Source organism: Lygodium microphyllum, chromosome 17 (genome assembly GCF_053477565.2).
Source record: "Lygodium microphyllum isolate KBCC chromosome 17, Lygodium_microphyllum_v1.1.10, whole genome shotgun sequence".
NCBI classification, from domain to species: Eukaryota; Viridiplantae; Streptophyta; class Polypodiopsida; order Schizaeales; family Lygodiaceae; genus Lygodium; species Lygodium microphyllum.
The window spans coordinates 84,961,068-85,105,246 of NC_141151.1; positions in this window are offsets into that span (position 1 = coordinate 84,961,068).

The following is a 144,179-nucleotide window of genomic DNA, read 5'->3' on the forward strand; positions in this document are numbered from 1 at the left end:
ATTCATTGGAGCTTGTGTGTTTTATATGATTTGGATACCCCATTTTGCACACATAGCAGATTGTTTATATCAGCTGCTTCGAAAGGGGCAGAAATTTTATTGGGATGAGAGCCACACTAGAGCCATGTGGAAATTGACAAAGTTATTGAAGATTGCTCCTACTCTCAGGAAAGTGGATTATAATTGCAGAAGGCCTATTGTTTTGACAGTTGACACTAGTCCAATTGGCATAGGTTGGGCTGTGGGTCAAGATGATGCAGAGGAAAACAGGTGTGCTATTCGGTTTGGGGCAAAAATCCTACACGAGAGACAGAGGAGATATCTGCAAATCAAGAGGGAGTTACTGGGGATTGTTATGGCTCTCAAATGTGACAAGTACTTTATTGGAGCCTCAATTGTGGTAGAGACAGATTGCTTGCCATTGATAGGTATGATTACGAGTTGCTCTACTCCGGATATAGCTATGCTGAGATGGATTGCATACATCAAGTCATTAAATCCAGAATTTAAACATATAGCAGGGAAGGATAATCCAGTGGTGGTAGATATGCTGTCTAGAGCCAGATATGATGATGAGGAGACACTACTTGCAGAAGAGGACGATGCAAAAATTTCAGCCGCTATGGTTGATCATGTTTGCCATGTCTATGATATTGTGGCTTTCATAGAAGAACTCTATGTTGGAGATTGGTTGCAGATTGGCAAGTACCTTAGTACACTAAGAAAAAGAGATGAATGAATAGATGAAGAGTTCAAGAAGATCAGAAGAAAAGCCTATGGTTATTTTCTCAAGGATGGATTTCTTTGGAAGCATCCGAAGAAAAGAGGTGGATTACCTTTGCGGGTTGTCTGCGATAGAGAGACACAGTTACAGGTGATGAGGGAGTTTCATGAGAGTCCTTGGGCTGGTAATAGAGGAGTGTGGGCTACTTATGAGAAAATCAAGGAAAAATATTGGTGGAAAGGCATGTATAGAGATGTTTCTCACTTTGTAGAGACTTGCAGAGACTGCCAGATGTATTCGGTAGTGCGTCATCGAGATGAGCTTCATCCGACCTATCCGCTATGCATTCATTATAAGTGGGTAGTCGACTTGGTTACTATACCTATGGGTCTATGGCAGATGAGGTATATTGTTTTGGCTAGAGAGGATCTTACCAATCATGTTGAGGGCAGACCTTTGAGAACGAAGACCACTAGTACAATGTGTAAGTTTTTATTGGAAGAAATTTTTTGCAGGTATGGCTGTGTGGGTAAGATCACTATAGATCGTGGTGAATTGGATGCAAATGAAGCTAGGGAGTTTTTCTCTCAACTAGGAATCAAGTTGGCTCTAACCACATCATACAATCTAGAGGGAAATGGGAAGAGTGAAAGAGGGCATCCGTCGATAGTGAAAGCATTAGCCAAAGAATGCAGATGACGGATTGGAGAATGGCCGAGACTTCTACCATTTGCTTTGTGGGCTGATTGTATGACTCACAGTGTTACCACAGGATATATGCCTGCAGAGTTGATGTATGGTCAGAAACCTATTATGCCAACTGAGACTTGTGCTTTGACTTGGTCAGTTTTACCTTGGCAAGAGGATTTGACGAGAGAGGAGCTCTTAGCTCTTCGGATTCGGCAGTTGGAGAGAAGAATAGAGGATATTCAGCTAGCTATTGACAGGTTGAAGGTTGCTAGACTAAGAAATAAGGATAGGTTTGTCAGTAGGCATCGCTTGCGGTCTAGAGCAATAGAAGAGGGAGACTGGGTATTAGTCTTTGATAGGAGCCTTGAAAATCAGCATACTGCACTTTGAAAGATGGTGAAAAGATGGTTTGGACATGTTTTTGATAATGCAACATATGAGTTGATAGAATTGGATGGGACAGTACTTAGAGTGCCCATTGCAGAAAAAAGAATCAAGATTTTCAAGAAAAGAGATGATGAGGATTATGCATTGGAAGAATTTGCAAGAGAGCAACGAGAAGAAACTCCAATGGAAGAGACAGATGATATGACAGATAATCTTGCTGAAATACCAGAAATGCGCAATGAAGAGATTGATCTCTTTGTGGATCTTAATGATAATGATCATGGGTAGTTGGCCCATCCAGAGGATGCGTAGGATTAGAGGGGGTGGATGTCGTATTGCTGCGCATCCGAGGTGTGAAATCCACCCAAAAGTTGTGTGTTTTGTTATTTTGTACATACTTAGTCGTGTTTACATTTATTTTCAGCATGCGAGTATAGTGTAGAGAAGTTTGAAAGCATAGTAATGGAGATGTTTGGGAAGTTTGGATCAGAAGCACTAAAAGATCAATTACCATCTACCTTGGATTTCGCAATGGAGGTTTCTGCAGTTAAAAAGTTAAGGGTCTGGCAAGTAGTGCGGTTTTTAGGACTCCTATTTTAAGAGACATATGGACTTGGTTGAGACTAGTGTCTGCTTCATGAAAGGTTCTTTGCAATTTATTAAAAGATAGTTGTAGTTGTGTTCTGATTTCTGGAGGTGTTAGAGAGATTCTCTTTATGGAACATGATCGTGAGGAAGCTTATGTGAAGTAGAGTATTGGTGCAATTGAGACAGGAGCTTCTTTAGTGCCTTGTTTTATATTTGGGCAGACCCATGTTTACAAGTGGTGGAAACCTAAGGGCAGGGTATACAATCAGATTTGTTGATTGCTTTGCTTTGTGCCATTTATGTTTTTGGGAAAGAAAAACAACGGATGCTATTTTGGATTGGATGACTATTTTTGAAAAAGGCTTTTTGGGGGGAAAGACGAAGACGAAGATCAATACAGAAAAAGGGCAGGAGAAAAAAAAAAGCGGCAGTGATGAAGAAGAGGAGAAGAAAGCCAGAACAACAAGCTCAGAGAATCCAGTTTTACAGGTGTGCATGGTCTCTCATCAAGGTGGCATAAATCGAGCACCGTCTATGCAGCAACAACCACACATTGTGGCAACAGTGAAAGTAGCAGGAGACAAAGCGACGACGATGTCAATGCTCCAGTGGAGTTGACTATCATCATAATATTGGAAGATAACAGAATGGACATTCCTGATGAAGGCGAAGTAGCTCCAGCCGGCAGCTACAACGCCACTTTGGATGCCTTGCCAATCTATTCAACATACAGTACTTTAGTTGAAGGAGAGGACAATAAAAAAGAAGAAACTGAAGCCTTATAAGATTGCAGACAAAGGGGACGACGTTCTTAGAGATCGGGAGATACAGAGGGAGAAGGGCTAAAGTTGACGAAGGCGAGGAACGGACCGGCCATAGTGATGTATCAACTAGAAAGCCTTCCAATAAAATTGTGGAGATTACCATTTTGTCTGCTTCTGTCAGTTCTGTGATGAATGGCTTGAGCTCAATCCGAGAGATTTCAGATGCGAAATTGAAAATTCTTGATCTGAATCCGATCTCAGGAGATCGAGTGGCTGAGATATTTGGGACTGCTGAACAAACACAAGCTACCCAGAGTTTGCTTCAAGCATCTATCTATACTGGGAAAAGTTCAGCTGGATCAAGTCTGCGGGGACTGTATTGACTTTTATACAGCTTCTGTGATGAAGTCGCAATTCAACAAAGCCCTGGAGCTAGACCCATGCTGCTGTGTCAGTCTAAAGACTCTAAATTCTCAATTGATCTGAAGAAAAAGCTGTGGACTTGCGATTTGCCACTTTTATAACCTTCTCTGCCGAATCAGCCCCACTGACTCTCTTGAAAGCAACGGCCAATAACAGGTCCAGACAGGAAGTCAGCAGAATTTTGTGTATCTGGTACTTCGAATGTTTGTTGCATCACAAGGGAGAGTGCTGAAAGGAGGATTTTCGAAGCTGCATTTATCTCACTCATTGTTTGCTTAATGATCTCATCATCTCATCCGGAATAATGTCAACAATCAATGTCTGAACTATTTCAAAACCATAGTTGTACATAGCTTTCTCAAGCTCATCAGCTACAGATTTTGCCACTTCATTCTTCTACTCAAAGACATCATCCAGATTCATCTTTGGCATAGTAGTCCTCACAACATCGAATACATAGGCTTGAATCTGATTGCGTGGATTAGTTATCGTTCCTTGACACCAAGAGTGGCCTGATAAACCTCTATACATCCACATATTTTACCCATATAAAGAATTTCTGGTAGTACTGTTTGTATTGGCAGCACAAATAGACTAAAATAGAGAGAGAGAGAGAGAATCTGATAGAAGATTTCAAACTGGCAAACTATTTTACACCCTGACTTATGCATTCAATTGCTTGAACAGAGTTCTACCACAGGAAACTGCAGAGAAGGTTAAGGGCATGTCTATTACATTTGAAGGACTGAATACAAGTGTTCTTCTGGACATGAAGATTGGGTTCAGAATTCTCAAAAACTACGTGAGTCTTTTGAAGAGTTGTTGGAATGAAAATATGATCCTTTGTGGAGGCCGTCACTATTGACCTTCTATCCTGAAATTATTTAAAGTCCTCTGTGGTCGCGACTTTGCTTTCGAAAACCCTTCGACAGCATCTAGACACTCGGGCTTTGCAACCCCACTCTTGAGTGCCTTGCGTGCATCCAATCGTCTGTATAACATAGCATGCAGTCCATCATCTAGCCCATAGAAAATCTATTTACTGAGGCTGGAACTAGAAATTTCTCATGCAAGGATGCTACTATGTAGTCCTTGCTCTCCTCTAGTATGTTCTTCCAATGATCTAAGACATTGTGCCGAAAAACTTGTTGGCACAATTTTCTCATGCAAACCATCACCCTCCTCCCCTCATCATTCATGATGATGGCTCCTAACCTATCCTCGACTAGATAGGCATATCCCCCTAGGGTATGCCTAAGATGGGTCCTCTCCCACCTGCGTCCACGCTCCTAGGCATATCCAAGAGACCCCTGTGCATCCGGTGTACCGACCGGGGTAATATCTGTCGGAGTAGAACCCATAGGGGTGCCACCTCCAGACGATTGAGGAAAATCAGGAGTAACTGGAGTAGACGTTCCCACAAGTGTGACAAATATCCCGGAGATGACGGAACTCCAGCTGAACGACAAGACGGAGACATCGTAATACAATTAATAAACAAATGAGTCCATGCACCTATTCACAATGGGCCGGCAACACAAAGGTGTCGCACAAATCCGTCCTTTTTTTTTCAGAATGTATTTCGAGAAATCTAGATGGACCTTGTCAAACTTTTGCTCCAACTCCTTCAAGTATCACTTTGAACCACTACACATCGAATAGTATCATGAAGAAGCTACGGTAATCCATCGTAATAATACTTTGCAAGTTTCCAAAATACTCCATCTCATCTATAACCGTGTTTGGATCCATTGCTCATCGCTGGCTCTCCTACTTGAACCTTGCCATGATACCACGGTCCATTGTGGAGCGCATTTTGCCAATACCCTCCACACAAAAATGCCATTTGCCTGACCATGCTGCACTATATATTTTGTATTGTACATTGAAACACTCAAATTAGATGTCGCATATAAAATATAGATACGACAAATCCTAAACACCTCATCAACTTTGGACTACATCCCCTCGAGAGTTCCCACTCCTCCATTGAGACCTCGATCCCTTCGCGAGACGCTGCAGTCAAAGCTTCATGCAACCATCATGTTGACATGAACCGTGGCATCTCCTCCATGCCCTCAAGATATCGAATCGATCGATGATGCATACTACGTCGGAATTCAGATCACTCTTCCTCTTGATCTTTCCTAGCGATCTGGTACTTGGCAAGCCACGTCTTCATAGAGGCATGGTGCAACATAAAAAAGCGATTCACCTTCTCCTCCATTGTAGCATCCATTCTATTTTCTACTCCATTTCCAACCACCACATCTCTAGTCAGACTATCATCGTCCTTTAGCGACCATAGCATTTTGTTGTCTGGATCCACTGTTGGTAGCCATTGTGAAATATGTACTAGTGCCTCAGACACCAACCAACCTTCAGCCATGCTACCTTCTGGCCGAGCTCGTTGTCGTACAAAGCCTTTCAGGGTTTTCATGAAGCACTCTAAGAATAACATCAATCGTGTATGGACAGGTCCAGCAATCTCCACTTCATCTACAAGATGCACAAGAAGATGGATTTGTATCGTGAGCATGCTGGTAGGCATGTATTTCTCAAAGAGACAGACAGTCTCCACTACTCCCCGTCTTGTGGATTCAATAGAGGACGTCTTAATCTCCTTCTGTGAGATCCATTGCACCAAATTCAATAACCTATAAATGGTCCCGCGTATTTCTGGAGTAAGACATCCTGTGATCACGATCGGTAGTACAAACTGCCACAAATGAGAAAGCATTATGAACAATGGCTACACTCCAAATAGAAAAATGTGCACGCCAATTACAATCCATTCGTAGTACAAACCTGACATATCTTATGCCAGTCATGGAATTTTAGCCCTGATAATTGGTCGTCTTTAGAAAATGCAAACTTGAGAGAATGCATCATACCCATTAGAGTGCGGATAGACTTGACTACTTGCTTCACAATGCACTCGTCTTTAGTGGACAAAACCCAAGGAGTGCGAGGTAGCTTCACGTGACCATCAGCACTCAACTTTGGCCAAAGCGCCTCCATCTTACCTACCTCCTTCAAATCCATTCGTGCCCCTATAGTGTCTCTCTTTCCTATGATGTGGTCCCATAGCAAGCTGCCCACATTCTTGAAAATATGCATGGGATCCAACAAGTGGTTGACCTGTAAGTGGGTCCAATATGGCAACTCGTAGAAAACTGAGAACCGTCGCATTCCGTTTGGATGTGACTCCGTGTGGACCATTTTTCAACTCGTACCAGCTTGCAGCATTTATACGTATTGGAGGTTTTCCAAGAAAACCTTTCCTGAGTTCATGACCCTCTGGCAAGAAAGCAACGTATCCTTGATATACCATCTTCTTCATGGTTCATGACCTTCAGGAGTCTAATTGTGGCCCGCACAATGGACATGCATGATAACCTGAGGTAACTAGACTTGTTCCAACACCACGACCCAGTGAATACAAGCTTGAACGAGATAAAATATAGATATTACCAACAAGAATAGAAGCCTATTTACTTGAGCACTCTCCAAATCCGGAAAAGTCATGCATCGTCCATATGAGAATGGCTCGAATATTGGCAAACTGCTGACCATCGCGCTTGCTCATATCTTGCACAGTGACCCCCTTCTCCCACAGAATATTAAGCTCATTACAAATTCACAACATGGGAGTTCCCCTTGTGCAAGATAGTTGTCTCTCTTGTAGATATCCTAATTCATTCACCACTTGGACCTCAACTCGTGCCTTCACTTAAGGGTGAGATTATTTCCTCTCTTTGATGCACTTAAGCCTAACACCAGGGGAATACTATTCAAGATCTTGTTGGATATCTCTAGCCTAACATTGATTGCAAGATAGTTTAGAGAACACTGATACAAATTTAGGACATGGGTATTGTCATTCTACAAGATAGCTATTTCTCTATTGGAGATCTCTTTGGTGTAGAGCTTGGCCTTATGCTCATGCCTAGATGTGAGCTAGGTTGTTTTCGTTGAGAATTATGTAATCAAACACCTATGATGGCCTCTTTGTATGGAGTAGTAAGCCAAGGGAACAACCTAGAAGAACTTCCTTGTATCCCATAGGCATAGTGAGGAAAAGTGGTACCATCTTGGAACTATAAAGCAAGGTACTTGACAATCGTTTGAAGGTAATGCTATTGTACTTTGTACTTTCAATCTTGTCCATGTCTACTCAAGATTGTGTTTATGAGTCCAAGTTAATCTATCTTGGAACCTAATTCACACATGTAATAATCTAAGTCATCATGTTTCTTGTCCATGAATTCCAACCACCATAGCTAAATCTTGCTCAAGGATCTATGTTTCTCAACATGGTATTAGAGCCATGGTGAGCATGGTTCATCTCAACTCACTACTCATCTAGCTCCCCACAACCTCCTATGGTCAACTTAGCTACATATGATGACTTCAACTCTCACTCCATTTTCACTCTACCTCTCTTGATTTCCATAGCTAGCTAGCATCCTACTTTGTTGGAGATCTAAGATCTCTTCAACCATGCCATATCTCAAGAAGTTATCGTGAGGGAATCTTCTCTACTCTAGGCACTTCATCTTATTGCAATTGACATTGATATTGCTCATCCTCATGCTTGGCATTACATGTTTTCTCCCTCTGTGTCAAAACAGTGCTTGCATCTTACAACTTGAATAGCGCAAACAAGCCATGATCCATCCTCTGGCCATAGGGAGTTTTGAGCTTGGTATCTAAGCTCTCTCCTCACCAAATATATCAAATCAAACCAAAATCATCCATATGATTTGATTATCCATGTTGAATCATGAATTTGAGTTAAGATATTCACAAAGTGTACCCTATTCTTTGGGAACTTAGCAAGCTCTCATTGGGTATCAATGTGTACCCTATTTCTAAGGGGGCTTGATATGAAGTAGGTCAAAGTATATCTATAGAAATCTAATTACAATGTTGAACTAATTTTCATGTTGATTTTGATGTGAAGAATGATAATAACATGATTGATAATCCATATGATTTTATTATCCATATTCAAGAAACTTGAATTTGAGTCAAGATATGAAAGTGTACCATGTTCCAAGAGGATTTGGAAAGCTTTCGATGGGTTTCAATGTGTAAGAAGGCTTGACATGAAATAGGTCAAAGTATACTGATTTTTAAGTATATAACTTAACAATGTTAACATAAATTTCATACCAATTTTGAAGTGAAAAAATGATAATAATATGATGTCAAAGTGTACAAATATATCTTATTCCAAGGATCTTGACATGAATTAGGTTAACAAAGGACGATTATTTCTAAGTATCATTGGTTTCTAAGTGTTTAGCCTAACAAAAATCCAAGAACAATGTAAAAGTAATTTTCATGTCAATGTTGAAGTGGAATGGCAAAACTATCATCGATTTCTAAGTGAGTAACTCAACATAAACCTATGTACAATGTCCAAGTAATTTTTATGTCAATGTCAAATTGGAAAATGATAACAAAAGCTACTTGAAATGCATAGGTCAAGTTTAACTAAGTTGTGGCATCAAACTACTTTGATGTCAAAGTACTAGTCATAGTGCACATCAGTGTAGTAAGGGTAGTTGACTTGAATTGAGTCATGGAATTGAAGTTGTTCATAGATTGATGGCCCTAAAGATTCAATTAGTTTCATTGGATGAAAACACATTGTCCACTTATAGATGTCAAAATACTTGAATACATTCTTTATTTTAAATTACATCTTATAGTGTTGAGAAGAGAAACATTGAGGTGCATCTTGTATCAACATTGAGGTGCATCCTCTCATGTTCAGAAGAGAGAACATGGAGATCAATTATTAAATTGCATCTTATAGTGTTGAGAAGAGAACATTGAGATGCATCTTGTATCAACATTGAGGTACATCCTTTAGTTTTGATAAGAGAGGACATTGAGGTCACTACTATAGCTTCACAAGGGTGGAAGAACAAAATCTAACCATTATCTTACAGAAGTACAATGCATGATCTTGTGAACATCAAAGATTCTTAAACTAAATACACATTGCCAATATGCTTGAGTATGGTATGGCCAACATTGAGATGCATTTTATATCAATATTTGGCTTCATCATATCATGTTGAGAAGGGACAAAATTAAGGTGCATCTTATAGCAATCTTGATACATGACCCAATAGATTGGTTCCATCATCAAGCTAACACCATGCATTTAGAATGCTAAATGACAAAAGGTTTGCATGTTGTACCAAAAACCTCAAAAAGTGTTAAAAGTAGAATGAAAAAGCTAAAAGATGGATAAACCATTATTCTTACAAAAAGTAACCTAGCCTTATAAAAACTAGCCATGCTCGGAATGATACTTTTTCCACTTTATCTAAAATGGTCATGCATGTTTTTGACAGAAGTGGAATGATTTACCACCTGTTTGCATTCATGGATGACCTCCTCCAACAGCACCTTTGACTAATTTAGGCATAGATGATGCTCTAAGAAGAACATGGAGGCCACCTTCTTGGAGACATCAAATGTCTAGGCTTGCACGTATAGTTAAAAACTTTAAAATCTCCTACTTGGACTTGTTAGTTTCCTACATATGCAAGGGTCAGACAAGGCATTCATATGTGGGATGCTAAGAATAGTGAGCGGTTCCTTCTCACTACCAGTGGGAAACATCAAGTGTTTTTAAAGGAGTTGCATAGAAGCTCATACGAACCCATCCCAATTGAACCATATGGCCCTAATGAAGTTATGTAGTGATGGCCTCAACCTTTGGATGCACAAGTGTCGCATTCTAGGGCAAGGAAATGAAGGCCTCCAAGTGAAGAGAATGCACCAAGGGACGAATAGTCTCTAGGTTCTCAAAAAGCATAGGAGCCACCCTATCAAATGTGATTACAGTGCCCCTAGGTTTGGAATTAGGGAAGATCATGAAAACACGAGAAGAGAGGCACAGAGCAACCGGAGAGAATAATCATGAAATTGCAAAAGACAATTGATCCCAATTGCGATCGAATTCAAAATTTGAATGTCGCTCTGCCAATGATCAAAGACTGAAAAGTATGCACCAATTCATGTTGGCCCATGAGCCACCTACTCCTCAAGGCGTAATAAGTACCACTTGCAATGCATAGCCTTGTACTACCACCAAAAAGAGTGACCACCCAAAGTAATGAGTGAGGGCCATAAATTCTTGCTACATAGGCCACATAGAACACAAGTGGAGCCATCTAGACCTGAAGTGCCACCACCATCAAAAAGAGAGAATTTGGAGAGTCAAAAGGCTTGAGGGAATCCTCGATCAAGGGAAAAGAGCACACCAAGCCCTTTTCATGATAGTGCCATAGTCAAAACCCATTGACAGTATGTAGGAGGAGAGTCCCTTGAGGATTTATAAGATAAAATGCATTAGAGATGGTGCTATGGAATACCCAGAATGGTTTGCTCCAAGAAAATTTGAGTTTGCTCCTTAGTTTCCTCATCTGACTATTGAAGACGTGGATCACCTATCCCCATTTGAAGAGCTGCTTCTTTGATAGGAAATCTGTTTGTTGGTACTTCTTGTGTAGCTACATCTCAAACACTAGATAAGAAAGCTAGCTCAAACCAGTTGTTAGAATCCTCGTATATCAAGTCATTGCAAATAGCACAAGCTAAGGCATTCAAAAATCCATGAAACACCTTATTCTAATCCAAATGTATGAGAATTAGTGCCTTGGATGACATTAATTAAAGCCATTGAAAAGCCTTGTAGCATCAATAAAAGACATTGGAAAGACAAATTTGTAATATCATCCCATTAGTATGACGAATTTGAAACATGGGCTAGATTATTCAAGGAAATAGCAATAAAGGCCAATATCTACAGATGATGCCCATGCAGGGAGCCTACCTAGAAACCACAAATCCACTACGGGAGATTTGGGAACTTCCACCTCCATGACCATGGTCATCTTCCATGGATCAATAGCAATGCCAACTCTAGAAATGGCATGTCCTAGAACCATACGTCCCTACATAGCGAACACACACTTCACTAGGTTAACCTTTTGGCATCGGGTAAGGCAAATCCATAGAGGGTGGAGGTGTAAGCTGAGAGTAGGATTTTAAGCTAGATAAATAGCCAAAAGCGTGCCAAAATTTGTCATTTTGAAGCGAAAATGTGAGCCCATTAGAAGCGGCAGAGGCATATCTAATCATTTTAGGCATTAGTGAAATACGAATTTTAAAGTTGCATCTGAAGACAAAAGCAGTTTCTGATTTTTATAAATTTTGAGTGGTTAGATTGACATGTCAAGTGCCAGAGTGTGGGAGTCTCAAACAGACATGTCAAAATTTTTAGATTGCGATTTTGATACTGGACATGGGAGACATTGCATGCAGGAGGCCAAGAAAAAAGAAAATGGGAAAAGGTTTCTTGGAGTAAGTATTGAAATGTAGAGAGAGAAGATATGTAGAGACGCGATATAGAGAGAAGAGACACACCATATACACTCCCAAAGACTAAATCATATTGATCACAATCTATATATATATAGGTGAGACCTACTATAGATAGGGTGAGCTATATATAGCTCCAACACCCCCACTCAAACAAAGGTATCTAGTTGTGGATGAAAAAACCCTTGGGGAGCACATGGGAAAAACCTAGGCTCCTATAAACAAATGTACAAACATGATCAAGAAGGATTATTGTGTGCATGTAAAGTGAATCCGTGCATGTGAAGTAAAACTAAATATGTATGTACAAAGATGACCAAGAGGTCTAAGGTGTATGTGCATATGTGAAGTGTATGGTGCCTACAAGGAGTATGTACAATGGCACTACAATATCTTAGTAGATTAATTCCCAAATATTGAAGTTGAGACAACTTCAAGTTCCAAGCATAGTAGAGTGAAGCATGCCTATGGTGAATATATATGTAGTCATCTGATCATGCCTTTCTTTACTTCATATTGAACATAATGATTATGCATTGCAATATGTTTGAACTTGTTATGTTGAACATAGTCTTTAGCGAGACAAATAGCACTTTGGTTATCACATTGAAGTAGTGTGTTGGAGAGAGGAGGATAGCCAATATCTAATAGAACTTGTCGAAGCCATACTAAATCTTGAGCTTCTCAAGATGTAGATACATATTCAGCCTCAATAGTGGAAACAAGAACACGACATTGTTTCTTGCTAGTCTAAGAAACAAGTCAACCATTGATAAATAAACAATTTCCACTTGTAGAATGCATAGATAAGTGAGAGCTTGCCCAATCTACATCTGTATAATCAAAAAGTTGAAGTGAATGTAGAGAATTAGAGTTTTGTTTGCACTAATAAACCAACCCAAAATCTTTAGTGCCTTTCAATACTTCAAAACTCATTTAGCTACAGTTCAATGTTTAAGGCATGGAGAACTAAGATATTGTCCAATAAAATTTGCAGCAAAAGGAATGTTAGGGCAAGAATTTAAGCCAAAAAATTGAAGACATCTAACAAGATTAGCATAAGGTTGATGTAATGCTAATTATCCATCATTTTGCAGAAAGTGAGAGTTTTTGGTAGATCTCATGAGACAAGGAGTACTAGTAGGATGTGCAAAACCCAAACCAAACTTTTGAATAATATCTTCAATGAAATTTATTTGAGGCAGTAATAAAACACTCTTTTCTCGATAGTTTTGAATATGAATACCAAGACATAAGTGTATGTCTCCAAGATGCAGATACATATTCAGCCTCAATAGTGGAAACAAGAACACAACATTGTTTCTTGCTAGTCTAAGAAACAAGTCAACCATTGATAAAGAAATAATTTCCACTTGTAGAATGCATAGATAAGTGGGAGCTTTCCCTATCTACATCTTTATAACCAAAAAGTTGAAGTAAATGTAGAGAATTAGAGTTTTGTTTGCACTAATAAACCAACTCAAAATCTTTAGTGCCTTTCAAATACTTCAAAACTCACAAAGCTGTAGTTCAATGTTTAAGGTATGGAGAACTAGGATATTGTCCAAGAAAATTTGCAACAAAAAGAATGTCAAGGCAGGAATTTAGGCCAAAAAATTAAAGACATATAACAAGATTAGCATAAGGTTGATGTAATGCTAATTATCCACCATCATTTTGCAGAAAGTGAGAGTTTTTGGTAGATCTCATGAGACAAGGAGTACTAGTAGGATGTACAAAACCCAAACCAAACTTTTGAATAATATCTTCAATGAACTTTATTTGAAGTAGTAATAAAACACTCTTTTCTCGATAGTTTTGAATATGAATACCAAGACCGTGGAAACAAGAACACAACATTGTTTCTTGCTAGTCGAAGAAACAAGTCAACCATTGATAAATAAACAATTTCCACTTGTAGAATGCATAGATAAGTGAGAGCTTGCCCTATCTACATCTTTATAACCAAAAAGTTGAAGTAAATGTAGAGAATTAGAGTTTTGTTTGCACTAATAAACCAACCCAAAATCTTTAGTGCCTTTCAAATACTTCAAAACTCACAAAGCTGTAGTTCAATGTTTAAGGTATGGAGAACTAGGATATTGTCCAAGAAAATTTGCAACAAAAAGAATGTCAAGGCAGGAATTTAGGCCAAAAAATTAAAGACATATAACAAGATTAGCATAAGGTTGATGTAATGCTAATTATCCACCATCATTTTGCAGAAAGTGAGAGTTTTTGGTAGATCTCATGAGACAAGGAGTACTAGTAGGATGTGCAAAACCCAAACCAAACTTTTGAATAATATCTTCAATGAACTTTATTTGATGTAGTAATAAAACACTCTTTTCTCGATAGTTTTGAATATGAATACCAAGACCGTGGAAACAAGAACACAACATTGTTTCTTGCTAGTCTAAGAAACAAGTCAACCATTGATAAATAAACAATTTCCACTTGTAGAATGCATAGATAAGTGAGAGCTTGCCCTATCTACATATTTATAACCAAAAAGTTGAAGTAAATGTAGAGAATTAGAGTTTTGTTTGCACTAATAAACCAACCCAAAATCTTTAGTGCCTTTCAAATACTTCAAAACTCACTTAGTTGTAGTTCAATGTTTAAGGCATGGAGAACTAAGATATTGTCCAGGAAAAATTGCAACAAAAAGAATGTCAGGGTAGGAATTTAGGCCAAAAAATTAAAGACATCTAACAAGATTAGCATAAGGTTGATGTAATGCTAATTATCCACCATCATTTTGCAGAAAGTGAGAGTTTTTGGTAGATCTCATGAGACAAGGAGTACTAGTAGGATGTGCAAAACCCAAACCAAACTTTTGAATAATATCTTCAATGAACTTTATTTGATGTAGTAATAAAACACTCTTTTCTCGATAGTTTTGAATATGAATACCGAGACATAAGTGTATGTCTCCAAGATGCAGATACATATTCAGCCTCAATAGTGGAAACAAGAACACAACATTGTTTCTTGCTAGTCTAAGAAACAAGTCAACCATTGATAAATAAACAATTTCCACTTGTAGAATGAATAGATAAGTGAGAGCTTGCCCTATCTACATCTTTATAACCAAAAAGTTGAAGTAAATGTAGAGAATTAGAGTTGTGTTTGTACTAATAAACCAATCCAAAATCTTTAGTGCCTTTCAAATACTTCAAAACTCACTTAGCTGTAGTTCAATGTTTAAGGCATGGAGAACTAAGATATTGTCCAGGAAAAATTGCAACAAAAAGAATGTTAGGGTAGGAATTTAGGCCAAAAAATTAAAGACATCTAACAAGATTAGCATAAGGTTGATGTAATGCTAATTATCCACCATCATTTTGCAGAAAGTGAGAGTTTTTGGTAGATCTCATGAGACAAGGAGTACTACTAGGATGTGCAAAACCCAAACCAAACTTTTGAATAATATCTTCAATGAACTTTATTTGATAGTAATAAAACACTCTTTTCTCAATAGTTTTGAATCTGAATACCAAGACATAAGTGTATGTCTCCAAGATGGACCATGTCGAACATAAAAGATAAAACCTTCTTTACTTGTTGAAGGAAGTTGAGATTGTTAAAAACAAGTATGGTATCATCCACATATAGAGCAAGAATTAAAAAACTATCATTACAGTGCTTGAAATTTAAGTTAGTATTTCAAGAATAATAGATAAGACCTTGTTTTGTAAGGAAGAGATCAAACTTTTGATACCAAGCTCATAAATATTGTTTGAGACCATAGAGTGCTCAATGAAGTTTGCAAGCAAGATTTTCATTGTGTTTGACTACAAATCCCTTTGGCCACTCCATGTACATCTCTTCCTTTAAATTGCCATAATACCATATTAGAGAATTTGGGAATCTCCCAAGTTCCACTTTCATATAACCAAATGGCTCAATCTTAACCCTATATTTGAGAGTGGGACGTGGGGGGATTTCTTATATAGTATCTAGAAAAATTTCACCTTCAAGTAAGGGGATAAGATTTGACCATGTGTCCAAATATTAATCACATTAGGAATTTCCAAACTTTATGAAAATTCCCAAATTCTTGAATATGTGGTTCCATTAAGAAAAGCAATTCTCACATCCATTTGGTGAACCTCCAAATCAAACTCAATAGGAAAAACTAACAAGACCTGAATACTAGTAATATGAACAACAAGTAGGAAAGTTTCTTGATAATCAACTGCTACAATTTTCTGAGAAACCTTTGGCAAATAGCCTTGCTTTGAATTTGTCAAATGTTCCATCTCCTTTTGTTTTTGTCTTATAAACCCAATTGCATTTAATAGCAGTATGTCCCTAGGTGGTAACTCAATTAGAACCCATGTACCTTTAGAGAGAAGAGATTCATACTTAGCTTCCATGGCCTCCTGCCATTGTTCCTTTTGTGGGGATGACATGGAATCACTATAAGAGATAGGGTCTTCACAAATATTGAGAGCATTCTCAAGAATATGAGCATCATAAACATGACAAGTACCATGCTCATTATCAATTGGAAGATCCTAAACATGACAAGTACCATTCTCATTATCAATTGAAAGATCAACATAAAGATCGACATGGTACATGTCACAATAGTTTTAACTCTCTTGTATGTGTTTGTGAACAAGTAATCTTCTATCCAAACCCTCAATAACCTCGATGGTTGTATGTTATACCTTCAGCTCCCCAAAGTGCGAGAGTATATGATCAAAGCGATGTTCCGAGCATAGATGGAGACAATATGCAAATAGAGGGGTCGATATTGCAAGGGGTGGAGGCCACCAAAAGCTTGGATCTAGCATCGGCTAACAATGATGAAAATACAGGAGTCCAAGAATTCTTTGAGAATGAGGTGGACTCATCCTTTTGTGGTGACATGTCTATCGACCTTCCAATGTATGCAGAGTTGTGTCAGGAGATTGACATGGGACCATAGGAAACTTCATACTTGGAACATCCACTTACTCAATTCATTGACCAATCACTTATAGAGATACATGAGATATGCATTTTAAGTGCGATCATTTTTTTAGGATTTATACTACCATTATTTTTATGATTTAAATTAATTATGCTAACATCGTTTTTTGTATGTGCAGGTGACATTTTTAGGATGAGTCGAGAGATGAGTGATGAGGAGCTGCATGATATCTTCACACACATGTCTCTAGACCAGATCACGAGATTCAGAGACATGGCAGACCAAGAGCTTTCTCGGACATCGTCAGGTCACTTTGCTAGATCTACTTTAGCACGATCGGATGCTTCAGCTTTGAGCAGACGAGGTTGATGCTCTAGACTTGGGCCAGAGGGAGGGAGTGCTTCAGGGTCAGGGGGATGATGTAGAGATACGGAGGCACTGAGCTCGTAGTCGGCATGGGATACAGGTGAGACTCCTCGCTCTTGTGGCAGTTCCAAGGAGCGTGGCTCAAGCTCAGGTGGATGCTGTGGAGGCACGGAATGCCAAGGTCATCATTAGCAATAATAGGTTGTGAATATTTGTATCATCAATGTCCTCTAGTGACCAAGTTTGCCCATTACAATACTCATCAATATCATTTGAAATATATTCTCCATCATTATCATTGCAAAATTTCTTAATGCGACAACCAATATGAAGTTCTACAAATTTTTTATATTGCTTAAAAGATAATAAAGCTTTTGATTTATGTCACAAGAGAAAAACAATGGTGTATCTTAAGAAGTCATAAAAAAAAGTCGTAAGATCAAAAGTCATCAACATCTGAATATCTGTATTTAATGGTGGACTAATATGTCATGTTTTCCATAGCATCAAAATCAATAATTAAAATATATCCATCATGAATATGAAGTATCCTTTCACGAGAGAGAGAATAACTCACACAATTTGCTTCTTGAGTGGTGTTGTCATGTGTAGCAACATAAGCTCTATTATGATTTGAATAAAAATGCCTCTTGAAACATAGATGGGTTGGATACTCACTCTTTTTGGGAAGGGGTGCTTATGTCCGTGGCCGGGGGGGGGATTATAAAAAAAACCACATGGGAAGGGCCTTATGAAAGCCTCACAGGAAGGGGGGTTTAAATGGCTTTAGAGAATTTTGTGGGGGGAAAAATCCACGGGAAGGGGGGGGGCTTGGAGGCTTGATCAAAATTGATCTCATCTTTGTTAGATAATATGGTAAAAATATTTTTCATAAGTAGGATCCTTTAGAGTGTCAAGAAGCAGTGTTACCAATTGCTTTCGTACAATAGCATCACCAGCAGCATCAAGCTTATTGATAATGTTCTTGTATGATTCGATGTGTTGTCATAGAAGTTTCCGATGTTGTACTGTAACTCAGTGAGTTGACTACGAAGATAAAGTATTTCTGTAATAGATTTCTTCTCAAAATTTGCTATCAAGTACTCCCATATAGCTTGTGAGGTTAAAAGATTACATACATCAAGCATAAGAGATTCTTGAAGAGTAGAAAGAATACATCGACCAGCTGCTTTGTCGCGTCTAACCCACTCATTATAAATTGTTTGTCATTCTTCAAAGATAGGTCCTTTAGTTACAAGGGTATTATCATGAGCCTGATCAATTGGTTGAGGCGGACATTCATAATTACCAAGAACAATATCATGTAAGTCATCATCTTCAAGAATCAGCAACATGTTTACTTTCCACCTAGGAAATCTTTCTCCTTGAAAGTAAGGAATAGAATGTTGTCTCAAAGTAAATCCATTGACGATTATAGAATTTGACATAAGCTAGTTGAGAGAATACATACAATATGAGATCGTAGAATCCACACACCATATACGAAATGATGAGATGAAAGTGCAACACAATAAATTGCATGAAAAAGCTATGTTGTAAGGAAAGACATTTAGGTCAAAAAGCATATTTCAAAAGAAAGAGATCCAAGATAGACAAAACGTGGGCAAGAATAAAGCAACCCAAAATAGACAAAACGTGTGAGAGAAGAAATCGGCCCAACATAGATGAGAAATATAAAAAATGCTCAAAACATTATCACCTTACTTTTTGGCCAAGAATAGATGATGACTTGGCTACTTTTAGCAGAAATGCAGAAATGCAAGAGTGAGTAATCTTGACAAAATGTGTGTCATAGAAGTCTGCACGAAAAGCTATTGTCTTTTTCTTTTTTCATGTTTCAAGTCTAATTTATTTGAATTGACATAACTTTTGATACAAAACTCCAAATTGAGCATGCATTTCATAGGAAGAAAGCAAGGCATATCTTCAATTCAACATATAAGCTTTTAGAAACTTTTACAGTATCCAATAAAGGCACATCAACAATTCAACATATCTACAATTTAAATTATGCTTGATGATGATTGAGCGAACTTCTTCTATGCTTAAAATTCATAATATAAGATGCTCATAACATACACAATACATCAAATTTAAGCATAAAAAGAACATGAATCAAGAATACAAGAGATACTACATAGGTATACTTCCTAATTGTCTTCTTCAAGGAATTGATTATAGTTGATCATGATAGCTCTGAAACCATGTTGAAATGTACAGAGGGAAGATATGTAGAGACATGATAGAGAGACAAGAGACAAACCATATACACTCCCAAAGACTATATCATATTGATCACAATATACATTTATATAGGTGAGACCTAGTCTAGATAGGGTGAGCTATATATAGTTCCAATAGTAAGTTGGGGGGGAGGGGTCGACTTTTGGGGCCTCCCCTCCCTAAATTTTTCATATCAAAAAGGGGGGGGGGGGGGGGGGGATTTCTCTTTGCAAAAAAAAAAATGTGAAGGAGGACGAGGTGCCATGTTGATGTGATGAAGAGGAGGGGGTGAGAGAGGCTATGGAGCCTACAAACACTGATACCAACCACTCTCATCATGATTCTTCTCTCCAATTTTTGGCTCTCCATTAGTGCCTTTGGCTCCACAAATGGTGGCTTAATAAAAAATGTCCATTTCTAGTCTTTCTCTCTCCTCCCTCTATCTCCGCTTACGGGTTGTTCTTATGGGAAAAATCAAGAGAAGTTTGGGATGAGAGATGGCTACTCGGCTTAAATTCAATGAAGATGAGATGATGTTGATGCTAAGATGTCATGACAAGCACTAAGTAGAGCCTAGATTCGAACCAATATGTTGGTTGTGTATGCAACTATAAAATTAAAAAATATGGAAAATCTCGATAAGTCTTGTTTTTCATGAAAATTTGGTTCTTTTCGATGTTTGATCATGGAAATGATGTGTATATGGCATGAAATTTGATAAGAGAGCATTATGTGATGTGTTTGAGTGTTGACATAAAGAAAATGTAGAATTTGATATCACATTAATGAGAGATTAATGATCCAAAATACGAAAAACATGCAATATAAAGTAGTTTTGATAGTAATCAATAAAAACAATTGAAAGAAATATTGTATGGGGATAAAATAGAAGAAAATTTAAGAAAATATAGTAAAAATTCAAAAAATAAAATTTAAATCCAAAAAATAGAGGAAAATAGTAGAACATGTTTGCATGTATGGTGGGTTGTAGGACATGAGGTTTAGCCTCAGCTACACCCATTTACGTATGAAAGTGCTCGTTTAGGGGGTGTTTCTATGGAAAAGTATCATATAACAGAAAGAACATAACATAAAATATAAATGTGCAATTAGGTTGAAATGCCATATTTTTTATATGAAAAAATAAATAATTGTGCATTGAAGTACAATATTTAGGTCTCGTTCAAAATCTAAAGGAGTGGAAGCACAAGTTAGCCTAGTTTCGTCTTTTCAACGCTATAGTGCATTAGGGAAAAGCATGAAAAGAATGTCTTTGTACAACATGTGGCTAGTTGTTAATTAAAATTGTTTGAGTATGCTATGGCACAACACACTTCATATTCATGAAGCAAGGTATCAACAAACAACTCATGGATACATAGCACCTGTCTATCAAATTATTGACCTACATTGAGAGAAAGAGATTCCTTTGTCGGTAGGTTAGAGCAACTCTCTTTGGTAAAGGTTGTGTGAGGAAATAATAAATCTCCTAGATCAAAAATATAAAAAGAGAAAACCACGTTTTGTTGTTCTTTATGTTTTAGACAACGCATCTTGGGGTGACCAATCCTTGGGTGTAAGAGGGTCATAGGTGTTGAGAGTATAGGCATATGAACCCTCCTTATGCAGGAGTGGATAAGGAGAAGAAGGTGGAAATGGACTTGAGGGGAAGGGGAAACCCTAACTCTAGCCAGTTGGGGATATATAAATAGTGAAGGAGTTTACATCAACTTCTGAGTAATAGTGACCCAAGTTGTACTCTCATGAGCAACTGAATAAGCAAGACTTGTTCTTGTACTTGTGAGCTCCTCTCTCCCTCTTGTGGACACTTCAATCCTTGCTTCCACTCTAATGTAACGTGTCCACCCGTTTACTTGCAGGACACATCTTAGTAGCCCATCGGGAAGAGAGTCTAGAAAGCGTCGCTTGGCACTCCCACAAAATGTCATGCGGTTTGCGATCTAGGTCTTCTTGAGTCTGCCACGAAGCGGAAGCATTCTGGCCGTTCCCACTTAGGACCGACTTGAATCAAGGTTCTCCTAGTGTCAAATTCCTAGAACGGTAGCTAGCGTCGAACCCCAAGCAAACTAATTTACGTAAAAACGTCAGGGTCGAAGTAGATTCATGCTACACTTGGTTCAGGGAGAATGGGAAATGACAGGGATGCAAAGCTTGACCTCTTTGCCCATAAGGCATAGTCCCATTCCGTTCCCCTAAAACAGCATGAATCGGGATTCTAATATTCTAGATTCTAAGTCATCGTTCCTTACTATCAACTTCCTTCGAGAAAAGTTCCCGGCCAATCGGGACCACCCATCCATAGGACAAACCCATGGCCACATCCACCACACTTTTCTCAGGTTTGCTTTAGTTGTCTAATTATCTATCACCTTTAGTTTGACACGCAAAAACAGCTTCCTTAATTAGCCAATTAATCACCGATTCCTTCACGTAATCTTAGCACTTGACATAGAAAAATAGTGTCAAACAAGTTCATTTTCAACAATTGATCTTATTTATATTTGGAATACATCATATAATCCAACCGAAAGTCTAATCCATAATCCGCTCGAAGGCAATCCATAATCCACCCGAAGGCAATCCAGCAATCCACAACGATTATTAATCCAAGTTTTTGCCCATAGACTAGTATGTGGACCTCGAGATCCAATCCCGAGTCACGTCGCCCTCTTGTGCAAGACCCAGAAGGCAAGGGATTTACGGCCACAGCCCCCCTGGCACCCAAGCGTCCTCCTACTCCAAGTAGCGCCCAACAGAGAGACCTCTTGCGGTGGGTTCGGTCCACATTTCCAACGCAGCTAACAACCTCCTTGGTTAGGGTCAGGCAGACAGTCGGGGGTAACTGAAGCTGCCTCTCCCTCCAGGCCTTCAACCTGAAGCATTAATTATTTTTCCATCTTTATTTCTTTGAGCAAAGCAATACAAATAGTGCTCCTAAATTATACAAACACAATAAATCCATTGGTTGTTTGTTTGGCCAACTGCTAAGGTGTGAATCCTTCTCTAAAAATGCATCCAAAATTCAATCCGGGATCAATTGCGATTTGGCAAGATCCCCAAGGGTTTGTTTGTTTACCCTTTTATCCTTGGGTTAGGGTTTATACCCTATCAACCCAATTTAGCAAACACCTTAGGTTCCTTAAGTTAAAACAGTAAATCCTGGGCAACCTCATCGCCCTAACTTGAATTGGTCAATTGCACGTTATCCTAACTTGGTAACTCAGTAGCATGATTACTCATCCTCTTGCAAGTTAGACCTGCACTAGGACCTGCCAACCTTGTTCTAAGGAGTGGCAACTCTTCTTTGTGATTTAACACAAAACCATGTGACGTTGCAACTTATTGCATATGTGTCGCACCTAACTCGTGGGATCATTTTTCCCATCAAATGGTGTTTCTTGGTCAAGAAATATGTTTGGTCAAGATGTAGGGTTTGGGAGTCTTCTTGACCCAACCCAATCTCTAACCTTACTAGGCCAATAACGTTTGGCTCTAGGCTTTCTAAACTCAATCGGAAGTGTGGTATTAGTTCATTCGATCCTTAGGGTAAAACCCTAGATCATTATTGTATGGGTGTCCAATTAACCCTAACATTCCGTGAATGTGGGTAGGACCCTTGGGTTCAAAAGTCTTGACTTTGCGTCCCAAGTGCGATACTAGGCAGAATTTTTAACGTTCTAAATCCTAGCTAGCACTTGAGGTGTTCGTTGTATTAACTACTTATGCTTTTAAGAATCCCATGTGGGTTATGTCATTACAAGTGATTTAGCTAAATCGGTCTACTTGTCTTGCGACAAAAAAAAAACGATCTTCTCTTAGATTTGCTAAATTTTTTCTAAAGGTGTAAATAGTTGCAAGGCATCACATTGCGTGCAAATATGCGATTCATTACTTCTACGCAACTATAAGGTTTGCAAATACCATTTCTTTTCCTTGAAAAAAATCATGATGATTAACAATTTGGGAAATAACTTGCATAAAACCTACACAGATTTACTTCAAGAAGTTTGCCTACAAACTTTTTATTTAATGCGATTGAATTTCACGCTTTAATATGACATGCAACCTTTTCTAGATACAACTTCGATAAATGAAGTTCATGCATGACGAATATATTATGACATGCAACCTTTTCTAGAAACAACTTCGATAAATGAAGTTAATGCATGTGGGAGCTTTGGCTCTACTGCCAAGACCCATGGACCGCTTATTGTTTCAAGCGTTCCAAGCGAGCTCTAATGGCTATCTCTCACCTAGCTGACACGCCGTCGATCCTACGAGTGTAGTGAGCTTACCTTGATGCTTGATCAAGTACCCTCCTCTCCCTTGCACTCCGGTAGCTCCACGATTCTTGATGCTAGCTCAAGCATCCTCAAGCCTCCTCCATTTCCAAGCTCCATCCTCCATAGCCGCGTGCGCAAGAGAAGAGAAGAGAAGAGAAGAGAAGAGAAGAGAAGAGAAGAGAAGAAGAGAAGAGGAGATGGTGAAGAGCTTCACCCTCTTGATCCCTCACTCTCACACACACTCACTCCCTCACACTCTCACACTCCCTCTCTCAAGAGCACACACAAGTAAGAAGGGGAGAAGAAGAGAGGAAGAAGAAGACTCTTTTTGCCACACACCAAAGAATGAGCTTCTCATTCACTTTTCAACTTTATATACAAAGCCCTAAATCCTTTTTGGGCGGTCATCCCCTTTTTCCTCTTTTACATGGCCGGCCGTAGCCTAGGCCCTTTTTTCCATTTCCCACCATTCTAATTTATCATGTTCCCAACTAATGTGTACACTTTGCATAGGAGCGAGCCTGGAACTCTTTTACAAAGATTCGGGGGCGCTCCCACATTTTAATGGTGCGCCCTTTTTCTTTTTTGTTGTCTCGGGCCAACACCGCGGCTTTCTGAGGTCATGCCCGAACATTTAAATTTTTCAGGCGCACTGGTTATTGGTCAAGTTTCCTTTTTCTGCTTTTATCCTGCGTCTTTTTTGCTATTTCCATTTTTTCCATTTTCCGCTCCTCTGTGCTGCGGGAAACATGGTAACATTATCCCCCTCCTAGCCAAGTGCCAGTCCCATGGCACTGCGGTGGGACGTAGTGGCTAGTTAGGTCGGCTGCTAGGTGGAACAGGTAGGTGGCTGACACTACTTCCAATGTGGTTGGGTGAATGATAAGTGATGGGGTTTAAGGACGATGACCAAGAAAAATTCCTGCATGATTTAGGCTCCATGAAGATACTCAGCATCTTTCACACTGTTGTGGTGCCCCTTATGTAGCTGGTCGTCTTTTGAGTATCCGAAACGCTTGAAGCAATAAACAATCCCTTAGGAGGATGGTATTGGAGGGATTTATTCTGGAGAAACCCCCCGAACGCTGTTTTCCTTGAAAATCCGTGGCCTTGATTGAAGATCCTTGTCTTTGAGTAGAAGGTCTTCAGTTTTGAGTTGAAGGTCTTTAGGCTTGTGGAATCAATAAGCGATCCATAGATCTTGAGGTGTTAGGCATGGATCATTCGACGATGAGGTTCCAAGATCTATGCCAATGGCAGTTCTACCTTGACTTGTTTCAATCAGGGTAGCCATCAGCAGAAGCAGGCAGATGGCTGGATGCCGGAACATGAAAAGAAGTTTTGATCATTAAAGGATGCCATGGGCGATCCTCTTTCGCGGGTAGCCATTTCTAGAAACGCGAACATAACCTGCAAGAAAAGTTGTGCACTCCCTAAGGGGTGTGTCTGTCTCGCCGTGTAGTGTGTGGTGCCCGCGGCAGTGGAACTGGGAGATGGGTCTAACCTTGGGAAAGCCCTTGGTAACATCCCACACTTGAGGACCCAGTTCATGCCTCATTGCAGGTGCGATGCAAGTCTTAGGGTGACAGGTCTGAAAGTCCTGCCCTTGATGTGTCCTAAGTGTGAAGTGGGGAGGGGACTAGGGAGAACCCTAGGTGCGGTGATTGTGGTGCTTCTTTCTTCTTCTTCTTCTTCTTCTTAAAAAAAAAAAACATAAAGAGGCGTATACATGGAAGCAAGCGATACAAGGGCATGACGGGAGTTTACTCCTCGTTATCTGAATGGCGGGTAGGGGATGGCGGAGAGCGGGGGGCCTTGTTAAGGAATCTTCGACTCAACAAGTAGCCCTTGAGGTTGAGGCGGGTTTTGAGAGTAGTGGTAGAAAGGAAGGGGTGGTTGCACTAGGTGAATTTGTTGTCGCTCATATCTTCAAGCAGTGCAACACAGAAAGATGGCAAAAGAGAAGTGTGCATCACGAGGCGAATTATGGTACTACTGTCTATGGCGTTGGGGTTGAAATAGAGGGGTGGGAGGTGTCATTCTTGGGGTGCGGGCTCTTGGTGGACTAGGATCCTAATTAGTCTAAGATAATTACAAGTGGTTATGAAGGAAGGGTCAGGACATGAGTTAAACTCGCTAAGAAATCTATCTATAGAGCTGTACAAATCAAGGAGGGTGAAGAGGAGGGCGTCACTATGGGAGGTGCTATTGGTGTTATAGATAATGGGGAAGTCGAACTTGCCATGGATGGACGGATTAAAGTCAACCCCTACCCTTCGAGGATACGGCATAAAAGTAGGGTCATTTCTCTCAGAAGGGAGGGTGTTGCAAAATGCCATCCACGCGTCAAGGTTGACGTCAAAAATGCGTCTTCTCCAGGTGGGTTGGCAATTATAGCCTTCCACTGATCTAGGCACCTGGAGGACTTTATCCTGCCAAAATTCGCGGTCCTTGGCTCCCCAAGCAGTTGGGTGGGCCTCGCGCTCCGCTAACCACTTGGCCTTGAGCCTTGCACCCATAGCGATGACGTTCTCTACAAGTTGAATGGGTAGTACTCTGTTCAGGGTAGCGAGAAACTCAAAGCGCAAGTCGAAGGGGTCGCAGTTATATTCCTGCTATTCCCAGATAATCAATTCGGCATGGAATTCAGCACGGGGAATCTTGATGACGCAGTAGGAGAGGGGCAGGATGTCTTGGAACAGGTCTAACATTCAGCTTTTTCCTTGCCTTCTCTACCATCTCTTTCCTACAGTTGGCCTGGGCTGTTCTTCTATCAGCAGATGTATTAGGGGACTGCACTTTCGCTTGTTGTGGCCGAGGGGGTGGTGGGGCGTATTCCTCCTCCTGAGGTCCCAGATCAAACTTCGGTTCACCCCCTTCTGCTTGCTCGACTTCTTGTGCCTTCACCTTTGTAAAACCGAATTCATCTATTTCCTGTGTTGTCAGGCCTACCTGTGCAAGATATCTTCTCTGCTCCTCTAGGCTCTGCGGCGGGCCTCCTAGCTGCAGTGGCACGTGTAGGCCTGCTGTTATTAGCGCTCTGTGTGCAATGGTTAGTTTCTTTTGTAGCTGATCATTGGCTTCTTTTCCTTCCGGTCTGGTGGAGTGGAGCAGTGTATTGAGGAAGGTGTGCTGCTAGGCTATCATGGAGAGTTGGGCCGCCTCTGCCTGATTCTCAGCCAGCACCCTCTCTCCTTCGGCTTTGGCTAGCTGGCATGCTAAGTCCCGTATTCTCTGCTCATTGTGATCAGCCCATTATTTTTCTCTTTTTTCCATATCTTCGAGGCTCTCCCCCTGATGGAGGGTCATTTCCATGAGTTGTTGTTGCTGGGCCTCGAGCTCACAGTGCAGGCGGGACTGCTTTTGGCATTCATCGGCGATCTGCGCATTGAGCTGGTCTAGCTTCACCTGCATCCTTCGCACCTGTTCTTCCCTTAATTGGTCCAGCTCTGCAACCTCCTGTCTGATCTTGTCAAGCTGGCTTTGCGCTTCTAGGTTGACTGCAGATAGCTGATCATTCTTGCACCAAAGGTGAGTATTGGTTTCTCTCTCCCTATTGAAACGCTCCATCAATATTTTTCTCCTTCCTTCCCAAGTAGCGTCACGTTCCTTCAGGGCCTTTAATTCCTTTGCCTCCTTAGTGCTGGCTTCCTCCCTGAGCGCAACAATCTCCCTTTGATATTTTGTTATCTGCTTTGTTCTCTCCAGCTGGAGAGCGGCTTGTGATTCTCGTTCTGCTGCCAACTCCTCCACGGCTATCCTCCTTTCTTCCCTGGCCCTTTCCAACTGCGAGAGCAGCTCTGTAACTTATTCGTCGTATTGGCCTGCTAGAGGTGGGGGTTGGGGCATGGTGGTGGTGGTGACAACATCTTCTATTTTCTGCCTTTTCAGCTTCGGCCTTGGCTCCAAGTCCGTCGTGGTTGCCCTTTTGGCTCCTAATGCTGGGGTGGCCACGACCACTTCTCTTGCAAGCTCCTGTTCCACCAAGAATTGTAGCCAAGTGACCACGTTGCTCTCGTCAACTTTTGGGTTGGAACCTTGGGTGGTGGTGGTAAGGGGCGTCATCATGATAGGAGTGGCTGACATGGAAGGTATGAAGAGGGGGAGAGTTGGCATCATCGGATCTTTTCCTTTTCCTTCTCTTGGGGATAGGGGTGCGATTTCTGGCACACTGGTACTGGGACCAGGTGCCTCTGTTTGGTGCGGGCCCTCTGTGCCTTCCTCATCTCTTTTGTGCTGCTCCTCGATGGAGCGACGGGTTGCCAGCTCTATTTCTTCCTCTTCCTTCCTTCTCAGCTCCTCCTCGATCTTCTTTTTTCTCTCCTCCTCATCCTTGATTGACTCCCTTCGGGCCCTTTCCAGATCTTCCTTCTCTTTCTTCTTTCACTCCTCTTCTCTTTTTCCATGCAGGGCTTTGGCTCGTTGTTCCGCATGCCTTTGTGGTGTGCCCCTGGGATTCTCCCTCTTCATCTGCGTTCGTCTCCGTTTCATCAGACGACCTCTGCTTCTCTTATGTGTGAGGCAGGGATTGTGGCGGTGACTTGTCACTTTCTTTGTCGCCTCCCTTCTTGTCTTCTCCTGCTCGTCCCTGCCCTAGCGCTTCTTGGATGATTGGTGTAAGGACATCTCCAAACCCTATGGTGGAGGCCTTGGAGGATGATGCCTTGTGGGTTGATCGGGACGACGGGGACTCCCCTCCCACGGCTCTTCCTCCTGTTTCCAAGGCCTTAGCCAAAGCCTCTATTGTCTTCCTCACAAACCCATTAAGATTCACGTCGTCCAGCAATTTCGCTGCAATGCTGTCGAACAGGGGTACATTGATTCGGGTCATTATGCTATTGTACCTCTACCTTAAGAACAAGGCGTGCACCATCTTTGCCTGCAGCTGAATTTCTGGGTTGGGGATGTCTGCCAGGCTAATTCCATCATTGGTATGGACCTTCACTTTGTCCATTCCCAACATGGCGTAGATGTCTCTTTTTGGCTTCCTTTCCACCTTATTCGGCATCCCTAGTGCCCTTTCCACCAACTCAAGGGTCAGCTCAATTTGCACTTGTCTAGTGGCTTCATTGTCACATACCGTGATGGTGCCCCTGTTCCTATTGAAGGTGCGCAAGAAATCAGTGCACTAGGTGTAATCCACCCTCCGGCCCACTACGTCCAGGTACTCCTGCAGGTGGCACTGCTCTATGATTTAGTGTACTGTTGGCTCTTCGATGGCCACGTCTTCAAGGTTGAAGACATGGCGGAGCTTTAACTGGTTGAAGGCTCTCATTTCCACCGTGAGGTCCTTCTTTACTTGTTCCTCCTCTGAGAATGGGAGCTTGCCCACTTTGTCCTGGCTTGCCATGATCGCCACCTGCAAGTTCAGCCATTTCCACTTTTAGTGTTTTTGACAACTAATTTGCTGGAAGAATAAAAGCACAGCAGATTATATTGAACATAGTCTCCCAGACTTTTACCATTACATCTTACCCTTGCTTTTCAAATTTAACTGATGTTTCATACTTGGTTTGCTTTTTAGATTCCATTTTGTTTGTTTTTTACATTCCACCTTATTACCCCTTCCCCCCTTGGGACAAGAAGAATCCGTCCCAAGATTGGAGGTTGAGAGGTTAAGGGCTTTCAGCATAAAGGGCGTTGATCTATTTGTGCAGGAGCCAAGCGTAGAAGTTGGGGTTATATTCCAGTTGAGCGGCGCAGTCCAGATCAAAGGGTCGAATCCTTACGTGTGTGATGTATGTGAGGACATCTGTGAGGAAGTCACCAGAGTCGACTCGACTTGCAATGTGGAACTCTTCCTCTATTAAGAGGCGGTCAAGATAGGGATGCCTCGTGATATGCTCGGTCCATGGGTCGGCCCCGAAGAGTGGTTAACACTCTATACAAGGTAGGCGCGATGTAGGTGGGATCATACTCTGCCATTTTGATGGCTCGGCGTTGTTAGGTAATTGGTCATTATGCGACATCCGTCAACCTCCCATTGCAACCTAAGAGCATACCACTGCCTCAAGAAGGGTGATCTAGTATCAGCAAGGTGGGATAACCTTGCGATCTCTTGGTCGAACCACTACCCTATCCCCTTATTTGAATTTAGTGAAGCGTTTAGGGAGGTCCTGCGGCTTTTGCTGTTCTTCTGATTGTGCATCCCTGGGGTGCTTTGCCTTATCGTGCCTTAACCGTCTACGCCTCAGGTGGGCGGGTAAGTCCCCCTTGGTGGGTTGCTATCCGAAGTAACTTTTGATTCAGAGTCAAACCCTCCATCTTCGCTAGAAGAAGTGGTCTCCCCTAGTGGCCGCAGTTCAGATGGCGATTCGGTTCTAAGTATTGATGTAATTCCTGGTTGGGCTATGCCTGCTTGCTCAAGGTCTACGGCTCCTATGCATTGCAAACAAGCATGATCACATTTCATGCGCATGACTCCTTGGTCCATTCTAAGGGCCTGTTTTTTCTGCGGCTTGGCGTCTGCTTGTATCTGCTCAATTTCTTGTCCTTCAGTGTCGTATTCTATGGTATCCACTTCACCATCGCTCTCAACACTGAAGGATTGGCAATCTTTGTATTCATCACAAGAATCTTTGTAAAGACATAGACAAACCAGTGAAGCGCAGAATAGGACCAAGCAAGGAGCGCCAATGACGAGGATCTATCAAGACTATTCAACCTGATCGACAGCACAGCGGGGCGAAAGAATTCGACCATGACGAAAGAAAGCTCAGACCATCGGTCTAATGATGAGCTTGATTTGAGTGTATTCCCAGATGCTATACAACAGATGGTGAGCAATTATGACGTGCACCCCCGGTACGAGCACCGCGGCAGGACAGTAGACGCAATTATTACAGACCTAGAGGAGGAGAGAAGGCTAGCCCGCAAGGCACTGCAGGGCATAGCTAATTATAATAGGGATCAAGAGGCTAGGAGCCAAAGGCAAAGCATGGAGTTGCATGAGGTGCAACGAGTGCTGAACTTGGCCGGCCAAAACTGAACAGATCACGAGAGAGTGCTAGAAGGAGACCTAACATTGAGTGAGCTCCTCATGAAACGGCTGCTTGATAACACCGCAGTAGAGCAAAGTGCCACCGCACTAGCAACGTCTCTGCTTGCAGGATTAGGGGCAAACCAAAGCTCAAAGAGCCAGGCCAAAATACCAATTTTTGCCAAGAAACTCGATAAGTACCAACCGCATGACGATCCATATAGCTTTGTTGATGAGCAGTTTGAGAAAGTTTGCGAAGCCAACGGCCTCAACGACCAGACTCAACGTTCGCAAGCATTCAGGCTTTGCTTAGGCGACAAGGGTAGGACGTGGTATACAAGCCTGGATGCTGTGGAACGAGCCAACTTCAATAATCTGAAGGATCTCTTTGTCAAGAGGTTCGCCGAGCCCAGATACTCCGATAACCTCCTAGTACGCTTGATGAATGTCAAGCAGAAAGAGAAGGACAACATCTGTGACTACATGACCCATGTGAGAAGTCTGTTTAAGAGAATACGTCTAGGTGAGCGACCGACTGACAAAGCAGTTTCAACTGTATTCATCAGTGGAATAAGAGACGAGGAGTTATATAAGGCATTGGCAGGAAATGCAAGCTTGCAGCGGGACGTGGTGGCTAGAGTTTTCGAGGAAGCTATCAGAGTCGATGACTAGCTGAAAGAGTGGAGCTCTAGGAGCTCACATCTAGAAGAGACCAACCCGCGAAACTTAGAGAGAACGTCAGCCTCTAGTGAGCGGACAATCCCATCATCCCAAGATAAGGGGAAGCCCGCCGAAACAGACCAAGGCTTGGCTGAGGTCAAGATGGAATTAGCCAAGATACAAGACATGTTGAGACGACCAACGCGCCCACACATCTAATGCATGTATTGTGGCGGAAACCACTTGCCGGCCGAGTGTCAAGACCCTAGGTCAAGACCTTGCCCTAACTGCGATAGGTTTGGCCACGATATCGCACATTGCAGACTACCAAGAAGACTTCCATACTCGCAATCCTACGACTAGCCTTATCTAGCTAACAGGCCACAGCCATTCTTCGGAAGGGACTCCCCATTGGCTCTATCCGCACCTAACGATATGCAACCAGTCATCCCTAGAATGGACATAAATCCTACAGGCATTCCTAGACCGCCTGGTCCTTATGTGACCCACCCACCGAGCAACGCTCCAGTACACTACATGGAGGAGCCGAATGATGAAGAGACCTACATATACCCTTACATCTCACATGACGACGAGGGCAACGTGGTCCACATGGATTATTGACATGTGCCGGTGATGGCGTTAGGACAAGGACGGGGGCTAGAGGCCTAGGAGGGCAGCCACAGGATCCAGTCACTTGTTGGACTTGCGGACACCCCGGTCATGTCTCATCACGCTGCCCTGAAAGAGAGCAGCAAAATAGGGACAAGACTAAGCAAAGGTGCGTAGAGTGCGGAATCACCCATCTTTTCATAGACTGCCCAAAGCAAAAGCCGTCCTCTAGCTCAGCTAATTTTCCCTCCATCCCATTGGGGCTGTTTGGTGTCGAAAACCCCGATGGGGAGGCCACACCTATTCCCTTACGAGTTATGACCCGAGCCCAAACGAAGTAGGCCGGCATCTCTCTGCCAGGACCTAGCAATCTTGACGCAACCTTGATAGGAAAGAAAAGCCACATGCAAAAAAAGAAGAGATCGGAAGCTAAGGTCGCATTAAAGACTGAGAGTGCTACAACTTTACCTACTGGGAAGAAAGTCTCAGACGCGGAGGCAGAGACTTCAGCCCCTAAGACAACCGAAAAGGGAAGCGCTAAGATAGGGGAATACCCGCATCCAAAGCGACAATTAGAGGCCATAGAAAAGGTGAAGGAATGGGTGAGGGAGGCTCAAGAGCATCTCAAAGATACTGAACCTATCATAGAGGACGAGATGGATGATCTCTCCAGCATAAGCACGCCAATGTCACCGCCTCAACCTAAGCCGACCGAAGCAACTGTGCCACAAGCAGTGCCGCTGAGACCAAGCCTAGACCCAACAGAGCCACAAATCAGCCACCACGACCATTGGCCCAGACAGTCTAGGCTAAAGGAAGGACGAGTATCTAATGATCTCCTGACCATGCTAGTGACCACCCCTGTAACACTTAGCCTGGGGGATCTGCTTAAGCAGCACCCTGCCCTATGGCAAGAGCATAAGCATTGGGTCGAGGGATCACAAGAGCAGGTCACGGCAGACCCTCGAGACCAGGATGTAGAAACACAATTGCCCAGTCTGATGCTGCACTTCGTGCCTAAATCTTTGCACATGAATGCCTTTTGGAAAGGCTCTAAGATGCACGCAGTCCTATTGGTCCTAGCCCTGGGTGACACAACAAGGAAGGGAATCGTAGACATGGGAGCCGGGGTTAGTGTGCTTAGCCACACAGTGCTGCAAACTTGGGGAAACCCGCCTGTCGAAGCTGCTAGGTTTAACGTCATGCTAGCAAACGGTATGAGAGTGAAGCCATTCGGGGTCTTGAAGAATTGGCCAGTGAAGATCATAGGTGTCCAATTCTCTGTCCAATTTATAGTCATGAAGGGAGTGGACCACGATGTCCTATTAGGCTGACCCTGGATGTGCAACGCTAGAGTCATCGAAGATTGGGGGTAACGGCTTGATCTTCCTTGGCAATAGAACTGATGCCGTAAGAATATAGATGGACACTTGGAAGACCTCACCAGTCGACCTGGATGCCATCTCTGCTATGCTTAAATGGAACACTCAGGTCAGGGAGCCCTATGGGTCCTTGACCAAGTATATCCCATGCCCAGAGGATGAGCGCAATTGGATGCATGTCCTCGTTACAATTGACCTACCGTTCTCAGACCATGAGGCGTATGAGCAGGCCATCAAAACGATCGGCAAGACAAATGAAGCACTCTCTACACTAGTCTACATGATGGCAACAAGCTTCCATGGAAGGCCTAAGCCTGTTACCTTCCAAGTGCCATCCAACAAAAGGGAACTCCAGGGGGTACTGGAATACCTAATGGACCAGCTAGCTGGCAACCCAGCTGCCAACTTCAAACCATGCCAGGACCTCTTATAGGATTCCAAGTGGCAATGGACCAGGGTGCACGAGCTGAACCTCGATCCTGAATCAGCTCGATGGGACATACACAGTGTGGAATCCCATTCTTTGTATGTATCATTGGACTGCGATGACCCTACTTGAGGAGTTTGAGAGAGTGTCTTTTCAGCTGATTCCACGTTACTGGAATCAGTTTGCGGATTCATTAGCAAATCTTGCTTATGAAGAAGACCTCTTCTTTAATTGTGGTCCTTGTTTGGATATTGTGACCAATGATGAAACAGGACCCAGTCGCTTGTGGGGAATGCTATCAGAGCATGCAATATATGGCAAACGATGGTTGATATGGGTGATGCAAATAGTAGCTGAGACCAATCTACCATTATTATTTGGGACCCATAGGTTGATTAGACAATATATTATGCGTACGACTCTTGCTATTTATGCAGGAGGGATGGGTCATAACCTTATGCATTTAATTTAGGGCTACGAGCCTATTTTTCCTCCTTGGAGGGAGCCTCTTTTTGTATATCTGTGCTCTTCCAGGGAAGGGTGTGTAGGTGCTACTTTGTTTGATCTCGTTAGGCTAAGAGAGCCAGTGTTGCGAGGTTTTGAATGCTTTATTTCATCAAGCCAAGAGGGCAAGTTGTATGTTTAGTGCAGGTGCGGTTAATGGTTTCTTGTTTGAGTCCTGTGCTTGACAGATTCCCTGGAGCTGGAGGGAGCCTTTGTTGCGGCATCGATGCTTCTTGTGGCCCTATCTAGGTGATATCTTTCCTTTATGAGTACTGTGGTTGTTATGTTATACGTGGTTGTGTACTTGCTAAGGGGTTTTTTGTTTCTTGTTGGGGACCGGCGTCCAAGGCATGAGGTCCCGGGTTTAGGTTTAGTATGTCTGAGGGAGGTCTGAGTGGTCGTGGCCTCTTGTAAAGACATTGTCGAGCATCACAAGACCTATTTTAGATGGAAGTCCTAGTGACCCTATTCTGCTAGCCTGCTAGGCAGCCGTTCTAGGAGTTCTTATTAGTTGTGAGGCAGTTAGAGAAGCCTGTCGAAAAAAAAAGGATGATAAAGGAAAAAACAACCCTGAATATCTTAAAGACAATAAATATATATACAAAGGTGTGTAAAAAGGGGTTCTAACCCCTATAGAAACAGAGGAAGTAAAGAAAGAAAAAATCCTAGAAGCAGTTGATCATTGCCTTGCGAAGGCCTGGTAGGTTCCTGGGGACGAGTCAGACCCGGGGCCGATACCTTGTATTCCTAGGGGTGGCTTCTTGCTAGAAAAGAAGAAACAAGGAAGGTTGGAGCCAAAATAAAAGTGAGAGTCAAAAAAGGAATACGTGTCGCCTTGAGAGGGCTTGGTAGGTTCTTGGGTACCGAGACAGGTCCTGAGGCCGATGCCCTGTTCTCCTTGGGTCACTACGCTCAACTCCCTCCTTTTTACATGCCCGAGTATGGAAAATAAAAAAACCCTAAAAGCAGAAACGTGCTACAAGAAAATACTTCTTGATCAGGCTATAGGAGTCCTTACCTAGTAGGAACTCCTAGTTGTGTTGTCCTTAGTTAGGTAGGTAGTTCAGACCACCACTTAGGGCAACTTCTTTGATAGTTCTTTTTAGTTTGGCCGTGTTGGAGCAGTCGGTTAGTGACTAGCTTCGGATCTTCTATCAGATTATGCTAGGCCTACTCCTTGTGGATGTCATGCCTTGGTTTTGTCAGGGGGTAGGGTGAGCATTGTGCTGTGTTTAGTATGTATCTATTTTTTGTTTCACCTTGATGCTTCCTTTGGTTTTTTTGTGCAGATCTATTGTGGGATTCGACGGGCTGAGTCGCCCTATCCCGTGGTCGCCAATAAGAGCGGAATTTTGGTGTCGAGAAGTGCTTAAAAATAGCTAAAAATTACGAATATCAAGGGAAAAATATTCAATGTTAAAGGCGGTGGCTCACCTAGGACGATTTTAAGCACCAAAGTGCTTTAAAGGCGCCCGAGCGACACTTGTTGATTTTTCATAAATTTTCAGACTGTTTTGTGGGTTGACAAGAGTTACTGCCCAATGCGGGATGTCAAGCCGGATGCCCAGGATTTTTCAGAGCTCAATTCGGAATTTGGCGAGGAAATGGCCAAGAAACCGGTCAAGATGCGAAGAGGTGGACAAAATTTGGCCGAAATGGGCAAGTGACCCTTGGGAGCCCAAGATTTAAATGTAGCATGAAATTTTTCATGCATGAAGGAGAGAAAAACGTGTAGAGAGGGCGTGGCCTGTAGGCGCCGAAAAATGCGCCCTCTTGTTGATCATGCATCATGCCTTGCTGCAAACAACCCCCCCAATTGATCATGGGGCTTCAATCCCCCCTGGATGCTGACTCTATCGCGTGCTTCGCTCCTCCAATGGCGATCTCTATGAAGAATCCTGATTTCAGTATTTCTCTCTCCTCCCTCTCTCTCCCCTAAAGGCAGACTCATGTGGTGAAGAAGAAGAAGAAGAATGGATGATGGATGCTTGTCCAATGAAGACCGGATTGCTCCGTGGTTCAAGAGGAAGGAAGATTGCTGATTGTGGACTATCATGAGCATTAATGGTGGCTGGAAATCTATCCCGAGATATGGCAAATAAAAACCCGCAACCTGCAAAGAACGGTAATCTCATTTTTACAAAGGAAATGGATGGTTTATGCAATTTGCTTCATGAATACTTGTTCCCATGGGATGATTATGCATTATAATGTTGTTTGCAAGGTCTTCCAACTGTTTGAAATCAGAAAATTAGAAAATCATAAGTGTTGTGGATGAAATTAATAGTGTAAAACCGGTAAAACATGCGAAATATGGGAAAATTGGGTGTTTTTGAGACATAAATGGAAAATGTAATAAGACACACCAACTAAACTTGTGATTTTGCTGCAAATGAACCTAAGGGCCATAGCCCACAACTCATTTTGAATTTTTTGTCATTTAATATTGTGGAAAAATATAAGGAAAATAGGAAAAATGGATAAAAATTAGGGGGAAAATGGATTTTGAGTACTGAAAATTAAGGAAAAATAAGATTCATGGTTGTGGATGTATGGGGGGTTTAAAGTATGAGGTTTGGCCTCAGTTCAGCCCTACCTTTATGTTCTAGTGAGTTTTTATGGCTTTTTATGCAATAAAAATGTGGAAAATGAACCCTAAACCTATGCACCATGCACAACCTAAACGGGTGAGGGGGTAGAGTGTGTAAAGGGTGTTTAAATGCTGAATGAAATGATGAAAAGATTGCTGGTTTTTATGCATACAATTTAGGTTGGTCGATAATTAAAAATTAAGAACCTAGTAGCACGAGGGTTTCTCGGTGCTAGGTTTATGCAACGCTACATACGAGCAATAGTCAAATTCATTGAAAGAAATGTTTTCCACATGTGCACCAATGCTGATTTTCTTAATTGTTGGAGCACATGGACATTCAAAATTTGCATGAATCATAAAGAAATGATAAAAGTATCAGACAATACATCCTGGATGCATGGCAATTGCTTTCTAGAGGAATATGACTAACGTTGAGTGAGACAGGTTGTCCAAATTGTAGGCTAGGCATTGGGTCTAAGGGGAAAGAAAGTGAGGTAAGGTACATTCTTGGATACGATCAATTGGTACCTTGAGTGGAAATATGTGCGATATTGTGATTTATGTTTAGCGATGCATCGAGGGGCCAATCCCCAAGGTGTAGGAGAGTCGTAGTGAGGTAGCGGCAGTCAGCCATGGGAGGACCTCCTATGTTTGTACTTCGTGCTATTTGGCAATGTGCTGGGACTCCCTCTGAGGAGTGTTAATTGGGTTAGAGTTGGACTACGAGACGTGATACAAACACAAGATGTTTAGGAAGATGATGTATGTGTCATCCACGCTCTTGGCCACGAGGCCGTGGAGTTGTTGAGCGCATGATAGAGGTCTGGCTAGTGCATGAGCAAGTGCCAGCCCGTTTTAGGTCCCATCATCCACCAACAAGATATGGACATATTTCGCCTAGTGCTAATCTTGAGTGCAGCAAAGAGAGGAAATAATGTCACTCTTAAGTTCTCACATGAGGAGAGTACCAAGATCTACACCAAGGAGATCTCCAAGCAAGAGATAACTATATTGCATAAGGAGAACTCCCATGTCCCAAATTTGTATTGGTATTTTCCAAACTATGTTGCACTTAGTACCACACTGGAGATATCCAGTCTGGATCATCTTGCCCCTAGTTCTAGGCTTGAGTGCACCTAAGAGAGGAAAAAGTATCACCTTAGAGTCTAGGCATGAGCACCAGGTCAAAGTCATGCATCAAAGAGGAAACAATCTCACCCTCAAGTCAAGGCGTGAGCATAGGGCCAAGCTTTAAACCAAGGATATCTCCAAGAGAGAGATAATTATATTGCACAAGGAGAACTCCCATGTCCTCAATTTATATCAATATTCTCAAAAATATCTTGCACTTAATTCCATGCTAGAGATATCGAACAATAATTTGAACATATTGCCCCTAGTGCCATGCTTGAGTGGATAAAAGACAAGAAACAATCCCACCCTCAAGGGCAGCCATGATCACAGTGCCAAGATTTGCACCAATTAGATCTAAGAATTCCCATGTCTTGAATTTGTAATGGTATTTTCTAAAGTATCTTGCACTTAATGTGAGGCTAGAGATATCCAACAAGATTTGGATCATCTTGCCCCTAGTGCCATGCTTGAATGTATTAAAGAGATAAAAAAATCTCACCCTCAGGTTCAAGCATGAGAATAGGGTAAGCTATACACCAAAGAGATCTCCAAGAGAGAGATAACTATCTTACACAAGGAGAACTCCCATTTTGTAATATTTCTGCAACGAAATATTAACCACTCTAGATCCTGTGCAAAAGCAATCCGAAGTAATCTCCCGCAACCAAGAAATATTGGCCTAAGTGCACCGTCCTTGTGCATTAACAATACCATTCTTGGGGGGTGCATATGAAATCGTGGCTCAAAAAAGTAACCCATCGCGGGAACTCCCCTTCAAGGGACCAAAAAAAAAAGAATTAATTGCAAATTTTTGAAACCCCCCCACCTTCCTTCCATATAGACCCCCCTCCCAAGCTTGGGAGGAGATCGTGTTGCCCGCCCTGAGGAGCTACCCACCGCCGCCAGCAATTTACTGTTGTCGTCGTTGGAGGTTGCTGCCACCCTCGTCGTCATCATCATCATCATCATCATCATCATCATCATTATCATCATCTCCCTCATCGTCATCTTCACCATCATCTTCCTCTCCAATCATCTCTCCAATCACCTTCTCCACGTCATCCCTTTATCCAGAAGCTTGAGAAGCTTCTATTGAAGCTTCTCTAGACCCGATTCACCCACGGAGTTGGATTGCTTAGTCCATGTTCCCCAAGGTTTATTTCCCATGCCACGAGGGAGATCTCGGGAAATAGGCAATTTCTGAAATCGAAAAAGGGGACCAAGGAGAGTTTGCTGAGTCGAGATCTACTTCATCGATGGCTCCTAAGCAAAATTCGAGAGCGCACGCGGGAGCTTCCACCCAAAGTATGAGAGTGGAAAATGCCCCGATATTGAATGCCCAGGTTCCAAATAATATTCCCGCATGGAAAGGATGCATAAATCATGTTTTAATTCACGTAGGGAAACATAAATGCATTGGAAAATTTATATACGTGCTCGATTTACAAGTTTAGTTACATGACGAGTACTTGAATTTGCTTGCATTTCCATGGTCAAGGATAGTCACATTTTTGAACGTATGTTGCATAAGTTAAAAGATGAAATTGTGCTAACATCGCATCCTTGTTGCATCAAGCAAAGGATAGGGCATATAACACATAATGAACTTATATAATAAGTTCCTGATTGTGACTGTGTATAAGATAATCGTAGATGGTCACTAGATGATGTCTAAATAGTTGCACGAACTTTGACAATGAAACAAATTTTATGCAGTTTTCATGCTTGATAGCTACATTTTTAGGTTGAGATAAGCGATAAAAGAAGGATTAAATCAATGATGTATTCATTGGCATCCGGACATGAAAGAATGGTGCATCCATGCATGGAGTTCTTTTATCAAAGTTTGAAATTGGGAAAGGATTCATCTTCATTAAAAATACTAAAGTTGTGAACTCGATGCATCAATGTAGGGTTTATAACAATTAGCTCTAAATGTCAATCAATATCGCATAGGTCAAGGGAAAGAAAGATCACTATAGATCCTATAGTTGCATAAAGGCAAAAGGTCTATGGTCTTGAAATTGCATATTCGCATGGAATGATACATCTCATACATCTTGCAGTTATTTACATCTTTTAAGAAAAGTATTTGCATCTCTAAGGGAAAGATCACCTCTAATCCTAAGACAATTAGATTAATTAGATAAATCACATGTAACTGTTTAACTCACATGAGATTCATAAAGGCGTGAATAGTGGGCTTACGACGAACACCTCAATGAGTTCAGTTAGGTTAAGTCATGTTAAAATTCTGCCTAGTATCGCACTTGGGATGCCGATTTAATACTTTTGATCTTAAAGGTCCTACCCACATCCACGAATTGTTAGGATTATTTTAGCGCCGTGCAAGAATGATCTAGGGTTTTCACCCTAAGGATCAATTGACCAAATACTAGGCCTCTGCAAGAATTTAGGGACCCTAGGGCAAAAACATTTATCAAGTCTAGTAGGTTTAGGGTTTTGGACTCGGTGAATAGGACTCCCAAACCCTATATCTTGATCAAAGGTATTCTTGATCAAGAAATACCGTACGAAGAAAGATATAATCCCCACAAGTCACATACTGACATCTATCTTGTGCTACAAGCTACAACGTCATATGATCTTGTGTCTAAATCACAAAATAGTATTGCTTCTCCTTCAACCAAGTTTGGCGAGTTCTAATTACAAGTCTAATTTTCTATAAGATGAGTAGCGTCTTGCTTCAACACTCTTCCTTGAAGATTGATTTATCAAGCCAGGGTAGTAATAAATTGCTAAGAAAGCAATTGACCAACCAAGTTAGGGTGACGAGGTTGCCCTGGATTTATTGACTATAATTTAAGCAAACCTAATGTAATGACAATTTGGGTCAACAGGGTATAAACTTTAACCCAAGGAAAAAGGGTAAACAAGTAGCTCAACTTACGAAACCCTTGGGATCTTGCCAAGTCGTGATTGATCCAGGATTGAATGCGGAAAGTATTCGGGGAGAAGGAATCACACCTTAGCAGTTAGCTGTACAAACGTCCACTAGAATGCTCGTGATTGTATACTTAGGTGCACTGTTTGTACTTCTTTGCTCAAGGAACTAATTCCAGAAAAACAACTAATGCTTCATGTTAAAAGTTTGGAAGGAGAGGCAGTACGAGTTACCTCCGACTATCTGTCTGACCCTATCTAATGGAATCTAAAATGGGCCGGCACTGGCTATGGCACTAGCCGGACCTCATGCTCATGACACACAAACACCCTCACGGCCTCGCGGACTAGGAGCGTCAATCTAATGCTGAAGGAAAACCACCCTAAAGCTTAATTCCTGCATTTATAGTTTATAGTCCAACATTTCCCTAAAACTCCTCAGAGGGAGAACCCAAAGTACATAGGCATAACGCCTCATCACACACACAAAGGAGGCAATCCACTGACTAATAGTCGAAGCCCCACTGCAGCTCTCCTACATCTCAGGGATTGGCCCTTTGATGCGCTGCTAAACATATAACACATACAAACACAAACTCCTCTCTTTTATATTTCTCGTATTTCCAGGAGATATACCATGCTTCCTCACTTCACAGTCTCTTAGGAAACCGACCCTCTACCCTACGGCAAGGGATAACCTCACACTCTCAATCGTGGTTCAAAGTCCTAAGAAAACAATTGCTATGCAGTCGATGAGATTTTCAGTCGATACCATGAACCATGCATAGTGTATAACATGAATGGTTTAGTGCACAAACAATAGAAAATCAGCATTGTGCATCATGCAAAACCAATCTTTTCATGATTTCCATGCTAACGTTTATGTATTGAAACGAGGAGACACACCGAGCCTTACGCTCATGCTGCCTTTTCCTTTATTTTAAAACAACGTTCTATAGCCATGATGCAATACATAAATCAGATTTAAGATTGTACTTTGATGCTCAAACTCCCCTCTCACCCTACCGTTTAATGTTTTGCAATCGTTGATAGGTGTAAGAGTCGTTTTATGTGTATTTCTTTGTAGAGAAAGCAATAAACACAGACAAAAACATAGAAATGAGGATAAACCAAGGCTAACCTCGTGCTGTACCTTCATTATACATTATACAAACATTTATGTGATTTTCTGAAATTTTCCTTTTATCGTTTCCTAATTTTCTTCCATTTAAAACCCATTTTCCACCATTTTTTTGTATTTTTCCTCTATTGTCTTCAATAAAAAATGACTAGAAATTGAAATTGATTGTGGGTTGTGGCCCTTAGGTTCTTTGACAGCAAAATTTCAAGTTTTATTGATGTTATATCTCCTATTTCCCATTTATTTTGCAAAAAAAACTCCATTTTGCCTCTTAAACGCGTGTTTTACGGGTTTTATACCATTAATTTCAGTCAATAACACTTATGATTTTCTGATTTTCTGAGCATAAACTAATCAAAATCATAGAAAAAACAACATAATGCATAATCAGCCCATGGGAACAATATTGCATCAACCAAATAGCATAAAAACTCATTTTTTCTTCATAAAAATTGAATTACCGCTTAGGCTTTGTGTCTCGGGATCTCGGTTTTTCTATGGGACTACATGTCAGCCCTCATTCAATGTCTAGCATCTTCAGAATCAGCACTCTTCATGTCTTCATCCATCCGGAAGCAATCCGGTCTCATCCGGACAAGCTTTCCTTCATCATTCTTCATTGTCTTCTTCCACACAAGAACAACTCCTTAAGGGAGAGAGAGGGAGAAGAGAGAAAGACTGAAATCAGAGATCTCCATTGAGGCCACCATTTGACGGGCGAGACACGGCGATAAGATCAGCACAGGCAGAGGGTAGACTAGGGGTAATGTCAATTGCAGTGGTTGCTTTGAGGCTGGCATCTCCATCCCGAAGGATGGAGCGCAAAAATCGGCGCCTGTCTGCCCACGCCTTCTTCTTCCTCATCACGTTTTTTTTCCTTGCCCACATTTCATGTGGCATAAAATTTTGGGCCCCAAGGGTCACTTACCCATTTGGCCAAACCTTTGTCCATCTCTTCGCATCTTGACCGGTTTTTTGGCCATTTCCCCGTCCGGACTCCGAATCGAGCTCTGAAAAATCTTGGGCGTCCGGCTTGACATCCTGCATTGGCCGGTAAATCTTGACAACCTGCACGGCAATCTGAAAAATCATCAAAAATCAACAAGTGTCGCTCGGGCACCTTTAAAGCACTTTGACGCTTAAAATCGTCCTAGCTGGAGCCGTCGCCTTCGACATTGAATATTTTTCCCTTGATATTCGTAATTTTTAGCTATTTTTAAGCACTTATTGGCATCAAAACTCCGCTCTCACTATCGAAGGGGTTTGTTAGCTGCTCCAGGTACGTAGACTGAACCCGCCGCGAGAGGTCTTTCCGTGGGTGCTACTTGGAGTAGAAGGACGCTTGGGTGCCAGGGGAGGCTCTACCGTAAATTTCTTGCCTCCAAATCCTACACAAGAGGCCGATGTAACTTGAGATGGGATCTCGAGGCTCGTATACTAGTCAACGGGCAGAACTTGGAATAGCGATCCCTGAGGATTGCTAGAACTTGCGTGCATCAATGAGAGAAAAATAATCTCACCCTAAGGTCTCCACATGAGCATAGGGCCAAGATCATGCATCAAAGAGGAAACAATGTCACCCTTAGGTGAAGGCCCCAAGCTCTACACTAAGGAGATCTACAAGAGAGAGGACTACATTGGACAAAGGTTCTAAACTTGTATTTGTATTCAACAAGACTCTTTTTAGAATACAAATACAACAAGGCTCTACAAATACAAGGATCTACAAGAGAGAGAACTCCATTCAACAAGGCTCTACAAGAAGACTCTTTTTGCCACACACCAAAGAATGAGCTTCTCATTCACTTTTCAACTTTATATACAAAACCCTAAATCCCTTTTGGGCGGTCATCCCCTTTTTCCTCTTTTACATGGCCGGCCATAGCCTAAGGCCCTTTTTCCCATTTCCTACCATTCTAATTTATCCTATTCCCACTAATGCATATACTTTGCACAGGAGCGAGCCTGGCACTCTTTTACATAGATTCGGGGGCGCTTCCGCATTTTAATGGTGCGCCTTTTCCTCTTTCGTTGCCGTGGCCCAACACCAAAGCCTCTTGAGGGTCGTGCCCGAACATTTGAATTTTTCAAGGATTAGTTGCCAGTCATGGTGCGCAGATCAGTCGCAATATGCTCACGTAGTGAATCCCGGAAGGTCCCCAAGAACAATGAACTCTACCTTTTTGCACAAAAAACAATGTAAAAAGCATGAACGACAAGAGCAGAAGACCAATTGGGTTCAATCTCCCCCCATGCCTTGTGTGAACGCTTCACAAAGCATGTATTTTATGTATATTTCCATCTTCATGCTCAATAATAGCCCAATTTACAAAAATATGACAAGATTTTAGCTTTTGAGTTTGCCTTTTACAAAAATAGGAAATAATGCTAATGGACGGTGCCCATAGAGTCTGGCACGCCCAACACAATGTCCCAAATAGAAATAACATATCCGTGCGCATAGGCGCATACAAAATAATAATAAATAATCGATGCCTCAATAGACATAACAAAATATAGGCGTGGCGCCTATCAAAATATAATCCATAGATCGAATACTCGCTAGACTCCAATGCTTTCCTCCGCCAGTGCTGCCATCTCTACACATCAACTGAAGCATTCACAATCGTTAGTAAAATAATACAATTAAACCGACAAAAGTGAATACCTAGCAGTCTTTAGCTATATAAATAAATCAATTGGTTAGAAATAAATCCTAACCTTAATTTATTACGAATGCGCACTCTAAACTCATAAATGTTTATTAATTTAATATGTATTTTGCGGAATCACCCGCTATGGAATCACCCATGTACACACTAAATTAATGAAACGCCCGAAAAGGACAGGCGTCCCCATCAACTTCTTGCACAAAGAATCCACTTTGTGTATGAGCCCCGACCATCTAAGTTTACGGAATCCACCGTAAATCCTCACGGAATCCACCGTGGAATATGCCTCCTAGCATCAAGTCAAGGCACCTTTTTCTGCTTTTGCGCCTTTTTTGCTACTTTTCCTTCTTCCCAGTTTTTGCTCCTTTGTGTTGCGGTAACGCGGTCAGAAACATGGTAACATTACCCCCCTCCTAGCCAAGTGCCAGTCCCATGGCACTGCGGTGGGACATGGTGGCAAGTTAGGTCGGCTGTTAGGCGGAACAGGTAGGTGGGGGGTTAGGGATGATGACCCGAAGAGAGTCCGCAGCGTGCGTTAGGCTCCATGAAGACAATCGGCATCTGTCACACGGTTGTGGCATCAGTTATGTAGCCGGTCGTCTTGTGAGTATGAGAAGCACTTGAAGCAATATGATGATGGTATTGGAGGGATTTATTCTGGGGAAACCCCTCGAACTCTGTTTGGCTTAAAAACCTGTGGATTCGATTGAAGATCCATGTCTTTGATTTGAAGGTCCTCGAGCCGGTGGAATCAATAAGCTATCCATGGATCTTGAGGCGTTGGGCATGGATCATTGGATGCGCTAATGGGGATGCTAGGGGTGACAGTGGTGAGTTCCGCGGGAGGTACCAGGAGGGTGGGGATTGGATGGAGCGGGGCCTTGCCTTTGCCTTCGGAGACTGGAGGTGGCATGAACTCTGGCACTTGCGTGCTGGATCCTGGCCCCTCTTCTCTATATGGGCTCAGGTTCCTTAGCTCCTCTGCTCGGCACTGCTGTTCGATGGACCATCGGGTGGCCTCCGCCAGGTCCTCCTCCTCCTTCCTTCGCAGCTCCTCCTCTTTTTCCTCTGCTTTTCTCTTCCTTTCCTCCTTCCTTTTCTTCTGCTCCTCCTGTTTTTTCCATTTCTGTTATTTTTCCCTCCTTTTCTCTGCTTCAGCTTCTTGTTTTGATGTCTTTTTCCCTCTGCTCCTCTTGCCTCTTTGTTCTCTCTCTCTCCTTTGCTTCTTTCAGGGATTCCTGCTTCGCCCTTTCCAAGTCTTCCCTTTCTTTCTTCATGCCTTCATCACTCTTCTTCTTCCCTTGTGCTGCCTTCTTCTTCGTTGTCCTAATTGTCTTCTTACTAATTTGTCCCTCCCCTTCTTCTTTTATTTCTATTCTGTCGGTGGACCTGTCTTTGTCCTGTCGAGGGGGCGACTTCTCCGGTGTTTCTCCTTCTCCCTCCTCTGGCTCCTCTGCTGCCCTTACTACCTCCTGAATGAGTGCAGTCAAGACTCTTCCGTAACCGATGAAAGAGGCCTTGGAGGAGGCGTTCTTCCTTTCCGTCACCTTAGAAGCCGGAGATTCTCCTCTTGTTGGCGCACTTCCCAGGGCTAGTGCCTTGGCCGCTTGATCAATCGTCTTCCGCACATAGCCATTCCAATCCACCTCATCTAGAGTGTGGATTGCTACATTCTCCAGCATTGGCACGCTAATCCGATGCATTAAGGAATTGTAACGTTGGCTGGGGAAGAGCACGTGCACCAACTTGGCTTGCAGCCTGCCGTCAGTGTCAGGGATGTCCTGGATGCTTATGCCGTCGTTCATGAGTACCTCTTCCTTCTTCATTTTCAGCAAGGCATAAACATCCCTTTTTTGTTGCCTCTTCCTTCTTCATTTTCAGCAAGGCATAAACATCCCTTTTTTGTCGCCTTTCTGTCCTCCTAGGTACCAATCCTAGAGCCTTTTCCACCAAGGCTGGGTCTAACCAGACTTGCACCTGCTTTGCACCCTCTCCTCGGCCCACTTTTACAATGCCACCTTCCTGGTCTGGATTGTATGTTCTGAGGAATTCTATGCATTTAAAGTGATGCAGCTCCTGCGAGAATTTTTCAATGTACTTTGTAAGGTTGCACTGTTCCACTACCCTCCTGGCTGCCTCCTCCTTCGCCACCATGACTCCGATGTTGTGGATAGTTCAAAACTTGTGCTGGCCGAAGGCACGGTTCTCCAATTGGATGCAATATAGCTCCCTTTCCTCGTCAGTGAACGGGAGTCAATGGGCGCGGTCTTGCTGTGACATTTTCTGCCATAATTCATAACTTCCGTTTAGTATTTTTCACATAGGACTTTGCTATTTATGCGAGAATAAAAACTCTTGACTGAATTTTTGGAAGCCATTTCTCATACTAATGCTTATGCCTTTCACTATTTTTACTTTACCATGCCCCCTTTTTATTCATTTCCTATTTGATTCTTTTCACCTTCACCACATACCCCACATACATACCCACATACCCCCTCCTCTTTCGGCTGAGAGAAGAATCCTGCCTAGGATTGGGGGTTAAAAGGTGAAAGGCGTTGGTCCTATTTGGGCAGGAATTTACGTGTGAAGAAGCCACGTGTAGAATTTTGGATTGTATTCTAGTTGAGCATGACAATCAAGAGCAGCTGGTTGGATAGAGACTTGGGATATATAGGTCAGGACATCATGAAATAGATCTCCAGTATTAAGGTGGTTGGCAACATGTAATTCCTCTTCCGTGAGGAATTGGTCAATATAAGGGTGGGCGAGCACATGGTCGTCCAAATGTTGATTGCGGGTGATGGCCAATACCCTAAATGAGATGGGTGCCACATAAGTGGGGTCATATTCAATGGTTTTAACTGCCCTGCATTGCTCCGCATTGGTCATTATTCGGCAACCTTTTTTCTCCCATTGGATTCTCAGAACAAACCACTACTGCAAGAACATGGAAGGCGAGCTTGCCATCTGCGTGAGCTCATGCATCTCGTGTTCAGGAACAAAACGAGGAGGCTTTCGATATGAAGTGACTAGGCGTCTGAGGGACGCTTGCTCCTTTGAGATTTCATCGTTTGCTATCAGTTTGGCAGCGATTTTGGGGGATTTAGTAGTCATAAGTTCGTATTCTTCCCAAGTGCATGGTAAGGCATGAACCTTCGAAGCAAGGGTTCTATCAAGAAGGCCTAGGTCTAGCCTCTCATAACTTCTAGCAAATGTGGTGAAAGTTTCATCCAACATCTTGATACAGGTTATTAAGTCATCTCCAGAGGTCGCGGCAAGGTCCTTAGCCAAGGAGAGGAAAGGTCGTATCGCGTATGAAGGTTTAAGACCTGTTGGTGGGGATGATGCAACTCGATTGGATAGTGGTGACTCCCTCATCAGTGTCACAGGTTGGGCTTTACACTCCGAAGCATGTTGAGGCACTGCAGGAAGCTTTGGGGCCTTGGGGGTTGTGCTAGGTTCTGAGTGAGCAGTCATAGGGATTTTTAAGTCCTCTAGATTAGGCAGGTTTAAGGCTTGTGGCATTTTCTTTGGTTGATAGATGAGCTGAGGCTTACTAGCCACAGCTAGCAATGGCATGCTGACTATGTTCTGGGCACCACGTGTGCAAGCCTTCCGCACTAGGGTGAGATCGCTCGTAGATGAGCTTTTTAGCCTACCATTTTTAGGCACCCAAATCTAGGGGTTTTCCTCGTAGTATCCTTGTGCCCGCAAGAGATCCTTGGGAATCCATCGTGGCGTGGTTGTGTATCTATGGCGATAGCATCTAGACTGCCTCTTAGGCCGGGACGATTGATGATGTTGGTGGTTAGGATTGCGTTTGGGTGGTGTACCCGGATGTGGTTTTGGCCGTTTTGGCACCCACATAAGTTTGGGCTCCTTGGCCTTGTGAGCACATTTGGTGGGTTTGGGCCTGGAGTCGAGAGCCTGGCACGAGGCCGCAGGTTTCTCTAGGTTAGACCTAGGCTGGATTTTGGTCCCAGGGATTTCTACTGGTGGCGTCGTGATGGTGGAGGAATCATGATAGCCCTTGCTGAAAGTTGTCACTATACAGACATTGCCGATAGCAAGATGAATGTGGTTTAGGTTGTAATCCACATTACAGTGCGTTAGCTTCTTGAAGGTGCGACCCAATAGTGACACGTTACCGGCTTCTTTAGTGTCAGGCAACACATGGAAGAAAGCTGGTAAACTTTCAGACTCGATGGAAACGAGTACCTTGCACTTCCCCAGGAGTGGATAGGCAATACCCCCAAATGGGGTGAGGTTGGGATTAGTGGGCTGTAGCGTCGGTTGACCAATGCGTGTCCAATGGTTATACGTCAAGATGTTGTAGTTGGCCCCTTCATCAATCAAGGCATCGAAAGAATACACCGCTCCTGCTGCGACTGTGATTTGTAGATATGCCGATGCTACTACTTCTTCGTCCTGATCTGTAAGGTTGGTTACAGTAGCCATGCAGACGTTCAGTGGGGGTTCTAGCATGGGTGGCTCATGTAATGGATGGGAAGGAGGATAGTACTTCTTTACGCGGCTGCCGTTAAAAAAGCCTATTCCCTCGCCGTCAAGTGTCTCCAACTCAACATTCCCGGTTCTACCAATCATGCATACTCTAAAGGGCCCTAGCCCCCGAAAATTCATCTTCTGTTTATGTCCTTTTACCGAGTATAGCAAAACAAGATCCCCTTGTTCAAAGTCTTGCTGCTTGACATGCTTGTCAAACCACATCTTTCGTCGAGCCTTTTCACAAATCAGAGAGTGAGTGGCGAGGAGTCGAGTCTCCGTTAAGCGCTCTAGCTCCACCAAGCGGTTGGTCCAAGCCTCTCTTCCCTCCAAATGCTCCTGGACTACTAGCCTCAAGCTAGGGATGAAGAATTCTAAGGGCAAAATGGCTTCAGTTCCGTACGTCAGTCTAAAAGGCGTCTGTCCTACAACTATTTTATAAGTTGTGCGATAGGCCCACAAGGCCGCCATTAGCTTGTTGTCCCAGTCTCTTCTTGAAGTAGACATGACTTTTGTAAGCATGTTGACTAAGATTTTATTTATGGATTCGGCTTGGCCATTAGCCTGAGGGTAATAGGGAGAGGATTTCTGATGAATTATTAGGAAGGTAAAGAGCAAGTGGGCAATCACCTCATTAATGAAGTGTGTGCCTTGGTCACTTACCAACTCGATTGGACAGCCAAACCGTGAAAGGACCTGCTCCCACGAGAACTTTGCAGTGGTCCTAGCATCATTCTTCCTCGTGGCTCGTGTCTCTACCCATTTCGTTAGGTAGTTGGTTGCCATGATGATGTAGCAAGCTTGGGAATACTGTGCTGCCGGACTGATAGGCCCAATAAAATCGATACCCCATTTTTCAAAGGGTTGTCGGGCTATGACAGGGGTCAACTCCATCTTGTCCTTCCGCACAGGCACTTTGGTCCTTTGGCACTCATCGCAGTGCCTTACGAATTTAGCTGCATCATGGAAGAGGGTGGGCCACCATAGTTGGGATTGTAGCACCTTTCGGGCTGTCGTGTCCCCGCTAAAGTGTCCTCTAGCGATTTCGCCATGTGCTTTGTTCAATGAGTCGTGCATCTCATGCTCACATACGCGTCTTGTTCCAACCTGTAGAGTTGGCCTGCTATCAGTTGGTAAGGCTAAATTTTCAGGATAAGCCTCCTCAACCTGGCCTTCTCAATGGGTCGCTTAGGTAGTCCACTCTCTAGTACTTGCACTATGTCTTCGGCCCAATACGGCATCAGATCAGCTTTAAATAATTCTTTCTCGCTAGGTTAAAGAGATGAGTATCTGGAAAACCATCAGGTATGCCTTGTCCAACGGCTTCTCTGGGTATGCGGGACATGTGGTCAGCCATGTAATGCTGCTTTCCTTTGCGTACAACCACAAAGAAGTCGAACTCTAGTAGCAGGAGTAACCACCTAGCTATGCGTCCCGTAGCGCAAGGCTTATTCATAAGATATAGCAAGGCCTAATGGTCAACAAAGAAGACAAAGGGAGTGGCCAACAGGTAATGCCTGAATTTCTTTACCACGAATACCATGGCCAACCCTTCCCTTTCCATCGTGGAATAGTTCATCTCGGTCTATGTGAGTTGCCTGCTAGCAAAACTCACCGGGTAGTCTAGATTATGTTCACCCGGCTGGCATAGCATAGCTCCGATAGCAAACCTAGAGGCATCTATGTGTACATGAAACACTATGTTCCAATTTGGGGCTCGTAAAATTGGTGCAGTAGTGAGAGCCTACACACTGGCATTCCTCAGTCCACTCGAACACTATCAACAGCTTGTACAATGGTCTAGCAATTAGTGCGTAATTTAGTACAAAGCGTCGATAATATCCCATGTGTCCTAAGAAGCACTGAACTCCCTTGTAGTTATCGAGTGGTGGTAAATCCACAATGACTCTGACTTTAGAAAAGTTAGTGGTAGCAATGCTGTTCTTTCACACTACGTGCCCTAAGATGCATCCATGTTTCACCCAAAACTGGCACTTTAAGGGGTTCAAGGAGAGACGATATAAGCGGCACCGTTCAAAGACTGCCCGGAGTTTGCTTAAGTGGTGGATCCAAGTCCAATGGATACACAGATTGTCGACAAAGACCTCTAACTCCTTGCGAAGCATGTCTTTAAAGATGGTGCACATGAGGCGTTGGAAAGTGGCAGGGGCATTGGTCAACCCAAAGGGCATGACTATGTACGCAAAGACACCCCACTCAGTGGCAAAGGTGGTCTTGTGCATGTCTACAGGATGTACTTGCACCTGGTTGTACCGTGAGAAGCCATCCAGGAAACTGTAAGCTTCCTTGCCTACCACCCTCTCAAGCATGTGCTCGGTATATGGCAAGGGATAGTTGTCTCTCTTTGTAGCAGCGTTCACCTTCTTGTAATTGACGTACACTCAAATTTTGCCATTCTTCTTCATCACAATGACTATGGGTGACACCCAGTCCATGTGCTCAATTTCGTAGATGAATCCAGCTCTCATCAGCTTGTCGATTTCCTCTTTGACAGCATGAGCGTGTTTTGGATTCATGGGGTACGGTCGCTACTTGACCGGCATTGTGTCTGACGTCATGGGTATGTTGTGAGTCACAACACTCGGATCTACCCCCCGTAGCTCTTCTAAGGACTAGGAAAATACGTCTATGTACTCCCGTAAGAGAGCAAAAAGACTCAACTCTTCTTCACCAGTCAAGTCATCGGCAATGAACATTAGTCGGGTTATCTCCCCTTCCAAGGCTAGGTTTACCTCCTTGACCTTGGCTGGTCCTTCGATTGGTTCACTCGTCTGCCCTTGACTCTTGGCACCTAGCAAAACCACTACTCTATCCCCTTTTTTGAATTTAGTGAAGTGTTTAGGGAGGTCTTGCGGCTTTCGTTGCTCTTCTAATCGTGCATCCTTGGGGTACTTTGCCCTATCCTACTTTAACCATCTGCGTCTCAAGTGGATGGGTAAGTCCCCCTTGGTGCATCTGGTCATGGGTGGCCTAGGGATCTCTGGGTCGCTATCCGAAGTAACTTCCGATTCAGATTCAAACCCTTCATCTTCACTGGAAGAGGTGGTCTCCCCTGGTGGCCGCAATTTGGATGGCGATTCGGTTCTAAGTATTGATGTCGTCCCTGATTGGGCTAGGCTTGCTTGCTCAAGGTCTATGGCCCCCATACATTCCAACCACACACGATCACATTTCATGCGCATGACTCCTTGCTCCAATCTAGGGGTCTGCCTTTTCTACAGCTTGGCGTCTGCTCGTATTTGTGTTGAGATATCGAGCTCCACTCGTGATACGCCAGGGTGACCGTTGTGTATTTATGTCACTGACTTGTCAGTTGCAGACGCGGTTGGTACACCGCCCATGAAAAATAGCTACATGATAGCTATCCTTATCTACTCTAGTTCGTGGCTCAGTTAGTATGCCACCTTAGTTAGTTGAGTTTGGTTTGAGACCCATATATAGGGTTCTTCTATTTCTTTGTACTTGAGTTCTTTTTGGCTTACACAACTAAGAAGAGGAAAACTGTTTTCAGCCTCCACCCTTGTGTGTCTTCCCCCATTGTGCAAGCAAGAAAGCTTCAAGCGAGACTCCTTCCTTCTCTCCCACAATCTTGACATGGTATCAGAGCCTTGTTCGTGGTAAGGAGCTCAAGAAAGCAAGCCAAGCTCGCGGTGTTCTGGTAAGAGGAGCAGTGTTGCTTTCATTTTCTGTTTTGGGAGCAGATCTCAGCAGGTAGCACAGCCGAAAAGTGCAGGAGTGCATTGTCTCAGGTTGAGACGCCCTTCGCGGTGAAGCAAGAGGGCAGTATATGCTGCGGGCGAGGGCTTTAGCCCTCGGCGGCCTTATTTTTTTGATTTGAGGCCATTTCGGGGCCTGTTTTGGAGGCAGAAGTTTTCTGCACACACTCAGGAAAAGGCCCAGTTTTATGCTGTGCAGCCACCGTTCTATAGGTCAATGAAAAGTTACTGTAGAAATTGCATCGTATGCTTGTGCGCAGAGACATTGGGAGTTACAGAATCATTCCTGTTGCCTGTTGATGCAAAATCGTCACTAGGAAGTGACTGTGTGGTCAAATACCACTTTCGCCAGTTTTGCAGATTTTCCCTTGTGAGGGTGAAGCTGTGTTTTTTGCAGTGACAGAATTTATTGCAGTGTTCTGTAATGGCATCTGATTCTCTTTCATAGATTGTCACTGAAAAGCTTGACAAGAACAACTTCCAAGCATGGAAGTTTAGAATGACGAATTTCCTTATGGGAAAAGGATATTGGGAATTTGTTGCAGGAAATGAAGAAGAACCAGTTCTTCCTGATGTTCCCAATCAATAGCAAATGCAGGCATTTAAAACATGGCATGAGAGAGCCAGGAAAGTTATGTACTGGCTGTTTATCAGCATTTCGGACTCTATGATTGTGCATATTCAGGATGCAAGTACGCCAAAGGAGGCATGGGATACTTTGTCAAAAATGTATAGCACAAATACGCAAGCTAGGAAAATGCAGCTCAAGCAAGAGTTGCATAATGTGCAAAGAGAAAATATGAGCATCAATGACTACCACATGAAGGTGAAGAAGATTGCAGATGCACTTGCTTCCATCGGGTCACTAGTGGAAGATGATGATTTAGTTTCTGTGACCTTGAATGGTCTAGGAAAGGACTATGCACCGTTTCGGACATCCATTTCAGTTCGTGAAAAATTTCCTGATTTTGAGGAGCTGATTGCTATTCTAATTTCTGAGGAGCAAAGAAATGGTGGTGCATCTTCTTCAGGAGGAACTTCAAAAGAAGCTGTCTTCTACTCAAATGCTGGAAGAGGTAGAGGCAGAGGTAGAGGAGGCCGATTTGGAGGCCGTGGTAGAAATCAGAATATGCAGCAAACTCAAGAAAACCAGTCCTATGGAGGAGGACGTGGTAACTCTAGAGGCAGGGGGAGCCAAAGAGGTCGTGGTGGATGGCAAAGAGGTCAAAATGCAAACAGTAATGTTGAATGCTACTACTGTGGTAAAATGGGTCATATGGCTAAAGACTGCTATAAAAAGCAGAATGACATCATGAATGGAAAACTGCAACAAGGGAATTATGCATCTTCTAGCAGACAGGGTGATGACAGAAATGAGCATTTGTTCATGGTGCAGCACATGAACAATTCTGTGACAAGTGCAGAAGAAAGCAATGATGTATGGTATGTTGACTCAGGTGCATCAAACCACATGACAGGTCATGCAGAATGGATGGAGGATGCAAGAAAAATGGAAAAACCAGGGTTTGTGGAGACTGGTGATGATACTACACATCCTATTGTGCATATTGGAAAAATTCCTTTGTCTATGCAGGATGGGAAAAAGAAATACCTCTCCGATGTATTTCATGTCCCGAATATCACTAAGAATCTGGTTTCTGTTGGTCAAATGGTTGAGCAGGGCTTGCAGGTCAGATTTAATCCTCATGGATGCTTTGTTGAGGATATGAAAAATAAAGGTCGCTTGATAGCAAAAGGAAAGAAGAAGGGCAGAATGTTTACATTGGATGCAGACATGTCTGAATTGAGTGCAGCAATGTTTGCACATGGGACCGGTGTAGTTGCAGATATTGATATCTGGCATAAACGCATTGGTCATGTTAATGTACAACGACTTAAATCAATGCAGGCCCAAAATATTGTTGCAGGTTTGCCGAAATTCAAGGTTGCAGAAATGCATAAGGTATGTGAAGCCTGTCAATTTGGAAAACAGGCAAGGAAACCATTTCCTAGACATGTTCAAGAGAGTAAGAAGCCATTGGAATTAATCCACTCTGATGTGTGGACAACTAAAGCTGCATCTCTTGGAGGCTGTCATTATTTTGTCAGTTTTATTGATGACTATAGCAGAAAAGTTTGGGTGTATTTTATGAAAAAGAAAAGTGAAGTTTTTGGGCATTTCAAAACTCTTAAAGCGATGGTTGAAAAAGAAACAGGCCTGCAGATAAAATGCCTAAGGTCGGATGGAGGGGGAGAGTACCTCTCAAATGAGTTTGCAAGGTTCCTGCAGGAGCATGGCATAAAGCAGCAATATTCATGCAGTCATACCCCACAACAAAATGGAATTGCAGAAAGGAAAAACAGGCATATTGGAGAGGTATCTCGTGCCATGCTCAATGAAAAAGACTTGCCAGATTTTTATTGGGCTGAAGCAGTTGCTACAGCAGTCTACATAATGAACAGGACTCCCACTGCAGCAATACATGGAATGACTCCAGAGGAGAGGTATACTGGTAGGAAACCAGATATTTCTCATTTGAAAATTTTTGGTTGCATTGCCTATGTACATGTGCCAGATGAGTTGAGATCCAAGTTGGATCCAAAAGCTGAGAAGTGCATCTTTATTGGTTACTCTCTGCAGCAAAAAGGGTATAGATGCTATAACCCTTCTACTCGTAAGTTTACAGTGAGCAGAGATGTTGTTTTTGATGAGATGAGTAGCTGGTATAAACCAGTAAATGTGATTGATGATGTAGATGCACAAAATGGTAATGCTGCATAGGATTCACAGCAACAGTCACAAAATATTAGTGGACCTGGAGCGTCCTCTAGCAGTGGTTCACATTCTTTGCCATGGACAGGCAGATTGAGATCAGGAGAATCTTCTCAAAGTAATGCAGATAGTGGTATGCATGTATCACGAAAAGGAAAAGAGAAGGTTGATCAGCCCATGTTTGATGTGAATGTAGGTCACTCTTATGTGGATGGTGAATCCAGTGGCTCAGAACAGAGCATTGATGATGAGTTGGGTATTCCTTCTATTGTTACACCTGGAGTAAGGAAGACCAGGGATGTTTTGAGAGCACCTGGGAGTGAACCTACTTTGCGCAGGTCTACGAGAGCTAGGTATCCTGTGGATAGGATGAAATATGATGGATTTACAGCCATTCACTATGCATATATGGTCAAAGTGATACAGGAACCAGAACCCACTTCTTTTGAGGAAGCCATGGGAAAAGAAAAATGGGAGAAAGCCATGGATGAAGAAATGGATGCCTTGGAAGCTAATGCTACATGGGAATTGGTACCTTTGCCTAAAGGTAAAAATGCAATTGGCTGTAAGTGGGTTTATAAGGTGAAGCACAATGCAGATGGTTCTGTGAATAGATACAAGGCAAGATTAGTAGTCAAGGGGTATGCACAAACATATGGCATTGACTATGAAGAAACATTCAGTTCGGTTGCAAGGATGGCAACCATAAGAGCAGTCATTGCTATGGCTGCATCAAAGGGATGGTCTTTACATCAGATGGATGTAAAGAATGCCTTCTTGCATGGTGATTTGCAAGAAGAGGTCTATATGGAGCAGCCACCAGGTTATGTGCATGCTGTTCATCCTGAGTTTGTTTGCAGGTTGAAGAAAGCCTTGTATGGATTGAAGCAAGCACCTAGAGCATGGTCTGACAAGATAGGACAGTATCTTGTCACTATTGGATTTCAGATTTCCAAGGCAGATTTCTCACTTTATGTGAGAAAAACAGAGAAAGGTATTATGCTGCTTGTCATTTATGTTGATGATTTGATTATGGCAAGTGACAGTGATGAAGATATCCTTCATGTGAAAATGCTATTGAAGCAGAAGTTTGAGATGAAGGATTTGGGAGAGCTGCATTATTTCTTGGGCATTGAGGTGATTAGATCACCAAGTGGGATACAGCTCTTGCAGAGGCAGTATGGATTGGACATGCTGTCCAAATATGGGATGACAGGCTGTAAGCCTATCTCAGTTCCTTTGGAGCAGAATGTGAAGCTGAGCACAGATGCAGGTGAGCTTCTAGAAGACCCTACTATGTACAGACGCATAGTAGGAAGTTTGATTTATATGACTATTACCAGGCCAAATTTGAGCTATGCTGTTGGATTGGTAAGTCAGTTTATGCAGGCTCCAAGGAAACCACATTTGGATGCGGCTAGACGCATACTCAGGTATGAGACTGGGGTTCAGATACAGTTGCATGGATACACTGATGCTGATTGGGCTGGTAGTATTTCTGATAGACGATCTACTAGTGGATATGTGTTCTCTTTTGGGAGTGCTGCAGTCACTTGGAGCAGCAAGAAACAACCTACAGTTGCCTTGTCGAGCACAGAGGCTGAGTACAGGGGTGCAGCAATGGCTGCATGTGAGGTAGCTTGGTTGCATAAGCTACTTTATGATATGCATCAGTCTACAGATGGGCCAGTTGTCATTTATTGTGACAACATGAGTAGTATACACTTGGTAAATAACCCAGTCTATCATGCTAGAACAAAGCACATTGAGGTGCATTATCACTATGTGCGAGAGAGGGTTTTACTAGGTCTTATTGATCTAGTTTATGTCAGCACAGAGGATCAGGTAGCTGACATATTCACGAAGGCATTGGGCGCAGAGAAGCTGCGCAAGTTTAGAGACCTGCTTGGTGTGCAGGAATTGGGATTGAGCTCAAGGGGGAGTGTTGAGATATCGAGCTCCACTCGTGCTACGCCAGGGTGACCGTTGTGTATTTATGTCACCGACTTGTCAGTTGCAGACGCAGTTGGTACACCGCCCATGAAAAATAGCTACATGATAGCTATCCTTATCTACTCTAGTTCGTGGCTCAGTTAGTATGCCACCTTAGTTAGTTGAGTTTGGTTTGAGACCCATATATAGGGTTCTTCTATTTCTTTGTACTTGAGTTCTTTTTGGCTTACACAACTAAGAAGAGGAAAACTGTTTTCAGCCTCCACCCTTGTGTGTCTTCCCCCATTGTGCAAGCAAGAAAGCTTCAAGTGAGACTCCTTCCTTCTCTCCCACAATCTTGACAATCTGCTCAATCTCTCGTCCTTCAGTGTCGTACTCTATGGTATCCACTTCACCCTCGCTTCCATCACTGAAGGATTGGCAGTCTTTGTATTCATCGCATGAATCCTTGTCATTTGATTGCCCATCGTCTCCTAGGGCTTGGTATGCCCCATGTTGTTGGTCTGGAATCAGGGCCCAGTTATACATGAGGTTCAGCTCATGCACCTTGGTCCATTGCCACTTAGGATCCTCTAAAAGATCCTGGAGCGGTTTGAAGTTGGCAGCCGGGTTGCTCGCTAGCTGGTCCGCTAGGTATTCCAGTACCCCCTGCAGTTCCCTTTTGTTGGATGGCACTTGGATGGTAACAGGCTTAGGCCTACCATGGAGGCTTGCTGCCATCATGTAGATGGGTGTAGAGAGTGCTTTGTTTGTCCTGCCGATTGTTTTGATGGCCTGCTTATACGCCTCATGGTCTGAGAATGGCAGGTCAATCGTAGCTAGAACGTGCATCCAATCCTGCTCATCCTCTGGGCATGGGATGTACTTAGTCAAGGGCCCATAGGGCTTACTGACCTGAGTGTTCCCTTTGAGCATAGCAGAGATGGCGTCTAGGTCGACTGGTGAGGTCTTCCAAGTGTCCATCTCTATTCTTACAGCGTCAATTCTATTGCCAAGGAAGATCATGTTGAGATATCGAGCTCCACTCGTGATATGCCAGGGTGACCGTTGTGCATTTATGTCATTGACGTGTCAATTATAGATGCGGTTGGTACACCGCCCATGAATAATAGCTAGATGATAGCTATCCTTATCTACTCTAGTTCATGGCTCAGTTAGTATGCCACCTTAGTTAGTTGAGTTTGGTTTGAGACCCATATATAGGGTTCTTATATTTCTTTGTATGAGAGTTCTTTTTTGCTTACACAACTAAGAAGAGGAAAACTGTTTTCAGCCTCCACCTCTGTGTGTATTCCCCCATTGTGCAAGCAAGAAAGCTACAAGTGAGACTCCTTCCTTCTCTTTCACAATCTTGACAGATCAAGCCGTTGCCCCAATCTTCTATGACTCTAGCATTGCGCATCCATGGTCGGCCTAATAGGACATCGTAGTCCACTCCCTTCAAGAGTATAAAGTCGACAGAGAATTGGACACCTGCGATCTTCACTGGCCAATTCTTCAAGACCCCGAATGGCTTCACTCTCATACCATTTGCTAGCATGACATTAAACCAAACAGCTTCGACAGGTGGGTTCCTCCAAGTCTACAGCACTGCGTGGCTAAGCACACTAACCCCGGCTCCCGTGTCTACAATTCCCTTCCTTGTTGTGTCACCGAGGGCTAGGACCGGCAGGACTACGTGCATCTCAGAGCCTTTCAAAAAGGCATTGACGTGCAAGGATTTAGGCACGAAGTGCAGCGTCAGACTTGGCAATTGCGTTTCTGCATCAGTGACCTGCTCTTGTGATCCCTCGACCCACTGCTTAAGGTCCTGCCATAGGATAGGGTGCTGCCTAAGTAGATCTCCCCAGCTAAGTGTTACAGGGGTGGTCACTAGAGTGGTCAAGAGGTGGTTAGACACTCGTCCTTCCTTTAGACGTGGCTGCCCAGACCAATGGCTGCGGCTGATCTGTGGCTCTGTTGTGTCTACACTTGGTCTCAGGGGCACTGCTCGTGGCTTAGTGGCTTCGGCCAACTTAGGTTGAGGCAGTGACATTGGCGTGCTCACACTAGAGAGGTCATCGATCTTGTCCTCTATGATGGGTTCAGCGTCTGTGAGATGCTGTTGAGCCTCCCTCACCCACTCCCTCACCTTTTCTATGGCCTCTAATTGTTGCTTTGGATGAGAGTATTCCCCTATCTTAGCGCTTCCCTTTTCAGCTGTCTTAGGGGCTGAAGTTGTTGCCTCCATATCTGAGACTTTCCTCCCAGTAGGTAAAGACGTCGCACTCTCGAGCTTCAATGTGACCTTAGCTTCCGATATCTTCTTTTTTTGCCTGCGGATTTTCTTTCCTATTGAGGCAGCATCAATATTGCTAGGTCGTGGCAGAGAGATGCCAGCCTGCTTCGTTTAGGCTTGGGTCATAACTCGCAAGGGAATAGGTGTGGCTTCCTTGTCGGGGTTTTCGACACCAAACAACCCCAATGGGACGGATGGCACATTAGCTGAGCTAGAGGGCCGCTTCCACTTTGGGCAGTCTATGAAAAGATGGTGATTCCGCACTCTACGCACCTTTGGTCACCCTTGTCCCTGTTTTGCTACTCTCTTTCAGGGCAGCGTGATGAGACGTGACCGCGGTGGCCGCAAGTCCAACAAGTGATCGGATCTTGTGGCTGCCCTCCTAGGCCTTTACCCCGTCCTTGTCCTAACGCCATCACCAGCACGGGTCGATAATCCATGAGGACCACGTTGCCCTCGTTGTCATGCGAGACGTAGAATTTTTTTCTAGAGGAATATGACCAACGTTGAGTGAGTAAGGTTGCCCAAGCTGTAGACTAGGCGTTGGGTCTAAGGGGAAAAGTAAAGTGAGGAAGCATGGTATATCTCCTGGAAATACGCGAATCATAAAAGAGAGAAGTTTGCGTTCGTATGCTATATATGTTTAGCGATGCATCGAGGGGCAATCCCCAAGATGTAGGAGAGTTGCAGTGAGGTAGCGGCAGTCAGCCGTGGGAGGGCCTCCTATGTTTGTACTTCGTGCTTTTTGGCAATGTGTTGGGACTCCCTCTGAGGAGTGTTAATTGGATAAGAGTTGGACTACAAGACATGATACAAATGCAAGATGTTTAGGAAGATGATGTATGTGTCATCCACGCTCCTGGCCGCGAGGCCGTGGGGTTGTTGAGCGCATGATAGAGGTTCGGCTAGGGCATGAGCCAGTGCGGGCCCATTTCAGGTCCCATCACTATTGTAATCAGCTATGCCTTGCAATGCCTTGCGGGCTAACCTTCTCTCCTCCTCTAGGTCTGCAATGATTGCATCTGATATCCTGCCCCAGTGCTCGTACCGCGTGTGCGCGTCGTAGCTGCTCACCATCTACTGTATAGCATCTGGGAATACACTCAAATCGAGCTCCTCATTAGACCGATGGTTTGAGCCTTCTTCCGTCATGGTCAAATTCTGGAGCCCCGCTATGCTGTTAATTAGGTCGAATAGTCGTGACAAATCCTCGTCTCGCTGGCACTGCGTGCTTGGTTCTACCCTGCGCTTCGCGTGTTTGTCTATGTCTTGGGTCTGCTCCTATTGGTAGGTTCTTTGTGTGACTTATCTGAGTGAGTTCCTTCGATTATTGAATACAATCCTCAATTTATGGTCACTAGGTGAGTGTGTTGTTCCTCCTGCACTTGTACCCAATTAGGCTTTCAGTCTCCTTAAGTGTACTTCAAGTGCAAAAATTCAATGTGAGTGTAGCAAGCAATTCCTCGATGCCTAACTCACTCTCGCTCGTTTCTGGCCTGATAGGCTTGTAGGTCCATTTTTCGACCGTTTAGTCAGGGCTTAGGGTTGCTTGTATGTGTCCTTGTTTGCTTCCGATCGATTTGGTCTTTGTGGTTCAGCGGCGGCTGGCATCCTAATCCTTGGGTCCCTCAACTATCTACTACCCAACTGCTAAGCGGTTGTGTACTACAATTTCTCTTATCCCGTGTGCCAGAATTAAGTTCTGAACGCCCAAAGGGTTTCGACAAGTTGCGCTAATGTGTGTTTGCAGAGTCGGATCAAATTTCTGACAGATTTGACAAAAAGTTGCATTCGAACCAACTAGTCCGAATTGCAGGGCCCGAGTGGGTCACTCAGATGGGCCGAATGGCACAGGGTTAAGAGCCGAATCTCCAGATCTGACTAGGACGATTTTCATTCGGACGGGCCGAATGGCAGGTTCGAACAGGATAATTCGGACAGGTCACACTTGGCCGAGGGCCGAATCCCGGGTGTCAAGAAACCCAATGTGGGGTTGATCATGGTGTGTACAAAATGATTGATACATTATCACGGAGGATTGTAATAGACAAGGAACTCCATGGCTACAAAGAGAAAGCAAACAATATGCACACTCAACAAATGTTCTCTTTTTTTTATTTCATTGCATACACAAGTTACATATATAAAGGAGGAGATACTCCATCAATGATCCCTCACACTTTCCATGTGTGTCCCCATGTGACACCATACAACCCACACTTTACATGTGTGCCCTATGTGGCACACTTTACTCCACATCTCTCATCCATATTCATGCACCATACAATCTTAAGCACACAAGAGTGCTTTCACATAATACACACCCGCAAATACCGAAGCTTACATTCTCAACACCCCCTCTTAAGCGAGGTGTTTACTTTACCTTATCACCCATCCAATGTAGCATTGCATGACTGCAATTGCTACTTCTTAACACTCCCCCTCAATGCTATATTGGAGTGTTTATATGACTAGACACTTCTAGTCCACCATATGCATGTTTTATGTGCGTGTACAATGTTCGTTTGAGCACCACTTGCTCGGGTGAACCTACCCCATCCTTTTTGAACAATCCTAGATGTTCGGGAAAGGTATGACAAACCTCAAGGTGCAACAATCATGTGCACACACCACGCACTCGCAAAATTCTTTTTGAGATCTCAATCTCGGGCAGAGAAACCCTTACACAAGCCAATTCTTGTGCAAACTTATTTTGAATACATGTCGAGATTTATATGTATGAAACCAACCACTTTTGAGCTCTATGCGGCTCGGGTAGGAGTACCCTCATGCGATGGGTGAATATAAAATCTCGTGTACAATTGCCTTTGACACAAATGTGAATCATGAAGACATTTACAACTTTTATAGTTTCACTTTTGTTGTGTGAATTAGAAGCATTATACATCCAATCTTAAAAGGTTTGGATAATAGGTATATGCCACATGTGGTCATGACTCGTCTTCTTTTTCCTTCTTCTTATCTTCGTCAGAGAATCTTTTAATTGGGTGGAGATTCATTGGTCATGATGACACGTCTATTGATGTTCATGCTAAGAGCGTGACAAGAAGCTCCTCTGCGTCTTCTTCTTCATCTTCTCCTTTTCAAAGCCTGTGTACCCATTTTGTGGTGGGTCTTTCTGACTGTGAAAGAAGATTGCTTCTCCTATTTTCATGTCAAGTGCTATCTTTGGCTCAACAAATTCTCTTGTATGGACATTTTCAGATGCCTTGCACTTGCATGTTCAGTGTAGCAGCAGAGCTGCTATAGTATAAACTGGTTATTCAAGACGTTCAACCTGCAGGCCACAGTCCGATGCTCATGAACAGTCCGACGGGACTTCTCAACAAGGAGCTTCACTGCATCTCACGCTCCTGTAAAGCCTTCTTAACCTTCCATTTAACACCCGATATAGTAGGCCGGCCTTTCCTTCTGTGTGAGAGAGATCGTCTTGTAGGGTAGTCACTGTCACACCCTTCCCTTGAACAACCGTTGCTTCTGGAACTGAATGCTTGATAGGCACACCATTCTGGGTAGGTTCTTCTTGCGTGCTAATCTCTCTCAAACTGAATGATCGACAAGCACACCATTCTAGGTAGGTTCTTCCTGCGTGCTAATCTCAATTAATTCCTCTTGTTTGCTATTATCAATTGGTTCCTCCTACAAAGGCTCCTTCTTTGGGCCTTCCAATGTGCTGTTCCCGACGAACTCCATTCTTATAGCCCTGATCTCTTCATACGCACTGCTTACAGATTGCTCCTGCTTCAAAAAATCTTCTTCTTGGACTACTTCTCCCCTCCTTTCTAATTTGAAGTATAAATCAACTTGCTAAAGACTGAGTGATACAGTGAATCAGAGTGATAGTGACTTGGTTGACAAAGGCAAGTAAGAAAATGAAGGGATTTATTAGCTTTGGTGAAAATGGCTATGGCTGCAATAGTTAGGGTTTTTGATACGGCCCTCTTTTTTTTGTTATTGTAGCTCGAGGAGTGCACCATTAGGGCTGATTTTTGGTGAGGAGAGAGCTTGAAAATCCCTTCATTTGTTACTTCCCTTGATTCACCCAAGTCACCGCCACTCTGATTCACTGTACCACTCAGTCTCCAGCAAGATTTGCACTTCAAATCAACAAGGAGGGGAAAAATCAACAACAACATCAAGCAAAAATAATATCAAGCTTAAAGCATAGTATCTTCTTAATACTCATTCAGTGCTAGTTAAGTAATAAACAATGGATCTAAAATGGTGGTAGCATTAAGCTTCCTATAGTCAACATAAGTCCTCAACTCCTTGACTCTCTCTCTCTTTGTCTCCCTTGTCTGTGTATTACTACAAGATTTCTCAAGGAACAGCACTTGCTTAATCAATTCCTTCTAGATGAAGTGGATGGTCACAAGATGTATTCTTTTATGGATGATTTAGTGTTTGGCTTGCTCTAGAGGATTTGTCCAAAACGACTTCCATTACAACATGAGGTATCTTTCTGTGTACAGTGATTTAGTTTTGTCTAAAGGATGCTCAGACTTCTTTTGAAAGGGACATACATGAGATATCTGGCCTCTATCAGATCCATTTTATGAGATTTTTTAAAGTTGACTTCAATATGATTGTGCAAGTATTTCTCCACTTGATGCTCCTTTGGTTATTTCCGACAAGATTCCAAGAGGTAAGTTTGATTCTAAATCCTTGAAATTGTGTATTTGTTGTTTGAGGAGGTGTTTTTCTTGGCCATATTATTTCCAAAGATGGGATTGTTGTCGACCCCACAAGGGTTGCAACCATCATGCAAGCAGCAAAGTCATCGCTTTGTAGTTCTGGAATTCTTGGGGCAAATCAAGTGGCATGGGTATCACCTATGCATTTAGTTATTCCCTTGAATTAGTTGACACATGTGGAAAAATCTATTTTTAAGTGGAATAAGGAGGTATACCTAGCATTTCGATACCTTAGGCTATTATTGTCCTGATCCCCAAATCGTGATCCTACCAAATAGGAAAAAACCATTTCATGTCTTTGTTTATGAATCTAATGTGGCTATTGGCAATGTTCTCATGAATGAGGATTCTAATGGGTGGTACCGTCTTGTTTTCAATGAAAATTGGAGATTATCCAATGTGGAGAGGAATTATTCCATCATTGAAATGGAGTGCCTTGGAATGATTTATTCCATAAATAAATATTTGCATTATTTATTAGGCATTCTTTTATTTTTCATGTGGATCGCTTAGCCTTGGTTTATCTGGTTAAGTAACATAATGTGACTAGAAGATTAGCAAGGTGGATTTCGTTGCTACAAGAATTTGAGTATAGAGTGATACATCAATCGTTAGCTTAGCATGTGATTATTGACTTTCTTTCTTGAGACTAGATTCCAAAGAAGCATCAACAAGTGGCAATGATGATTTCTTGGATGGCCACTTAATTGCAATAGAAGTAGATGAACCAAAGCCTAAACTGCCTATCCACCATAGGAGGATGACCTTCTTGGAGACTAAAATGCCTTTAGCCCATCTGCAGAAGGATTAGCAAAAGCGACTAGCTCTCCAAAGTTGGCATTTCGAGGCCATCATGGGCCAATTATATCACTACACCCTATCTGAAGTACTAGAAAGAGTGGTTTAACCAATGGAAGTAGATACCCAGATGAGGGTGCACCTTCGAGGTTTAGCTGCAAATGGTGTGGTGGGCAGCATTATCCACGAAACTGCCCAAATGTCAAGTGCAACATCTATGGGCAATCCGGCATTTTAGCAGCCACTTACTGGAGTAAGATTAGTTCCCTCCAGTGAGGTAGTCGGCAACCAGGGCCTGTTAATCATCGGGCGCAAGAAAATGATTCCCAGGGAGAAGACGACCTAAGCAAATACTCCAATGACCAAAGACTACAGTGGAGGAGCTGCCTAGTGGTAGTGGGGTTAGTTTAATTGAGGCTGTGCGCGTTAATGACGCTGAAACCTGTAATCTGTGAGCTATCCTTACAAGAGGTCAAAAGGGTAGAGAGGTCGACAAGGATAAGCATGTCGACGGAAACCCTAAACAGGGCGACAAAGGAACGCAAGTTCTGGATCCTGCCATGGAAGGGGGGCCTCTGAAGCCCGTGGAGAGTAAAGCCGATGCTAAGAAGGATAAGGAACCATTGAGAAAGAAGGTGAAAGTTAAAAAAGAGGCAATAAAGCCAGTTCAGCGACCTAAAGAGCGGATGGTTTGGCATGAAAAGCGAACTCTACCGAACTATCATGAATTTGATTTGGCGAGCTCTCTTTGCGAAGTCAAGCCAGATGTGAACCTTTTATAGCTTATTAAGCTTTCCCCAGGAGTACGCAAGGAATTAAGAAAGATCCTGCATACCGGGTATATCGTAGAACCTTTGGGTATTGCGCGAGTTGGTGATGGCTGGTTCGAGCATGCTGAGAAGCATTGCCCAAGGGTTGCAGCCTATGTCGATGGGATATTAGTAGATTATGCCATTGTCGACACGGGATCATCTGTTAACATTATGAGCTCTGAACTGATGGAAAGGTTGGGTCTTGCGATCCAGAAAGATACCTCCACAATTCTCAGAATGGCAGATGATAGTTTGAGACAGCCGGAAGGCTGCATTACTAAGGTCCATGTCACTTTGCAAATGTAGAATGCCTGTTGGATTTTAGGGTGATTCATTTTGCAGGGCGTCCAAGTTACTAAGTATTACTGGAGGACCTTGGATCTTGCAAGCAGACTGCCAAGTAGATATACCCGCTGGTCGGCTGATATTCGGCAAAGGTGCTCAGCACGTGGTGATTGATGCCTATCTTGAGTCCCTGTAGAGTGGGAGAGCTCCTCTATCTTCTACAAAATTGGAGACATTAGAGGATTTATCCGCCAGTGAGACATCATCAAGTGATGAGTCCAAAGAGGGATCCACCACGGAAGACATCTATCAGATCACTTTGAACGAGCCGATAGAGGCCCAAGATCGTATAAGAGATGCAGATGTTATCGAGCTAGACCTTGGCATGCCAAATGATTTGTGGCCAATTAAATTAGGTTCTATGCTCAGCTCAGCAAAAAGGGAGGACTATGTGTCCTTGATTCAAGAATTCCGCGATATCTTTGCTTGGAGTTATGAAGAGCTGAGAGGTATTCCTCCTAGCTTGGATGTTCATACTATTCCGTAAAAGAAGGTAGTCGTTCTGTGCATCAAAAAGTAAGGCGTATGCATTTTGAATTGAGGGACGGGCTGTTTGAGGAGTTGCAGAAGTTAAGGAAAGCTGGTTTAATCTTCCCTGTACAACATACAGAATGGTGTTCACGAGTTGTTATCAGGAAGAAGAAAAACAACCAGATCTGATTATGTGTGGATTTTAGAGAGTTGAATAAGCAGACAATTAAGGATTACTACCCGTTGCCGTTTATTGACCAGATTTGGACCAATTAGCGGGTAGGGAGATATATTCGTTTATGGATTACTTTGCAGGATATAACCAGATCGCAATTACAGAAGAGGACAAGTTGAAAATAACTTTTATTACTGTCTTTGGTATTGTTGCGTACCATGTGATGGCCTTTGGTTTATGCAATGCGCCTGGTTCGTGGCAACGAACAGCAGATAAGACATTCGGTGGCATATCCCCTGAAGAGTTGAAGGTGTTTATTGATGACTTAGGGGCTGCCACCGCGAGAGAAAGGCAGTTGATCATTTTAAGAAAGTGCTTTGAGTGGCGCTGCAGATAATTTTGCATCGCTCTTAACCCATGGAAGTGTGTTTTTGGCGTACCTTATGGGCTCTTGCTGGGCCATGTGGTCAATTCGGTAGGAATTGCGACAGATCCCGAGAAGGTCAAAGTCATAGTTGCCATGGGTCCACCACGCACTTCGAAAGAAGTTCATAGCTTTCTGTCTTCGGTTGGTTATTACCGTAGATTCATAAACACCTTGGCAGAAAGAACGTTGCCGCTTACAAATCTATTGTCCTTTAGCTGTTTGTTTGTATGGGGTGACCCTTGTAAGGTAGCTTTCGAGGATGTGAAGCAGGAGCTAGTAAAAGCTCCCGTTTTAAAAGCACCTAAAAGAGGTGAGGTGTTCTATATATTTTCAGTAGCCACCATGCATAGTATCAGCTCTGCTGTTTAGCCCAAATCTAGGAAGAAAAGTGGTATCATCCGATAGCCTTTGCTAGTCGAAAATTGGGCATTTCAGAGATCAATTATACCTACATGGAGAAGTTGTGTCTTGCGATGGTCTTTGGGACCAAGAAATTCACGCACTATATCCTCTATGAGAAAGTTGTGCTTTATACAAAGGCGGAGGGGCTTCGATTATTGATGAATAAGTTGCAGCCGCCTGATCGTCTAACGAAGTGGTTAATCACTTTGCAGGAGTTTGATTATGAGATCAGGAGTAAGCCACCAAGGTTACAGGGTATTGTGGAATGTCTTGTGGACTTTGGGGAGCCGAAAGAATCTATGGCTGAAGGTAGTGACATGGAGTCATTATTTAAGATAGACACGGTGTCTATTCCCTCTTGGTATGCTGCAATAACGCATTATTTATCAACAAGAGAGGCTAGATCTGAACTATCTAAAGCTGAGAGAAGGAAAATTAAGCAGCATGCATTAAAGTTTGCCTTGATTGCAGGTACATTATATCGGCAAGAGGTTGATGACATCTATCGCCGATGTGTGATGCCTGACGAGGTGCCATTCATTTTGGAAGAGTGCCATGATTCCGCTTGCGGAGGTCATTTTGCTGGACGGCTTATAGCACAAAAGGCTTTAAGATCAGGTTACTGGTGGCTTGCCATCTTCCAGGATGCGTTCGCATATGTTAAGAGATGTGATATCTGTCAACGACATGATAGTCAAGAGAATAGGAAAAGACCACTCACCTCTATTATGGCAATACTTCCATTTGAGAAGTGGGGAATAGACTTTGTGGGTCGTATTACTCCGTCGTCGAAACAAGGAAAGATGATGCTAAAGAAACTGCTAGTTTCCTTTTAGAGCAGATAATATGCCATTTTGGTCCACCGAAAGAATTAGTGTCGGAATGTGGAACCCATTTCCTGAATAAGGTGATCAGAAGCTTGACTGAGGCTTGGCAAATCAAGCACAATAAAACGACTCCTTATAATCCGCAAGAAAATGGGCAAGTTGAAAGTACTAATAAGCAGCTTGTGGGTATCTTGTCTAAGATAGTCTTTGAGAAGAAACGAGACTAGGACAAGAAGCTGTATGTGGCAGTATGGGCATATAATACCACGTTCAAGCGAGCCACTGGCCACACGCCGTTCAAACTAGTTTATGGTGAAGAGTGCATTTTACCCTTAGAAATTGAGTTGCTGACCATAAGATTCGCAATAAACCATTCTTTGGGTAATGAGGACGCCCTATTAGAACGTTTCATGACCTTAGCGCACCTCGATGAAATTAAGTTGCAAAGCCTATTATATCAAGAGGTGGCTAAGCATCGCATGAAATAGTTGCATGACCTGAAAGCGAAGAAGTATACCTTTAAGAAAGGACAACTAGTTTTATATTATGATGCGTGTAGGGAGTTGTTCCCAGGGACATTGGAACCTAAATGGGATGGGCCCTACAAGATTGTCAGGTTAGGGAAAAATAGGTCTACTGCCCTATTAGCTGATCTACAGGGAGTAGAGTTTAAGAATAAGGTTAATCTTAATAAGATTAAACCTTACTATTTCTAAGTGTGCTAATATAGAGAAATGCATTGCAGGTCTCTATTGGGGATGATTTGAGACATGCGGAAGAGCTTAAAGCTAGTTGATGGGTCAGTTAATCCCTTATTTGGAGCACCCATATCTAGAGCAAAGATACGATCAGGGGAAACTCATCTGGTGGAGCAAAGGATACAAGGTGATTGAGCAAGAAGATGGAACCTTTGTGTGGAAGATCAAAGTCTTTTGCCATCACTGCTTACGATTGTTGACGAGTATCCCTGTTGAGCTCAATGAAGAAGGTGGGATGGAGCTGTCAGTTCATGCTCTCAACATGCTAAACTTTGATTACCATAATTACGAATAGAGGAGTTCGTGATGGCCGGCCGTGTAAACCCATTGTGGATGTATACATTATACTTTGACGGAGCATCCAGGGGCCCTAATAGAAAAGCAAGTGTTGGAGTAGTAAGCCGAGATCCCCGACATAGAGTTGCGATGAAGTTAGCTGCTTATCTCGGGGTAGGATTCACTAACAATATGGCAGAGTAAAAAGCCTTGATTATGGGACTACATATTGCCAAGCAAGGTGGTATTCGTCGATTGTTAGTAAAAGGGGATTCCCAGTTGATCCTGAATCAGCTAGATGGGACATACACAGTGTGGAATCCCATTCTTTGTATGTATCATCGGATTGCTATGACCCTACTTGAGGAGTTTGAGAGAGTGTCTTTGTTCAAAGAGGAGAGAGAGATAGAGAAAACACCATATCCATGAGCCTTCAGGCTCTCAAGCTCATTCCTTCATTTCCACACACTAAACTGAAAAGCACACACACTCTACAAGATAAAGTGACCTAGTGTAAATGTAGACTAGACGGACTAACTCTAGTCAGGTCACTAACTGACTACTAACCCGACTTATTTAATGTAGTCACATGTAGACAGCTGTACACATTAGCTGTCATAGATATCAGTCATAGATGAAGACACACTGATGGTGAGCTTGATTTCTAACACTCCCCCTCAATCTAAAAAACAAAACTCAAATCATCTGCATCACTCCAAGTAGCTGTCTAAAGTGAATGAACTTATCTTTACCAAGTGATTTAGTAAAGATGTCTGCTACCTGGTCTTCAGTCTTCACATGCTCCAAGTCAATCTGATTTGCTAAAACCATTTCCCTAATGAAATCGTAGTGAACCTCAATGTGTTTTGATCTTGCATGATAAACAGGATTGCTTGCTAACATAACACTGCTCAAATTGTCACAGTACAGCTCGACTTTGCTGTCCAAGTGTACTCCCAAGTCATTCAACAACTTCTGTAACCACTTAGCTTCACAGGCCGCTAAGGCGGCACCACGATACTCTGCTTCCGTACTGGACAATGCAACTGTAGGCTGTTTCCTACTCTGCCAACTGATCATGCTACTACCCAATCCAAGTGCATAGCCACTGGTTGACCTCCTGTCATATGTGCAACCATCCCAGTCAGCATCAGTGTATCCCATCAAGTCAAGGGGTTTCCCATATGCATAAAACAGCCCATGATCTGTGGTACTCTTTACATATCTTAGAATTCTTCTGACTGCATCCAAGTGTGGTTTACGAGGCTTCTGCATGAACTGACTGATCAACCCCACAGCATAACTCAAGTCAGGTCTAGTGATCGTGAGATAGATCAAGCTGCCTACCATATGTCTGTACATAGTAACATTCTCAATCTCTGTCCCAACATCAATCTGTAGCTTGACATTCTGCTCCAAAGGCGTATCCATAGGCTTGCAATCAGCCATACCATATTTCTATAACATGTCATGAGCATACTGCTTCTATAGCAGCCATATGCCTCGAGGTGTAGAGACAACCTCAATCCCCAAAAAATATTTCAGCTCTCCAAGATCCTTGACCTTAAACTCAGCCTGTAAACATGTCTTTATTTCTGCAATCCCATTTTCATCATCTCCTGTAATGATTAAGTCATCAACATAGACAACTAGAAAAACATAGCCACTATCTATCTTCTTTGCAAACAGACTATGATTAGCATCTCCCAATCGGAAACCATGTTGCTATAAATAACTACTGATGTGAGCATTCCATGCTCTGGGTGCCTGTTTCAACCCATATAATGCCTTTTTCAGCCGACATACATGTGCTGGAAATTCTGGATGTATATAGCCTTCAGGCTGTTCCATGTAAACCTCTTCCTGTAGTTCTCCATTGAGAAATGCATTCTTTACATCCATCTACCATAGTTTCCAACCTCTAGCTGCTGCCAAAGCAATCACAGTTCTAACTGTAGCCATCTTTGCTACAAGGCTGAAAGTCTCCTCATAATCAAGACCATACTGCTGCGCATACCCTTTTGCAACAAGCCTGGCCTTATATCTTTCCAATGATCCATTTGATTTACATTTTACCTTATACACCCACTTGCATCCAATAGGTGTTTTGCCCTCAGGAAACTGTACCAAATCCCATGTACCATTTTCAGCCAAAGCCGAATATTCCTCATCCATAGCAGCATGCCAATTCTCATTTGCAACTGCCTCATCAAACTTACTTGGTTCTCTAAAACCTATTACTTTCGTCATATAAGCATAATGACGGGCTGAATATCCAGTGTAAGTATACCTGTCAACAGGTCGTCTGACCCTCTCTGATCTCCTGAGTTGTGGCTCACTGTGAGCTTGCCTCTCATGAGGCGGCACATAACGGCTGGCGTCATAACAGACGAAATCCCCAATTCACTATCTAAGCTGTCACTGCTAGATGAATCATAACCTGCAGTGAGTGGACCTGTTACATCTTCAAAAACCTTTTCTTTTCCCTTATCTGTTCTCCCCCTCACTGACATATCCGTGTCAGTGGATGCAGTAGTGTGACTCCGTAATCGTCTTGTCCAAGGACTCACTGTAGATGATACATCACCTGTCTGACCAGTCATAGAAGTACTCTCTACAGGATCATTTTCAGCATGACTCATACTGGGTGAGCCATCAGTAGGCACTGCAATAGGATTCCCATACCAAGATGCTGACTCATCAAATACTACATCTCTGCTTATGAATGTCTCATGCGTAGAAGGTACATAACACTTATATGCTTTCCGTTCCTGTGCATATCCAATAAACACACTTTTCACTGCCTTAGGATCCAATTTCTTCCTCTTCTCATCCGGTATATGCACATACGAAATGCTGCCAAATACCTTCAAGTGTGAAATATCAGGTTTATGACCATATAGTCGTTCATACGGAGTGACATCATGAATCCCTGTTGTAGGGGTTCGATTCAGCACATATACAGCAGTCACCACTGCTTTAGCCCAATATCCATTTGGCAGACATTTTTCATTCAGCATAGCTCTATCTGACTCCATCAAAACCCTGTTTTTCCTCTCTGCAACACCGTTTTGCTGCGGTGTATAATTGCATGTGAGCCGTCTTCTGATCCCATGTTTGGCAAGATATCTGTCAAAGTAGTTTGAGACATATTCACCTCCTCCATCTGATCTCAAACATGATATGTAACAGCCCAATTCATTTTTAGTATGTTTCTTGAAGTCTTTGAATGCATCAAACACATCATCCTTATGTTTCAAGATATAAAGCCAAGTATACCTGCTGAAATCATCAATAAATGAGACATAATATCACGCACCACCAAAAGAAGCATTATGTGAAGGACCCCAGACATCAGAGTGTACCAACTGTAAAGGCCTAGTGCTGTTTTTTACATGTCTCATGAAAGGAAACCGTGCCTGCTTCCCAAACTGACATGCAGGGCATACATGACCAAAATCATTATACTTGAATTTAGGTAATCCAAGTACTACTTCTTTCTACTGCATAGATTTCAGCTTTTGTACATTGACATGTCCAATCCGCTTGTGCCAAATCTCTACATCCCGAATGGCACTCTCATCATGTGCAAACATGGCTGCCTTGAGTCCCGGAATGGTCGCATCCAATGTAAACATCCTATCATCCCTTCTGCCCTTGGCAATTAACTTGCAGCCATTTCCATACTCCTCAATGAAACACCCATCTTTGTTGAACCTCACTTGCAAATTCTGTTCTGCCATTTGACCCGCAGATAACAGATTCTTTGTTACGGTTGATACATGTAATACATCATGCAGGCCTTTCTTCTTGCCATCAGGCATCATAAGAGGAACAATCCCTTTATGATGTATGTCATGTTGGGTGTCATCCCCAGTACATACATGACCATGTGTACCTGCAACCATCTCATCAAACCACTCTCCATGCGGGGTCATGTGGTTTGATGCTCCAGAGTCAATGTACCATCTGTCATCTCTATCATGTCTCGATGCATTTTTAGATACATGCTGCATGGCAAAGAGTCTATCAACTGACTCATTATGAGCACCACTGGAAGATGCATAGTGCCCATGCTGTCTGCCCTTTGCCTTCATATACTCCTTGCTTCTTGTAACAATCCTTTGCAATATGCCCATACCGGCCACAATAATGGCAGTCCTTGTCCCTGTTGGATTGATCAGACGACTGCCATGAACCAGAACCACCACCTCTACCTCGGGGTGATCTCCCCCTACCTCTAAACCTACCAGGTCCACGCTGGCCTTGTGTATTTGCACCTGCTGGTGTCCATAAGTATTACAAGTGTCACCACGACCTCGAAATGAACCACGACCTCTAGATCCTCTGCCACGCTGGCTAGAGTACAACACAGTGTCTCTACTCTGAGATGCACTAGAACCTATATTCAAACCAAGTTTGACTTCCTCATGCAGCAACAAAGCAACTAGCTCTTCCCAGCTAGGGGGCTCTTCTCTGACAAAAATGGAAGTGTCAAAAGCTTTGTACTCTTTGCCTAAGCCATTCAAGGCAACAGCAATCATATCATCTTCTGATACACTTGAGCCAATAGTAGCAAGTTGATCAGCTATGGTCTTAATCTCTGTGGTATAAGTCTGGATGCTCTTGCCATTCCTAGACATGTTGTTGAACTGTTGTTTCAACTGGATCTTTCTTGCATGTGTCATGGTTCCATAATTTTTCATCAGTATGTCCCAAGCATCCTTCGGAGTCTCACATCCAGTGATTTGAATTACCATAACATCAGATATACATAAGGAAAACCAATGCATCACCTTGCATGCTCTTTCATTCCATAGCCTGTAGGCTCTTTTCTGTTCATTTGTTGGATTGTGTGCAGGCAACTCAGGAGCAACTTCATCTCCTGTACATAAAACCCAATAACCTTTGCCAACCAAAAAGTTTTTCATTCTGAATTTCCATAATATAAAGTTCTTATTATCCAACTTCTCTCCAAGTATCTGAGTGATATTGTCAGTCCCATGTGCATTAGCCATGATGCAATAGACTGTCTAACCCCTGCAGTACAATAAGTATGACTGACTAAGTTCAGTCTGTAACAGTTTATGACAGTTTTCTGCACTAAATTGCAGAAAAAAACCAGGGTATTTCAGCCCACTGACACCCCAAAACAACCCACAAACAAGTGGTCTCAACTTTAGATATAACTGTCAATACATAAGCTATGTGTTTGCTTCAGCTTAAGCTTCTGTAACCTCATTGCCAGGGTACATACGTGCAGTCTGAAAACTGTAAACTGTGAGTAACCAGCAGCAATTTCAAGTCCAAAACTGAGTGGTAATCATGTCATACATGTTCCAAAATCTCCCAGGTAGCTGCTAGTACATTTGGCAATCAAGACATGATCATAAGGGCATAGAACAGTGCATAACCAGCACATACAAGTGTCAACAAATTCAGTTGCAGGTTGCAGTCAACCAGAATTCAGCATACCAAGCTCCAAGTAGCTCCAAAATGTCTTTGGACCATGTCATACATTTACTTTGTAGTGGCAAGTTCAATACATGAGCATCTGAGTAGGCATAGACAACCTATCTTCATTGACCAATGGCATAAACCTCATGAGCTGTTTGTAATTAACTAGGACAGTGACCTAGTGTAAATGTAGAGTAGATGAACTAACTCTAGTCAGGTCACTAACTAATTACTAACCCGACTTATTTAATGTAGTCACTTGTAGACAGCTGTACACACTAGCTGTCATAGATGTCGGTCATAGATGAAGACACACTGATGGTGAGCTTGATTTCTAACAGTCTTTTCAGCTAATTCCACGCTACTAGAATCAGTTTGCGGATTCATTAGCAAATCTTTCTTATGAGGAAGGCCTCTTCTTTAATTGTGGTCCTAGTTTGGATATTGTGATCAATGATGAAACAGGACCCGGTCGCTTGTGGGGTGTGTTATCAGAGCATGCGATATATGGCAGATGATGGTTGATATGGGTGATGCAAAGAGTAGCCGAGACCAATCTACCGTTATTATCTGGGACCCATAGGTTAATTAGACAACATATTATGCGTACGCCTCTTGCTATCTATGCAGGAGGGATGGTTCATAACCTTATGCATTTAGTTTAGGGCTAGGAGCCTGTTTTTCCTCCTTGGAAGGGAGCATATTATTGTATATCCAGACTATTTCAGGGATGGATGTGTAGGTGCTACTTTATTTAATCTTGTTAGGCCGAGAGGGCCAGTGTTGCGAGGTTTTGAATGCTTTATTGCGCTAGGCCAAGAGGGCCGATTAAGTTTCGTAGCAAAAAGCTTTGTTTCTTTAGGCCAAGAGGGCCGATTTAGTTTTGTGGTGAAGTGCTTTATTTCATTAGGCTAAGAGGGCCAGTTGTTTGTTTAGTGTAGGTGCGGTTAATGGTTTCTTCTTTGAGTTTTGTGCTAGACAGGTTTGAAGAAGAGCTTGGAAGGAGCCTTTTGTTGCGTGGAAGCTTCTTGCGGCCCTATCCAGCTGATATCTCTCCTTTATGAGTACTGTGGTGTTTATGATGTATGTGTTTGTGTACTTGTTAAGGGGGTTTTTCGTTTCTTCTTGGGGACCGACGTCCAAGGCATGAAGTCCCAGGTTTAGGTTCCGCATGTTTGAGGGAGGTCTAAGTAGTTGTTGCCTCTTGTGAAGACATTGTCAAGCATGGAAAGACCTGTTTTAGAAGGGAGTCCTAGTGACCCTATTCTGCTAGCCTGCTAGGCAGCCGTTCTAGGAGTTCTTGTTAGTTGTGAGGCAATTAGCGAAGCCTGCAGAAGGAAAAATAAGGATGATGAAAAGAAACCCTGAATACCTAAAGAGAAAATATATATACAAAGGTGTGTAAAAAGGGGTTCTAACCCCTATAAAAATCAAAAAGGAAAGAAAGAAAAATTTATACATAGTTGATCATTGCCTTGCGAAGGCCTGGCAGGTTCCTGGGGACGAGTCAGACCCGGGGCCGATGCCTTGTCTTCCTAGGGGTGGCATCTTGCTGGAAAAAAACAAAATAAGGAAGGTTGGAGCGAAAATAAAAGTGAGCGTCAAAAAAGGATTAAGTGTCGCCTTACAAGGGCTTTGGTAGGTTCTTGGGTACCGAGACAGGACCTGAGGCCAATGCCCTGTTCTCCTTGGGTCACTACGCTCAGTTCCCTCCTTTTTACATACCCGAGTATGAAACATAAAAACCCTAAAAGAAGAAATTTACTACAAGAAAATACTTCTTGATCAGGCTATAGGAGTCCTCACCTACTAGGAGCTCCTAGTTGTGTTGTCCTTAGTTAGGTAGATAGTTCATACCACTACTTTGGGCAACCTCTTTGATAGTTATTTTTAGTTTGGCCGTGTTGGAGCAGTGGGTCAGTGACTAGCTTCGGACCTTTTATAAGATTATGCTAGGCCTACTTCTTGTGGATGTCATGCCTTGGTTCTATTAGGGGGTAAGGTGAGCATTGTGCTGTGTTTAGTATCTATCTATTTTGTATCAGCTTGATGCTTCCTTTGGTTGTTTTGTGCACATCTATTGTGGGATTAGACGGGCTGAGTCGCCCTATCCCGTGGTTGCCAAAGAGAGTGGAATTTCGATGCCGAGAAGTGCTTAAAAATAGCTAAAAATTACGAATATCAAGGGAAAAATATTCAACGTCGAAGGCGGCGGCTCGATCTAGGACGATTTTAAGCGCCAAAGTGCATTAAAGGTGCTCGAACGACACTTCTTGATTTTTCATGATTTTTCAGACTTTCGTGGGGTTGACAAGAGTTATCGGCCAATGCGGGATGCCAAGCCAGACGCCCACGATTTTTCAGAGCTCGATTCGGAGTCCGGACGGGGAAGGAGCCAAGAACCGGTCAAGATGCGAAAAGGTGGACATTAGAGTGGTCAAATGGGCATGATCTTTGGGGCCCAAATTTTATGCCACATGAAATGTGGATGAAAAAATTGTGATCAAGAAGGAGGAAATGTGATGTCTATAGGCGCCTAAATTTGTGCCCTCCTTGTTGATCATGGGAGATGGAGGTTGCATAAAACCCCTGCAGATGATGATTGCCCTTCATTCCCCCTTGGATGCTGACCATATCACCGTGCTTCGCTCCTCCAATGGCGGTCTCTATAAAGAATTCTGATTTCAATCTTTCTCTCTCCTCCCTCTCTCTCCCCTAAGGGCAGATTCATGTGGTGAAGAAGAAGAAGAAGAATGGATGATGGATGCTTGTCCAATGAAGACGAGATTGCTCCGTGGTGCAAGAGGAATGAAGATTGCTGATGTCATGAGCATTAATGGTGGCTGGAAATCAGTCCCGAGATATGACAAATAAAAACCCGAAACCCAAAAAGAACGATAATCTCATTTTTACAAAGGAAATTGATGTTTTATGCAATTTGCTTCATGAATATGTGTTCTCATGGGATGATTATGCATTATAATGTTGCTTGCTATGAGTTTGATCAGTTTATGCTCAGAAATTCAGAAAATCATAAGTGTTGTGAATGAAATTAATAGTGTAAAACCCGTAAAACACGTGAAATATGGAAAATTTGAGTATTTTTGGTATATAAATGGAAAATGTAATAAGACACACCAACTAAATTTGTGTTTTTTCTACAAATGAACCTAAGGGCCACAGTCCACAACTCACTTTGTATTTTTAGTTATTTAATCTTGGAAAAAATACAAGGACAATAGGGAAAATGAGGAAAAAGAAGGAAAAAATGGATTTTGAGTGCCAAAAATTAAGGAAAAATAAGAACCACGTTTGTGGATGTATGGGGAATCTGAAGTATGAGGTTTAGCCTAAGTTCAGCCCTACCTTTATGTTTTAGTGAGTTTTTATGGCTTTTTATATAACAAAAACATGGAAAATGAACCCTAAACCGATCAATAATGCACAATCTAAACGGGTGAGGGGGTAGAGTGTATAAAAGGTGTTTAAATGCTGAATGAAATGATGAAAAGCTTCCTGGTTTTTATGCATACTATTTAGGTTGGTCGATAATTAAAAATTAAGAACCTAGTAGCACGAGGATTTCTCGGTGCTAGGTTCATGCAACGCCGCATACGAGCGATAGTCGAAATCATTGAAAGAAATGTTTTCCACATGTGCACAAATGTTGATTTCCTTAATTTCTTGAGCACATGGACATTCACAATTTGCATGAAGCATAAAATGATAAAAGGTATTAGACGATACCTCCTGGATGCATGGCAATTGTTTTCTAGAGGAATATGACCAACGTTGAGTGAGTAAGGTTGCCCAAGCTGTAGACTAGGCATTGGGTCTAAGGGGGAAAGTAAAGTGAGGAAGCATGGTATATCTCCTGGAAATACGCGAATCATAAAAGAAAGAAGTTTGTGTTCGTATGTTATATATATTTAGCGACCCAGCGAGGGGCCAATCCCCAAGATGTAGGAGAGTCGTAGTGTGAGTGTAGCAAGCAATTCCTCGATGCCTCACTCACTCTCGCTCGTTTCTGGCCTGATAGGCTTGTAGGTCCATTTTTCAGCCGTTTAGTCAGGGTTTAGGGTTCCTTGTATTTGTCCTTGTTTGCTTTCGATCGATCAGGTCTTTGTGGTTCAGTCGGTTGGCGTCCTCATCCTTGGGTCCCTCAACTATCTACTACCCACTGCTAAGCAGTTGTGTACTACAATTTCTCTTATCCCGTGTGCTAGAATCAAGTTCTGAACGCCCAAAGGGTTTCGACAAGTTGCGCTAATGCGTGTTTGCCGGTTTGGATCAAATTTCTGACAGATTTGACAAAAAGTTGGATTCAGACCAACTGGTCCAAATTGCAGGGTCCGAGTGGGTCACTCGGATGGGCCGAATGGCACAGGATCAAGGGCCGAATCTCCAGATCTGCCTAGGACAATTTTTATTTGGACAGGCCGAATAGCACGTTCGGACATGATAATTCGGATGGGTCCCAGTTGGCCGAGGGCCGAATCCCGGGTATGGCCAAGTTTCGAATTTGGAACTCGGACGGGTTGCTTGGACGGTCCGAGTGGGGTTACTCGGATGGGTTGACTCGGATGGTCCGAGTGCCGACTAGGGTTGCGGGCCGAGTGGCCGAATGTCAAGGGGCAGAGGGCTGATTCTGGGATTCGGCCCAGAGGCAACTGCTCGGACGGGCCGAACGCGGCGGGACGGAGACAGCACGATGTCGATTTCGATCGATTCTTGGGATTTACACAATCATACCAAGCACAACCCTCCAGGTCCTATCTAGGGGGATTGAGGGAGGGATTCATATACCTGAATGGGCCGAATGGCAGGTTCGGACAGGATAATTTGGACGGGTCGGAGTTGGCCGAGGGCCGAATCCCGAGTATGGCCAAGTTCCGAATTTGAAACTCGGACAGGTTGCTTGGACGGGCTGCACGGTGCAAGGCCGAATGTGCCACGTGGTCAAAAGTTCAGGCTCGGACGGTCGGAGTGGGGTTACTCGGATGGGTTGACTCGGAGTCTGAGTGCCGACTCCTCTCAACATGCTAAACTTTGATTACCATAATTACGAATAGAGGAGTTCGTGATGGCCGGCTGTGTAAACCCATTGTGGATGTATACATTATACTTTGACGGAGCGTCCAGGGGCCCTAATAGAAAAGGAAGTGTTGAAGTAGTAATCTGAGATCCCCGACGTAGAGTTTCGATGAAGTTAGCTGCTTATCTCGGGGTAGGATTCACTAACAATATGGCAGAGTATAAAGCCTTGATTATGGGACTACATATTGCCAAGCAAGGTGGTATTCGTCGATTGTTAGTAAAAGGGGATTCCCAGTTGATCCTGAATCAGTTAGATGGGACATACACAGTGCGGAATCCCATTCTTTGTATGTATCATCGGACTGCTATGACCCTACTTGAGGAGTTTGAGAGAGTGTCTTTGTTCAAAGAGGAGAGAGAGGTAGAGAAAACACCATATCCATGAGCCTTCAGGCTCTCAAGCTCATTCCTTCCTTTCCACACACTAAACTGAAAAGCACACACACTCTACAAGATAAAGTGACCTAGTGTAAATGTAGACTAGACGGACTAACTCTAGTCAGGTCACTAACTGACTACTAACCCGACTTATTTAATGTAGTCACATGTAGACAGTTGTACACACTATTAGCTATCATAGATGTCGGTCATAGATGAAGACACACTGATGGTGAGCTTGATTTCTAACACTCCCCCTCAAGCTCAAAAACAAAACTCAAATCATCTGCATCACTCCAAGTAGCTGTCTAAAGTGAATGAACTTATCTTTACCAAGTGATTTAGTAAAGATGTCTGCTACCTGGTCTTCAGTCTTCACATGCTCCAAGTCAATCTGATTTGCTAAAACCATTTCCCTAATGAAATCGTAGTGAACCTCAATGTGTTTTGATCTTGCATGATAAACAGGATTGCTTGCTAACATAACACTGCTCAAATTGTCACAGTACAGCTTGACTTTGCTGCCCAAGTGTACTCCCAAGTCATTCAACAACTTCTGTAACCACTTAGCTTCACAGGCCGCTAAGGCGGCACCACGATACTCTGCTTCCGTACTGGACAATGTAACTGTAGGCTGTTTCTTACTCTGCCAACTGATCATGCTACTACCCAATCCAAATGCATAGCCACTGGTTGACCTCCTGTCATATGTGCAACCAGCCCAGTCAGCATCAGTGTATCCCATCAAGTCAAGGGGTTTCCCATATGCATAAAACAGCCCATGATCTGTGGTACTCTTTACATATCTCAAAATTCTTCTGACTGCATCCAAGTGTGGTTTACGAGGCTTCTGCATGAACTGAGTGATCAGCCCCACAGCATAACTGATCAGCCCCACAGCATAACTCAAGTTTAGCACTCGTGGCACCTCATGCAACTCCATGCTTTGCCTTTGGCTCCTAGCATGTTGATCCCTATTTGAGAGTGGAATTTTGGTGCTGAGAAGTGCTTAAAAATAACAAAAAATTACGAATATCAAGGGAAAAATATTCAACGTCGAAGGCGGCGGCTCGATCTAGGACGATTTTAAGCGCCAAAGTGCTTTAAAGGCACCCGAGTGACACTTGTTGATTTTTCATAAATTTTTAGACTGTTGTGCGAGTTGACAACAGTTACCAACCAATGCGGGATGCCAAGCCGGACGCCCAAGATTTTTCAGAGCTCGATTCGGAGTCCGGACGGGGAAGGAGCCAAGAATCGGTCAAGATGCAAAAAGGTGAACATTAGAGTGGTCAAATGGGCATGACCTTTGGGGCCCAAATTTTATGCCACATGAAATGTGGATGAAAAAATCGTGATCAAGGAGGAGGAAACGTGATGTCTATAGGCGTCGAAATTTGCGCCCTCCTTGTTGATCATGGGAGATGGAGGTTGCATACAACCCCTGCAGATGATGATTGCCCTTCATTCCCCCCTGGATGCTGACCATATCGCCGTGCTTCGCTCCTCCAATGGCGGTCTCTATAAAGAATTCTGATTTCACTCTTTCTCTCTCCTCCCTCTCTCTCCCCTAAGGGCAGATTCATGTGGTGAAGAAGAAGAAGAAGAATGGATGACCGATGCTTGTCCAATGAAGACGGGATTGCTCCGTGGTGCAAAAGGAATGAAGATTGCTGATTGTGGACTGTCATGAGCATTAATGGTGGCTGGAAATCAGATCCGAGATATGACAAATAAAAACCCGCAACCCAAAAAGAACGGTAATCTCATTTTTACACAGGAAATTGATGTTTTATGCAATTTGCTGCATGAATATGTGTTCTCATGGGATGATTATCCATTATAATGTTGCTTACTATGAGTTTGATCAGTTTATGCTCAGAAATTCAGAAAATCATAAGTGTTGTGAATGAAATTAATAGTGTAAAACTCATAAAATACGTGAAATATGGGAAAATTGGGTGTTTTTGGTATATAAATGGAAAATTTAATAAGATACACCAACTAAATTTGTTTTTTTCCTACAAATGAACCTAAGGGCCACAGTCCACAACTCACTTTGTATTTTCAGTTATTTAATATTGGAAAAAATACAAGGACAATAGGGAAAATGGAAAAAGAGAAGGGAAAAATGGATTTTGAGTGCCGAAAATTAAGGAAAAATGAGAACCATGTTTGTGGATGTATGGGGGTCTGAAGTATGAGGTTTAGCCTGAGTTCAGCCCTACCTTTATGTTTTAGTGAGTTTTTATGGCTTTTTATACAACGAAAACATGAAAAATGAACCCTAAACCGATCAATAATGCACAACCTAAACAGGTGAGGGGGTAGAGTGTATAAAAGGTGTTTAAATGCTGAATGAAATGATGAAAAGCTTGCTGGCTTTTATGCATACCATTTAGGTTGGTCGATAATTAAAAATTAAGAACCTAGTAGCACGAGGGTTTCTCGGTGCTAGGTTCATGCAACGCCGCATACGAGCGATAGTCGAAATCATTGAAAGAAATGTTTTCCACATGTGCACAAATGTTAATTTCCTTAATTTCTTGAGCACATGGACATTCACAATTTGCATGAAGCATAAAATGATAAAAGGTATCAGATGATACCTCTTGGATACATGGCAATTGTTTTCTAAAGGAATATGACCAACGTTGAGTGAGTAAGGTTGCCCAAGCTGTAGACTAGGCATTGGGTCTAAGGGGGAAAGTAAAGTGAGGAAGCATGGTATATCTCCTGGAAATACGCGAATCATAAAAGAAAGAAGTTTGTGTTCGTATGTTATATATGTTTAGCGACGCATCGAGGGGCCAATCCCCAAGATGTAGGAGAGTCGCAGTGAGGTAGCGGCAGTCAGCCATGGGAGGACCTCCTATATTTGTACTTCGTGCTATTTGGCAATGTGTTGGGACTCCCTCTTAGGAGTGTTAATTGGGTTAGAGTTGGACTACGAGATGTGATACAGACACAAGATGTTTAGGAAGATGATGTATGTGTCATCCATGCTCCTGGCCGCGAGGCCGTGGGGTTGTTGAGCGCACGATAGAGGTCCGGCTACGGCATGAGCCAGTGCCGGCCCATTTTAGGTCCCATCACTATTGTAATTAGCTATGCCTTGCAATGCCTTGCGGGCTAGCCTTCTCTCCTCCTCTAGGTCTGCAATGATTGCATCTGTTGTCTTGCCCCGGTGCTCGTACCGGGCGTGTGCGTCGTAGCTGCGCACCATCTGGGAATACACTCAAAGCGAGCTCCTCATTACACCAATGGTCTGAGCCTTCTTCTGTCATGGTCAAATTCTAGAGCCCCGCTGTGCTGTTAATTAGGTCAAATAGTCGTGGCGAATCCTCGTCGCGCTCGCGCTCCTTGCTTGGTTCCACCCTGCGCTTTGCGTGTTTGTCTATGTCTTGGGTCCGCTCCTATTGGTGGGTTCCTTGAGCGACTTATCTGAGAGTTCGATTATTGAATACAAACCTCAATTTATGGTCACTAGGTGAGTGTGTTGTTCCTCATGCACTTGTGCCCAATTAGGATTTCAGTTTCCTTAAGTGTACTTCAAGTGCAAAAATTCAATGTGAGTGTAGCAAGCAATTCCTCGATGCCTCACTCACTCTCGCTCGTTTCTGGCCTGATAGGCTTGTAGGTCCATTTTTCGGCCGTTTAGTCAGGGTTTAGGGTTCCTTGTATTTGTCCTTGTTTGCTTTCGATCGATAAGGACTTTGTGGTTCAGTCGGTTGGCGTCCTCATCCTTGGGTCCCTCAACTGTCTACTACCCACTGCTAAGCGATTGTGTACTACAATTTCTCTTATCCCATGTGCCAGAATCAAGTTCTGAACGCCCAAAGGGTTTCAACAAGTTGCGCTAATGCATGTTTGCCGGGTCGGATCAAATTTCTGACAGATTTGACAAAAAGTTGGATTCTGACCAACTAGTCCGAATTGCAGGGTCCGAGTGGGTCACTTGGATGGGCCGAATGGCACAGGATCAAGGGCCGAATCTCCAGATCTGGCTAGGAAGATTTTTATTCGGACGGGTCGAATGGCAGGTTCGAAAATGATAATTCGGACGGGTCGCAGTTGGCCGAGGGCCGAATCCCGGGTATGGCCAAGTTACAAATTTGGAACTCAGACGGGTTGCTCGGACGGGCCGCATGGTGCAAGTCCGAATGTGCCACGTGGTCAAAAAGTTCTGGCTCGGATGGTTCAAGTGGGTTTACTCGGATGGGTTGACTCGGATGGTCCGAGTGCCAACTAGGGTTCCGGGCAGAGTGGCCGAATGTCAAGGGGCAGAGGGCTGATTCTGGGACTCGGCCCAGAGGCAACTGCTCGGATGGGCCGAACGCGGCTCGACGGAGACAGCACGATGTCGATTTCGATCGATTCTTGGGATTTACACAATCATACCAAGCACAACCCTCCAGATCCTATCTAGGGGGATTGAGGGAGGCATTCATATACCTGAATGGGTCGGTGAGTGTGTCGGTGATTCGATCGAATCACACGGCCTGGGGCTCTCTAGCTCTCTCTCTCTCTCTCCCTCTCTCTCTCTCTCACTGAAATGGCACAAATGAGCTCTCTTTTGGCCTCCTGGCTCTTATATACCTTCCCAGCTGTGGGGTTGATGCCCCCAATCACTCTCTTGTCGATCTTAGTCCTCATTAGCGAGCATTTTGAGCATTTTGCATGATTTTCTCCCTGTTTTTGCCCTGTTTTGAAACAGTGTACCCTACCCTTTTCCGGTTCGATTTCCTAACTCTAACCTACGCTAAATGCAACAAAAATCAAAGGCAAAAAACTGAAATAGATCCTCCATGCTTTCCAATCATCAAATACCCAAAGTATCCCAGAATACTTACTTGTTCCGAAGATTAAAAGCACCCAACTACCTACCTATCTCAAGCTCCGTTTCGGGGATGAATACCCTACTTCGATGCTCGATGTGAGGCACACAAGTGCTCAAGCTTGAATCCGTTGGTCCCGATAACGGAACCAAAATGTGGGAGCTTTCACTCAACCGCCAAGACCCACGGACCGCTTATTGTTTCAAGCATTCCAAGCGAGCTCTAATGGCTATCTCTCACCTAGCCAACGCGCCGTCGATGCTACGAGTGTTGTGAGATTACCTTGATGCCCGATCGAGTACCCTTCTCTCTCTTCCACTCCGATAGCCCCACGATTCTTGACGCTAGCTCAAGCATCCTCAAGCCTCCTCCATCTCCATGATCCATCCTCCATAGTCGCGTGCGCAAGAGAAGAGAAGAGAAGAGAAGAGAAGAGAAGAGAAGAGAAGAGAAGAGAAGAGAAGAGAAAATCTGACCTTCAAGTCCAGGTATGAGCATTGGGCCAAGCTATACACTAAGGAGACCTCCAAGACAGAGATAACTATCTTGCACAATGGGAACTCTAAGGTTGTGAATTTGTATTAATGTTATTTAAAGTATATTGCACTCAATGCCATGCTAGAGATATTCAGCAAGATTTGAAAAAACTTGCCCCTAGTATAGGCTTAAGCGCATTAGAGAGAGAAAACTATTGAGAAAAATGTATCCTTAAGCAAATTTTAGCTATGGTGGTTGGAATTCATTGACAAGAAGCATGATGACTTAGAGTATTACTCAAGTGAATTAGGTTCTACGATAGATTAACTTGGACACTCATAAATACAATCTTGAGTAGACATGGATAAGACTAAAAATACAAAGTACAATAGCATTGGCTTTAAATTATTGTCAAGTACATTGCTTTATAGTTCCAGGATGGTACCACTTTTCCTCACTATGCCTATCGGAAATAAGGTAGTCCTTCTAGGATATTTCATGGCTCTTGCCTTATTACTCCATACAAAGAGGCTATTGTAGGAGTGTGATTGCATAATTCTCAACACCCCCCTCAATCACAACCATAAAAGACACTGAGTATATGGAGGAGGCTGCTATCATGAGTAGAACCTTGCTAAATGTAGACATGATAAAAAAACAACCATATAAAGCTAGGAGCCTGTCAGAAGGCCTCAATACGTGAGCAGAGACTCTAGTCCACATGTTAAATCAAGGTTACAAGGCTTATTATTGGAGCATTAACGTAAGTACATACAAAGCTTAGAAAAGTCAGTCTAAATATTGGGAATAGAAAGACTAATGAGGCTTGTTCTTCTACTCTTGAGTGTCTTCTTCTTCTTCATGGTCTTCTTCTTTGACAGTTTTTGCAAGGTAGGCCTTTTGTGATCTTTTTCTGGCATTACAAAAATTTTCAATGTGCCTAGTTCTTTTGTAGAAGTCACAAACAATATTTTTCTTCCCTTTTGTACTTGTTGTTGACATAGAGCAGCTATTCTTCCTTTGAAGTGCTTGCTTCTTCTTTACCTTTGAGCTTTTTCTCTTCTTCGAGGAGTGATGCTTTGATGTCTACTAGCTTTGGATTTGGAATATTTATTATTGTGGTGGAGACATTACGAAATTCTGGAGGAAGACCCTTGAGCAAGACTTCTTCTATTTTTAATGTAATCCTTGCAAGTTGAGTTAGCAAACTTTCCATATAATTAAGGTTATGGATGCATTAGCCTTCATATCAAACCTAAAAAATTCAATCAACAATCCATATTTTGAAGATTTAGAATAGGCACCAAACAATGTGTCCAATTGTTCCCAAGTGGCATGAGATGTATCATATGTGTCTACATGGTGGATATAACTGTCATCAAGAAGCTTGATGATTGCTTGGGCTTTGTCATCACTCTTTTGCCATACTACTGCAAGAGCAGCATCTATAGGTTTCTTTTCTTGTCCACTGGTTATCGACAATAGATCTTTCTTCACGAGGATTAGCTTTATCCTTGTTTGCCATTTGTGGAAGCCCATTCCTTTGAAGCAGCATGATGGTGAATCTTTGCCCATATTGGATGGAAAGAGCAATAGAAAATTAGCACCAAATATATGAGAATAGACCAACAAATAAGTTGACAAGGATTGTGTCAAGGGACACAAAACTTATTAGTGTTAAACAACATTGAATGAGTATCAAAAATATACTATTCTTGAAGCTTGATATTGTAGTTGCTTGTTATTGTTGTTGATTCCTCCCCTCCTTTCTAATTTGAAGTATAAATCAGCTTTCTAAAGACTGAGTGGTACAATGAATTAGAGTGGTAGTGACTTGGTTGACAAAGGGAAGTAAGAAAATGAAGGGATTTATTAGCTTTGGTGAAAATGGCTATGGCTGCAATAGTTAGGGTTTTGATACGGCCCTCTTTTTTTTTGTTATTGTAGCTCGAGGAGTGCACCATTAGGGCTGATTTTTGGCGAGGAGAGAGCTTGAAAATCCCTTCATTTTGTTACTTCCCATGATTCACCTAAGTCACCGCCACTCTGATTCACTATACCACTCAGTCTCCAGCAAGATTTGCACTTCAAATCAACAAGGAGGGGAAAAATCATCAACAACAAAATAATATCAAGCTTAAAGCATAATATCTTCTTAATACTCATTCAGTGCTAGTTAAGTAATAAAGAATGGATCTAAAATGGTGGTAGCATTAAGCTTCCTATAGTCAACATAAGTCCTCAACTCCTTGACTCTCTCTCTCTTTGTCTCCCTTGTCTGTGTATTACTACAAGATTTCTCAAGGAGCAGCACTTGCTTAATCAATTTCTTCTAGATGCAGTGGATGGTCACAAGATGTATTCTTTTATGGATGATTTAGTGTTTGGCTTGCTCTAGAGGATTTGTCCAAAACGACTTCCATTACAACATGGGGTATCTTTCTGTGTACAGTGATTTAGTTTTGTCTAAAGGATGCTCAGACTTCTTTTGAAAGGGACATACATGAGATATCTGGCCTCTATCAGATCCATTTTATGAGATTTTTTAAAGTTGACTTCAATGTGATTGGGAAAGTATTTCTCCACTTGATGCACCTTTGGTTATGTCCGACAAGATTCCAAGAGGTAAGTTTGATTCTAAATCCTTGAAATTGTGTATTTGTTGTTTGAGGAGGTGTTTTTCTTGGCCATATTATTTCCAAAGATGGGATTGTTGTCGACCCCACAAGGGTTGCAACCATCATGCAAGCAGCAAAGTCATCGCTTTGTAGTTCAGGAATTCTTGGGGCAAATCAAGTGGCATGGGTATCACCTATGCATTTAGTTATTCCCTTGAATTAGTTGACACATGTGGAAAAATCTATTTTTAAGTGGAATAAGGAGGTATACCTAGCATTTCGATACCTTAGGCTATTATTGTCCTGATCCCCAAATCGTGATCCTACCAAATAGGAAAAAACCATTTCATGTCTTTGTTTATGCATCTAATGTGGCTATTGGTAATGTTCTCATGAATGAGGATTCTAATGGGTGGTACCGTCTTGTTTTCAATGAAAATTGGAGATTATCCAATGTGGAGAGGAATTATTCCATCATTGAAATGGAGTGCCTTGGAATGATTTATTCCATAAATAATTATTTGCATTATTTATTAGGCATTCTTTTATTTTTCATGTGGATCACTCACCCTTGGTTTATCTGGTTAAGTAACACAATGTGACTAGAAGATTAGCAAGGTGGATCTCGTTGCTACAAGAATTTGAGTATAGAGTGATACATCAACCGTTAGCTTAGCATGTGATTATTGACTTTCTTTCTTGAGACTAGATTCCAAAGAAGCATCAACAAGTGGCAATGATGATTTCTTGGATGGCCACTTAATTGCAATAGAAGTAGATGAACCAAAGCCTAAGCTGCCTATCCACCATAGGAGGATGACCTTCTTGGAGACTAAAATGCCTTTAGCCCATCTGCAGAAGGATTAGCAAAAGCGACTAGCTCTCCAAAGTTGGCATTTCGAGGTCATCATGGGCCAATTACATCACTGCACCCTATTCGGAGTACTACAAACAGTGGTTTAACCAATGGAGTAGTTCACAGTTCTAGAGGAAGCTTACCAATGATTTTTTTGCAGCCATTTTGTTGTTGATGTGACCATAAAAACAAATCTAGCAGGCTACATTGTGGTGGTCAACCATGCATGGTGATGCACGTATGTGGGTCCATCAATGTGATTCCTACCAAAGGTTGGGTCCATTGGCACCAAAGACCACTTGCTACTTCGGCCAATCTTACCCTTGGATTCCTTTTAGAAATGGGGCCTACTTTGATCTCATTGGTGATAGCATGCACTAGAAACAAATATATCTTGATGGAGGATGACTACTGTACAGAATGGGTGGAAGCATGGGCTCTCCTAAACAACACTACCAAATTTGTTGCCAAATGATTATTTAACAATATCTTCATTAGGTAAGGCACCCCCATAGAATTGGTCAATGATTGAATCATTCATTTTATTAATAAGGTCATCAAGGTACTTCACTTTTACTCATTCTGCACAAGAAGTCATCACACATTATCCACAAGCCAATACCTTAGCAAAATCCACAAACAAAGTGCTTTGTAAAATTTTAACCAAATTGGTAGATCAAAACCAAAAAGATTGGAACATTCAGCAACAATATGGCCTACCACACTTCTTTCAAGGTAACTAGTGGAATGACACCTTCAAAATTGGCATTCAACTTAGACGTCATCACAACTTTCGAGTATATAGTCCCTAGTCTATGGATTACGGTAGAAGGTGAGCTCATCTCACAGGAATCTCTTCCCTTTCCAATGGAAGCCCTAGTAGATATGGAAGCACATGAATCCTGAATGCTTACATCTTATCTGAGAGCCAAGCAAAACCAAAGTATCAACTCGATTTCCTTTCCAAGAAAAAATTCTTCTAAAAGGGCATGGTCTTCAAGATTCATATGGGCAAGATTCCAAGCAAGTTGAAATTTCAATGGAATAGTTCCTTCTAGGTATTCCATGATTCTAGTATTAACTCTTTCTACCTAATTGACTTATAGGAAAATCTATTACCAAAGCCTCTCAATGGGTTCTAACTATGAAATTATCATATCAATGGCTTCCAATGTCCATTCCCCATTGAACTACTCCTTCACTACCAGATTTGCAACATTTCACCCCACTGGTTGCCCGCCTTCAGATTGAGTTGGATCCACTAGTCGCAAGTCAAAGTGATAAGACGTTCACTTATGAAACTCTCTCATGTGATGAAACCTTCCCCCTCAATAACAACATGGTATCTTAGAAAGCTCATCTTAATCATGCAGTTTTATGGCCTCTTCTATTGATGTGGCGAGCATGCATTGGCCACAGTACATTAGCATTACATTAATGGCCTTTTAAAGAAGTTGATTTCTCTCATCGCCGTTATTTTTCATCTTACACTTGTATTCATCACTTTTCTTTCTTGATCATCTTTAACATATTCTTCTTTCTGTGTGTATCCACTCTCTTTGTCATCATTACCATGGCTAAATTTCAACTCACAACTTAGAAGTCTTCCCTCCTAGCCCAAAGGCTAGCCCTATAGTATAGCCCTTGATAGACTCCTTGGAGCTCAATTGCTTCATTAGCCTTCCATGGGGCAGCACCCTACCTTTTGCCTCCACCACCCCAACCCTCCCTGCCCCTTACTTCATCTCAACCCTCCTTTGTATCTAGCTCTAATTGCCATGCATCAAAACCAGGTCCAAATCCAATAAGATGATGCGCCTGCTACTGAGGATGAAGGCATCATCCACAAATAACTCTATGCGTTTGAGTCTACCATCTGTGCTAGTGTGAGATTGGCCTTGCACTCATGCATAGAACTGAGGGTGATATTGTCTTCTCTCTTTGATGCACTAAAGTTTGTCACTAGGGGAAAGATGTTTCATAGCTTGTTGGATATCTCTAGCGTGGCACTAAGTGTAAGATAGTTTACACAATAGTGATACAAATTGATGACATGGAAGTTCCCCTTGTGCAAGATATTTATCTCTCTCTTGGAGATTTGGGTGTAATGCTTGGCCCTAGTCCCATGTTTGGACCTTAGGGTAAGATTATTTCCTCTCTTTGATACACTCAAGCCTTGCACTAGGGGCAAGATGTTCCAAGTCTTGTTGAATATCTCTAGCATAGCACTAAGTGCAAGATAGTTTAGAGAACATTGATATGAATTTAGGACATGGAAGTTTGAATTGTGCAAGATAGTTATATCTCACTTGGAGATATCCTTCATGTAGAGCTTGGCCCTCTATTCATTCATGGACTTGAGGGTGAAATTGTTTCCTCTCTTTGATGCATTCAAGCTTGACATTAGGGGCAGAATATTTGAGATCTTGTTGGATATCTCCAGCCTATCATGAGTGCAAAGATAGTTTAGAGAACACCGATATAAATTTAGGACATGGGCATTCTCATTGTGCAAGATAGTTATCTCTCTATTGGAGAATGGATGAGTAGATGGTTGCATCAAAAGCCAATAAGACTTGGGATCTAGTACCATTGCCTAAGGGTAAGAAAGCTATTGGTTGTAAGTAGTTTTACAAAATCAAGCATAATATAGATGGTTATGTAGTAGGTATAAGGCTAGGGTGGTTGCAAAAGGCTATGCTCAAACATATAGCATAGATTATGAAGATACATTCAGTGAAGTTGCTGGAATGACAACTGTTAGATGTGTGATTACTTTGGCAACCGCCAAAGGTTGGAGTCTGCAAAAGAACTTTGAGATGAGGGATTTGGGTGAGCTAAAATAACTTCTTGGTATTGAGGCAATCAAATATGATGATGGTATATGACTATACCAAAGGTAGTATGGCTTGGATATGTTATCTAAGTATGGTATGATAGCATGTAAGCCTCTTTTAGTACCATTGAAGCAAAATAAAAAGTTGAGTGATGTTGCGGATGAGATAGAAGACCCCACCATATTTAGGAGGATAGTAGAGAGTTTGATTTACATGACTATCACAAGGCTAGACTTGAGCTAGGAGTGATATTGCAGATGAGATAGAATACCCCACTATATTTAGGAGGATAGTAGAGAGTTTGATTTACATGACTATCACAAGGCTAGACTTGAGCTATATTGTTGGCCTCATTAATCACTTTATAACATTATATAATTAGGGAATTTGGGATTTCTCATATAGTCTAGAAATTCCTAATATATTTAATATTTGGCTACATGATCAAATCGTGTCCCCTTACTTGAAAGTGGAGTCTACCTAGATAGGTAATCTTTCCAAGTTGCACTTTGAAGCATAGGTTAAGATTTAGCCACATATCCAAATCTTTACCCCTTATTTGAAAGCGGGACTTGGAAGATTCCCAAATTCTCTAATATGCTGTTTTATGCAGATGTCTAGAAAGCCTCATTTGGATGCAATTAGATGAATATTGAGGTATGTGAAGCCCACTTTACATAATGGAATTTTTTATGAGGTAGGTAAGGATGTACATGTGCTTGGATATAAAAATGCAGATTATTGGGCTAGTAGCACGTCAATTAGAAGATCTATCAACGGATTCATGTTTTCCCTTGGTAGTGCACGAGTTACATGGAGTAACAAAAAACAACCTATAGTTGCTTTATCGAGTAGTACATAAGCTGAGTATAGAGTTGTTGCTATGGTAGCATGTGAGGTGATGTGGCTACGAAAGTTATTGGATGATTTGTATGTGCATGGAGATGGTCTAGTTTTCATTCACTATGACAACATGAGCAATATAGAGCTAGCTAGGAATGGAGTGCTCTATACTAGGACAAAATACATTGAGGTGCACTACCACTTTGTGAGAGAGAAGGTACTTGCAAGAGAGATTGACTTGGTATATGTAAGCATAGAGGATCAGATAGATAATATTTTCACAAAGGCTTTGGGTGCAGAGAAGCTTCAAATGTTTTGAAACTTACTTGGAGTTGCAAAGATGCAGTTGAACTTTAGAGGGAATGTTGAGATGGTAAGCTCAATACATGTGGACATTGATGATAGACTGTTTGGCTAGATTGATCCACATGTCTACACTTAGCATGTCGGTAGTCATTATGATCCTCACATGGCCACTAACTTATCACTTATTATATTTAGCTTATTGCACTTACTTACAACTAGCATAGTTATAGTGCCAGTCAATCAGTATAGTCAGTTATGCACTATTTGAATTAGTAGGCCACTTTTGTTTATGTTGTATCTTATCTATATTATGTGTACATTGTAATGAGTGTGAGAGAAGAAGAAAAAAATAGCAAGAAACATTTTCTTTCCTTTATGTTGTATCTTATCTATACTATGTGTACATTGTGTGTGTGAGAGAAGAAGAAAAAAATAGCAAGAAAAATTTTTATCCACCATCTCTCTTCTTGTATGCTTGAGTGAGCTTCCTCGTGTGTATAGTATGTGTTTGGTGCAATATCTCAAGCAAGTCTCCCCACCACATGACTCATGGAAAAGTACATAGAGCTAGCAACTCATCTCTTCTTCCAATGGTAGTACATTCCATTTAGTAGTTACCTCCTTTATTGCCATGATCACCTTCTACCCAAACATTAACTCTACAAGCATATCCTATCATACACTATGACTAGCATGATCATCCCATAAAGAATATGGAAGTAACCATGGCCACTCTTCTTTCCTGTACATACCTTTGTTAATGCCTTGAGAATTGATGGGTGACTTCTTTCACTCTTTCCATGGTCTATCAAATTGTAATTTGATGAGAGTGCAAGCTTGATCACCATCCTAGAGAAGAAACATCTAGCTACATTAGCATCCAACTCTCCTTTATTAATGGACTAGGGTCCCAAATGACCCACCCTAGGAATGAAATCAAATAAAAATCTATGTAAAAATGATCTCTCGCTCATGGAACAAAATAGAAAAGATACATGGATTGAAACCAAAATCATATTGTTCTCCTTCTTCATCACACTTTCTCCATATTGATTTGAGAAAAAACACGAGAGAGAGAGAGAGAGAGAGAGAGAGAGAGAGAGAGAGATTATCTTTTGTGACACACTTAAAGGTATATAGAATGAACATGCCCCCTTGTCACTAACATGCACCTCTTCATATAATATTTCATTAATAATGTTTTGCTTTTACATTGGCCTTAGCCATTGTAAAGTGTACATTCTATTTAATAACATTCTACCACTCTAAATAATAATGTTGTACTTCATAATAGTATTTCTTTAAAAGACTTTGAAGTGCCAAATCTTGGACATCTTTAGCCTTCATCATCCTCCCCACACACAGTTCCAAAGCTATTCTTTAGCAAGAACAATGAAGGACCACTAAACCATTGGATATTTCTTTAGCACTGATGACGAAGTCTAGGTGGAGGAGACCACCCAAGGACCACCATACCAATGATGCCATCCCCTACTTTGCCATGAGCATGTACACTTCAAAATCTAAAAGGATGACAATCTTCTCATGAGTATTCTTCAACTCAACCATGTGTTCACGATGTATCAAATAGAAACACTCTTATCGATGGAAATTTTAAAATGTGTATATAACATAAATTACTGTGAATTGATTTATCCTTATGGAAAGGTTGTTATGCATGATGATCAAACAGTGCTACATGACTTCTAATGGAACACAAAACTATAGATGAGAGATGCCACAAAGAGAAAATAGATCAATCACAAATTAGTGCCCTTTTCGGATTATGAGGGAGGGAAATGAAAACTTCCAATAAGAAGTCAATGGATAGAAGTCAGTTGAAATGACATTGCTAGATGGTAGTATAGGCAAGTAACAAGATCATGAGTAATTCACTATATGTATACTCTCTATATCACGTGTGTTCAATACCTATTTATAAATATCCTTAACTATGCATTTTCTCTTAACAAAACATAACCCTTTTCTATTCAAATTTTAAGTAACCCCTTTATATGGGACCCTTTTGTATGTAAAAAATGTGTGAAAATGGTATTTAAGAAATCCTTTATGTTGAACCCACATGATACATACATATATTTATGACTTACTTTCTTGGGAACAAGACGATCATGATTCAAGATGCTAATGAATGGAAATTAATCTTGTCATCTTATTGTGATGATGCCTGATCATAGTAAAGGAAGCCTCATAATGACAAATTGATGCACTCAAATCTTTTCTAAATTGGAATTTTGTGGTCAAATCTAATGATACCCTACCATTAACTTCTCAAATCTCTTCCCCATGAACAATTGATTTCTTGTTGAGTGCACTATGCATGGAGCATTGAAAGAAATACTCTTAAGAAATAGAATCAAAGCAAAAGTCTATGTTGAGAACAATCTCCCACTCATGGAACACAACAAAAAGGATACATATATTAGAACTAGAATCATCATCTTTTCTTCTTCATTACTCTCCATATTGAGTTGAGCAAAAAAGAAAAAAAACACACACACACAGACTGTGTGTGTGTAAGAATGAGTGAGAGCTTCTTTTTTGTGACACACTTAATGGGAGGTTATGCATGTAAGAGATCAAGGGTGTATGAAATGAACACATCCCCTCGTCACTAACATGCACCCCTTCATACAATATTTCATCAATAATGTGTTGCTTTTACATCAACCTTAGTCATCATATTGTAAAGTGTATATTTTATAAAGTAACAACCTATCATACTAAAGAGAAATGATGCACTTCATAATAGTATTCTTTAAAATTATTTGAAGTGCAAAATATTGGATATCTTTGGCTTCATCATCCTCCCTCCACACAATTGCAAAGCCATCCTTAGCAAGCACAAAAAAGGGCCACAAAACCATTAGAAATTTCTTTAGCATCGATGAAAAAGCAACAAGCCGTAGGAAACCACTGAGGGAGCACTAGACCAAGGATCCCATTCCCTACTTTGCCATGAGCTCGCACACTTTAAAATCTCAAAGGATGACCATCTTCTTCATGCTCCAGAATTTTTCAAATAGAAACATTGCCCTCTTTAAATATGTATATATCTTGAATTATTGTGAATTGATTTGTCATTATGGAAAGGTTGTTACACATGATGATCAAATAGTGCTAGATGACTTCTGATCAAACACAAAACTACGGATTAGAGATGTGACAAAGAGAAAATAGATCCATAAAAATTTAGTGACCTTTTTGTGATGGAGGGAGATGAAAATTTCCAATAAGAATTCAACGAGTAGATTCCCATTGAAATGGTGTTGCTAGACAATAGTATAAGCTTGGTAACAAGATGACAATGATCCAAGATGCCAATGAATGGAAATTGATCTTGTCAACCTACTACAATGATGCTTGATCACATAAGAGGAAGCCTCATGATGATGAACTCATGCACCCAAATCTTTTTTGAAACACCTTTTTGTGGTCAAAGTAAATAGTACCCTACCATTAATTTCTTGAATCTCTTTTCCATGAGTGATTAATTTCTCGGTGAGTTTGCTAGAAATGGACCATCGTAAGAAATACTATTTGCGAATAGAATCAAAGAAAAGTATATGCTAAGAATGATCTCCTACTCATGGAACACAAAAAAAAAGATACATAGTTTGGAACTAGAATCATCATCTTCTCCTTCTTCATCACTCTCGATATTGAGTTGAGGAAAAACACTGTGAGAGAGAGAGACAGAGACAGAGAGAGAAATCTTCTCTTTTGTGACACACTTAACAAGGGGTTATACGTGCAAAAGGGAAAGGGTATATAGAATAAACACACCCCCTCTTTACTAACATGTACCACTTCAAATAATAATTCATTAATAATGTGTTTTTTTACATTGGCCTTATCCATATTGTAAAGTTTACATTTTATAAAATAATAGCCTACCACACTAAAGAATAATGTTATACTCCTTTAAAATCCTTTGAAGTGCCAAATCTTGGACATATTTAGGATTCATCACTTAGCTATAATCTTCCCTACACATTCGTAATGATATATTAAATCTTCCAATAAGAACTTTCATACAACACTAGTAGGTTTTGTCCTCAAAGCTTAGCCTTCAATTTGATTGTGAGATTCTCTTATGTAAGCACAATTTATCTCAAGTTCCATGATTCCATATGCATGATCACCAATTATCCACACCCATTTGAAATGCATAGAGAGAAAGTAAGATGCAAACCATTATAATATCTCATAGAATAATACATCTGACATATATAGCAAGTCTCCACAAAATATAAGACATGTTTGTGCATGGCTTTCCACCAATATCTCTTTTTTATCTTTTCAAATGTAGCCCAAACTCCTCTATGACTAGCGCCCAAACTCTCATGAAATTCATGCATAATCTGTAGTAGCTATGTAGCCTTAAACACACTACTCACACAATGGAGTGTCTCTTTTATGCATTGGGATTTTGAAGAAAGTTTTTCTTCAAAAAATTGAGCAAGTCTCTTCCAGCTTGTGAATAATACTCACTTTTTTTGGAGATAGCCTTCTACTATATAGACCATAGTATATGATCCATAACTCAAAACCTCATGCACCCAAAGATTGATTTCTACCCTAAAAGACTAACATCCACCTCTTCCAACCTAGTCAGGATCATTTCACAAGTGATAATGTCCTCTTTCTATAACAAATCTCCTATATCCTTGTTCATTCAATTCTTCATATTATCATATTCTTTGCACCATTTCTTTGGTATGTCATCCAACAAAGGCATAGTAATATGTGTCTTGTAATGTTGTAATACTTTATTCATTGTATTCATTATGTATGCAACAGAATTTATCATCCCCTTGTGGTAAAGCACACATTTGTACTAATCCCAATGGTGTCTTCCTAGTAGTGGGATCCTTGCTTTCAATAGTCAACTAGAATTGGTCATAACAAAAAATATAAGTCACTTAAACATATAGTTCTCCTAGCAAAATCCTCTACAAACACATACACAACAAGACCTACTCCTACACTCTTGATGGTTACTTATTAAAATTGAAAATATATCTTAAAGGAATCTCACAATGTTCCTTTTCCTTTTTGGAATTGTAAACTAGCTGTTAGAGTAAGGAACTGAAAAAGGCTCCAAAAATCTCATATAAATCTTTTCATTCAATAAATTAACCAACTTACTTTGTCACATGCATGCCTAACAATTCCATGGCAACATCTTGTTTTAGTGGTCCATCGCAGAACTATCCTAGACAACTTTTCCTAGCACTCACATGAGAATGCACGGGGTCTATCGTCTAGGTTTCCCAGATCCCACCCCATAACAGAAGATATTAGCCGTCCCCACAAGGTTCAACCTGCAATCAAGATCCTAATCTGACAACTAAGGTCTCAATACATCAGCTAGCTCCATCAAAGGTGTCCCACAAGGGCTTCTGTCCAACTAGAGCGATCGTAGTTACTCTTGGTTCATGGACTCCAATGCTTTTTCCAATAACTAGTTAGGATTCAAAGGAGCCTTAATAGAGTTCTGGCATAGCCACTGCACCTTTCCCCTAAGATAATTACTGATCAAGGTTTTAAGACCTGACACTAGGTAGGTCAACACTTGACTCTCTCTAATTTTTCCTAATTAATGCTTTGTTCAATCTCTTGAGAAAGCTTCTAGCTTATTGAGACCACCCATCTGTAGAACGGATTCCTCAGGGATCTCGCCCATCCACTTCCCACAAATGGTTTTCTTTAGTTTTCTAATTACGTATCATATTAAGTTATGATATATGAAACCAGCATTGTTAATTAACCCATTATCACAGGTTCCTTCGCCTAATTTTATGGCACAACATAAACACAGAGAAAGCACTCTTTTGCCCGAACATATTTATTTATTTTTTCACAAAGTTATTTACAACAATTTTTCCCTTTTGCCTAGATAGAAGATAAACCTCAGTTTACCAAAAAATCCCTTCTGTCTAGCAGAAGAAAAGAAACCCTCCAATATTTCCATCCCTTCAATAGTACCGAGGACTCCAGGATCCCATCTTGATTCGTATGAGGGTCAAGTAGTTCCTAGGAGCAACTGAGAGATTTATAGCTAGAGCCCCCCTGGCACTCCCACCTAGTCATGCCTAACGGATTCCTCATCGAGTGACCTCTCGCTGTTACATGAGTGGTGATAAAGAGCAAGCCTCTTTCACAACACGATAATGAGACATTAAGGAGTGCCAATTGGGGTAATTGACTTTGTTGGATGCACAAAACAACTTGAAAAATTCAAATATTTGACAATACACCACAAAAAACAAAACAATAAAGAACTGTCTCTTATAGCTCAAACAACTAAAACCCTAATTCGGGTAGAGCATCACACAACCACAGCTAAAGAAAAAAAAATCCAAAAATTTGAAAACAAACCAAGTGAAAAAATATTCTCGTACCTTAACAACCATGATCCGACACTCCAAAGGCTCCGACTTTCAAATTACATGACAAGAGCTCACTCTAGCATGTGACCTTTCACTCTCCTCTCTCACATAATACAATTGTAATCAAGGGGGAAGGCCCTTAACTCTTCAATCTTCTCTTCTTATATAGTTTTCTATCCACACTCACACACATTAGGCTTTTTGCTCTCAGCTTTTGGCTTTTGCTTTTCTTTTGCTTTTCACTATTTTCTTTTTTCTTGCCCTATGCATGTTTGCAACTTTTTTGGATCATTACTTCATCATTTGAACTTTGAATATAGTTTTTCGAGTACTCTAAACGATCGGAATGCATGTGGTCGACAAGCCAACGTGGGCAGAATTATGAAAATCCATAAAAAATGGGCAAAAATACTGATTTTCGTAAATTGCATCATTTTTCTCCATCTTTTATCTTGAACGACTTATTCCCTTCCTTGGCCTATTGTTATTGTAATTGCACACACTTTTACCACACATATCCTCTTTTCCTTCAAGAAATACCCGTTGACGATGTAAAATGTACGATCTTTTTCTTTGATCCTTGAGTCTTCAAAATAAACATTCTCTAGCTATGAACCTATTTTTCTATGCAGTGTGCCCTAGCAGGAATATGCTATGAAAGAGAACTCCGTGCACAACCATACATGATTTAGAATAATTGGTGCGCAGATCGGTCGCAGTAAGCTCACGTAGTGAATCCCGGAAGGTCCCCAAGAACAATGAACTCTACCTTTTTGCACAAAAAACAATGTAAAAAGCATGAACGACAAGAGCAAGAGACCAATTGGGTTCAATCTCCCCCCATGCCTTGTGTGAGTGCTTCACAAAGCATGTATTTTATGTATATTTCCATCTTCATGCTCAATAATAGCCCAATTTACAAAAATATGACAAGCTTTTAGCTTTTGAGTTTGCTTTTACAAAAATAGGAAATAAAGCTAATGGACGGTGCCCATAGAGTCTGGCATGCCCAACACAATGTCCCAAATAGAAATAACATATCCGTGCGCATAGGCGCATACAAAATAATAATAAATAATCGATGCCTCAATAGACATAACAAAATATAGGCGTGGCGCCTATCAAAATATAATCCATAGGTCGAATACTCGCTAGACTCCAATGCTTTCCTCCGCCACTGCTGCTATCTCTACACATCAACTGAAGCATTCACAATCGTTAGTAAAATAATATAATTAAACCGACAAAAGTGAATACCTTGCAGTCTTCAGCTACATAAATAAATCAACTGGTTAGAAATAAATCCTAACCTTAATTTCTTACGAGTGCGCACTCTAAACTCATAAACGTTTATTAATTTAATATGCATTTTACGGAATCACCCGCTATGGAATCACCCATGTACACACTAAATTAATGAAACGCCCGAAAAGGACAGGCATCCCCATCAACTTCTCGCACAAAGAATCCACTTTGTGTATGAGCCGCGGTCATCAAAGTTTATGGAATCCACCATAAAACCTCACGGAATCCACCGTGGCATGGAATCCACCGTGGAATATGCCTCCTGGCATCATACCCCCGGGGTGGGATAGCAATTGACCTCAATTGCTATTAGCTCAATGTGGAGCTAACAGAGTGGGGAAATCATTTAAGTCTCTAGCGTGCATCCATTGTGCTTCCTCTACAGGATGGTTCTTAAATTTTATTAGATATCTAGAATACCTTCGGCCAGTTCTAGTGGTCATAGAGTCAGTGTCTATGATAGCTTCTGGTTCAAGTATTTCAGTCTCTTCCTCTAATAAAGGTGGGTTTTCATAAACAGGGTGGACAGGTAATTGGCCTCTAAATGGTCTCAATAAACTAATGTGAAATGTATTGTGAATTTTCCAATGAGATGGTAATTCTAACTTGAATGCATTATCATTAATTTTATGAATGATTCTAAATGGTCCATAGAATCTAGGAGCTAGTTTGACAACTGGATGTCTATCTACACTTTGCAGTGTACATTTTTCTATTCTCAGCCAAACATAATCATCAACTTTGAAATTCATGGCTTGTCTTTTCTTGTTGGCTTGTTTGGTATATGATCACTGGGCTTTAGCAATCATATCCTTAACCTCATCAAAAATACTATTATGCATACTAGCAATATCATCAGCACTCTGAATTCTATTAGACAAAGATGCAACAGGTGTAGATAATCTATATCCATAAATGACTTCAAACGGTGCTTTCTTTGTAGATGTGTGCGGTGTATTGTTATATGCAAACGGTAATAAATGAAAATGAGTGTCCCATGTCTGAGGTTTAGAGATAGTATATGCACGTAAAAGATCTAGAATGGTGCTATTTGTGGCTTCTGTTTGTCCATTAGTTTCTGGATGAAATGCAGATGAGAAATCAATCTTTGTGCCTAGATTAGCAAACAGGGTAATCCAAAAATTGTTACAAAATCTAGAATCACGATCTGAAATAATAACTTTTGGCAATCCATGGTTAGTAAAAACAGTTTTCAAAAACAATTGTGCTGCTTGTGATGCTGTTAAAGTTTTCTTACATGAAATGAAATATGCTTGCTTACTAAATCTATCTACAACTGTCCAAATCATATCATGGTTAGATTTAGTATTTGGTAAACCAGTAATGAAATCCATAGAAATTTGTTCCCAAGGTTTAGATGGAATAGACAAAGGCATGAGTAATCCATACTGTTTACCATGATGTATCTTAACTCTTTGACAAATCAAACATTCAGAAACGAAATTAGATACATCTGCATCCATATGCGGCCAATAAAAATCTTCAGTTAACGTACGTAATGTAGATATGATACCTCTATGACCTTGATATGGGGGACAATGAATTTCATTCAAAACAAAAGATCGGAATGGAATAGTAACACACAATCTCTTTTCATAAAACAAAAATCCATCATTATATGACAATGAATGAACAGGAATGAAATTATTTTGAACTAATTTATTCCAATCAGAATGAAAAGTAATATCCTGGTGATATGTATCTTTCATAGCAATCAAAGAATCAAAAGATATGACAGAAATATTATGAATTGCAGGTCTTCTACTCAATGCATCAGCTACTACATTTTCTTTTCCAGGTTGGTATTGAATGATAGGATGAAAACTTTGAATAAAGGAAGCCCATTTGATATGACGGTCAGAGATTTGGGGTTGGCTAAGTAAATGTCTAATACTTTGCTGGTCGGTCTTTAGCTCAGAGGGTTTCGGCTTACAACTAGAATATGCTATTGGATGATTGTCTTGCATTAGTACGGCTCCTATTCCTGATCCGCTAGCATCAATCACAACTAGAAAGAATGGTCTATTAAAGTCAGGCAACTGTAGAACAGGGGCATTGGTTAATGCATGTTTCAGTAAGTCAAAGGATTTATGTTGAGTTTCAGTCCATTGATAAACAATTCCTTTCTTGAGAAGTTTGGTTAATGGTAAAGCAAGTAATGAAAAATTACGTACAAACTTCCTATAGAAACTAGCAAGACCAAGGAATGAGCGTAACTCATGCACGTCTTTAGGAACAGGCCAATGCAATATTGCATCAATTTTCTTAGGATCAAATTTAATTCCTTCAGATGATACAATATGACCTAAATACTCAATTTCCGTCTTAAAGAATTCACTCTTTTCAGGATTTGCAAACAGTTGATTTTCTTTCAATAATTGAAAAACTAATGACAAATGCTCATAATGTTCTTTCTCATTTTGACTAAACATCAAAATATTATCAAAGAAAACAATCACACAGTACTGATATTTCAAAAAGATACGGTTCATCATTCTACTAAAGGTAGCAGGTGCATTAGTCAATCCGAATGGCATGACTAAGAATTCGTAATGACCAAACTGTGTTCTGAATGCAGTCTTAAATATGTCAGATTTATCTAGCCTCACCTGATGATAACCAGACTTAAGGTCAATTTTACTAAATATAGAAGATCCTTGCAGTTTGTCCATAAGGTATCTATTCTTTACAGTGATCTTATTTAAAGCTCGGTAGTCAATACACATACGATAGGTATTATTCTTTTTCTTGACTAAGAGTACAGGTGCACCGAATGGAGAACTGCTAGATCGAATTAAACCTCTATTTAGTAATTCTTCAACTTGACTCTAGATTTCTTTTTGCTCTATCTGATTGTGCCTACATGGTGCTTTGCAAGGTGGTTGCGTGCCAGGAATCAAATCAATCTTATGGTCTTCTGGACATGAAGGAGGTAAACCTGGTGGTAGGTCTTCTGCAAAACAGTCCTTAAAATATGCAAGAAATTCCTTATGCCTAGGGTGCATATGATTTTCCTTTACTTGCAATTCATTCACCCAAATGAGATATGATTTACTACTCTTGCGTAATGCACGTTTAGCTTGAGTATGCGAAAGCAGTGGAAAAACATTAGATGCATGCATACCATATAATGTAATAGATTTTCCTTGAAAATTAATATTCATCGTGTGTGTGGAATAATCTATATTTGGATTATGCTGGTGTCGCCAAGGCATTCCTAAAATAATGTCACTCGACTATAATGGAACAACTAAGAAATTTCTTCTTTCAGTGTATGAACCAATTTGAATCTCTAAATCTTGCACTTCTTGTGTACCATTATACCTAGTGCCTAAAAATGCAACTTTTATGCGATAATGCGTAGGTACAGTCTGTAATTTCAAATCCTTTACCAATTTTGCTAAAATAAAGTCATGGGTACTACCGTCATCATGCAAAATAGTTCTTTCCTTTCCATGCACCATACATTTCATAGTCAACAATGAATGTGAAGTAGGCATACCTGGTAAAGTGTCGGAAGTAGTAGTAGGATCGTCCTCATCTTCAGTGAAATCCGGCATATCCTCATGCTCGTCTTCGTCCATGGCTCCAAGGTAGTTGATATGAGCTGGTGGTTTCTTTGAATGACAATTTGCTGCGAGATGTCCAGGCTGGTGACATTTATAGCATACTATTGGCTTGGCTTTGGTTACATTATTTGCAATGGCGGGAAGTCTGGGTACATTTGGATTTGGCTGTGGAATAGGCTTAGGATTTGGATTGACATTGGATGGTAAAGCAGGTGGTTTAGCCCAATTCTTGCGGAAAGATGATGAAGAGAAACGACCTGGATTAAATCTTCTAAAATTGGAATTGAATTGTTTAGATCCATAATTACCATTGGCTCGGAATTGCTGTGGTCGTCTGTCTCTACCGCGTAGCTTATCTTCAGTGTCGTGAGCTAGTGAGATGGCGTCTTCAAGGGTAGCAGGCTTGAACATGTTCACTTCAGCGTAGTAATGCCCAAGAAGTCCAGACATATACTTCCGCTTATGTGTCGTCTCTGGTACGTCTTCAAGCATGCATAGCTGTAAGAGTGCATTCCAAAAACGCTCTGTATACTGAGGTATAGGCTCACGATCCCGTTGTTGAAGTAAATCCCATTGCTTGATAGCCTTCTCATGAAATTGCGGTGGAAGGAAATTCTGTATGAACTTCTTCTTGAAATCTTCCCAAGTAGCAGGACATTCTATGCTCTTGCGTACTACAGTCCACCAAAGTGATGCTCTGTCTACCAAATGATTAGTAACACACTTGATTTTATCTTTTTCTGGATAGGTTTCCTCATGGAAATAGTCATCAAACTGACTAATGAATGATAAAACAGTCTTTCCTTCTCGTATGCCATTGAAAGTTCGAAATTTGAAACTTTGTTTACTTATCTTTGATTCCTTCCGAATGGTTTGAGCTTCAAGAGTGGCGTCGATGGTACGTCGAATCAAATCTTCAGCTTGAGGTTCTTCTTTATCGGTGGACGCTCTTTGTAATTTTGTCAATTGCGCTTGCAATGCTTGCCTAGCCCTTCGTTCTTCTTCCAATTGCATCATGATTAGGTCCAGCTTTTGCTCCATGGTAGGCTCAGGTAGGTTGTCCTCAGCCATAACATCATCCATATGTGGTTCTGTCATCCTGTAAAACTCAAAAGACCTTTCTCACTCAAAATCAGGTTAGCGGGATGAGCGTAGCTCAAATTACGGGTTACAAGGCTATGTGTTTTTGGGTATTTCTTTCTCAATTTTCAGAAAATCTGCGATATTTCCTTCTTCGTATGCTGAAAATACTTCAGCGAACCTGCGTATTGGTAGAATACCTTGCCACAAACAACTTTGCAGTTCGGAGTTTCTGCGCAGGAATAACCCTTCTAGAAGTTTTGAGCACTAGTCAGTTCTGACTCCAGTTGACTAGTCTGACTTGCAGAGTTGCAGACTTAGCCGACTTAGTGAACTTGCAAGACTTGATCACGATTGACTTGCAGAACTTGATTTCTGGAGTGCAGGACCTGGAGTTTGCTGACTTGCTTGTCTTGTGTAACTTGATTAAGCTTAATGATTTAAGCTTAGTAGCTTTAGCTTATGGAGGGGGGTAATTCTTTGAAAAACGGCGCAGATCGTGAGGGGGGGGGGCGTTTTTTTTTTCACGCGGAAAAATCGGACCTCCTCCGTGATCAGTCCATTAGATTTGTGAAGCTTGCTTAAGCTTCTAATAAGCTTATTGATTATTATTATTAAGCTTTGAATCTTGTTGACAAGAAGTTACTCTGTTTATCCACGACTTTGGTGAAGGAGATGAATGCGTGGTCCTCCGCCTGTACAGCCTGGTCCTTCGCGATCTGATAACAGAAACAGGGGTTCTTGATCGCCAGAAGTCTGCCTGTATCGACGGTTTGTGACGAGATTGACCGTAGAGCCCGATCGTTCCAGGAGCTCCGCCTTCGCACGAGATGGGTAGCGATTGGAAGCTCTTGATCTCAGCTCCGCTCTGATACCACTAGTGCGCAGATCGGTCGCAGTAAGCTCACGTAGTGAATCCCGGAAGGTCCCCAAGAACAATGAACTCTATCTTTTTGCACAAAAAACAATGTATAAAGCATGAACGACAAGAGCAAGAGACCAATTGGGTTCAATCTCCCCCCATGCCTTGTGTGAGCGCTTCACAAAGCATGTATTTTATGTATATTTCCATCTTCATGCTCAATAATAGCCCAACTTACAAAAATATGACAAGCTTTTAGCTTTTGAGTTTGCTTTTACAAAAATAGGAAATAAAGCTAATGGACGGTGCCCATAGAGTCTGGCACGCCCAACACAATGTCCCAAATAGAAATAACATATCCGTGCGCATAGGCGCATACAAAATAATAATAAATAATCAATGCCTCAATAGACATAACAAAATATAGCCGTGGCGCCTATCAAAATATAATCCATAGGTCGAATACTCGCTAGACTCCAATGCTTTCCTCCGCCGCGGCTGGCTGCTATCTCTACACATCAACAGAAGCATTCACAATCGTTAGTAAAATAATATAATTAAACCGAAAAAAGTGAATACCTAGCAGTCTTCAGCTATATAAATAAATCAACTAGTTAGAAATAAATCCTAACCTTAATTTATTACGAGTGCGCACTCTAAACTCATAAACGTTTATTAATTTAATATGCATTTTACGGAATCACCCGCTATGGAATCACCCATGTACACACTAAATTAATGAAACGCACGAAAAGGATAGGCGTTCCCATCAACTTCTCGCACAAAGAATCCACTTTGTGTATGAGCCCCGGTCATCAAAGTTTACGGAATCCACCGTAAAACCTCACGGAATCCACCGTGGCACGGAATCCACTGTGGAATATGCCTCCTAGCATCAATAATATGCAATTGATCGAATCCATGACATGCTACCATTCAAACAATGCTCACACAAAAAATATGGATGTATTGGAAAAATTGTGCCTAGCCTATCTAGATGTGATCATGCGTCATGCAAAATGCAAATAAAATTTCTTGATTAATTTAAAATTCATTATCCTCACCTCTCAACTCTCATAAAAAATATATGATATACTCTGCTCCACCCATCCAGAATCTCACAATCACTCTAGAAAATAATGGTCCTCAAGATGTTGACCAAATATGAACAACCCTTCTTACAATTGATGGCATCCTTCACGACCCTCGAACTCTCCCAACCACCTTACACTCTCAATCAGAAGTTCCTAACTTTGTGATGAACATTCCAAATGGTATGTGCAAGAATTGTGCGTGCTCAATGACATGTGCTCTCTCATGTGCGCATGCATCTAAAATTTGCTGCATATAGCTGCAGTGGTCCTCATGCCATGATAGTGCTCAATGATGGTGCAAAATGTGCATAATCCCAACCCATGGCATGGAAGTATTTGATAAGAACAAGAGACGACCCCCGAGTGCAGTGCATCAACAAGTGAAACGTGAAGTGCTCGTGAATCCATTATCCCCATGATGTGCAAGAGTCTCGACAAGAAAACATACATTATTCCTCAATGTTCGGTAGCTATTAGCAAACACAAGCTTCATTCTGTCCAAAAAAATACCAAGCTCGACCAAGACTATCAAGTTTCATACTCAACAAATCAAACGAAATGTCAAAAATAAATCCTAAGCTAGACAAACACAAGAAATCCAACTACAAAATAACAAAACAAACTGTCACACAAACAATTAAGTTAGCAGAAATCAAACCTAACTACAATTTGACTAGGGCTTTTCAATTTTCAAAAAAATGCTTGACATATTTAGCCCTTCCCCTAGTCTGCAAACATTCATGTGCAACAGTTATTTTCATAAAACGATGCAACATTTATGAGCCAATAAAAATCAAATCCAACGATCTATCCACAATCTTCTTAACAAACACAAATGGCACATTTCTCTCAAACAACTCCTTTACAAGTATACAAAACTCATCCATGAAATTCTCATCAAAATTCTTGAGACAATTCTCTCCATCTAAGGAAAATACATCATCCTCCAAATTCTTTAAATCTCTCAAATCATAACCACACTAAAAAATATTCAAATCCCACAAATCCCAACCATAATCCAAAATCTTCATATCCCACTCATCCTCCCTAGGAAAAACCATGTTACTTTTAGAGTCTCTAAATAAAGTTTTGACCCTTTTTTAATTGCCAATCTCAAATTCATCCACTGATTCATCTACAACTTCTCCTAAAGATACTTTTTAAGGATCTCCCAACTCAATATTCAAATCAAACACAACATCGAAATGGGGTCAACTCTGGACTCATAACGCCACAAGAACCAACAACATCTACAAATGGAGTCACTCCAGGACACCCAACCACATCACTTAACTCATCAACGATACAAGACTCCATCGAGTCTTTCACACACAAAGAGTGGTAAACACCTTCCATAGTATCCTTACAAGAAACCTCATAAGAAACTGAAGGAATTTTCAATCTACATCGTCACAAATAACATCTTCACAATACAACAATTAGTTAAATCTCTAATCACTGGACTAGAAGTATTCATGGTCAATGGGTATGAATTCACATTCCTAGACTATTCACTCCAATCAATCAAACAAGTATTTTTCTCATCAACCACCCTAGGGAGTTTCTTCTCACATACTTCAATTGATTTCTCACAAGTCAACTCATCTCTCCTAAATAGAGAATATAGTATACCTCTCTCAGGATAGGCATAACTAACTCTTTTCTCCTAAAAAACTTTTCTCTCAACTCGCCTTGAACTCAACCTTTCCCTTGGTTCATATTGAGCTATCTTCACCGCTTCCTCAAAAGTCTTAGGGTTTTTTACATATAATTTCACTCTCCAATCTTCTAATTTCAACCCAGTTACAAAATACATTATCTTCAACATAAATGGGGCTATCTCACCTTTTAACAATGTTTAAACTCCATCGATTCCACAATCTTTCAAACTCCCTAGCAAAATCCTCAACACATTGATCATCTTTTTGAACACAAGTTTCTATTTTTGCCCAAATCTCACTTTGACTTTCTCTTCTTTTAAACCTAGATAAAAAAACATTTTTAATGGTCTCATAGTCCAAATTTTATCTCCTAAATTTCAAGCTTCTCTCAAAGTCAAGCAACCAATTTCGTGCTGCTCCGTGCAATTGATATCTAAAAATCTGGAGTTTATACTTAGGGTCAATCACTCTCTCTATCAAACAACATAGCTCTATTTTTTCTAAAAATCTTTCAGGATCTTCAGTATGATTACCATGGAAATCAAGAAAATTCTCAACCATTTTCAAAAATCATAAGAAATCAAAACAAAATCACATTCAAAATAACAAAAATGTCAATTTTGGCACTCCTCAGTGGGGACACCAAAAAAGAGATGTTACGCGAGCGGTGATCGAGAGCAAGCCTCTTTCACAACTCGATAACAAGACGTTAAGGAGTTCCGGTTGGGATAATTGACTTTGTTGGATGCACAACACAACTTGAAAAATTCAAATATTTGACAATACACCACGAAAAACAAAACAATAAAGAACTGCCTCTTGTAGCTCAAACAACTAAAACCCTAATTTGGGTAGAGCATCACACAACCACAACTTTTTTTAAAAAAATCCAACATTTTGAAAACAAACCAAGTGAAAAAATATTCTCGTACCTTAACAACCATGATCTGACACTTGGCGCTTTGACATCCAAAGGCTCCAACTTTCAAATTAGCATGACAAGAGCTCACTCTAGCATGCGACCCTCCACTCTCCTCTCTTACATAATAAAATTGTAATCAAGGGGGAAGGCCCTTAACTCTTCAATCTCCTCTTCTTATATAGTTTTCTATCCACACTCACATACATTAGGCTTTTTACTTTCAGCTTTTGGCTTTTGCTTTTCTACTGCTTTTCACTATTTTCCTTTCTTCTGGCCTATGCATGTTTGCAACTTGTTTGGATCATTACTTTGTCATTTGAACTTCGAATCTAGTTGTTCGGGTACTCAAAATGATCTAAACGCATGTGGTCGACAAGCCAGCATGGGCAGAATTATGAAAATCTATAAAAAAATGGGCAAAAATACTAATTTTTGTAAATTGCATCATTTTTTTCCATCTTTTATCTTGAACGACTTATTCCCTTCCTTTGCCTATTGTTATTGTAATTGCACACACTTTCACCACACATATCCTCTTTTCCTTCAAGAAATACTCGTTGGACGATGTAAAACATACGATCTTTTTCTTTGATCCTTGAGTCTTCAAAATCAACATTCTCTAGATATGAACCTGTTTTTTTATACAGTGTGCCCTAGCAGGAATATGCTATGAAAGAGAACTCCATGCACAACCATACATGATTTAGAATAATATGCAATTGATCTAATCCATGACATGCTACCATTCAAACAATGCTCACACAAAAAATATGGATGCATTGGAAAAATTGTGCCTAGCCTATCTAGATGTGATCGTGCGTCATGCAAGATGCAAATAAAATTTCTTGATTAATTTAAAATTCATTATCCTCACCTCTCAACTCTCATAAAAAAGATATGATATACTCCGCTCCACCTATCCAAAATCTCACAATCACTCTAGAAAATGATGGTCCTCAAGATGTTGACCAAATATGAACAACCCTTCTCACAATTAATGGTGTCCTTCACGACCCTCGAACTCTCCCAACCACCTTACACTCTCAACCAGAAGTTCCTAACTTTGTGATTAACATCCCAAATGGTGCATGCAAGAATTATGCATGCTCAATGACAGGTGCTCTCTCATGTGCGCGTGCATCTAAAATTTACTGTGTATAGCTGCAACGGTCCTCATGCCATGCTAGTGCTCAATGATGGTGCAAAATGTGCATAATCCCAACCCATGGCATGGAAGTATTAGATAAGAACAGGAGACGAACCCCAAGTGCAGTGCATCAACAAGTGCAACGTGAAGTGCTCGTGAACCCATTATCCCTGTGATGTGCAAGAGTCTCGACAAGAAAACATACATTGTTCCTCAATGTTCAGTAGCTATTACCAAACACATGCTCTTCAAAACCTGCAATTTAAGCAAAAGCATCTTGAGGTAGCTCTTCTTCTTGCTCAACCTCTTGTTCATCCGCTTGATCTTTTTTCAACTTCATATTCTTGTTGTTCTTTAGCTTCACCTTCTTGTTTTCCTGTTCAAGATTTAACCAACAAAGAATCAAACTTGAGGAATACCTTGCCGTCCCTACTTCAAGAGAATATAAGTGCCAAGGATCCCTTCATAAGCCTTCAATTGGATTAAGCATCTTCTCAGACTCTCAGAGTGAAATAAAGAAAAATCCCCATGATTAGAATTAGAATGGACCAAGGTTTCCAATACTTTTCACGGTACTTTGTTATCCAAGGAAAGAAAGAAGGAAGAATACACCAAATCTTGGGAAATCTTGATGATTTGATGCAATGGTACTAAGTATTTGATACTGAGGTAGAGATTGAATCTCAAGAGTTAATAAATCTCAAATGCCCCTTCTAATCTTCAAGAAATTTATTGAGAAGCTTATTGCCCTATTTTCCCCAACAAAGATTTGAAGAGAACTTCCAATTAATTGAAGAAAATGCTTCAATCCTTGGCCATTGTGGTCTGCTAAAGCTTTAAGCATACTTCCAAGAGAAGTTTGAGCAAAAAGCCCCTTCAAATGATAAAGATTGAAGAAAAGAAAGCTTGCTATCCATTTATTGTTCAAGAACCTTCATAGCTAGGGTTTTGGAAGCTCAAGATAAGAGTTAAGAAGAACCAATCTAACATATAGAACTTGCATAAACTCGAAATGGCACTAAATGACAAAATATTTCCAACATAAGAGAAATAATGAGTGTTGCCTTGTTATTTTCAGCATTAAACTAAAGCTAAAGAGTTATGAGAAGCATACAATCTTCTATCTTGCTCAAATGGCAACAGGTGGCTTATTTCCAAGCATCATAGAGCCTTACTTGAGCCCCAAGAGAAATACCAAGAAAATGGGAAAATTATTGCAATAAAATCTATATTATCACACCACCAAGTATGTTCTTCATAGTTTAATCAACCACAAGTGCAGGATGCTACTAATCACTGGAAAGCATGTGGGAAAGAGAAGAAAGTGGTTGAAAATGCATTGTCTTGTAGCAATATGCATGATGGAGTAAGGCAAATGCAACAATATGGAGAAGAGACTCTAAGATTTATTCCTCGAAGTCACTACACAAGAAATCATTGGGCTAGAGCTACCACTGAAATGGTAGTGAGGATAGGGGAACGTGAAACTAGTTGTGTTGCTTTACTTGACCATGGTTTGAGATAAATGTCATTGAGTAGGGATTGTATGAAAATGGCGCATGGCCTATGGACACTGATCATGGTTGGCGTATGAGTGCTGCAAATAATTCTTCAGGGGAGCTCTATGCTGCATGTCCTAATGTAAAAGTGACGATTGGTGATGTACAAGAAGAGAAACACTTCTTTGTGCAAGATAATTCCTCATATGAAGGTGCTTGATGATAGTTCTGCTTATGCAAGAGTCAAAAGCAAGAACCATATAAGATGGGGATTCAGCATTGGTTTCTGATAGCAGTTTAGATAACTAGCATAGTGCCATGTGTAAAGTTTCCAAAAGATGGTTTGGACCCTATGTGGTAAGATAGGTGTGTGATAATGCTACTTATGCATTAACTGAGTTGGATGGGACAGCCATAAAAATTCCGGTAGCAGGGAAAAGAATCAAATTATTCAAAAGATGGGAGTCTACTGCCTATGAGTTGCCAAAATTGGAAGAAAATAGTGGCCATGATACAGGGGCTAGCCAGGAAGATATGGAAGATGAAGAAGCAAAGGATATGGTTGCAGAGGATGAGGAGGACTCAAAATCCGATGACAACTAGGATTTTGGCACATACCGGAGGATGTGCAATTTCACAAGGGTGGATGCCATGATGTTATGAGGACACTGTGTGAAAAAGTATGGAATGTATCATCATCCGACTTCTTATTAATCAAGAGAGTCAATGTGATCTGAGTCATTAGTATTAGTGTGAGTTGCATGGATTATCCAAAAATACTAGATTTTTGGATAATTTTAGCCTATATTTGATATTATTTATTGTAAAAATCCAAAAAAGTTAGAAAAAGCTTCTAGATTAGGATGGCATGCAAAAAGCTAGTTGCTTTTTCAGCCAATTAGGGGATTTTCACAAGAAGGACAGATTGACGAAATTGCACGCGTCAGGATCGCTGTAAACAAGCTGAAAACTGCAGATTGAACTGAAAGAAGAAGGAGTGATCTGGGAGATCCATGAGTAGGTGTCTTGAAGTTTTATCCCCCTTTCAAAGCCAACGGAGCCATCATCCTAGAAATCAGGATACGCTTTGAGAGTCTCCTTTGGTTCCAAACGCAAGGGAATTCAAAGACTTAGATTTTCATTAAGCACTGATGTAATGCGAGGCTACAGTAGTGTTGTTCCGTGGGTGTACTCGCCTCTTGATGAAATGAAGCATGTATTTACTATTGGTAATTCTCAGTTTACAGCAAACAATTCGTGTTGATTTAAGCCTATGGAAGCTATGTGTAGGGCTGAATGCATATCTATGAAATGGGCTACTAATAAACTGAGAGCATTGGGGTTGTTGGCTGAAAATGATGGCATTTTAGGCATCTTTTATGGGCTGAATATTACTGACACTATGGCTGAAGTTTTAACAACTATACATGTAGAAAATGAGGCTAAAAATAGAGTGTTGTCAGTATGTTCTTTGGATATGTATGATGTTATAGCATTGTTTGCTCAGCAGGAAGGATTACAATGGGGTGAAGTACTTGTGGAGACAAAGTATACGACAGTTGACAAAAAGGTGAATTGCCACATGTACCATGGAACTTGAGGCCTATTCTAGTGCCTAAAGCTTACTTGCCAAAGTTGATGGATTTGCTAAATGAAAAGATTCGCATGAAGATCTAGGAGCCTTCTTCATCCCTGTACTCAAATCGTTGGTTTACTGTGCCCAAAAAGAATGGGGCTTTGAGATTTATTCAAGACATGCAACCGGTCAATAAAGTGACCATAAGAAATGTTGGTGCAGCTCCTGTGGTTAATGAATTTGCAGAGGCTTTTGCAGGCAAAGCAATCTATTATTTTGATGATCTTTACTCGGTTATGATCAATTTCAGCTTGCAATTGAAAGCTGGGATATCACAACCATGAAGACTCCTTTGGGGTTAGTACGAATGTGTACTCTCCCACACGGTGCAACAAAGTTGGTGGCACACATGACAAATGCTATGAATAGGGTACTCAGGGATTTTATACCACAATTGACTATGCCCTTCTTGGATGATGTTCCAATCAAAGGGTGTGCAATGGATGAAAAGAATGAGGAGATGGATGCTCATGGATGTAGACAGTTTTTTGCAGACCATATTGTGGATTGTGAGAGGATTTTGACACGTCTAGAAGAGGTGCATTTAACTATTTTTGGAAAAAAGTCTGCCTTTGGAGTTGAACAGGTTTTGATTGTTGGGCATATGTGTGGGCTTTATGGGCGAAGGCCATTACCAGCAAAAATAGATGGGATTGATAGAATGCAAGATGTATGCATGAATGTATCAGAGGTGCATAGATTCTTGGATGAATGTGTGTTCTATTTGATATGGATTCCTCACTTTGCACATGTAGCCGATGTTCTTTATCAGCTTCTAAGGAAAGGTAAAAAATTTCAGTGGGAAAGGAACCATCAGAAAGCAATGAAGAAATTGAGACAACTCTTAAAATTTGCTCCTACATTGAGAAAGGCTGACTATTCACATGAAAAGCCTATCATTATTACTGTTGATACAAGCCCAATTGGGATTAGATGGGCAATTGGGCAAGATGATGATGAAGGGCAGAGATATGCAATTCGCTTTGGTGCAAAAGTATTGATTGAACAATAAATAAGATATTCACAGGTAAAAAGAGAATTATGGGGAATTGTGATAGCCCTTAAATGTGATAAGGAGTATTTTAAGGGTGCTCATGTAGTCATTGAGATTGATTGTTTGCCAGTACTAGGTATGATTACTAGTTGTGCCACCCCGGACATTACTATGCTCTGGTAAATTGCATACATCAAATCTTTGAACCCTGAATTTCAGCATATTGCAGGAAGAGATAACCCAATGGGGGCAGACATGTTATCTCGAGCAGGCTATGAGAATGAAGATGGGATGATGGATGAGGAGGAAGAAGATGACTTTCTTATGGCTGAAAATGATGTTGGAAGAGTGAATTTAGCAATGCAAAGTGTTGCTACAACATTAATAGAAGCTTGGACAACAAAGAGAAGACACTTTAGGTGTTTTGCATCTTGTGTAGAAATGTTTCTGGAAGACAAATATGCAGGAGAGTGGCTGAGAATTGGTCAATATCTCAGTACATTAACAAAGAGAGATGAATGGTTAGATGAAGAGTTTAAGAAGATCAAGAGGAAAGCCTATGGATTTTTGTTAAAACATGGATACTTATGGAAACATGCTAAAAAGAAATAGGGTATACCATTGCGAGTTTTGGGTGACAAAGCTTCACAAGTAAAAGTAATGCAAGAATTTCATGAAAGCTTGTGGGCTGGTCATAGAGGTGTTTGGGGTATTTTTACAAAGATCAAAGAAAGATATTAGTGGCAAGGTATGTATAAGGATGTTGCTCACTTTTTGTGGAAACATGTACGACATGTCAAATGTATTCAACTGTGAGACATCGGGATGGATTGCAACCCACATATCCATTGTCTCTTCATTTTAAGTGGGTGATGGATTTGGTCACAATGCCTATAAGTCTTTGAAAAATGAGGTATCTTGTGCTTGCTCGTGAAGACTTGACTAATCAAGTGGAAGGGAGAGCTCTACGTACTAAGATGACAAATGCCATATGTACTTTTCTCTTAGAAGAGATCTTTTGTCGGTATGGCTGTGTGGGAAAAATTACAGCAGATAGGGGTGAGCTAGATGCAGATGAGGATCATGATTTCTTTGCACGGTTGGGGATAAATATTGCTTTAACATCAGCTTAGAACCCTGAAGGAAATGGCAAAAGTGAAAGAGGTCATACACCTATTGTGAAGGCATTGGCAAATGCATGTAGAGAGAAGGTAAAAGAGTGGCCATGATTTCTCCCTTATGGTTTGTGGGCCGACAGAACAACTCATAGTGCTCTTACAAGACATATGCCTGCAGAGTTGATGTATGGTCAAAAACCTATCATGCCAATAGAAGAGATGACAGTCACATGGAGTATGTTACCTTGGGAGGAGGAGTTGAATCAAGAGGAGTTTTTGGCCTTATGCATTAGACAGTTGGAAAGAAAGTTAGAAGACATAGAGGCAGCAACTGCAAAGTTAAGGGTAGCAAGGATACAGAACAAGAAATGGTTTGAAAAAAGACATAGACTTAGACCAAGAACCATATAAGATGGGGATTCAGCATTGGTTTCTGATAGCAGTTTAGATAACTAGCATAGTGCCATGCGTAAAGTTTCCAAAAGATGGTTTGGACCCTATGTGGTAAGATAGGTGTGTGATAATGCTACTTATGCATTAAATGAGCTAGATGGGACAGCCATAAAAATTCCTGTAGCAGGGAAAAGAATCAAATTATTCAAAAGATGGGAGTCTACTGCCTATGAGTTGCCAAAATTGGAAGAAAATAGTGGCCATGATACAGGGGCTAGCCAAGAAGATATGGAAGATGAAGAAGCAAAGGATATGGTTGCAGAGGATGAGGAGGACTCAAAATCCGATGACAACTAGGATTTTGGCACATACCAGAGGATGTGCAAGTTCACAAGGGTGGATGCCATGATGTTATGAGGAAACAGTGTGAAAAAGTATGGAATGTATCATCATCTGACTTCTTATTAATCAAGAGAGTCAATGTGATTTGAGTCATTAGTATTAGTGTGAGTTGCATGGATTATCCAAAAATACTAGATTTTTGGATAATTTTAGCCTATATTTGATATTATTTATTGTAAAAATCCAAAAAAGTTAGAAAAAGCTTCTAGATTAGGATGGCATGCAAAAAGCTAGTTGCTTTTTCAGCCAATTAGGGGATTTTCACAAGAAGGACAGATTGACGAAATTGCATGCGTCAGGATCGCTGTAAACAAGCTGAAAACTACAGATTGAACTGAAAGAAGAAGGAGTGATCTAGGAGATCCATGAGTAGGTGTCCTGGAGTTTTATCCCCCTTTCAAAGCCAACGGAGCCATCAGATTTGGGTTCCAAGCAGCAAAGAATGAGCTGTAATTTTTATGCATGTTTTATTCTACGAAGAAGCTCAAGGAGATCTAATGCCTAGAGATTGCTTCTGAGTAGTGCAAAGATTCGAGGTTCTTTTAATACATATTGATTCAATTCATTGTGATTTGTTTTTGTAGTATTTACCGCTTGGGTATTCTCTATCTTCTCTTCCATCTCCTATCTCTACTTCCTTCTACTTCTGATCCCCGATGGATTCGACTTTTTGACAAAAACCCCTCTGACACTGTGGAAACAATAGTACACCTGAGGACATGTATGAAAAAGAATAGCTATGCCAGTCCCATGACACTCACCATTGTAGGTAGCAGGCATTGTCATGCACCAAAGACGTGGGTGGAAGGGACATCTGTGGTTTGCCGTGGAGGAGTTTCGGTGGTGGTGCGGATGAATGTCATTGGGGGCACTTTGTTGGCCTGCTTGGTTGGTGATAGGGGAGTGAAGTTGGGGATAAGACTGGTTTTTGTTGGGAGTTGCATTGATGGTTTGGCACAAATGTTGATGTTCAGGGGATACTGCAGTGGGCGATGCTTCGTTGGTGGGCTTGTAGGATGATGAAGGATACGAATTCAAAGTGGAGTGTTGATGAAGAGCTGACGGGACGTTCATTGGAGTCTGCAATACCTGTAATTGAAAAGCTTTATATGTGGTCTCTCCCTAGGGTTAGTGCTAGTCTTCTTATGGTGAACAAGACGTAGTGCTACTCTTCCATGCCTTGGTTACCACTGTTGATTGCAATGGTATTGAGATGGAGTGCAAAAAAGAATTGTGTAATTGGTTCAGGGTGACAGGTATAACCATGGCAAGACAAGCTCCCTAGGTATGTCCTACCCTTGATGTGCCTTGGAAATTTGTGGAGAATGTGTAAAGGGATAGGGGACTAGGGACGGAGTTAGCTGACCAAGGTCATTGGACATACCTAATTTGAGGACCCCTAGGTGTTGTGCTGTGATTATGAGTTTTTTTTTCTTCCTTTCATTCTTTATTCCTTTAATTATTTTCTTTTTTCTTTCTTTTCATTCTTCTCATTCTTTTCTTTTCTTTTTGTTTTCTCTTTAAAAAAATAATGAATACAACCAATGCAATATATTGAGGCTATCTGCCTTTCACTTGGATTGAGAAATGTCGAGATCCAAAGGCTATGAAAAATGGATATTACAAAGATGATTGTGTTACTAGCCTCGATGCTAAGGGAACAATTATTGAGAGATGGAGAGATACACTGCGATTTTGCAAACCTCTTTGTAACATGTGAGACATAAGTACAATTGAGGTAGCAACCGGAGTGAGTTGTGCATGGATAAGGAACAGAGAGCATCTCGCAAATTGAATCCTGGTTGATGAAGACACGTTTGTCATTGCTGAGAGTGTGGCTCCTACCCGGATGTAGAGTTCGGCCAAGAACGAGAGAGTAGCCCCACATGTTTATAAACCCATGTCACTTCGTGAGGATGAAAACCAATTGTAGAATTCAGGATTGTACTGGAGCGTGGCACATGCATCTAGTACTCATGGCAGCTTACTCAATAACAATAGATATTTTGCAACATCAAGTAGCATGGTACCTTGTCTGAGTCTACTTGCAACATGTAGCTCCTCCTCATTGAGAATCTTATCAGCCAGAGAGTTCTCTTGGCTAGTTCCAACTAAGTTCGTACCCCGAATGGTAGTCAGTACTTGGAAGGAAGTTGGCACCACATAGGCTGGGTCTCTTTGAGACTGCCATTTGGCCAATCACTCCTTTGAGAGCGTCATAATCTGGGCTCTTATTTCCGCCATTGTAACGCGGTTTTCAAACCAACGTTTTTTGAATTGACTTCATCCTTTGATTGTCACTTTAGTTGCTCTATCTCTAAAATATTTGGTTAGCAGAGCACATCATTGAATGTCACAGTTAAGCATAATTCGTCGGCTTCTTCGTCAGAGATGAGTCGCATGCGTTAATGTAGGATTCTATCATAGTGCTAGTCAAGATGCTCTTGCTCTTCCCAGGATAGAGGAAATGGAAAATATTCCTCAAATTGCTCCTTAGGGAATGCACCCATGTCTGCAAGGACGTAGACACGTGCAAATACTTTGAGTTTAGCAGCCAACTCAGTTAAGCATTCTGCGGCACTTCTATGTTCAATGAGGGCTTGCTCGGTTGCCATCTCATGTAGGGTTCTAGGAGTTTCCCTAGGCTTTAGCATAGCTGGGGGCTCAGGCCTAGATGAGCAAGATTGGTCAACGCTAGGATTTCTTATGCTCTTGGGGTCTCCATGTTTATCCTAAGGCCTTGCTACTATTGTGTCATGGTTCGACTTGGATGTGACCAGTATAGTCTTGTCATCTTGTTGTGACAGTGTTGTATCCACTCTTGATTGGTCAATGTGAGTTTTGTTATCAATAGATTGAGTGTTACAAGCAATTGTTGATGGTAATGGTTGCTTTTATTTTTTAGAGCACATGGAAGTGTTTGAGGTTTCACCATTGTTAGGAGATATATCAATGGGTTCATTCATGGGTGGAGTCGATGCTTTATTCCTTAGCTCTCCTTATCTCTTCAGCACTCTTGGTCTCAATGTTATTGGGGTCCACAACCACTTGTAACTGCTATTGTTTTCACTATTTTCTCCTCTTTTTCTTGGTCAGTGAAGGTGCATCTCTTAACAAACCAGGACCCTGGACTAGGTCAGCGGTTGATGTGCTTGGTTGGGCCTCAGCTTTCCCTTTCTCTGGTGTGTCCTCATGGGACGTAGCTACGACCTGCTGGACAGCCTTGCTAGGTTGATTGGTTGGATGCGCCATCTCCTTGGCTACATCTTTGAGAGGTTTCTCCTCAAGCCTAGGCTTTAGGCACTTCAGCAATGCTGGAGGTATCAAGGATGTTGGTTGCGACACCTCTTCCACTTGGTGAATGGCTAAGGGCACATTCGGCAAGGGGCATCGTCACGGCCAACGGTTGTGATCGCTATAGTTCCTGATTGGAAGTAGTAATGGCTAGTTCAGCGGACTGGCCATTATTGGTGGGTTGCAGTGCCAAGTCCTTAGGCATATTGGAAGTGATTGTGTCTTTTGTTGTCCGTTGAGCAATCACTTGCATAGGTTGAGCATTAGTTGATGACCCAATCACGATGGATTACACAGGCATAACCTTAGGCTAAGAGCTAAGGGTGGTGTCATGTCCCACCTCTTGGACATTTAGAAGCTTAGATGGAGATAGAGATTGGAATTGAGTAGCCACACTTGACGACTGTTGTTGTGCTTCCTGTGTCCGTTTAGGGAAAGAGGGTGTAGGAGACTTGGGACTCCTAAGTGGCTTCAACACTAGGTGGAAGATTTGCTCATGGCTATTAGATGATTCTGCCATTTGCTTTGTTGAGCATTTAGCCTTGCCATGAGCAATGTTGTGCCTATGATGCTTGTTATCCACTTGGGAAATCAAATGCTCCTTGGGCACTAGTGGCTTTTGCATACCCTGAACGATTACATGTGATACCTACTTGTCAAGCACGCTAGGCTGAGGATCTACCATTCAATTAGTCCTATTTGGTTTCTTGATTTTAATCGTGAGGGGCTCAGTCACTCCACTGTTTTTGACTGGAGACTTAGGTTTTTGTTTAGATTTCCTCCCGTGCTTCTTCGCTCTTGATACGATCTGGCCTTCAGCTGACAAAGGTGGTTTAGTCGGGGGTTTTGGCACCCAAGTCCATCTGTTACCTGCGTAATACCCTTGAGCACGTAGCAACGCTTTGGATATCCATCTCGGCATTGGCTAGCTCTCCACCAATACCTTTGTCTATAAGGCCTAGGCTTCTTTTAGGGTATTTTACGACACTTGTAAGTCCAGAGCCTAGATGTCCTTGGTGTTGTCTCCTGATCTTCTTATTTCAAGCATGGCCTCACTCACTGCTCCTCATTGTTCAACCTATGCTTGTATCAACTCTTTCAATAGGACCTTGCTCTCATTACTAGGCTTGCCTGTTATGTCAACACCTTCATTGCCTTTCCCTCAAGATTCAATGAGGTCACCCTTGCTAAAGGTTGTGACTATCCTCACACCTCGTAGTGTCAAGTGTATCCTCTCTGCTACGTAATCAGCCTCACACTTCATTGCCCTTGTGAAAGGTCATCCTAGGATGGTTTCTTTTCCACAATTAGCACCATTTGGAGGAACATGGAAGAGGATAGGCAAGCTTTCCATTTCAATAGTTATAAGGATTTTGCACTTTCTTATGAGTGCTTGTGGGTGTCCCCCGTATGAACTAATAGTTGCATTAGTCGGTGTGAGCTCTGGTTGGCCTAGTAGGGTCCATGCTTCATAGGTCAAGATATTAAAATCTGCTCCTTCATCAATCAGAGCATCGACAGTGCGCTCTCTTTTCGTGGTAAGTTTGACCCTAAGATAAGTAGACGGTACTATGTCTTCATCTTCCGGGTCTTGGCTTATAAATTTAAGCCTTTTGACAAATGCCCTTGAGTCCCTAATTGCACGACCAGATGTGGGTTCTCCACTGATGTCTTGGATTGTCTGTGTAGTACTATTCAAGGTGCATCTGTCCTTAGGAATGTCATATCTAGTCATCCTCGCAGTTGTAGCTTGATGTTGTCGCTTTTCGCTTTAACTAGATGCAGTCTGAATGTAACACATACGTGTTTTTGCGGTGTGGCATTTTTTCCCTTGTTGGCTAGATTGGCCTATTGAGGTTCTAGGGTCTCTATTTGTCTTTTTTTCAGGTATGGGCTTTTGGTTGCTCCTTTGCAAGTGAGAATCCATGGTTGTCTAGAGCCATTACTACACTAGGATCTAATTTGAAGGATCTGCCAACGCGCACGTTTTCTCTCTAACCTACTTGGGGAAGGTGTGGAGGGGGCAGAGCCCTCTCTGCGGGGGTCCGGGGGTTTATGGCTCAGCGGGTTGTCTCTAGGACTCTAGGTCTTCCAACAGCCTACTTAAGTTGCTAAGCGGCTGCACCTTACAATTTTTCCTATTCCTTGTGCCAGAATCGAGTTCTAAGCGTCAGGAGGAGTCGTGACAGGTTGTGTGATTGAGCTGTAGCTGGGTCTGGTCAAACTTTTAGAAAATTTGAAAAAGTCCACATTCGATCCAACTTGTCTGAATTGCAGGGGCCGAGTGGGTGAGTCGGATGAGCCGAAGTGCTGACTCGAACGAGGGCCAAAAAGGTCCACTCGGATGGGGTCACTTGGACGGGCTGAGGGAGTCTACGCGGATGGACCGACGCACACGGGTCGAGGCACACGGGCCGAGGGCTGAATCAGGTTTGTTCGAGGGCCAAGTTTTGTATGGGTGGAGGGTTGATTGGTGAATTTGATCGGGCCGAATGTCAACTTGTCTGAGTGGGATTGGGCTGAGTCGGCATGGCCGAGGAATGAATTTCAAAGTTGGTTTGAATGCTTCACTCGGATGGACCGAGTGAAAAGCGTCCGACTGAGGTTGAGTGGTTCGTAAGAATGGGCCGAGGGCATCCGAGTGGTCGATTCAGATGGGACGAGCGGAGGGCATCCGAGTAAGATGGTCCGAGCTAGGTGGACCAAGGGCCGATTCTGGGACTCAGCCCAGAATTACCATCACTCGGACGGGCTAAACGCAACACAATTTTGACTGGCACAACGATAAATCACTCGAGTCACATGATTCTGGTCAAGGCCTATCGCACACACCTCTAGATCAAAGCTATGGATGGAGGGGAAGAGTCGTATATACTTGGAATAGCCAATAAACTCTAAAATGCAAATCAGAAAATGAATCAACCCTCATGCCGTGTTATGATAGCAGAAACCCTGATGCTTATTTTTCTTTGTTTTTTCCTATCCTAATGCATCCAAATCACAAAGAAAATACCTACACTATGCCAACATGCTTTTCCAAATCCAAAAAAAGCAAACACCTACTTGCTAAGGAGATCGAATACCTCTTCAAACTCCCTCGCTTCCTACCTATCTACCTCAAGCACTTGTTCGGGGAAAACCCTACTTCAATGCTCGATTCCAAGTGTGTAAGCACTCAAGGCTTGAATCCATTGGTCTCGGCAACAGAACCAAAATGTGGGAGCTTTTGCTCAACCACCAAGAACCATGGACCGCTTATTGCTGCTGAGCACTAATGGCTACCTCTCACATAGCCGACGCGGTACCTATCCATGAGTGTAGTGAGTTTACCTCCATGCCGGTTGAGTTACCTCCTCTTCCACGCACTCCGGTAGCTCCAAGATCCAAGTGCAAGCTTCAAGCAAGCTCCATCCTCAAGCTCCACGCTCCAAGCTCCATATTTGCGAGCAAGACAAGAGAAGAGAAGAGAAGAGAATAAGAGAGAAGAAGTAATGGGACCTAAAATGGGCCAGCACTGGCTATAGCACTAGCCGGACCTCTATCATGCACTCAACAACCCCACGGCCTCGTGGCCAGGAGCATGGATGACACATACATCATACATTGCCTTCCTAAACATCTTGCATTTGTATCACGTCTCGTAGTCCAACTCTAACCCAATTAACACTCCTCAGAGGGAGTCCCAACACATTGCCAAATAGCACGAAGTACAAACATAGGAGGTCCTCCCACAGCTGACTGCCGCTATCTCACTGCGACTCTCCTACACCTTGGGGATTGGCCCCTCAATGCGTCGCTAAACATATACAACACTTTGCACATAGTCGTCTCAAGGTACCAATTATTTCGTATCCAGGAATGTACCATACCTCACTTTACTTTCCCCTTAGACCCAACGCCTAGCCTACAGCTTGGAACAACCTTACTCACTCAACGTTGGTCACGATCTAGAGAATACAGGTGCTATGCATCTAGGAGGTATTGTCTAATACCTTTTATCATTTTATGCTTCATGCAAATTGTGAATATCCATGTGCTCAAATAATTAAGAAAATCAACATTTTTGTTTAGTACAAAAGCATTCTTTCAATGATTTTGACTATCGCTCGTATGCGGCGTTGCATGAACCTAGCACCGAGAAACCCTCGTGCTACTAGGTTCTTAATTTAAACTAACGACCAATCTATATGGTATGCATAAAAACCAACAAGCTTCTCATCATTTCATTCAGCATTTAAACACCTTTTATACACTCTACCCCCTCACCCGTTTAGGTTGTGCATTATTGATCGGTTTAGGGTTCATTTCCATGTTTTTATTATACAAGAAAAAATAAAAACTCACTAAAACATAAAGGTAGGGCTGAACTGAGGCTAAACCTCATACTTCAGACCCCCCATACATACACAAACATGGTTCTTATTTTTTCTTAATTTTCAGCACTAAATCCATTTTTCCCTTATTTTTCTCCATTTTCCCTATTTTTCTTATATTTTTGCAATATTAAATAACTCAAAATACAAAATGAGTTGTGGGCTATGGCCCTTAGGTTCATTTGCAGAAAAAACACAAATTTAGTTGGTGTGTCTTATTATATTTTCCATTTATATATCAAAAACACCCAATTTTCCCCTATTTCGCGTGTTTTACGGGTTTTACACTATTAATTTCAGTCACAACACTTGTGATTTTCTGATTTTCTGAGCATAAACTGATCAAACTCATAGCAAACATCAACATGATTCATAATCATCCCGTGGGAACAAATACTCATGAAGCAAATTGCATAAAACATCAATTTCCTTTGTAAAAATGGAATTGCCGTTCTTTGCGGGTTGCGGGTTTTTATTTGCCATGTCTCGGGACTGATTTCCAGCAACCATTAATGCTCATGACAGTCCACAATCAGCAATCTTCATTCCTCTTGAACCATGGAGCAATCCGATCTTCATTGGACAAGCATCCGTCGTCCATTCTTCTTCTTCTTCTTCAACACATGAATAAAAGATATGACGTTTTTTACTTCATAAGGTGCATAAAAGTTTAGGGGGGGGGATCCAAACTCAAAAGGCATGCCCAATTTTGGCCTCCCAAGTGTCCACCTTTTCATATCTTGCCCATTTTGTGGCCATTTCGTCTTGGCTCTGATTCGAGCTCTGAAAAATCCTGGGCATCTGACTTGACATCCCGCATTGGTTGGCAACTCCTGACAACCCATACAGCAGTCTGAAAAATTATCAAAAATCAACAAGTGTCACTCGGGCGCCTTTAAAGCACTTGACGCTTAAAATCGTCCTAGCTGGAGCCACCGCCTTCAACGTTGAATATTTTTCCCTTAATATTCGTAATGGCTATTTTTAAGCACTTCTCGGCATCAAAACTCTGCTCTCATTGGCGACCACGGGATAGGGTGACTCAACTCGTCGAATCCCACAATAGATCTGCACAAAACAACCAAAGGAAGCATCAAGTTGATACAAAATAGATACATATTAAACACAGCACAATGCTCACCCTACCCCCTGACAGAACCAAGGCATGACATCCACAAGGAGTAGGCCTAGCATAATCTGATAAAAGGTCCGAAGCTAGTCACTAACCGGCTGCTCCAACACCACCAAACTAAAAAGAACTATCAAAGAGGTTGCCCCAAGTGGTGGGCTGAACTACCTACCTAACTAAGGACAACACAACCAGTAACTCCTATTAGGTGAGGACTCCTATAGCCTGATCAAGAAGTATTTTCTTTTAGCACATTTCTTCTTTTAGATTTTTATGTTCCATACTCGGGCATGTAAAAAGGAGGGAGCTGAGCGTAGTGACCCAAGGAGAACAGGGCATCGGCCTCAGGTCCTATCTCGGTACCCAAGAACCTACCAAGCCCTCGCAAGGTGACACTTAATCCTTTTCTGATGCTCACTTTTATTTTTGCTCCAACCTTCCTTAATTTCTTCTTTTCCAGCAAGATGCCACCCCTAGGAAGACAAGGCATCGGCCCCGGGTCTGACTCGTCCCCAGGAACCTACCAAGCCTTCGCAAGGCGATGATCAACTGCTCATAAATTTCCATTTCTTTTCTTTTCTATTTTTATAGGGGTTAGAAACCCTTTTTACACACCTTTGTATATATTTATTGTCTTTTGGGATATTTAGGGTTTCTTTTCTTTTATCCTCATTTTTTCTTTTTCGGAAGGCTTCTCTAACTGCCTCACAACTAACAAGAACTCCTGGAACAGCTGCCTAGCAGGCTAGCAGAACAGGGTCACTAGGACCCCCTTCTAAAACAGGTCTTTCAATGCTTGACAATGTCTTTACAGCAGGCAAGGACTACTCAGACCTCCCTTCAGACATACTTAACCTAAACCTGGGACTTCATGCCTTGGACGCCGGTCCCCAACAAGAAAAGAAAATCCCCCAAAAAGTACACAGACACATATAGCAGAAAAGCACGGTACTCATAAAGGAGAGATATCACCTGGATAGGGCCACGAGAAGCTTCCGCGCAACAAAGGCTCTTTCCAAGCTCTTCTTCAAACCTGTCTAGCACGAAACTAAAACAAGAAACCATTAACCGCACCTACACTAAACAAACAACTGGCCCTCTTGGCCTAACGAAATAAAGCACTTCACTACAAAAACTGATCGGCCCGCTTGGCCTAACAAAATCTGGATGTAATATCCAAGGTAGCTAGCCTTCCTAGCTTAAAACTAGATAGGTCATTTTAGTCCACGTAATGCTGATGTCTTTGGCATATACATCACACCCTAACAGACTACCCAGGGTGCCAAGGATAGCATATCATAGGTCGACTAGAAAATTACCTAAAAGCTTGATCTTGTATTTTTTGATCTTGGGTTTTTTTGTAGAGCTACAAGTCCAAGCCTTTCCACAAATAACTCATCAATAAGGCCGATCCCTTCTTGGGCACTATGAGCTGAATGAACGGCCTCCATGGGCTCGCATGTCCCACATTTATTGTCAGCCGAATAAACTGGTCGTTCAAGCGGCTGAGTGGCTCCTTTGGCAAAAAGAATCATAGCTTTGTACTTATTCGAACCTCATTTATTTGGGTTTTCACATAAATCAATGTTGTGACCCAAACTAGGTAGAGCTTCAAGCCTAGGCACATCACATGGGTGTATCCCAAGGCAATGTATATTGTCATATGTATATCCAGTCTTATCCTCTTGGGGGTTCAACAAAATATATCTAGATGGGATCCTTGTCCTTGCATCCGACACTCCTGCCATACTTTTGGAGATTGTGGGTCTCCAAACCCATCTCACATTTCCCTTAATATTCTTGCACTCCCTCAATTTGTTGCATTGGTCTAATGAACTCAATGCAAACTTATCCCTATGGCCAAATGGCCTCACATCCTTATGACCTTTGTGAAGCACAGGTGGACTTTTAGCATTTTTCATCCTCTTTACAAAAGATGTCTTTACTTGTTTTTGTCCATACTGCAAATTTTTCCCCATAAGAACCATGCTTTCACTGAAGGGAACAACATCCACCCGGAAGCATGATTCCAATACCAAAGGTCTCTCAAGAGCCTTACTAGCAACAAAATTAGAACCACACACAGCATGCTTATCAACACTCACAGGCCCATTGGTTCTATCCATGTTGCCATCACAACCACTTCTCGTGGAAGTGTTGCAAGCCCTAATGACACTTAATGGCTTGGCACCTATTCACTGAGAGGCATGTCATTACTACTCATAGGATGGCCATTTTCTACTTTGAGATTTTGGCCACCAAGGTTCCCCTCATAGGCTGCCTTGGTATCAACAAGTGAGCTGTCTCCTTGCAAAAATGATTGGAAGCTAGGATGCACTTGTACTGAGCGGAGAAAACTCCAAAAGTTTTCCCAACATCTCTTAATATGACCCTCATAATCAATGGTATGCATTTTTGCTTCCTTTAAAGACTTAGGATTCCGCAGTTCCACTTGGATTTGCATATTAATCTCTAAACCATTTAGAAAGAGCTCACATAGCTCATCATCTGGTAGAGCACTAGCTCTTCTTAGCCAAAGACTAAGAGTACTATCAAAGGCTCTAGCATACTCTTTAACAGAAGGATAAGACTCCTGTCTAACCTGCATAAGCTGCCCTAAGACCTGAATCATAGGGAGCTTCTTTTCATACTCATCTAGAAATCTATCACAAGTCTTCTCAAATGATTTGATCAACCCTCTTGGGAGGCTCCAGTACCATTTCCTTGCCTCTCCCTTTAGGGTACTTGGGAATATGAGCATCCGATGTATATCGTCGAACCCACTTGCAATGCAAGTTAGATCATATTCTCTTAAATGAATCATCGGATCCTCATTTGGCAACCCATAAAACACTGGGAGATCCCTATAAAGAGGAGGACATTTAGTCCTCTCCTTTGGGATCAAGACTGGTTCATTAAAATCTTCGTATTCCTCTTGATCTAATACCAGTGTGTTAGGGTCTTTAATCTCTTCCATTTCCACCTTTACTGCAGTGGAAGAGTCACTAATTCCATGAACTTCCCTTTCCGCCAACTCACAAAGTGGTTTAGCGAGTCCAACACTATGCAATAGGGAATCTATCCCATCATCTGCTAGTGGTGTTCTAGTAAGCCTATTCTCATCTACCACCACTTTGCTAGAACTTAGGATAGGTCCTAATGAAATCTTCCTTACTAACAATGGTTTTCCACACACATGGACATCATCCAATGCTTTATGGATCTTGGCAATCACACTACATTACCCAAATGGGTCGGGCACTAGCATCAGATGTATCTTTACATCATAATCATCATGTCCTCCTATGTGCATATTAACCATCATTGTCACAGTCTTTTCTATGACATTATCATCATGAATGATCATAGATGATTGTGTCATCTTAGCACTACTTTCACTTTCCCTTTTCTCTAATCTCCATTGGCTGTTAATCTTAGAGGTAGCTTCATGGGTGTTTTCCCATAGTGACTCAAACTCAAGCATGGTATCACTTTCAGGGAAAAGGGTAAAATAGTCAATCACCCGATGTGTCAAAGATCCCACTAGACTATTCAAGATAGACGAAGCATCCTTTGGGTGTTGGGGATTTCTTGGATTGACCGTCATACTGATGACCAAGGTTTTTATCAAACTAACTTGATATCCACTGCTTCAAGGCGGCTATCGACCAATAGAATAAAACTAACAGGTCCCTTATGAGACCAAGATTCGGAGATCGCCACTTATTGGCAGCTCCTGGCAAAAGCACCACTGATCGAACCTAAAATGGGCCGGCACTGGCTATAGCACTAGCCGGACCTCATGCTCATGACACACAAACACCCTCATGGCCTCGCGGACCAGGAGCGTCAATCCAATGCTAAAGGACAAACTTGCCCTAAATCTTAATTCATGTGTTTATAGTTCATAGTCCAACGTTTCCCTAAAACTTCTCAAAGGGAGAACCCTTATACATTGGCAATGCCACGATCATACACATATAGGAGGCACTCCACGGACTAATAGTCGGAGCCCCACTGCAGCTCTCCTACATCTCAGGGATTGGCCCTTTGATGCGCTGCTAAACATATAACACAAACAAACACAAACTCCTCTCTTTTATATTTCTCGTATTTTCAGGAGATATACCATGCTTCCTCACTTCACAGTCCCTTAGGAAACTGACCCTCTACCCTACGGCAAGGGATAACCTCACACTCTCAATCGTGGGTCAAAGTCCTAAGAAAACAGTTGCTATGCAGTCCAGGAGATTTTCCTTTGATACCATGAACCATGCATAGTGCATAATGTGAATGGTTTAGTGCACAAACATAAGAAAATCAGCATTGTGCTTAGTGCAAAAGCATTCTTTCAATGATTTTGACTATCGCTCGTATGCGGCATTGCATGAACCTAGCACCGAGGAGACCTCGTGCTACTAGGTTCTTAATTTTCAATTATCGACCAACCTAAATGGTATGCATAAAAACCAGCAAGCTTTTCATCATTTCATTCAGCATTTAAACACCTTTTATACACTCTATCCCCTTCACCCGTTTAGATTGTGCATTATTGATCAGTTTAGGGTTCATTTCCATGTTTTTGTTATATGAAAAGCAATAGAAACTCACTAAAACATAAAGGTAGGGCTGAAGTGAGGCTAAACCTCATACTTCAGACCCCCCATACATACACAAACATGAATCTTATTTTTCCTTAATTTTCGGCACTCAAAATCCATTTTTCTCTTTTTATCTCTATTTTTCCTATTTTTCTTGTATTTTTTGCAATATTAAATAATTAAAAATACCAAATGAGTTGTGGGCTGTGTCCCTTAGGTTTATTTGTAGCAAAAGCACAAATTTAGTTGGTGTGTCTTACTATATTTTCCATTTATATGTCAAAAACACCCAATTCCCCCCTATTTCACGTGTTTTACGGATTTTATAGCATTAATTTTAGTCACAACATTTATGATTTTCTGATTTTCTGAGCATAAATTGATCAAACTCATAGAAAACATCAACATGATGCATAATCATCCCATGGGAACAAATACTCATGAAGCAAACTGCATAAAACATCAATTTCCTTTGTAAAAAAGAAATTACCGTTCTTTACGGGTTGCGGGTTTTTATTTTCCATGTCTCGGAACTTATTTCCAGCAACCATTAATGCTCATGACAGTCCGGAATCAGCAATCTACCCTCCTCTTGCATCACAGAGCAATCCGGTCTTCATTGGACAAGCATCCGTCATCCATTCTTCTTCTTCTTCTTCACCACATGAATCTGCCCTTAGAGGAGAGAGAGGGAAGAGAGAGAAAGAATAGATTTCCATCTCTTCATTCCCACAGCCATTTCATGGGTGAAGACAAGCGATAAGACCAGCTAAGAGAGGGAAGATCAGCCCCATGATCAGTTGTATGGGTTGCTTTCAGCCTGCATACTCCATCTCCATTATGAGAGGGCGCAAAAAATGGCCGCCATGTTGCTCCACATTTTTTCTTCATCCCTCATTCTCTCTCCACGTTTTTTGCTTCATAAGGTGCATACAATTTTAGGGGGGGGGGGGGTCCAAACTCAAAAGGCATGCCCAATTTTGGCCTCCCAAGTGTCCACCTTTTCATATCTTGCCCATTTTGTGGCCATTTCCCCGTCCTGGCTCCGATTCGAGCTCTAAAAAATCTTGGGCGTCCGGCTTGACATCCCGAATTGGTTGGAAACTCTTGACAACCCATACGGAAGTCTAAAAAATTATCAAAAATCAACAAGTGTCACTCGGGCGCCTTTTAAGAGTCGTATTTCACTTGGTGCTTAAAATCGTCCTAGTTGGAGCTGCCGCCTTCAATGTTGAATATTTTTCCCTTGATATTCGTAATTTTTTACTATTTTTAAGCACTTCTCGGCATCAAAAATCCGCTCTCAAGAAGATGGAGAGCTTCTCCTCCCCGGTCCCTTGGCCTCACACACTCACTCCCTCACACTCTCACACTCCCTCTCTCAAGCACAAGCTCAAGCAAGCAAGAAGAAGAAGAAGAAGAAGAAGAAGAAGAAGAAGATAACCACTTTTGGCCACACACAAGAATGAGCTTCTCATTCACTTTTCAATTTTTTATACAAAACCCTAAATCCCTTTTGGACGGTCATCCCCTTATCCCCTTTTTTACATGGCCAACCGTGGATTAGGCCCTTTTTCCCATTGTCCTCCTATCTTCCTAGCTTCCTCCCTACCGCTTATCTACCTTTACAATTTTCACGGTTGTGAGCCCGGTGCTCTTTAAAATAAATCCTAGTGCGCCTTGCGCTCTTTTACACGAGTATTAACTTGCGCTTCTCTTGCGCAACTTTCTCCTTAATTTAGGACTTTTCTGCACTTCTTGTGTTTCCAGATTCTTCTTGGCGTGCTTTCACCTTCCGTTTTGCTTTTGCCTTGGCCTTGTCTTCTACTTCAGCTTTTCTGGATTTTCCACCTTTGTTCGTTTGAGGGTTAACATATGTAATGGTGAAAGGAATAATAAAGATAATCAAGTTTGAGTAACTTATAGTTATTAAATCTACTCAAAAATTTTCATGGATGGTCATATGCATGGTTATGGGATTTAAGAAATAAACCTAAGATAAAGGAGAAAAGGCATGTAGAGTTGTTTTTTCAACTTTATAAATTATATTGGCCTTGTAAATTAATTGAACAAAAACTTTTCAAAAATTAAATTGAATTTAGAATTATATTTCCTTTTTAGGAATGTGATAGAAGTACAAGAAGAGCCATTTCTTTGCATGAAATGGTCAAAAGTATTCAAAAAACATTATTTTTATGGTTATGACTAGTTTTGTATTTTAAATGTGATGGATTATCTTATCGTATAAATCCGTACTTGTAACAATGAGTTGGAACAATGATTATGGTGCTCCAAGCCATTGGAATCCCCACACAACCATCTTGCTAGATGCCTAAAAAATCACTTGCAGATGAGGGTCCTAGGCTCTTGTAGGAGCTATGTAATATTTCCTTTTTTATCAGTTGAGTGCTCGATAGGGCAAAGGACCGAGTGGTAAGTCACTGTATTATGTAGAATGGCTTTGGAGGCTTAGGAAAGCTTAGCAAGACTGTGTGCGAATAAATACCATGTTGTTCATTAGAAGGAGTGCTATTACATACAATCCAACCTTGCAAGGTTAGAAGGTCCATCCTAGGTGGAGTGGTTGTTTTCTCTTGTGAGAGATGGATTCTGTACCACTCTTGTGGAAGTGATGGTTTTGTACTCTTTGAGTTAATCTAAAGTAGTTTTTTTTTTAAGTGTTTGCTATGTGCTAAAGACTTTGTTAAACGAACCAAGTGTAACATCATAATAAAATAAAGTCATTTTTATATATCAAAGCAATGTAATAGCATTCTCTATTTAATTAGATAATTTTAAAAAAAAAATAAATGAAAGTGGGACGCCTCAATCCCAATGATTAATCATCAAGGATGGGTAGATCCAATAAGTTAGATAGCTTTCCTGACTACTAGATAGAGCTATTAGAACATGGCTTTCCAAATTTGATAAGATGGTTATCTCGCTTAACAAAGTTTAGGGGGTTGTTGTAAGTCTATGCCCTATGGGTAGAGTGATTGACATTCTAATCCAGAGATAGCAAGTGTTCACTTCATTAACGAAGTGTTTCTCTTGGTCACATTGAAAATTTCAATGGGGCAACCAAAACATGAGATGACTTTTTCCTAGAGAAACCATGTAGTGGTTCCCGCATCATTCTTATGGGTTGTTGTGGCATTGGCACATTTAGTCATGTAATTTATGGTGATGATGATATATTGAGCTTATGAATATCATCCAACTAGGTTAATGAGTCTCATGAAGTTGATATATCATTTTTCAAAAGGTTGGTAGGTGAGTTCCATTTTATCCTTTTGGACAGGTAACTTTATTCATTTGCACTTATGATAGTGCTTGACAAATCTGGTCAGAGTGGGCCATCACAATTGAGCTTGAGGAACCTTTTGCACTACAGAATTTGCATCGATGTATCCTCCAACAATGCCACCATGTGCCTCTTGCAACACATCCTCAATTTCATGCTCATAGATAAATTGTCGAAGAAGGTTTTCCTATAAAATTGACCAATGATCAATTGATGATCACTAACCCTTCTTTTTTTATGGAAGAATAGTTCATTTTTTCCTCAAAGAGCTATCAACTGGAAAAGCTCAGAGGGAAATCCATATTATGCTCATCAGGTTGCAATAACATTGCCTCAATGGTAATCTTGGAGGCATTGATATGTACATGGAGTGTTATTATCCAATCCAAGCTCTTAAGATAGGAGAAATCATGAGAGCCTTTTTTAACACTCATAGGAAGCTTGGCATTCCTCTGCCTAGGCCCAAGTGATTAGTAGCTTGAAAGTGGTCGTGTGATAGCATTGTAGTTTAGCACAAAGCACAGATAATATCCGGTATGGCCATGAAAGCACTAGATCCCCTTTGAGTTGGTGGGTGGAGAGAGATTCATGATAACTTTAATTTTAGCCATGTTAGTGTGATCTTGTTTTTGGACACAATATGTTTTAAGATTATATCATGCTTGACCTAGAACTGACATTTAAGGGGATTCAAGGAGAGGTTATAATAGCTACATTTTTCAAAGACTACGCGAAGCTTGTCAAGATGTTTTGCCCAATTAGAGTGGACACACAAATCACGACAAAAATCTCAAGCCTGTTCTACAACATGTCCTTGCACATACTGCACATGAGTCTCTAGAAGGTTGCTAGTGCATTAGTCATCCCAAAAGGCATGACAACATAAGCAAATACCCTTCCATTTGATAACAAAGGTAATTTTTATCTATGGTCTAGGTGGATTTGCATGTGATTAGATCTTGAAAACCCATCTAAGAAACTCAAACTTTCTTCCCTCAAACCTGTTCTCAATCATATGATCAGTGTGTATGGTAGTGAATAATGATCTCTCTTGGTTGCAACATTAAATTTATTGTAATTGATGCATACATGAAATTTTCCATTCTTCTTGAGTACCACAATGATCGGTGATATCCAGTCGGTATGTTTGATTTTGTGGATAAATCTCACTTTTAGCAAGTTGTCAATCTCCTATCAAACATAATGGGCATATCAAAGGATTCATCGGATAGATTCATTGCAACTTGGCATCATCTTGAGAGGAATCATGTGGCTAAGAACGTACATTGGAATACCCTTAATTTTAAAATAGTTCCAAGAAAAAAACAAATCAGTATTACTTTAGCAAGTTAAGCATTTATTCCTCATCCTATGTATACTGAGGTCCCCAACAATGCAACTATGCTTAGGGGGTTCCCCAAGTGCCACAATGCTTACTCCTTTGACTTTTGTCAGTCCCTCAATGGGTTTGTTAGATGTGCCCTCCCTATTAGCATCATCACAAGATCCAATATGGTACCACACCCACCACCAAATGGAAATAAAAAAGAGAAAGATCCCAAAGAGCACCCAAAGTGATGCAAAAGACATAGAAGAGGAAGTAGCAATGAGGACTCAAAAGACAAGAGTATGCTTGAAAAATCCCTTCAGTAGTTCAAGGAGTAATTTGATATGAGGAAAAACCTTATGAGAAAGGAGTGGGAGGAGTACCAAGCAACCATGTGAGCATTTGTCAAGGAGTCAATGTGTAAGTAGGTGGGAAATATTGTAGTAGAGGGGAAATAAGCTCTAGAAAATGGAAAGAAATGGCAAAAGAAGCTCAACTTGTTGGCACGACTCTCTTGTACAACTTACAAAAATAGATTGAAAAAATGCATGCACAAATATCAAAACTAGCCAAGGCAAAACCCTCACCAAAAGACACCACTACTACTAACCTAGAAGACAGCTCTCACCCAAGTAATACCACAAATAATGCTCAAGAATCTTCTAAGGGGTAGAGTGGTGCACGAAGAATAGGAGCCCTTGAGAGCATAATCAAAGAGATCAAAAAAGACAAAGCTAATGCGCTCAAGGCCAATGAGGAGCTTGAGAACAGGTTGGAGAGGATAGGGGAAGAGTACAAAAGCTTATTAATATACTTACAATGTAAGAGACTGAGTAGGGCATATAAAAATGGCAAAGGACATATGTACAACATCTTTTTTTTTTACAATAACACAACTTTGTCCTTCACCTCTCAAGCTCTTCCTATCCTTTCATGGCTATTATCCATCTCTCTCCTTCTTTCCTATCTTTCTCTCTTTATTCCTAGTCTTTCTCTCTTCTCTTCTAGACTTTCTCTCATCTTTTTACTCTTCTTCTCTTTCCTAGAGTCTTCTCTCTCCTCTTCCTCTCTCTTGTCAGGTCCCTTGATGACAAGTGGTATTAGAGCTATGTCTTTGATCCTTTTTCAATCCCTTTCCAAGTCTATTTTTTCCATTTTTCAATTAGAAAATCCATGGATCTTTAGGTACATCAAGTATAGGCATGATAGGGAACATATGATAAACTAGTGGTCTCACAAGCTAAGAGGATAATAGACTTGGAAAAATTAATGGAGTCTTGGACCAAAGTTGGAGACCATCCCCACCACTAAAGAAAGCAACACGTTTTTCAATTGCAAGCTAATTTTGAAGGTATTTGGGACAAAAGAGAGGTAATGAGAGTCACGGGGATACTAAGCCAGGGTTACTTTTTGAAGGTGGACCTTTCCTTTCCTCTTTCCAAGCTCTCTTTCAAGCTTTCCTGGAAAGCCTTTTCCTCTCACTTCATTTGCAATGGCTTGTGTAGAGGGTTCTAGACATCATATGTAGCAAATAGAGAATCATTGTTGATGGCTTTAAAGAGGCTTTAAGGAGTAGATCTTTCTTTCTTCTTCTTCTTTAGGTTTTCTTTCTAGTATCCATGGTGATTTTAGTATTCCTTCCTTAGAAAATTGAGCAAGAAATGGTCAATGCTTCTTCTTAAAGTGATAAACATCAACTAAGGCAATTGTTCCTTCAAAAGAGAGCTCATATATTCTTCTTCCAATCATTTTTTTCCTCTTGAAACCCTAAACACATGGCATGGATAGCTATAATCAAGTGTAGGTTGGAGGTTTAATGTGGCTGAGGCTACTTGTCAAGACCAAAAATGGGCCTGACACTGGCTCTATCGACTCTAGCCAACGGGCTCCTAGATGCACCAAAGAATCCTCACAGTCGCAAGGCCAGGAGTGTCTGAATGATACAAAATGGTTTATCTATCTAATGCATTTGTAAACATAAGTTTAAACTGTAGTCCAATGGTTTGCCCATCTCAATTCCAAGCACATGGAGCTTCACACACATAGATGACTACTTCACCTCAATTTATACATATAGAGGGCACCCCCTAACGGCATGTTGTGGCCCCTATGGCTCTCCTACACCCTAGGGATTGGCCTCGGGATGCACTATCCTAACACATAAAGAATAGCAAAACATGGTCCTCTCTTTTTATTTTTTTGATCCAAGAGATGTATTATTTCCTCACACAAACTTTCCCCAAAAATAGCTACTCTAACCTACGGCAAGGAAACCTCTTTCGCGCAACGTAGGTTAATAATGCGGTAGATAAGTGCTATGCATCCAAGAGTTCTTCTTTGATACCATGCTTCATGCATATGCAATGTGTCATGCTCTAGCATGCTCAAATACTTTTAATTAACAATTAGCCATGTGATGTGCAAAGATATTCTTTTCATTCTTTTCCCTAACATAGTGCGGCATTGAGAAGACGGGAACCAGCACAACCCATGCTTCCATTCCTTTAGATATTCAACAAAACCTCAATTTTACACTTCAATGTACAATAATTTATTTTTTGTTATAAATAAACTTGGTATTTTAGCCTTCATTCCTTATTGATTCATTATATGGATCATTCTTTACATTATACTACATTTTCCCATAGAAACACCCCCCTAAATAGGTGCTTTAACATGAAAATGAGTGTAGAATGAGGCTAAACCTCATGTCCTATAGCTCACAATACATACAACCATGTTCTACTATTTTCTCTTATTTTTTAGATTTAAAAAATAATTTTCTCTACTTTTCTACTTTTTTCATTTTTCTTAATTATTTCTATTATAAATACTAATTATTTTACAATTTATGATCATATAACAACAAAAACCAACCATGGAAATCAACATATGATATTTCATTCATTTATAGCATTTATTACTACCATTTTTCTCATTTATTGTAAAATCAATTTATTTTTCGTGTTTTTTGGATCTTATTGATTAATACTCATGATTAGAAGGCAAGTTCTACATTTTCTCTATCATAGCCCTCAAACACATCATATTCTATCCTCGTATCAATTTTTATACCATATGAACATCATTCTCATCATTAGACAAAAAAAAAAGTTCGATTCAAAATAAAGCTTACCAAGATTTTCCATACTTCGGGTTTTAATAATTGAATAATAACTAGCAAATGGATCTACAATTGGCCTCTAATCAATTTTGATCATTGCCTTTCATCATCAGCATAGTCCCATCACTATCTGGTTCAAGTCGGGTGGTTCAAGTCGGATAGCCATATCTCATCCCGATCTTCTCTTGATCATTGCCCCATGATGCTCCATAAGAGGAGAAAGAGACAGAAGAGAGAGAAATAATAGAAATGTAGATTTTTTCTCGAGCAACCATTTTCAAAGCCAAGGGTGGAAATTGGGAGCAAAAAAATGGAGGAAAAGCCTAATACAATCCTTTGTATGGGTTGTTTTTTGCCTCCATAGTCCCTCTCACCCCCCTTCCTCCTTTATCACATTGTTTGCGCCAATGAGGTGCCAACCCCTTCTTGTTTGTTTTCTTCATCAAATCCCCCCCCCCCCCCTTCCAACACAAACTGGCTAAAAGAAATGGAAAATGAGTCATCCAAAGTGGTGGTCTAACCTACCTACCTAACCTAAGACAACTGGACTAGTAACTCCTATTGCGTGAGGACTCCTATAGCTTGGTCCACTTGAATTCATATATTTTTTCATGTTTCCACATTCTTTATCCCTCAAGACTTACTACCCTGATGTGTAAAAAGGAGAGAGCTCAGTGTATTGTTACCCAAGGAGAATAAGGCATCGGTCTCGGGGCTTGTCTTGGTACCCAGGAACCTATCAAACACTTGTGAGGTGATACTAAATCCTTTTTTGCTCGCTTTTATTTTCACTCCAACCATCCTTATGTTTTTTCAACTAGAGATTACCCCCATGAATGGCAAGGCATCGGCCCTGTCCCTATGAACATCCGCCCTTTTGATTTTTATTTTCTTACTTCAAGGGTTAAAATCCATTTTCACACACCTCCATATTGTAGGTATTTTAGATATATTTATTATTTTCTTTTTTAACTCATCAAGATTCCCTAATTGCCTCACAACTAACAAGAATTTCTAGAAACAACTGCCTAGCAAGCTAGGAGGATAGGGTCACTAAGACTATCTTCAAGACAGAGCTTTGTATGCCTGACAATGTCCTCACAGGAGGTGGACAATTGCTCAAACCTCCCCAAACATACCTAACCTAATCTTGGGACTTCATGGCTTGACTTCCAATCCCCAACAAAGAAAAACCATCCCCCAAGTACACTAACACATTTTTCTTAAAGAGAAGAAACTTGGAAAGGAAAGATATTACATGGATTGGCTATAAGAATCATCAACATAGCAATTGGCTCCCTCCCTGTGATTCTTCAAATTTGTCTGATGCAACACTAAAACAAATAATTATTAAATGTACCAACACCAAACACACACATGGCCCTCTTGGCCTAACAAGATAAATCAATTCAATGTAGCAAAAGAACTAGCCCTTGTGTCCTAACAAAATAAAACAATAGAGATTATACAACATCCCCCCTTGGAGTGGTATTGAACATACAACAAGATGCACCATTCCAAGGAGAAAATGAGGCTCTCAGCCTTAAACTAAATGTATCAAATTATGGCCCATACCTCTTGCATATACAACCAGATGCCTACACATAACATACCATCTAACAGGCCAATGGATCCAAGATAATAACAATACATGGGTCTCAGGTACTCTTTGAATTACCCAAACCAACCACCACCTTCCATAGAACACATATTCAAATAATAGTCCCCATAATTGACTAGGTCTCATCTCATCATCAAGAGATATATTCGAGCCAAGACCATAGTTGAAAAGAGGTCTTATTCATAAGCATAATTTGCTAATGAATCGGCAAACTAGTTCCAATGTCATGGAACCAGCTCAAGAGACACCCTTTTAAACACACCTTAGATCTATAGCAGTGTGATAATACATGCAAAAGATGGGATTGCAGATTGTGTACATCCCAATTAGTTGATTCAATACCAACTAGGAATCCTCTTTTACTAATAAATGGTGAATAATTCCTCTCCTAACAATGTTCAATCCCATTATTAGGGCTTTATATTATGCCATATTGTTAGTAAAGGCTACCCCAACATAGGCAGCTAATTTCATCGTGACTCTACATAGAGGATCTCTAGTAACTACCTTGATGCTCCCTTTCTTATTGGGACCCTTGGAGGCTATGTCACAATACATTGCATAGGTCCATAAAGGGTTTACATAGCTAGTCATGGTCAATTTCTCTACTCATAACTATGATAATCAAAATTCAATATATTTAGAGGGTGAACCAAAGGCTCCATCCCACCTTATTCATTGAAACCTACAAGGATACTTGTTAGGAGACTCACAAAATATGGCAAAGGACCTTAATCTCCCACACAAACATCCTATCTTCTTGTTTAATCACCTTATATCCTTTGCTCCACCAAACCATCCTTCCTTATAATAGTATCTTTGTCTAGGTATGGGTGCTTCAAATAGGGGATTAGCCACCCCATCAAGCAGTTGTAACCTTTCTTGCAGGTTTCAAATCAACGTGGCATAAACCTGCAAAGCATTTATCCCATTAGATAATAATGTTTAATCTTGTTAAGAGTAATCTTATTCTTAAATTCCACCCCTTGTAGATCTACTAGTAATGCGATGGACATATTTTTAACTATTCTAACTATCTTGCAGGGCCCATCCCACTTACGACTTACCGCCTAATTTCCTAGGAAGAAGCTTCCCACACACATCATAATATAGGACTAGTTGCCCTTTTTAAAGGTATACTTCTTTGCTTTTACGTCATGAGGTTGTTTCATATAATGCTTCGCCACCTCTTGATGTAACAAAATCTAAAGTTTAAGCTCATCTCGAGATGTGCTAAAGTCATGAAACATGCAAACAATGCATCTTCATCCCCTAGAGAATGGTTAATCACGAATCATATTGTGGGTAACTAAATCTCAAGGGGTAAAACACACTCCTCTCCATAAACTAATTTGAACAGAGTATGGTGTGTAGCTTGTTTAAAATTTGTGTTGTACGCCCATACAACCACATATAATTTTTTATCCCAATCTCGTTTCTTTTCTAAAATAATCTTTGACAAGATTTGCACAAGATGTTTATTTGTACTTTCAACTTGCCTATTCGCTTGTGGATTATAAGGTGTGGTTTGGTTATGCTTTATCTTCCAAACCTTATTCAATAGGCATTTGATCATCTTATTCAAAAAATGAGTGGCCCGACCCAACACTAGCTCTTTTGGTGGACCAAAACGACATATTATCTACTCAAGAAGGAAGCCAGCAATCTCCTTTGCATTATTCTTCCTCGTCGCTCTTTCTTTTTCTTCCTTCGGCTCTCCCAGAAGTCTACAAGACACTCCACAATGCTTGATCTCATAATTGAATTCTTGAAAAATGATTATTCATTTTGGTAGGAAATCGATCAGCTGCAACTTGTTCAACAATAATCTCAGCCTGTATAAAATATACTTTCTCTTATAGGATATAGTGCTTGAATTTTTTCATAGCATAGACCATTCCTAGGCACTATTTTTTCATATACGTATAACTAAGTTCAGACACACGAGAGACACACCCAATTTGTGATTGGCAAACACAATAGAATGGTACTATTTCTTCTCCCATATATCTAAGCTAAGTAGTAGTTGATACTATACATCATGGCTGCCAAAAACACATAGAATATCTGAACTAACCACATGGTACCATTTTGATCGAACTAACCATATGGCCTAACAATAATCCATAGGAGACTCCAAGGACACTTCCTTGGATTTAGGTCAATGGAAAACCTGCATCGCTCAAAGAATTTTCATCAATTCATCATAACTCTGGGTGAATATATCACGAAATTCTTGGATTAAGGATAGATAGTCCTTCCTTTCTTCCATGCGAAGTATATATCCTAATTTGATTAGTTGTGAATCACTCAACTACCAAGGTCTTTCTCTATCACATCTGTATCTTCCTAAACGGTGAGGGGGAGGAGGAAGTTTGTGTGACAATCTAATTGCTAAAAAGATAAAATTCTGGTTTTTCTCTTTATGCATAGCATTTAGGGATCGTTCCATAATTAAAAGGTGACTAGTAGCATGGAAGTTCTAGTGCTAGTCCCTAAAGCAACGCAACATGTAATGCTTAGTTAAAATTCATGAAAGGGCTGTTTTCCGCACCTCACATGGCTAGTTTTTGAATCATAAAATGGTTGTGCACAATCTTCATACACCTTGCATCAAACATGCCACATGGTATCTCCTAGAATGCATTGCAATTGATTAATAAACCTTGACCAACACTGAGAGAACAGGAAACCTAAGTCATAGGTTAGACTGGAGCTTCCATTGGGGAAAGTTTTGTGAGGAAAATCAAAATCTCCTGGAACACTGAATTATGAAGAAGTGGAGTTTATGAGAATGTTATATGTGTTAGCGATGCATCGAGGGGCCAATCCCCGAGGTATAGGAGAGTTGCAATGGAACCATGGCAATTAGCCGAGAGGTGCTTCCCTATGTGTGTATTATGAGGCATTATGCCTATATGTTATGGGATCTTCCTCTGAGGAGGAGGGAAGGTGAACGTTGGACTACATATTGGATACAAACGCAAAATTGTCATAAGCATTTAGTGCAAAGTGAGTTTTAGACACTCTTGGCCCGCGAGGCCATGTGGTGGGGTTGTCTGTGGTATGCATGAGGTCTGACTAGTGCCATAGCCAGTGCCAGCCCATTTTAGGTCCCATCAGTGGTGCGCTACTGGGAGTTGCCTATATGTGGCAGTTTTTGAATCTTGGTCTTATAAGGGACCTGTTAGCTTTATTATATAGTTGATAGCCGCTTTGAAGCGATGGATGATAAAATAGATGGATTAAAGTTTCAGCCATGAACATGATGATAAAACCAAGGAATCCCCGTAACCCTAAAGATACCTTGTCCATTCTAAATGGTTTAGTGGGATCTTTGGCTAGAAATGTGGCCGATTACTTTACCCTTTTCCCTGAAAGTGACACCATGCTAGAGTTTGGGTCACTATGGGGAAATACTCACGGAGTAATCATGAGAGATAGTCCATGGGAGCTAGAGGAAAGATTAGGGAGTAAAAGTGATGTTAGGATGGCA